Source organism: Gigantopelta aegis, chromosome 10 (assembly GCF_016097555.1).
Source record: "Gigantopelta aegis isolate Gae_Host chromosome 10, Gae_host_genome, whole genome shotgun sequence".
NCBI lineage: Eukaryota > Metazoa > Mollusca > Gastropoda > Neomphalida > Peltospiridae > Gigantopelta > Gigantopelta aegis.
This window is the reverse complement of record NC_054708.1, coordinates 11,358,959-11,503,137: the sequence shown is the minus strand read 5'-3', so window position 1 is coordinate 11,503,137 and position 144,179 is coordinate 11,358,959. Positions and strand designations below refer to the sequence as shown.

The window sequence follows — 144,179 nt, the reverse complement described above, 5'->3', positions numbered from 1 at the left end:
TATGATTTATATTTCATCTCGTGAAGTATGCAATCATATATCACGAGTCGTGCTTGTTGGTTTTTTTTGTTTGTTTGTTTGTTGTTGTTATTTTGTCACTGCCTATCAATATTTCAAACGTCGCTAACTGGGAACTGGGAACTATTTTCTCGTGCCCCTATCCAGAAAGGTTCAGGCACGTCCACCATGGATCCGCGTTCTGGCATCGTCAGCCCACGGTTCCATGGCGCTAACAATTCTATGCTTCTCATACAGTTTATAAAGAGGTATTTTACCATGCCGTTTAGACGGAAGTTTAATTATATGGAAGCACCAGTACTTGTTAGTTTAGTGCAGTGATTTAAAGTGAAATGCTACATTATCAGATTGGTAATTTTTCTGAATTAGCGTAACGGGGTTTACTTCAAAGCTGGAATGCTATCAGTTAAATGTAGAGTTTTAATCTCGTGGTGCTTTCATCGTCAAGTCTAACAACCGACATCAGCCGTATAGTGCCCCTCGCTCACAAAGCAGGTGGAGGCAGAGGTAATTATCGTATCGTCCATGCGCGCGCACCCCAGGGCTGTTTTGGGAGGAAGTCTGGAAAACAGCCAATCAAAACTCGAGCAAGCGTGGGCCCCGGCGGGCAAGCAGCGCTTTCATTCGTCGAGAGCTGGGGTGGCAATTAAATACGTGTGGAACCATTATTAGTCCTAATTAGCAATATCGGCCCTTACAACAGTATAATCGCATTTGCAGTGTTCTTGTGAGCGATCTCGGCTTTCATCGTGGCGTAACACTTGGGGGTCTGCGGTAGAGAACAGGAGGGAATAACTCTTCCGTGACGCGAACAGTTTTATGGCTCGAGAAGAGTCCGACGAAAATCTACGGGAAGGGTAATAAAAGGAACATTAAGCGATTATTTGTGTAGTGGATACCTCTGGGTAACATCGCCTGGAGGCAATTGGCTTGTCAGAGCCTTTCACGAAAGAAAAAAAAAACGCCTTCCCGTTACAGTATTTGTCAAACATCTTTGTTGAAAAAAGAAACAAACCGCTAACACAACAACACGCCATTAAAGAAGCATGCATAATCCATCTTATCATTAAATAGGCAATTCCGCAATGTTCCACAAAAAGCCATGGAACATTATTTTATAATATCTCACGGCATCGTTGAATCCATTAAACATCTGGTAATGGTGAACTTCAATTATTCATAGTATAATGTGATTTCTTCTTCTTTTTTTTAAAAAGGAAAGACATGTGTAAAGGTAATTTTTCTCTCAAATAGGCCTATAACAAAGATATTCAGTCATTTCATTTTAACTTGATTTTCGTGCTTATATCAAAGTAAAGTCCAAGCACGCTGTGTTTGGCACACGCCTCAATAATTGTCTAGACTGCTTGTCTAGAATTAGTGGGCTGATGGTTCATAGATCTTAGTGGTCATTAACAGGCAAACGTTAAAAAAGTTTGTTTATTTAATAACACCACTAGAACACATTGGTGTATTAATCATCGGCAATTGGATGTCAAACATAATATGGTAATTTTGACGTATAGTCTTAGAGAGGAAACCCGCTACATTTTTCCATTAGTCATGTCATGTCATAGGGTTTTACGTGCACATTCAGAGCAAGCTGTTGTAGCGCACGCCTGTCGTGGGCGCAAGAGCCGGCCTTGGCCGGCTCTTCCGTCCATGACAGGAAAGGTGGGGAGAGGGAAAGGAGGGACCGCCTGCACTGGCAGGTGCAAGGGAGCACCAGCAGCCCGATCAAATCGGTAGCAGGCGGGTGGGGGTGGTGGTGGTGCTATGAAATTTGAATGGAGCCGTTAATGCTAAAGAGAAAGTGGTGCGCAATTTTGTTGAGGAAATTTTGGCGCAATTTTGAACAGTTTTGATATTAGTGAATCGAGAGTAGCTCGTTAATTTTAGACCTTTACGATGCTGTGGTGTCTCCCTAGGTTGCCCATCGGGCCCTTATAAAGTAGCAAGGGATCTTTTATATACACCTTCCCAGACAGGATAGCACATACCACGGCCTTTATTAACAGGGACGTCGGTGTAGTGGCCTTACACCTTCATACTGAAAAGTTATAACTGAACTCTAAAATCGAGTACCTAACAAAATATTGCGTTACTTAATTAACCCTAATATCAAAACATTTTGAATATTGATACATAAATATTATTATAAAAGTAAAGTTTATTTGATTAACGATACCACTAGAGCACATTGATTAATTTATCATCGACTATTGGATGTCAACCATTTTGTAATTCTGACACGTCTTCAGAGGAAATCCGCTACAGTTTCCCATTAATAGCAAGCGATCTTTTATATGTACTTTCTCACTGACAGGACAGCATATACCACGGTTGGGACGGGAAAGAACCCAATTCGATTTTTCCAACCAAACACCTCAGGCGAGCACTCTACCGATTAAATGTTGTAGTAAACCACATTTTTAAATTTTTTATACCGTCAGTCATTATAATTGTTTGAGGGGCGGAACGTAGCCCAGTGGTAAAGCGCTCACCTGATGCGCGATCGGTCGCGGATCGATTCCTGTTGGTGGGCACATTGAACTATTTTTCGTTCCACCCAGTACCACGACTGGTGTATCAAAGGCCGTGGTCTGTGGGGTTTTTTATATAATAAAAAAAATCCTTGCTACTAATGGAACATTGTAGCGGGTTTCCTATCTTAGACTGTGTAAAAAAATTACCTAAAGTTTGACATCCAATAGCCGATGATTAATAAATCAATGAGCTCTAGTGGTGTCGTGAAGAAAACAAACTTTAACTTTCGTAATTGGACATGTTGCAGATCATCGTATAATACGGAAATTAAGTACATTATTCTACTAATAAGTTTTTGCCAAAAAGAAAACGTTGTTATCCAGATTCGGGCATTTTCGTTTAATTCGGAATAAAATTAACCTGCCCTTACAAAAGAATGGAGCTCACACGCCTATGTCCCAAGTTTAGTGTAGCAATACCTTCATGACATTCAAAATGTGAAACTGCTACAAAAAAGTAGTTCAGTTATTTATTACTCCTAAATAATAAAATAACTGTTTTTATGTTGCACGGGTCAAAAGTGTCTAGGTATGTAAACAAATACTTTGGAATAAATAGTTTGTGTGCACAGAACGACCCATTCCCCTAACATCTGAGAAGAAATATGCTTAATATGCACATGTTAACTGGTTACCCTGAACATAATGGAACATCAGAGCAATACATCCAAAAAGAAGAAATAATGAATGAAAAAACAGTTTAAAAAACCCACACGTGTACTCAACAACACCCCCATCAAGACACTCCCCCCACACACACATAAAAAAACAAACCCCACAACAACAAAAAACAAACAAACGAACAAAACAAAAAAACAAACGAACAAAACAACAAATAAACGAACAAAACAACAAATAAACAAAAACAAACAAACAAACAAATATACAAACAAACCAGCTCGTGTTGTACTACCAATAAACGCCACTACTCAAGATGCACGGTTACTAAGTAAATAATGTCGCGAGTAACCGTTTATGACGTCATGCAATTTAATCTTGCGTAAGTATATTAGCAGCATACATAATGTATTTTAAAAGTTTTGACTATTTAGAGTAATACTGTTCCTACTACGAAACTATTAAATTATTATTACTACTGACACTACTACTACTACTACTACTGCTACTGCTACTGCTACTGCTACTGCTACTACTGCTACTGCTACTGCTACTGCTACTACTACTACTACTACTGCTACTGCTACTGCTACTGCTACTACTTCTACCCTACCACTACCACTACCACTACCACTACCACTACTACTACTACTACTACTACTACTACTACTACTACTACTACTACTACTATAACACTACTACTACTACTACTACTACTACTACCACCACCACCACTATAACACTACTCTACTATTACTACTACTACCACTAGTAATGTATGCCGAGCGAGCGAGCGAGAGAGAGAGAGACAGAGCGAGAGAGAGAGAGAAGAGAGAGAGAGAGAGAGAGAGAGAGAGAGAGGGAGAGAGAGAGAGAGAGAGAGAGAGAGAGAGAGAGAGAGAGAGAGAGAGAGAGAGAGAGAGAGAGAGACAGAGAGAGATGGAGAGAGAGGAGGAGGAGAGATACGAGGAGAGAGAGAGAACAGAGAGAGAGAGAGAGAGAGAGAGAGAGAGAGAGAGAGAGAGAGAGAGAGAGAGAGAGAGAGAGAGAGAGAGAGACAGACAGACAGACAGACAGACAGACAGACAGACAGACAGAGACAGAGAGCGATGGAGAGAGAGGGGAGCAGAGATAGAGGGGGAGAGAGAGAGAGAGAGAGAGAGAGAGAGAGAGAGAGAGAGAGAGAGAGAGAGAGAGAGGGGGGAGAGGGAGAGAGAGACAGAGAGGGAGTGAGATGGAGGGAGGGAGGGAGAGAGAGAGAGAAAAAGAGAGAGAGAAAGAGAGAGAGAGAGAGAGGGGGGAGGGAGAGAGAGACAGAGAGAGAGAGACAGAGTCAGACAGACAGACAGACAGACAGAAGACAGACAGATAGACAGAAACAGAGATAGACAGAAACAGAGAGACAGAGATATACAATGAAATGATGCTCTTGAAGAATGGTCTAATCCAGACCACCATCCAGGCATATAAATATCTGGCAGTCGTTGCCGTAGCAACATGTTAGTTCTGCAATAGCGAAACATAATTTTCTAAAGATGTTCATTCGTGAAAATAAGTTACTATTAAATTTAAATTTTAGTTCACTTGCTCCATTAATTATTTTACAAAAGCTAAATTATTTTAGAGTAATTGGACTATTTAATTATAAATGAAAAGGCATCAAATTAACATTTGTACTGTGAATATTTAGCGCCTTTGTTTTGTTTTCCAAATATGGTCACACACACACACACACACACACACACACACACACACACACACACACACACACACACATATATATATATATATATCAACATTGTAATGAGGTTTTATATTACTTCGGTAAAAGAAGTAAAATATGAATTCAGGTTAAAATCAAATTCTTGATTTTTATATCACTATAAACTGAAAAGGGTTCTTTTGATTTTAAGCAACATGCATATTAGATCTTCTAAATTTATATTGCCGCAAATGTGTATCCTATTTATTATTATTTCAACACCCTTTTGTTTACATGTATAACAGAACATATTATTAAAGAAAGAAAGAAAGAAAAACAAATAAACAACAACTAACAAAATAAAACAAAAACAAAGAAAACAAAAAAACATCAACAAAAACAAAACAAAACAAACAAAACAAAAAACAGCAAAAAATCTAAAAATGCCCAAGTAGATAACAGTTGCGATTAGAACTGCCAACTATAGCAAAATCATAAATTGAATATTGTTTTTGAATCACAGTGTTGGTGCATGCATATGTTTTTCTATTTTACATTTCTTTAATTATAATGCATATAATATACAGCGTGCAACAATATAATAAATATGGAACTTTGTTTTAGGCATAAAGTATAATTATATTAGTATTTGCACTCACTGTATACATTTTAGTTTTCTCTTCTGGCAGGTTTAAAATTATAAAAATACGACTTTCTTCATATAATACTGTTGATCAAGTTTGAGCTAACTCATGGAAGGTTTTAAAAGAGAATTTTTAAAGTTTACAATTATCATATTTAATGTTAGAAACCCATCTCGACAATTTGTCCTCATAATAAGTTATCACCGTTTCTCCCTTTGCTACTGACGTAATAACAAATGTTTAGTTGATTACGATTTTGAAATGTGTCTTATTATATTACAAGTATGTCATAGGAGACGGATATTTGTCCTTTTTCTGTCATAGTTCAGCGAGAAAGGTAAAAACTATTTTATATAACAAGTCTAAATACATTTGTGGAATATAATAGTCCCTTTTCTGTCATTTATTATTGACTGACCCATTCATTTGCGAGTTCTGTGTTTTGTTTTAAATATAATGCACCATTTAAAAATGAAATATTTTGTGATAAATACACCCTATAGTGCTCGACATCACGACTGGAACACCAAAAGCAAAGCGATTTTGTTTTGTCAATTGTATAAACGACACTGAACTCTGGCTACCTCTGTTTCTCAACTAGCCTGCGCAAGAGTTAAAACATTTGTTTAATGAAACCACTAGAGCACAATGTTTAATTAATCATCGGCTATGGATACCAAGCGTTCTGTAATTATGTTCTGAGGAAACATACAACATTTTTTCCATTAGAAGTAAGGGATCGTGTATATGTACTTCCCTATAGACAGGACATGTACCATGGCCTTGTTGGGACGGGAGTGGGGGTGGGGATGAGGTCTTTGGATGGGTCCATCAAAGGGCTTCGATCCTCCGACCCAAGCACTAATGGCGTACACTTTACCGACTGAGCTAGATCCCACACCTCTCCCTCCCACCCCTCTCTCCCACCTCCCACTACAAGAGTCTACTTTGCTATTGGTCTCAATCACCCACACTTGCCACAGCGCCAAATGTCTGATAGTACGCAGCGTTAAAGGGACATACCTTAGATTTTAAACACTAAGACATATTTTTAACTATTAGTGCGGTTTTTTGATAACTGAAATCATACTTTACTTAGATTTTATTGTTTAGATTTTCCATTTCTGTACATTTGAAGTGTTCTTGATCATCCTGGTCTTTTTAATATCACAAAATGCATTTCTCATATTTTAAAAAATGCACATGCGTCCGAGAAGTAACAGTTATGGAGTCGAGTTTTAGAGGGTATTTCATCATTTCAAAGTCACAGACTCATGTTTCACTCAATTGTAACTTTATCCAAATGTGTTACAGGTTTGTAGATTAACTAAACTTAGTGTTAATTTTCACGGGTTGAAACTAGGGTATGTCCCTTTAAGCACACGGCCACATCTCACACATATTGGAGATCGGTCAAAAGACTTCTGATTGGGGCTCCATGGTGATGGTTTAAATGTTAAAGCCAAACGTTCCACTGAAATTAACACTATCGAATCTGACATCTGCCTATGAGGTACAATTTAACTGTATAAGCGCAAGACCTGTGAACACGTTGTAATTGCGGAAAACATTTACATATTTTTTAAAACCTTGTTACGAACTGAACTTATAAGAACAGAAAAGAGCTCCGTTCTTAGCTAGGGCTAAGATCAAATGCATATCTACTTTATGCGCTCACGGTGATCTTGGCGCTTAGATAATTTCACGGAACGGGGCTCAGAACAGAAGAACAGAATAGAACAGAACTTTATTGCACTCAAGTTGTACATGTATATGAAATATAATATAATATAATATAATATAATATAATATAATATAATATAACACTACAATTATTATTCGAGAACCTTTCTAATTCGCTTTTGAAACAATCCGTTCGGTAAATGGTAGCTAACGGCCACTCGTGTAGTATTCTCTGTCATCAACATATACTTTAATGTTACGAATCCCACCCAGACTGTATGAAAACATAACGGAATGCTAAGGAAGATTGTAGTGGGAACAAGAGGTTAGACTAAACCTGGTGCTGGGGATCGATTAGTACAAACAATGATCTCCAGGAATGTATTACGGAATGGAAATACGCGCTCGAAAAGTCACCCATTGCATATCTATACACGCCTCGACTTGCCATCTGTGTGCGAATATAAAAGATTGTTTTTACAATGCTCCTCAAAGAGTACAAGCAGTCAAAAGGCTAATAAATCAGAAATCAAGAATTTGTTATTATTTTGTTAGCAAACATATTTCTACTCATACAGAATATAGATGGTTCAATTAGTCTTTCATTTTTGGGACAAAAAAATAACTACCGAGACCCCTGCGCGACTTAAAGTCAAAACAAATAGACCAATACAATGTCATTTGTTGGGAGGAAACAAAGGGCCGTGCACTAAACGCGAGCTAAAAACAATGATTTAGATCTTACACAATGACATTTCATTTCAAGCCTGAATGCCATAGCTACTTAAAGAGAATTTATCTCTGGTTGCGGTGATGGCCGCCCAGGAAGAATGTTTACACAACCGACATAGTTGTCAAGTTTTAACATGGTCGTTTGGGTACGTGGCGTACTAGAATATTACAACAACGTCTATCAAATAAAACCACAAACGAAGAAACGAACTCTCCAATGGTATCTATATTCGTACTTGTCATTTACATACCTCCCTTCCGCACATTGTATATTTTGGCTTGAATTACTATTAAAATACATGCAATTTACTAATGTATTCAAAATTTAATATATCCGTTAAATAATACCGCCATAATACCCCCCTCTTTCCACACCCTCTTTCTGTCCAGGGTCCCGTTCCATAAAGCGATCTTAGCGCTAAGTTCACCTTAAGTGCATACCTAGGCCTACTCAATGTACTTAAGGCGATCTTAGCGCTAAAATCACATTAAGTGCATCACTAGGCCTACCCAATGGACTTACGGTGATCTTAGCGCTAAAATCACCTTAAGTGCATCACATGGCCTGCCCAAGGCACTTAACGTGATCTTAGTGCTAAGATCGCTTCGTGGAACGAGGCCCTCGACAGAATTTGTGGCGCAAGTCAGAACTTATTCCCTGGACAGACTTTCCTGAAACTTCAGTGGGTGTGAACACATTAAACGGACAGTCCTGTGTTTCCATTGTAAGATGTTTCCGACTGATAGAGCCTTTTAGGGTGACTGAAATTATACATTTTCTTATTTAGAATATCAGTATCTGTGTAAACAAGGTGTTGGGTTCTGTCCTAATGTTTATGGTAGTCCAAACCAGGTTTTACCTTCCAATAAGTTCACACAAAAGAAAAACAAATTATAAGTAAAATGAACAATAACTTCTGCAGACGTCTGCACACACGACAACAAACACATTAGATATACGGACACTGGGATTCGAAACAAGAAACTGTAATTTAATGCGTGATTTTATTACGTATTTTATTTTTTGGATAAAACATTTAAGTCTCCCTGCTGTTAAAAGCTTCACCCTCTCTAAAGTTTGAGAGAGAAGTGACTTCGCTGTATGATTTTGACCTCGCGTGAAGCCTGTTTTAATCTTTAAAACTATTCTGTTAGGCGAAGATATCTTAAATGGTTGCACTCACGACAGTCCCTTTAACAGAGTGTCTCTTCCCCTTCCAATGATTCCCCCCACCATCTTCTGTCCACGACACAATCACTGACGACTGTCAAAGGCAGTGGCCACGATGATTGTGCATGAACCTCGAGTGAAAAGAGAGACACAAATAAACTTCATTTTACTTTGATTGATTGACTGATTGATTCATTGAAAATTGCAGTCGCCCTTGTTTTACAATTTATTTATTGTAATTAGGAGAGGGCCTCGTAAGTTGGATAACTTGTGCCCAATCCTTTTGTATATATATATATATATATATATATATATATATATATATATATATATATATATATATATATATATAACACATTACATGCAATAAAATATGTTTTCAGTCAATAAACTTCCTGGTCGTAAAGTGGTTAAGCCACTGGATTTGAGGTGGGTAGGTACAGATAATCACGCATGTGAGGGGTCAAGGTCATAACCGCTTGGCTCCTAATTAACGTAACAATATTCATCAGCAGTTATTCAGGTGTCTGCAAGTTATTCTAAATCCAAACCATCTGAATAGGAAGAGGTTGTCGAGAACTGGCGACCCTTACCTTCGTTAGCCGTTTTCGTGGGTTTCAACAAAAACTGGCAAACAACTCGAGAACTTGAAATGGGAGTTTCGCAGCGTCGCCAATAGAGGGCGCTGTAATCTGTTTATGTACTAATTGATGTGCTGTGTGTTTAGCCGACGCTTCCTTTATTTGAAGACTGTTCGGGGTGAAAAAAAAGAGAATCGTCTAACTAATCAGTTAGTGGAATATCGGACCAGGTGGACGGTTAAACTATATAAAACGGTTTCTACGTTTGTCTGTTGATACGTACCTGAAACCCACGTTCTGCGGGGTTACTCCGTACACAGTGAGAACATAGAACAGGTTTGAGTTAGAATGGTGGGTGAGGGGTAGGCGAGGGAACCGTTCTCCATACGGGATCGTGTTTATTAGGGGGTGGGGGTAACTAGTAATTTTGAGTTAGGTACGACCCTGCGATGGCTAAGCCATGAAAAAGAGATGGAAAATAAGAAAAACAGAGAGAGAAAGAGAGAGAGAGAGAGAGAGAGAGAGAGAGAGAGAGAGAGAGAGAGAGAGAGAGAGAGAGAGAGGGGGGGAGGGAGGGAGGGAGAGACAGACAGACAGAGACAGAGGAAGAGAGAGAGAGAAAAAAACCTAAGAACAACAAACAACAACAAACAAACAAAAAGATAATGAATCAGAGAGAGAGAGAGAGAGAGAGAGAGAGAGAGAGAGAGAGAGAGAGAGAGAGAGAGAGAGAGAGAGAGAGAGAGAGAGAGAGAGGACCCATATCGACTTCTTCCGAGTTCCAATAATGTTTTCCTTTTTAAAAAATATAATATCCTTTAATATACAAGTGACAAACCCTGGTTGTATCCAGAAACAACCCATTGGATTATGCTTGAAGCTCTAGTGGCATGTAAGCATGTAAACATTTACAACCAACTATTGGATTAACCAGTGGATGTGACGAGAAGCTAGTGTTGTCTGTCTGTCAAAATTGGCGGTTTATGTCCAAGACACAGAACTCGACAGCTGCGCCTGAGAATACATTCGGTCTATGTTGGAGCGGGTATTGGGATACGAACCTACTACCTACGTAGTCGTGCAAGACATGGCCGCACGGCAACTAAACTACCATCACTGCGTCATCGAAAGCTGGACAAATATATCAGTTTAACACGATCAACTTCAACGCAATCAGCCGCAACGACGGCCCCTTTCTGCCACAGCGCCCGCCGACAGCCCTTCGTCGTAAAACAGGAACCCTAGAAGGGACACAATTTAACTTAATACCCGCTCCGCCATTATGACTCGCATGCACCCGTTTCCGCTGCGAGGACTACATCGGCAGAGATCGGTGTTGCGTTTCGCGGCCGTAAATTGGCGACTGTTACGGAAACCGTTCTGATGGTTCATCACCTTTGAGAGGGAGCACGCGTCCAACAATTAAGACGGCCGGCAAGATAATGTGCCACTAATGACAACCGGACTAAGTTGTTGCCTTCTTTCTGCCCTCACGGAGGACTCAACCAGGACGTGCCTCTGTGCCTGGCGAGGGGACAAACACCAGGCAAGCGGATAGGCTGTCGACCCGGGTACTGTTCCCCTCCTCATAATGAGCGACCCCTTTCCCGGGGGCATGATATATCTCGTCGCAACGAGGTTTGTTTTATGGTCTTGACAACGTCCGCTCGCCAGTGTTGTTGCCAGCGATGATCCGAGAATATCGGTATCCTAACCAGGAGCAATACCAAAAAACCCGGGTCGGTGTCGTAGTTACGTCATCGGACACGAGATCCTACATTTACAATTATGTAAACGTATTTTAGGCGTGAAAAGGAGCACTACTAATATGATGGTCTATTTTGAATTAGGTAGATCACCTTTGTACATAAGTAGGAACATCCGTATTGTTAAATATTGAATAAATTTGTTGAATACAGATTTGTGAGATTTGAAAGAGTGTTATAACACCCTATATGACGAGTGCATAAGAAATCCACGTTCTGTTAACTGCGTTAGTCAAATACGAGACCTGCTTCTCACTAATGGTTTTGGTCACATATGGTATAATCAAAATGTACCGGCCTCGGTGGCGTCGTGGTTAGGCCATCGGTCTACAGGCTGGTAGGTACTGGGTTCGGATCCCAGTCAAGGCATGGGATTTTTAATCCAAATACCGACTCCAAACCCTGAGTGAGTGCTCCGCAAGGCTCAATGGGTAGGTGTAAACCACTTGCACCGACCAGTGATCCATAACTGGTTCAACAAAGGCCATGGTTTGTGCTATCCTGTCTGTGGGAAGCGCAAATAAAAGATCCCTTGCTGCTAATCGGAAAGAGTAGCCCATGTAATGGCGACAGCGGGTTTCCTCTCAAAATCTGACGCCATATAACCGTAAATAAAATGTGTTGAGTGTGTCTTTAAATAAAACATTTCTTTCTTTTTTCTTTTTAATCAAAATGTAGAAAATTGCAATACATTTATATCACTATTCAAACAGAAAATGACTGATCAGTTTATCCAATCTATGTTTGCTGTATTCAACAATTCTTCAAACCCGCCTCGGTGGCGTCGTGGTAGGCCATCGGTCTACAGGCTGGTAGGTACTGGGTTCGGATCCCAGTCGAGGCAGGGGATTTTTAATCCAGATACCGACTCCAAACCCTGAGTGAGTGCTCCGCAAGGCTCAATGGGTAGGTGTAAACCACTTGCACCGACCAGTGATCCATAACTGGTTCAACAAAGGCCATGGTTTGTGCTATCCTGCTTGTGGGAAGCGCAAATAAAAATACCTTGCTGCTAATCGGAAGAGTAGCCCATGTAGTGGCGACAGCGGGTTTCCTCTCAAAATCTGTGTGGTCCTTAACCATATGTCTGACGCCATATAACCATAAATAAAATGTGCTGAGTGCGTCGTTAAATAAAACATTTCTTTCTTTCTTTCTTTCTTTCAATTCTCCAAAATGTCTGTTATACAAATTCGTTGTTAATAATTATTGCTTACAACCTTATCTTCAGAAACCTATTGCCCTGAAATACAAACATATTTTGAGTAAGTATAGATTATCTTCCCATAATCTCTTTATAGAAATCGGCAGATACCACAATATTGACAGGAATAATAGAATTTGTAGTCTGTGCAATATGAATGTAGTAGAAGACGAATATCACTTTGTTCTAGTGTGTCCTTTCTACAGTAACATAAGAGATAAATATTATTAAACCTTTTTATTATAATAAACCATCAACATTTAAATTAACGCAACTGCTGTCCAGCGACAATTCAAAACAGCTAATTAAAGTGTGTAAGTATTTGAACACTGCTACTACGCATAGAACAGACAACATTGATACATGACATATGTTATTATATTGTATATTATTGCTATGCATGCATTACCCATTTACTATAGAATTTTATCGATTGTAACCCGATGCTACATACCATTCCCCGCAATGTGCACATTATATTAAATTATTTTATATATAAATATGTATATATGCCTACAAAATGTATATTTTTTTGCTAAAAAATAAAATGTGTGTTTACATAATAAGGCTGGTAGGTACTGGGTTCGCAGCCTGGTACCGGCTTCCACCTAGACTTGGGGGGGGGGGGGGGGGGGCATGCATTAGAACTGATAAAAAAGGCCATATAACTTGGAGAAAGGCTGTCTATTTGGGATATTTCTGAATTTATTAAACGTTGAAAGACTGCCCACCCACCCAACCACCCCCCCCCCCCCCACCCCCCGTTATGAATCAAATTTTCACATCCTGGCAAAAGCAGCTGGTGACTTTTCACCATGTATTTCCATCATTCTACTCTCAATATTAATTTTAATCGATGTAAAAATCCGTGGTGATTTGTTGTGGAACCCTATATAGATGTTTAGTTGTTATCCAGATTTGAGCATTTTCCTTTAATTCGGAGGAAACATTTAGCACCCCCCGACCCGCCCCTACGAAAAATGGTAGCCCGTGCACCCATGGTGAATCCCTGTAGTCAGCCATCCAAGTCGATCACCGTGTCATAACTGTGCCAACACATAAGACTCATATTTTACTTGTCATCCCCTTTAACAAGAACCCACGTTCCAGTACATGTTTTTGTTTAGCAGTAGCTGATAAAGGAAGACGTACGCCGCTAGCGTAAATAAACTGCTGTCTGCGGATATTCCATCTACTTCAGAGGAAAGGTAGCGGACCATCCGCTTGATCCACCGTGTCACTCGCAGTGCCCGGACTCTCATCACACGTTGCTTTAGTGTCTTAGGGGTTAAAAACCAGCACCTTTGGTGATCCCATAGGGGAATTAGCTACCTGAAAGGCCGACGTAATTTTTTCAGCGCCTATTAACGACTTAATCTGCAAATAGGAGGGGGATTTCCTGCCGTCGACGTTCCTTAACCTATGATTACGGGATTCACTCATCCGTCCGGACTAAATTAGCGGGGGTTGTTCCGGACAATTCACCTGTCAGAATCATGTGACCGAGCTGGCTAACAAGACTATACGTGGAAACGGGAGGTGCTTCTCCAGCTCACGCTAGATGGCCTGTCAGCTATCAATGCTTGATCGAGTCGGGTAACCCGACTCGCGCGTCTTGCTTTCCGTGTTAGTGGGTTTTTTATTTTTTTTATTCTTCGTGTCCTAAGGGAGTCCATCGCACTAGAAATTGTACAAAGCAAGAAGAAGAAAAAACAGAAAAAATAAAATAAAACAGTTGTTTTTTTATATATATAAAGCTGTTCATTCGACCGTATATGATTTCACATATGACTGATTCTGTATGGTAAACGCGTATGAAAACAGCAATAAACAATAATTTTCTTATTTTGAAAATAACAATGGGGTAATGAACGGTGATGGAAGCAATACTAATGATGACGCTGATGACGAGGATAATGATGATGATGCTGACAATAATAATCAAAAGGTTGGTGATAATCCTAGCAATGCTATTAAATTAATAATAGTAACATTAGTCACAACAATATAAACACTAATCTAAACAGGTTGTTGTAATGTTGAAGAGCTGTATAGCTGTACAGTTTTCACGACCTCTGTACACCTGACGTTACCTATAAAATGTGTCAAACAGAAAAAAAAGGAATACCGTCTTTTTTCTCTCCTCTGTCTTTGAAATTATTTTTATTTTGCCAAATGTCTAACATGTCATCACCTTGCTGTCCAGTTGCACGGTTTAATCTTTGTATCTTCAAACTGAGAATCGTAGCTCTTAATCCGCCAGTCATAATGATGATGTCGATATATACCTTGGAATAATCCCAACCGGCCAATTCCTTTCTCTTTGCCTTGTCTGTTTCGCAGTCTCGTTAAAAGTGCTCTTTTATTCCCGTTATTTTGTCAAAGTACTTTAAAGTAACACAGTTGTAAAGTACAACATTGTGTCACGACAATAAAAAAGGGTGGATTGGGTTTGTTCATTGTTCCAACTATGTCATACGGGGAAAAAAGGTCATACTCATTAAATATTAAACCAATGTGTTTTATTCTTCACGGTAATTGTCCCCTTTTGTATTTGCCCTCATTTTTTTTTTCTTTTAGCATTGACAAATGTTTTTCTAATTTACCCTATTAATTATGCTTATTTCAGGAGAAATAGACCGCACCACGGAGATTGCGTAGCACACATGACGTTACCGGTCTCGCCCCACGTCACATGTACAAAGATGGTGGCAGCATTCGGCGGATTATAATGTGTATGGCAAGCGGCGTGTAATTTAGCGATATTAATCATGGGTAATTGATGATACTTCAATAATGTATGCAAATTAATAGTGTTGTTGCTGATCTGACGGGGACAAGTGTCAGGCGTAGCAATCTCGACATTTCCAGTTCTGCAAGGTTAAATCCTTTATGCCCGGTGCTTGCCGATCGAATGCTCCCGGGGAGAGCCGAAGCTGGTCGTCGTTGGCACTCGGGTGTAATCAGTGGTTATAAAAGTCGTTAGCTCTTTAATCGGAAGGAGAGACACCAGATAATTCGATCAGCCTAATATTGTGTCGTTGTCCCTCTCTTCTGTCAGCAAACTGTCCCCGTAATTACACAAGTGGCATCTGTCTGCATGCTTGCCACGACCAGAAGCCATCAATAACGCCAAGTTGTTTCCCCTGGTTTGGAAGTCTTTAGGATTGATGAGTTAGCTGTGTGCCCTATCGTTGCGTTGGCGTTTTGGACGCCGAGTTTTTAATTTATTTCCGATTTGTGTGTTTAACGGACGAATCATTTCTCCTACCAGTCAGATGTTAACACGGATATTGCTGTTGATTGTACATTTGTAATCGCGACTTTCTGGCCAAGATTAAGTAATCCATGTGATGGAGGTAACGACCCTTATCTAAAGCAAGTTAATGTCAAAAGTGTCCTGCAAAGCACGAGCTAACTTAAAATTTATATTTGAAGATGGAATTCTAATGAGAGATATTTTAATAGTATTGTGTATCAATGGCGATAAGTTCACAAGAAAGATGATGATGATGATGCCATGATGATGATGATGCCATGATGATGATGATGATGATGATGCCATGATGATGATGATGATGATGATGATGATGACCCTAATTTGTTTTTCGATCTTTTTTCTCAAGTTTAAAAAAAAAATGTTGATCCATCTGGTAGAAAGAGCACACAAAAAACTTTTTATCTGAACCTGTAGGAGTGAATGTAGTAAACAAAAAGAAAGAAGACCGTTCTATACTTTCCAGGAAAGGCGTAACAGGTATTTACTACATGAACATGATAAAAGCAACAACAGCAACAACAACAACAACCAAATAAGACAAATACTAATAGTGGCAACAGCAGCAGTAGCAGCAGCAGCAGTAGTAGTAGTAGTAATAGTAGTTGGTAAACATCAAACCTTGAGCTTTTTTTTATATACCAGATATAGCAACACAAAATCAATGGGAACACCTTGTCATTTAACTGATTGAGTTGGCAACGCCTCACAAGTCATCTAAAAGCGTAATAAGTCTGCGGTATCAATATCACTGGTCGACATATTCAATTGGTTTTTATTTCAATCGGTACTGGACAACTGCTAAATCAAGGGTTATGGTATGTGCTGTCCCGTCTTCTGGAAAGTGCATACAAAAGACACTACTGCTAATAAAAACAAGAGAAGACACGTTTTATCGGTGACTTTCTGCCCTCAACTCTAGACCAGATTGTTTCAACTTTAACATATTTATTTTAGACACCAAGTCCTAGTAATAGTCGCTCTGAAAATAGTGTGCTGGGCTTGATTGATTGATTGAAAACATATTTTACTGAACAAAGAACAAAATAATCAGGCACAAGTTTGACAACTTACGAGGCCCTCTTCTATATACACATGTATATACAATATACATGGCGACCTATGTTACATAGCTGTAAATTTAAACTACGTTTAAACAGTCAAGGATAACCAGTGGAAGGAAATATATTATGTACAAAAGAATATGAAAGAAAAAAGAAGAAAAGAAATAGTGATGCAGAAGATTACATAAATAGTACTTCATGTGCAGTCAAACTCGTTATCACACTTATTAATAATCCATATGGTAATTTAAATTATAATAGTTTGTTTGATATATATTTGAACACAAGTAAATATTTATTTATTATTAGCATCGTTTACTGTGCTTCGACCATATAACCATTCATTCATTCATTCATTCATTCATTCGACCATATAACAGTAATTATAAATCTATTGGTTGAAAATGTTGTAAGGAATCTGTCTCTGCTGTTCATATATTTTACATTGGAAAAAAAAAAAGGACATTGTTTTCTAACCTGTATCTATAGTTACACGAATGGTCTGTGGCAAGTCCACATCTGTACAAATGGGCATTTAAAGGGCATACTCTTGTATGTAATATATTTTCTATTCTTTTTCCACGGAAAAAATAATATGGAACTTTATTTACCACTGGCGTTACTGCTTTTTTGAATAACGGTATTGTTTCACACTTTCTAATTGTTGGACTTAAATTATTCCATAGACCAATTGCTGAATGAATAAATAAATTATGATTTTAATAAGCTGGTTCTAGCAAAAGGTGTAGATATGATCTCCTGATTTCTTAACTTATAAGGATCCCTTTCTTGTAATCTTTGTGGAATACAGGTAGTTAAGAAATCGGGAGTTATTCCTTGCATTATTTTAAACATTGTGCACAGCTGTTTTTGTTTTTCTTCTTTCGCCAAGTGTTGTTAGACAACTTTCAATATATAGCGAATTACGCGGAGCAAATATAGGCATGCCATTGATTATCCTTGCGGCTTCTAATTGTACCTTTTCTAAATTATCTGGGAACAGCCATCCCAGACCTCTAAAGCATATTCAAGGACGGGACGAAGGAAAGTACTATATATTCACATTAGAGTTTGACAATTTAATAACAGTCTCTATTTCCTTAATACTGAGATCATTACCGATGCTGATGTACATACATTTTGAATATGACCAGACCATTTTGCATCATTTGCTAAAGTTAAACTAAATGTTTATGCGTTTTTGATTTATGTAAAGTTGTGTTACAAGGCATGGTTCATTAATCAGTTTGGTTAGAGAAAACAATAATACATTAGTCTTATAAGAGTTAAAGGTAACTAACCATTTGTTTGACCATTCATAAAGTTTCAACAAATTAATGTTTAGATCGCGTTCTATAATTGAAATGTTATTTGACGATATTCCAATACTTGTATCATCGGCAAATAACCTTGTTACACAGTAATTCATCAGCAATATCGTTAACATAGATACAAAATAATAAAGGATCTAAAACGGATCATTGAGGTATTCCAGTCTTTAGAGTTCTATAATTTGATCACGTTCCATTTATATACACTCTTTGTTTCCTATTAGAAGTATAATTGCTAATCCATTTTAAGAGATTGCATCTGATGCCATAATTTTAGTTTATAGACTAATTATATGTGCCATACTCAATCAAAGGCCTTGGACATGTCACAGAAAACTGCACAGAAATATTCTTTATTGACCAACGATTTCCAAATTTTATTATTATTATACAGTTCAGTTAATTGGTACACGGTGCTGTGGTTAGGTCGGTAAGCAAATTGATACCATGGTTTTAGCGAACAGACATTCTTTTCCTTTCTTATTAATACAAGTATTAAATATCTGGCTATAAACAGTATCTCCTTCCCGTTTGTCTGTACGATATGTGCAGCGTGGGTTAATGGAATGACCTCTCGGCTCACTTTGTTACGTTTCTTTTCGGTCGGTATCTTCCATGTTAGATTTTAAGTACTTGAGGGTGAAATTAGAATATCGTGTTTAAAATCACCTTACCTCGAGATTGGCTCTGATCTGAATATTACCCGTATGTAGCTGTTTGCACACCCTGACCCACAGAACACCAAGGTCATACCTCAGTGCTATCATTTCCCAGGAAGGCTGAGTTTTGCACTTTGCACTGGAAACTAATAATCTATTAAATCAAATAGGGGATTGCTCACATTACAAGTTTTGAGGTTTATTGTAAGCATCTTGACAGGAAACCTTCTGTTGGGGAAGGGGCAAGAGTGGGTTTTCGTTGACTGGACTTGGGGGGGGGGGGGGGGGGGGGAGAACTACTAATACCAGATATGGGATGGTATGGGGGAGGAGCAGGGCACATTTATTCAATATTCAAAGAAATAAATTAAATACTAACAAGTATCCTGGGGGCAATTTCACAAAACATCGTAAGTTTACGTCTGCGACTATCATTATATATAGCGGGCATATATTTACAAGAGTTTGGCATCTATTTCACGAAGACAATTACAATATTACGGAAAATGGAGCATTTTAAGGAAAAAAGAAAATTAAAATTGTGTATTTCTAACTATATTAGTTGTACTATAATAGTAATACGAACAGTAGTTTAGTCGTAGGTTTACGTTTACTTGCAAAACTAGGCTTACGATGTTTTGTGAAATTGGGCCCAGCTAAGGGCAAACATTTTAGAACTACTACTAGTACTACTACTACTGGAACTACTACTACTAGTACTACTACTACTGAAATCAAATTTGATCTTATATTAAAATGTTTAAGAACTAATGTTAATTTGTTATTTATCTGTGTGTGGGTTGTTCCTTTGTGACAAGCCTATTGCTACGGATTTTGTTTTACTATGGTATACACACAAAAACAGCAGTGGTGATGTTCAACATTTTCACCAAAGGAATTTAAATTTATTGCTTTAGAAAATATGAATGCATACTTGAATATGAACAAGCATAATAAAGATCCATAATATTTTCTGAATTGCGGGAGCACAATATTCGAGTCCCTTTCTTTATAATAGTGGGATGTTTTTTTCATTAGAGTTATCGCGTCGCGAGCTTCTGTTCTCGGGTGAAACCCGATAACGTGCCTCCAGGGCCGGGCTGTCAGGTGTGCTACCTGGCGGTGCCACTTCAAAGGCGGGAGGTACACCACTGTGGCTTCAGTCACTTAATAACTATCCAAATAGTGAAAAAAGAAAACCGCATCTTAACTGGCAATACCTGGCTTTGAACTGTCACTCAGACGGGTAATAATTCATCACCTTTTTTCCAATTGCCCGAAACCCGAGACTAAGACCATTCTGTTAAGTTATGTTGTTTTTTCTTTACACAAAATATGTTTACACGCATTAACCAAAGCCGGACCTGTTTCCCTTGCTATGTTATTGCCATAATCGGCGGCAAGTGTTAGTGGGGGTTTTCTTAAACGGCTTTTACCTGCGTTGTGTTGATTCTGTGTACCTTGTTTTTCGGCTCCTTTGATCTTCGCCGTACGTTGCGACTAGCTGCACCTGGACACGTGGTGTAGGAACATAATTATGTAGAAATATGTCTGTGATGTTGTACATAGTCACGCTAATTTATTGTAATTATGTTTGTGTTTAATAAGTTAGTGAACAGTCACTAAATGCGGAATGTGACAATAAAAATTCACCCACCAAACATTACTAATACTAGTAATGGTAATAAATTAAGTGTTTTCAGGTAAACATCTTAACAAAACAGAAACAAAAAGAAAACTTTCACTCGAAAGAAACAAAATACAATTACAATGAAAAAATTACTTAATGAATTAGAAGGAAGGAAATGTTTTATTTAACGACGCACTCAACACATTTTATTTACGGTTATATGGCGTCAGACATATGGTTAAGAACCATACAGATATTGATGGAGGAAACCCGCTGTCGCCACTTCGTGGGCTACTCAGCAAGGTATCTTATATGCACCATCCCACAGACAGGATAGCACATACCACGGCCTTTGATATACCAATTGTGGTGCATTGGCTGGAGCGAGAAATAGCCCAATGGGCCCACTGACGGGGATCGATCCCACACCGACCGCACATCAAGGGAGCGCTTTACCACTGGGCTACGTCCCGCCCTGAATTAATGAATTAATGATATGAATGATTGAATGGATGAATTAATTAAAGAATGAATGAATGAATTAATGAATGAATGATATGAATGATTGAATGGATGAATTAATTAAAGAATGAATGAATGAATTAATGAATGATATGAATGATTGAATGGATGAATTAATTAAAGAATAATTGGATGGATGTTTAAGGGCATGTAAAACACATCGGCTATTGGATGTAAACAAATTGATAATGACTGATATCAATATAAAATTCTATATTTATAATAAAAAACAGTGTAAACATTTGTTCAAAATACAAACATCACAAATAAGTATATTTAAAATTTAAAATAAAAACAAGTGTTTGTCTTTTTCCAATTCCAAAATCAGCTCACGGTGGACTCCAAACGATTCCACCACATTACTGGAAGGAATATTTTATTTAACGACACCCTCGACACATTTTAATTACGGTTATAGGGCGTCGGACATATGGTTAAGGACCACACGGATAATGAGAGAGAAAACTCGCCAATCAATGGACTACTCTTTCTGATTAGCAAAAAGGGATCGTTTATATATAGCATCCCACAGACAGGATAGTACCCACCACGACCTTTGTTACATCAGTTGTGGATAGCTGCCTGGAACGAAACATTATCTAATGGGCCCATCGAGGGAATCGATCCTAGACCGACTGCGCATCAGGCAAGCGCTTTACCAGTGGGCTAGTCCCTCACCCTACATTGCTGGTACCAAATATTTTTTTGTTTGTTTTAGATAAAAGACAACACCACTAGAGCACATTGATTAATTAATAATCGGCTACTGGATGTCAAACATTTAGTAATTATGACTCGAAGTCATCACAGAAAACCGGCTATATTTTTCCATTAGCATCAAGGAATCTTTTATATGCTCTTTCACACAGACAGGAAACACATACCAATGCCTTTGACCAGTTGTGGTGTACTGGTTGGAACGAGAAAAAGCCAATCAGTTGAATGGATCCATCGAGGTGGTTTGATCTCGTTTCAGAAGATTGCGCGATCACCAAAGTGTGGCGTGTCGTCAGAGTGCACTGATGGTGTTCACATAGCATGAGGTGGAGGATTCGGCACAATAAATGGATGAGTTAAATAAGTATGGCGGACGGGAGCATGACACAAGACAATTAAGTATACAAGGATTTATCAAGCGTTTCTGAGCGTTTCCAATATCGAGCGTTTATGAGCGTCACCGAGCGCGACTGAAAAACAAACTCGAATGTAAAACTTCCGGCTTGCTTAATCTTAATCGGAATAGAGAAGTAAAAACATTTATTACAAAATAAAAATGTTCAGATTTGTTTTATTAGCATTCTATTCCTGGCTCTGGGGGATAGTGCGCGTACATTTCTCTTTTAGAGAGTTAACTTACATTTGCTTGTTCTATATGCCAAGGTCTTCAGAAAATGTTTGGGTAACACTTCCAGGTTAAATACGTTTTCTCAGCAGAGCACATTTATGATTTTTGGTGGCCAAAAGGCTAAAATGACGATATTGCAGTTTTATGCAATAAATAATTATTTGACACCCACAGATGATTCATTTTGATTTATTTCAATTGTTTTTGTGTTACTAACTATATTTTAGCAATATTCATTGCCATAAACCTAGGTTGAGGGTACAAAATGACCTTATTTTACATATTTTTACTCGGAAATCGCTTTCGATTTGAAAGTAGCTCAATCAGTGAACCAATTATTCAACCAGAGTTCCACACATTGACCAAACGTTTTTCCATTAAGTGCTCAGAGCAATACAGTTTTCAGTATGATACCTCGGGTTGCTGGATGATACCCATGGGGCCCATTGTATCCCTGCCATCTAAAATAAACACTTTTAGGGCATTTCGTCAAACGACCATATCTCCTAAAGTAAGTGTCATAAGAATTTAATCTTTGTGTATAAATATGTTTTTGACTCCAAATTTTTTATTGATACCATTACTGTAATTATTTGGAGCTGACCTAATTAGCATAATTCCAAGCTGGCGTCCAAAATGGCCGCGGAATACTGAATTAGACATACAGAAGAATATTTCAAGTGACATTTAAGAAAAGAGAGTCAAATACACAAACTCTCCAGCCCTCCTCCTCACTACCATATCCCAGATAATAATTAAAAAACCATCCAATCAAAAGTTCACGTTAATAAAGAATAATGTTCAATCAATAAAAACATCAGTCCTATATATGGTGTTTAATATAGTACAAATGAACCTTTCACGAATTATAATTATTTAGTAATAAAAATAAATCTTCATTTTTAATTTCATATACAAAAGTTAATGTACACCAAATAAAAATATTTTGATTAATTTTATAAATAAAATATAAGAATTAATGTACACCAAATAAAGTATTTTGATTTATTTTATGAATAGATAATAATAATATGAATCACAAATTACTACCAATTAGAGTCGCGGTTGCTTTAGTCTCGTAAACATTTCATTTAAAGCGTGACAAGACAACCTCTAAAGCAATAGATATATGGCACGATGTGTCGTCTTTATCTAAACACATCTTGAGATAACCTGATAAGTCGCCTTTAAACCTATGAAGACATCATTCGAGTTTTCTCCTAAATGAGCCGTGACAGGAAATGTTAGCGCCTAATTTGTTCAATCTGAAGTCGCAATTAAGACTTCTTTGAGTCGAATAGTTACTGGATTCGCTCGTGTTTCTTTATCTCCTGGATCTACGGATGCTGATAAGTTGGAAAACTACGCAATAAAGAACTTGAACTTGAACGGATGACGTTTAAGAATTGCAGGAAGCTACTATAAACCAGAATAAGAAAACGGGGAGGTGCCTGAAGATGTCGGTTCCGGTCGGTGATGCATTAATTTGGCCTCTTAATTTGTTTTAAAATAACAAAACAAATGCAATTCGCAAACAAACTAAAAAACAAACAGACAAAGAAAGAAAAGAAAGAAATGTTTTATTTAACGACGCTCTCAGCACATTTTATTTACGGTTATATGGCGTCAGACATATGGTTATGGACCACACAGATATTGAAAGAAGATACCCGCTGTCGCCACATCGTGGGCTACTCTTTTCGATTAGAAGCAAGGGATCTTTTATATGCACCATCCCACGGACAGGGTAGTACATACCACGGCCTTTGACATACCAGACGTGGTGCACTGGCTGAGAAATAGCCCAATGGGCCCACCGATGGGGATCGATCCCAGACCGACCGCGCATCGATCGAGTGCTTTACCACAGGCTACGTCCCGCCCCAAAAGAAAGAAAGAAACAGACAGACAGGCAGGCAGGCAGGCAGGCAGGCAGACAGGCAGACAGGCAGGCAGGCAGGCAGGCAGGCAGGCAGGCAGGCAGGCAGGCAGGCAGGCAGGCAGACAGACAGACAGACAGGCAGACAGACAGAAGAAACAATTCAGAACAGTTCCTTTAATTGTGTGGAACTACACGGACTTCACGAAGCTATCTAAACAAAACTCATAAAAAGCCAACCAATCACTATAATGAGTATAAATGTGCACATTAAACCACAGCCAAGTGGCTTGATGTTATCGCTTCTAATACATTTGACAGCTACTGAATCGGGTATCATCTTCTTTTCTCTTTCTCAGCGGTTGTTTTTAACCGATTTTATCAGTACAATTAGGTTTTCTCCCGTCTCTATTCATTCTTTCTCTAAATAAAGTTCCGTAGTCGCTGTTAAAAAATAATAATATGCTTATTCCCAAATTTCGCAGTATCATATTTATATCTTCTATGACAATAAAACAAAAAAACATATAATAAAAATCCAGTCTCGAATCAAATTTCCATGTGACCATTCAAGTTTTGTTTTGTTGTTTTTTTCTCAGCAGATGCACGAAATTATGTTAGAGCTACATTAGCATACATTAAATTTAATCCAATAATATTTAGGCTCGGAAAATAGCTAAGCATACGCAGAAAGGCCCTCGACAGCCATAAATTACTCACTAAGCTGAAAGACACTTTCTGGGCGACCATTCTTCTTTATACGAAAATTACTACTGACTTTATTAAGCGGTTCACTTTAGTGAAATAAACACTGACAATTATGCACTGAAGGCCTTGGGTAAATTTCACAACTAAAATGGCTGAATAATAGGCAGACAAATTTCATGGCCACATCAACTTAATCTTGCAAATAAAGAGCTCCCAGGCCATAAGTACAGTCCGAAACCTATGATTACCGAGCACCAACTACCTGTGACTAATGTTAAATGGTCTTCTGGAAAGTCGCATCTGTCCGATCCGGTAGGCGGCGCTGTTAACAAGAACCACCACTCTGGAAATGATGCGTCAGGGATACTGGTATTAGTTTTTTTTAAAGCGAATTACAACCACACGAATGGGATTAGAGGTCATTTATGGTCAAGGACCGGAAATTATGGACGTTGTCACACAAAACAGACGCATGTACTTTGAAGTAAAACATTTTAGTTCCAAAAATAAAGGACTGATTTTACACATGGTGATCTGAGAACGACACACATAATTTACATTGGCATAACTTGTAAGTTGCCAATTAACAGAATGGGTCTACTCAGGTGGTTCGAGACTACGACGCTAGCATCCAAGGCCCCAGTTAAAAAACAACAACAAACAAAGACTTATTTTCCTTATAACACAGTGATCTGACTTACATAACTTACATTGGTGTAAATTGTAAAATGCAAGGTACCAAATAATATTTCTTATATAGGTTATTCATAATTGGCTGAAAAAACAACCCCCAGATCTACAATCTAAAAAGTTAAAATACACGATTATTATAAAATCCTTTTTTCTTTTTTTTTTACTATAACAGTGACTGACCTCGCCAGGAACAAAAATATGAGGGAAGTGATTAATTTCGCCCAAAATTTAGACTAGTGGTAGGTCAGCAGTGATTCATAGGAGCATTCACAACCTTGTTAAAACAACCTTTAGAATTCGTTGTGTAGAGATACGATTTTGTATAGTTTTTAATAAGTTACATTAACTTCTTCAAGCAATGGTCGACGTACAAGCCTGGTGAAACAAATTCTGTTCCTTTTACTTTTAACGTTTATTACGTATTACTGACTAAACTAATGCAGTGTATAATAATGAACTTGAAATATAACATTTTATTTAAAACGGAAAACAAAAATAATTGTTCAGCATCACCATTTAATTAATGAATAATGTTTTGTACACACATTATGGTTATTGTGAAAGGTAATTATTGACTTTCAGATGTAATCCCGTAAATGGGGAAAACTCCCTGCGGCAATAAAAGAAATCCTCTGCCTTTATTAACGGTTTTAACAACCGATTCGTGAATAGACTACAGCTGCTTCGCAAATATTTGTTGCGTGTTGTCTTTGAACAGTTTAACGATTTAGTTCTTCCTTCGTGTCGTTGTTGTCAATCTTTTATATTTATCCGAATCACAACCGATTGTATATTATCTTCTTGCTGTCCATATTCACATCCCAGACCCTGTCCTCACCCAGTCTCTTTACACTGTTTATTTTTTGTTGACAGAGCTATCCACTTTTCAATTCAACCCTATGTATTTTTTCCCACTTATCTTTTTAAAGTTGTTTCACGATTTTAGCACCACCTTCTATTATTGCTGTCATCACCATGTATTACATGTTTCCGCTAAAGCCTAAAATAAACATATGCACCGAATGGCTTGAGGAATACCTGGCCGTGTTGGCCACAATGCCGGCAGGAGAGAGAGGCTGACCCCGGCAGATAACACCTAGAATTAATCACACGAGGCCAGTCGGTATTGTCTTACCACGGTCCGTGCACTTCCTCGCATTATCCTCTCACGTTAGGCCAATGTTGTTAGTCTTGTGTTTAACGTCCATGTGTTCCGTTTTAACGAAGGAAGACATTTTTTTATTTAGAAGCACTCAATACATTTTGACTTATGAAATAAGAAAAAAAAAAACCACACGAAAAAATACCAGTAGTGTATATCAGTGAATACCATTAACAATAATTAACACGTTTAAAAAGTTACGATAGATTAGACGCCATATAATCTAATGCTAGGTTCATACAACCAACTGTCACGATGGAGTTGTCCAACTTGACAGTTGCGTTGTAAATTGCCCCCCCCCCCCCCCCCCCCCACTCCCGACTTACAACTGGTGCACTCAGATAAACAAGTAACACTACCAGGTCGTATGAGTTGCATACGGCGAGAATCGAGTTGTAAGAGTGCTCAGACTAGCAACAACCTCTATGTTAGTTTTACAGAATTATGAACAACAACAACAACAACAATCAGTGTTTGTAGAGGTATCCTCAATGAAATTGCGTTATAAATAGTATTATGGATTCCTGGAAAGTAGTTCTGTGTCGATAATGATGTACAGTTGTAGTTTATGTTTGTATTTATGATTGTATTGTATTGAATGCATTTATGTGGAGACAAATGATGTATTCCTTAAAGGACAGGCGACTTATAATCCACAGATATTCGTGCAGAATAACGGGTTTGTAACCTTTTTTATTCTGAGTTTCTTTTTTCTTTTTCTTTCAGTTTTCACATAGTTATTCCCCTTAATAATTTGCAAGTTCAAGGTTCAGGTACGTCTTCTATGGACACCAAACGTTTACCAGGCCGAAGATCACTGCCAAGCTTAAGAACAAAATTACCTCAATACCACTTGACCAAAACTAATTAATTATTGTCGTAGACCATGAAACGATTTCACAGAGTTATCCCCCTTAGTAATTTACAAGTCCATACCTACCAAAGTTTCAGGTACGTCTGCCATGGACACCAAACCCTCACCTGACCAAGCTTAAGAGAACACATTACCTGAATACCACATGACGAAAACCAATTAATTATTGTCGTAGACCGTGAAAAGATTAAAACCAAAACGCTAAAATACAATTAACACGAAGTCGTGCTCTCGTGTGATCGGCCCTGCACTACAGCGATAGGCGAGCACTCTGAAAGACGTTAAATCATGTTTACGCACCTAAATGAGGTGGCTAATTGCTGAATTAGGATTTGAGAAGTCTCTGGGTTTAGTGTTTTATCTCCGGCGGGCGATAATGAGGACACATACGGACAGACACGAGCATGGGGAGTCCGCGCGCTCATTCCCAGGCACGAGATTTATTTCACGGAAGTGACCTGTGACCCGCGGTAGACGGTAACTGTGTTTGGTGGTGAGGTATGGACTCGACAAACCTACCGGAATTCTTAAAGATTACAGCAACTACCACAGCGGCCATGTCTAACTTGTGTCCCGTATCACGTGAGATGGTGAGATGGTAAATTAAAGGTAGGCCTATCACGTGAGATGGTGAAGAAAAAGTATCACGTGAGACGGTAAAGGAAATGTATCACGCGAGATGGTAAAGAAAAAGTATCACGTGATATGGTAATGGTAAAGTATCACGTGAGATGGTAAAGGAAAGGTATTACGCGAGACGGTAAAGGAAAGGTATCACGTGATATGATAATGGGAAAGTATCACGTGAGATGGTAAAGGGAAAATATCACGTGAGCTGGTAAAGGGAAAGTATCACGTTAGATGGTAAAGGAAAGGTATCACGTGAGCTGGTAAAGGGAAAGTATCACGTTAGATGGTAAAGGAAAGGTATCGTTTGAGATGATAAAAAGGTAACACGTGAGATAGGATAGGAAAGGTATCACGTGAGATGGTAAAGGGAAGGTATCACGTGAAATGGTAAAGGGGATGTATCACGTGAGAAGGTAAAGGGAAGGTATCACGTGAGATTGTAAAGGGAAAGTATCACGTGAGATGGTACAGGGAAAATATCAAGCGAGACGGTAAAGGAAAGGTATCGTGTGAGATGATAAAAAAGGTAACACGTGAGATGGGAAAGAAAAGGTATCACGTGAGACGGTAAAGCAAAGGATTATTTGTTCAGACTTCGTCGTGAAACAAAGTGAGCGGAGTGATTAATTACTCCTCTATCTTAAATTATGAAAAGTCACGTAAGATATTAACAAATTGAGCAGGGGATACAAAATGATTCTCTTTGAACTATTCTCAGGGGAGTGTTGGGGAGCCAGTGTGGTAGCTTCCCTTAAACGGCGAGGTATATTTGTCTAGCAATACCTCGACTATGGCTGTTTGGTGTCTCATAATAGTATATGGTCCTTTTGACACTTGATCGAGAGACAGGGCTTGAACCTACAGACGCAACATAGGCTATTCCTTCTAAAAGCACAGACTCGTTTTATATGCAGTTGCCCATAGACATGATAGTCTACTGAAGGTAATCGATCCTGGAACCCATCGCCTCACGAAGGAGCCGTCTACCACTGAGCTTCATATTTGGTTAGTGACATCCCATGGTAGGACCTGGTCGGAAAGGAAGAACACAGTTGTTGAACTAAAATATAAGAAAAATGCAATTTATAGTTCAAAAGTGCACTTTGTGTACTGGTGAGGAATCCCTATAGTAATGTGTCCTGATTCTTTTTAATGCCCCACTATACCTCGTTACAGGATTTAAAAATATATATATTTATTTTTTTAAATTAATTAATTAATTTATTTTCTTTTTTTAGGTTTATTGTTTGTTTTTTGTTTTGTTTTATTTGTCATTAATTCCAGTTTGTCGTCACGTAAAATGAATAGAACCAATGTTTTGGGAAACACCGTCAATGTTGTTCACCATAGGCGAGTATTGTATATGCTCTTTAGTCTTGACCAGTATTTTCACAATTTAAAAAAATAGAAAAAGATGTTTGTTTTTTTCTTTTTGATGTCAAGCCAAACTGGAATTCTTAACCACCCCACCACTCCCACCCTCCAAAAAACCCAACAAAAAACAACAACAAAAAACCAACCTAAAAAAAAAAAAAAAAAAAACCAAACAAAACAAAACAGCAAAATAAATGTTTTACTGAGACGGTGTTTAGTCATATTGGACAAGGTATGACCCAATACCCTACATTGTTTAATCTTCGGCTGTTTTGGCAACAAACAGATTTTACAAACACGAACTCTGTAATAAAAACGGATAGTACCTATTAACGAGGGACTCGCCAGAAAAGATGCCTGATATACGATACGCTTCAACATATCGTTTACAAAATGCACCAGGCACAAAATAAATCAGTTTATTCTGTTTTAAGACATATTTCTTTGTGTTAATGCATACGCGTGAACCTATAAAGATATACCATTACAAAGGCGTAAGCCGTGATGTCCAGATTTTTAAAACCAGGTAATAATGCGAGGAATCACATCTGGATCAAGTTTAAAGAAGAAATCCGAGAAAGTGTTTTATGAAAGTTGTATTGCCTTTGATAAGCTCTTAATGGCTTTATAATGGAACTATTAACAGCACGATGATAACACCGCACCCGTGGTGGCAATGAGATCAAGGACACGGATACATTTGGTAATTTCCGTAAAGATATTAAAGGGACATACCCTAGTTTTTAAACACTGAGGCATATTTTCACTATTAGAGTCGTTTATGATCACGGGAATCAAACATTACTTATATTTTATTGTTTAGTGTATCCATTTTCGTACAACCGAAGAGTTTCTGGTTATCCTAGTGTTTCTAATACCACAAAATGCATTTTTCGTATTTTTAGAAACGCACGTGCGTCTTTTTTTTTTTTTTTTCTCTTTCACAATTTAGACCAATAGTCCAGTCTGTAAGATAAAATGAGCTGTTTTTTCCAGTTCGCCTCTCTTTCCATAGAGTTTGGTGTGTATGGCAGTTTCGATTGGCCACTCAGCTTGTCTCAGGTCTTGATGAATTGGACACGCCTGTAAGATGTGTTCTGCTGTTTGGTCTTCCAGGCCACAACTGCAGGTTGGTGTTGCTGCAAGTTTAAACTTTCTGAACATGTGAGCATTCAGTCGGTTGTGGCCTGTCCGGAGTCTCAACAGAGTTACTTGTTCCAAGCGACTGAGAAGGTGGTAATCATCTTGTTCTGTCCTGGGTCTGTTGGCTGCCTTTATCAAGGTTTTCTTCTCTGAGAAGCTAATGTTGTTGCTGGGCTGTACATGATTAGCTCCTAGCTTGGCTAGCCTGTCTGCTTCCTCATTTCCTGGAATCCCACAATGTGCTGGGATCCACTGTAGAGCTACTCGTCTTTCCTTTGCTACCTCTTGCATGGCTTCATTCAGGTGAGGAAGTTTTTCCCCTTGCAAGGCTTGTAGGACTGAGAGAGCATCTGTGAGGAAGACAACTTGTTGACAGTCTTCTTTTGCATCCTTGATCATTGTAGCAGCCTGAATAAGTGCATGGGTTTCTGCATTGTAGTTGGAACTGTGGGTGCCGGTTGGTACTTTTGCAGTTAGGGTATTTCTTGAAGGGAGCTTGATAAATATGCCTGCCCCTCCATTGGCCACAGCATTTGTTGACGAACCATCAGTGTATGCATGGATCCAAGATTCTTCTGGGTACCGGTCACTGATCATAGCCATTGCCAGTGACCGTTTGACCAGGTCGTTTTGGGAGTCTGCTGAAGCCAACTGTGGGACAGACATGCTGATCTGTAGATTGGCTTGTTCATCATTCCATGGTTGTGGAAGATCTGTTGGGCAAAATGGAAGCGTCTGAAAAGTAACTGTTACGGAGTCGCGTTTTAGTCTATGTTTTAAGGGTATTTCAACATCACAGACTCCTGTTTTACTCTGTTGTATCCAAATTTGTTACAGGTTTGTTAATTAATCAAACTTAGTATCCATTATAACGGGTTGAAACTAGAGTCAAGGTGAAAATTAATTCTTAGTCCTTAAAAACTAGGGTCTGTCCCTTTAAATCAACATTTTAAATTTTGAGGCCGATGGGTGACGGCGTGCACGAAATCCAGGAAAAAATTAGTGATCGATACATTTGATTGAACACATACAGTGACGGATTTAAGTCGGCCTGAGCCCCCCCCCCCCCCCCCCCGCCACAAATTTTGCGTGTAGTTATATTTTAATTTAATGTTTTCATTTTTACGTTGGAGAATCCGAGGAATCCCTTCGGAAACATAGACCACATGTCATTAGGACCCCTGAATAGGTTTTCTGGATCCGCCACTAACATAATTTATTATCTAAACAACAAAAGGATTAATGACAAGTTTACCAATTTACTAAACTTAAAGATGAACAACAGATGGTGCAACAGAAAAATTAATGCATAAAATAAAATCAATCAAAATAATTGACTACCTGCCAGATCTAAGTTTCAAGCTGAAATGAAAGAGAGCTAGCGTTCAGCGAAAGTTGAAGTTTGTTTTGTTTAACGACACCACTAGAACACATTGATTAATCAATCATCGGCTATTGGATGTCAAACATTTTGATAATTCTGACTCGTAGTCATCTAACCGTAAATAAAATGTGTTGCGTGTGTCGTCAAATAAACCGTAGTCATCAAAAGAAACCCGCTATATGTTTTCATTAGCAGCAAGGGATCTTTATAATTATGCACTTTCCCACAGACAGGAAAGCATATACCATTACATTTGACCAGTTGTGGTGCACTGGTTTCAACGAAAGTCGTCGAAACATAAGAAGAGTGCGTTGTCAAGATCGCGGGCGTTCAGGTCCTGGAGTTTATCATGGGTGTTTTGTTAGAACCACTCCATGGAACGAGTTGTGTTGTTCTATATATATATTGATTATTTTTACTGGTACTAATTAAACACCCATAAACTGCAACCAGAACCCGAACGTCCATGGTCAAGACATTTGGCTGAGAAGCCCTTATCAGGAATGTGTCGAGACAATACAAATATAATTAGCAAAGTACATCAAGAAATAGAGCAAAATAGATAATGAAATAGGGGAGATAACCAGACACAGTCACAATAAAATATGTAGGTCGTATTTTTGAGCTGCTCTAATGCATCGTATCAAGACATGGTCTATGACAAGAAATTTATTTCTTAAATTTTGCTTTAATATAAAAATGGTCCAAGTATTGGAATACCGGTATTCAATAATTATAACTACAGCGAACGATTCGGTCGTGTTACAAAAATGGATGATGTCCCATATCGTCAGTGAAGTATTCCATTGAATATCCTTAATTCCAAAAATCTCCATTGTCCCTTTCGACTTCTCAGTGACTAATGCATTAACCATGCTGCATTGTTATTCCGTGAAACGAGAACGACAAGGTATACACCATCACGCTGCTATTGCAGGAAATTAAAATAAAATCGTCAAGATTTACTTCATAACTTTCCACATTAATGCTTTAATTACTGGCTGCGGAATAACAATCACAGAAGTAAGGCATGACAACACTGTTTTCTCTGCACGTCGTTACGCCTCGGTCGTGGTGATTTGAGGTCCCGACAAGGCCAGCGGGGGCCATTTGCACGCCTGTCGAAGTTATGATGGTCCCGTTGCACGTAGCTGGATCTCGCAGGCAGATATCAAACGCTGTGCGCTCATTCAAAGAGCGATATAATATTAAGTTGGAAATTAATACCAGAGAATCGGAAAGAGCGCAACAAAGGGCTTGTCCAAGTGAAAAGCGTTGATGATGTTCGCGAATCTCCCTTAATGCTTCTACCGTGTTTCTGTCATGTCAACTGCGAATAGTAATGGTTTGTAATTTACATCATTTAACCAATTATTGTAAAACCATCGCCCAGACACATTGTCGAGTATGAGTTTTGATATGTGTGTGTGTGTGACAGAATTTTTTATCAACTGACAGGACCGCCATTTTTTAATAATGATTTTTAAAAATGGCTAAAATGAGTATCTGTATATCTCATTTCTGTACAAGCTTTACACAAAATGTAAGCTCAATATATGCAGGTATTGTGAAAAAAGGATGGGAAAACATATTTTTGCATTGCCTAAGAAAAAAAGAGCCTGGGAAACAAATGTTCGTATTTCTTATGCTCAGGGGCAATAACTCTTTCAAAAATAGGTAAATCGTAATGAAAATCAAACTTGATCTGTAACAGTACATGATAAAGCTATACACACAATTTCAACTCAGTATATGGAGGTTTTGCGAAAAAACAAATAGTCCGCAAAATCATACGTGGGACATACAGACGGACAGACATATTGACGAACGGACAGAAGGACAGAGATGAATCAGGTAAAGGATTAACAAGGTAAGAAGAAGAATGCATCATCGTCTAGAGGACTCACTGAGGACTTGGATTCTCAGCAAAACCACGTGTTAGACGGGCGTTCTAACAGTTATGTCCACACTGTAGGGCGTTAATTCATTCATTTATACTTATTTTCAGTGATCTGGGTTGTCTGTCCAGGACAGTGAGTTAATTGTTAGAGAAAGGTCAGTGTAGTGGTCATATACCTGCCCACTGAGTCGTTAAAACTTGCTCTGGGTGGCAGCCGGTACAGGGCTGCGAACCTAGTACCTACCAGCCTTATGTCCGATGGCTTAACCACTGCATCACCAAGGCCGGTACAGAGGGCAAGACTACAGTGTCGAAACGGATGTTTGGATGAATGGTAATACTAATTACCTAAACGCCGAGAGTTATTTATCTTTAGGGTCCAAGGGTGACCAAGATGGCGATTATCTTGTTCCCACGATTTGCTCTCTGTGTTTAAACAACACTGCATTAGAAGCCATCTGAGTAAAATCGTCAATTTGTGCCTGTATCATTGCTGTGTATTCGGTTCCCGCACATTGAACACGGTGACAATGGGAAATAACGCTTGTCAATCGAGGAATGTTTTCTTCTTATTATCTGCCCTTGATTCTGGCTACAGAAGATGACGTTCAAATGTGACAGAGAATAATCCGCATGGTAGTCAGGTGTCGACTTGCCGAGATGAAAGGTGCTATAACAATGTATATCTTGACAGGGCCCGGGCCATAACAATATCGGCTTCCTCGGGGCAAATACTTTTAGCACTGATGGCAAAGCAACGACAAAATTCATTAAAGCCGGGTAAACACAGTCAAGGCAAAGGAAACTGCAACTTTAGAGTTTGTAATTTGTCTAGAATGTCAGTCATGGAAAAAAGAACATCAAACAAGCAAAGGAAAGTAAATTCAATAGCACGAGAACCCACCATGTCAACATGGCGTCCGTTTAAGTACTACAAGGTTACAAGCTACTTCCAATTCTGTTTATTATTTGTTAATAAATGTGTGCATTATGTATATTACAAATGTTGTTAATCTTGATTAAAAGAGGCAGACAGTTAGACACAATAAGAAGTAGGACCGTTAGCGCTCTACAGGTGGATTCAAAAACAGATAAATACTATAGTATTTGGTCGTGTTAATATACTAGTAGTTTGTTTGTCCTGTGACGAGTTTCGAACCATTTTATTCACTTATTTTCGTTCTTATATCCAATTAAGGATCAAGAACGCTGTCCTGGGCACACACACACACACACACACACACACACACACACACACACACACACTTACACACACGCTATATGGGCTGTCTGCCCAGGACAGAGGGTTAGTAGTTAGTTTGTTCGTGGTTAGTGAGAGAGAAGTCGGTGTAGCGGCCTTACACCCATTGAGTTGTTAAAACTCGCTATGAGTGGGAGCCGGTACTAGGGTGCGAACCCAGACTCGAAAACGGGTTTCCTCCATCAATATCTGTGTGGTCCTTAACCATATGTCTGACGCCAGATAACCGTAAATAAAATGTGTTGAGTGCGCCGGTAAATAAACCATTTCCTCCCTTTCTTCCCATTAGCTACTGTTAGTGGACGCCCTTTATAACACCACTACAACAAATGTAATCCATAACTTAATGTATATATTTATAAAATAATAACAAACATTTAGAGACATTTTAAATCATGGCATGCACTCAAATATTTCATGTTTGAACTGATTAAATACTAATAATTCAAACAGATCTCCAGTCTATTCCAAACGAGTATTACTGAAACAGCTCTGTTTTAATGCGATACTTTTTATTCAGAACAGAAAAGACGTTGATTTTGTTTTGGATGCCTGTATGACTTAAACACGATATTGTGGTCTTTCTAATCAACATGGACTGAATTTACGAAGACTATTTTTGTTTCACACGTGTGTAGCTACATACATTTACAATGTTTAAACACCTGCGTTTAAGAAAAAACAGCCTTCGTAAATTCGGCCCCATATCTTTGAAAGTATTAATTGATAAAAGCAGTAGGTGTATCTCGTATGTATTAGTGTAGGTTCAGGTTTGGCTAGATGGTGTTGTAGGACTATATCAAAATGACAATTAAAACACCGAGTTCTCGTTAAAGTGGCGGACCCTAGTTTTAAACACTTAAAATAGACACTGAGTTTGGTTAATCTGCGAACCTATAACACATCTGGATAAAGTTAAAATGTAATAGAGTGAAATAAGCAGAGTAAAGTTTGCTTTGTTTAACGACAGCACTAGAACACATTGATTTATTAATCATCTGCTGCTGGATGTCAAACGTTTGGTAATTCTAACATATAGTCACTGTCTTCGAGACATTTTACCATTAGTAGCACATACCACGTCCTTTGATATACCAGTCGTGATGCACTGGCTAGAACGAGAAATAGCCCAATGGGTCAACCGACGAGGATCGACCCCAGACTGACCGCGCATCAAGCAAGTACTTCACCACTGGGCTACGACCCGCCCATAGTGAAATAAGAGTCTGCAACGCTGAAAGTAGCGAAATACCCTCAAAAATAGACTAAAGCTTGCCTTTTACTTATCAGAGGAGTGTGTGATTTCAGAAGTATGGAAAATTCATTTCGTGGAATTACAAACATCAGGGTGACAATAAGCACTTCGGATGTACGGAAATGGATACTCTAAACAATAAAATATACGTACTGTTGATTTCATTTATTAAAAACGGCTCTTATAATGTAGTGTATAAAAACTAGAGTCTGTCATTTTAAAGATGTATGAGTTTATTCCACTAGATGTCTGTATATGCTTAAATACCCATTACTAATTTATTTATTTCACACATCCATGAACATCGCAGGTTACTGTTTTAGAGTAAACGTAAATTTATTTTATTACTTTTGAATAGGAATCCAAACATTACCAAAACACAAACACAAAATGTTTAGAACGTAAACTATAAGCCGTTGTATGTGCTACAAAAGGGTGAGGAAAATAATTGTTTTGTTCTCGAAATCAATATGATTCTGAGTCTCGTTTTCACTCGATGAAATAGATTGTTAAAGTCACGGACGCTTCAACAGGACAATCGAGGTTTAGCGATCACTGGTTTTTTAAATGTTTACGCAGTAATTCAGTGACTCAGTTTATGAACGCTTACGTCGAGTGGGGAATTAATTGTGTGCATATAAGACAAACATTAACGTCAATACACACCCACAATTGGCTTTATAATAACGCACTTGGACACGCATCGAACGCGGGAATCGGGCGATTTTCTCTCATTTTGGTCTCATTGCGGCATTACAGAAATTGAAAGGGATATCGAGGATAATGACCAGACAATAGAGTTTGTGTTGAACCGATTTCATGTTGTAATTAACATGTTAAAACGCAAACACTTGACATATCTAATTTTGTGCCATTCTTCTTCCGTTTTGGTCCTCCCGCCCATGTCACTGGAGCACCCCACTGCGGTCTGATCAAACAGTTCGGCGGTGAATATATTGACAGAGGGTTTATGTTCTCGTTTGTTTCCAATTGAGAAAATCATTTAATTTCATTTCTAAATCTTTGTTATTCCATTAGAGTGCGTTTTGGGGAAGAACTAGTACTACCAGGCTTAGGTCTGAAGTGTTCGCATGAAAGGCAGCACTTGAATAGAAAGTTGTTTTGTGTTTGGTGGCACGTGTTCCTAATGACGTGTTATTGATTGACGTGTTGGGCCTGGAGTTTAAATTTACAACGTACATTTCCTATTAATTTAACAACGCACATTTACTATGGCCAATAACATGAACAACATATATAGAGTAGTGAAAGTAGGCCTAAATATATCTATCCATATATGCGTCCGTCCGTAAACCTGTCCGTCCGTCGACATGTACATCCATCCATACATCCATAGTTGCATGGATACAGTAAAGATGCTGGCAGACAGGTAGGCGCAGAGGTATACGTCCTCCCATTTTTTATGATTTATTTATTTTTATTTATTTATTTATTTATTTTTATTTATTTTATTTTTATTTGTTATTTTATTTTTATTTTTATTTTATTTTTATTTTTTTTGGGGGGGGAGGCGTGGGTGTGTGTGAGTAGTGCTGGAGTCTGATTTTTGCCAGAATTGAACGAATGTACACAAATCTAGATAACAACGCTTATTCATATTTTATCAATCATTGGGCGGTATCCCAGCGGTAAAGCGCTCGCCTGATGCACGGTCGGTTTGGGATCGATCCCCGTCGGTGGGTCCATTGGGCTATTTTTCGGTCCAGCCAGTGCACAACGACTGGTATATCAAAGGCCGTGGTATGTGCTACCCAATAGCCGATGATTAATAAATTAGTGTACTCTAGTGGTGTCGTTAAAAAAAACCCAGATGATCTGAGACACATTTCACAAAACATCGTAAACCTAGTTTTACACGTAAACATACATCAACGACTAACCCACAGTTCCATTTCTAACAGCGACCCACAGAATAGGCGGCGAGACTGTAGCTTTAAATCGACCGAACAAACAGCAGACGCCAAAAAACCACAAAAACTACCCAACTATTACTGTTAAAAAACCCATGACAAACCGAAAACGCACAAAAAATCATAACGGTTCATTAAACTGAAGATTAAATGTCTTCTTAAGTGCATCTTGCAAAATGTTATCTTCCATTAATTGAGTAATGTCATACAGATCGTAATAAACGCACGTGGCGTGAGCGGGACTATTGGCGCGTTGTGATCGTTTCGTGTGGTTGCATGCACTCAATTTTCTTGCGTAAAATTAATATGACAAACTTCGGCGGAGGTTTAAGTTACAAACTCCGTTTAGTTCGACTAATAAGAGGGCGGACGATGTCAAGCAATCAAACAAAACTCAAAATCTAATCAGCTCAAAATATAAAATCATATTTTTTTTTATGTCATGATGTCAGTTTTATCTGGTTACATTTGAGGTATTTTATGAGCGACATGTCAGTTATTGGGCTTACCGTTTTCCTCATATAGGTTTTGCACAAAACTTCAAACGCCTGAAGAAGATTAACTAAATTTTACACACTTAAAAGGCTTTGGTTAATAAATAAAATAATTCGGGTCCACCCAAATTTCGTTCCTCTTGGATAGAACTCTCTAGCAAAGTTAAAGGTTGTGTCCACGACAGGCGTACTTCAATAGTTCTAACAAAAAACATGTAAAAAAAACCCTACCCACATCCAAATACACCAGATTTCAATATTAATGTGTGTGTGGTACAAACACGAAGTTAAAAATTTGTTTCGTTTAACGACACCACTAGAGCACATTGATTTATTAATCATCGGCTATTGGATGTCATACATTTGGTTATTCTGACATATAGTCTCAGAGACGAAACCCGCTACAGTTTCCCATTAGTATCATCTCACAAACAGAATAGGGCATACTACGGCCTTTGATACACCAGTCGTGGTGCACTGGCTGGAACGAGAAATAGCCAAATTGGCCACTGATGGGAATCGATCCTGGACCGACCGCGCATCAGGTGATCGCTTTACCACTGGGCTACGTCCCGCACACAATAAAAAAATAATATTTTCTGCACATTGATTATTAGATTTCATACATATACATATACATCAATTAATTAAAGAAATTGATGGTATTTTTGTCAAAATGATTTCAATCCCAGGAGTGAAGACGGCAATCATATTAAATAATTTGCGTTGATCTGACCAGTGTGCATGGAACTGTAGACTTAACGAGATTCATATATCAATCATATTTGATTAAAACAGGAAATATTCTACATATAATATAATTTGTTTTTCAGTTTATATTTATACTTAAAAGATACTGGGGCGGATCTAGGATTTTAACAAGGGGTATAGTATTTATGTGTGCTTGCAGATTCACATATCTCATTGAGCTTTTGGTACGTGTGTATGTATGTATGTGTGTGTGCGTGTGCGTGTGCATATGTATGCATGTGTATGTTTGTTTGTTTATGTATGTGTGTGTTTTCAGTGGGGGGGGGGGGGGGCAAACAATTAAAGGTGCATTTTTCTGAAGTAAAATGTACTTTTTATTGATCAGGTATTTTCTTATTATATAAGTAAAACCTACAAAGTTTTATACATAAAACATAATATAACTACACTGTCTCTTACGCAATATCTATAGCCCCATATAAGGAAAGAAAATCGAAAGTAAATACAATAAATTGTAGATAACAATAGATAATAAATCAATAGGCATTTTTTTTATCGAGACTTTGCAGTGCATTTTTAACAGATATTGAAATAAATAAAATATGTAACCAGGTTGCGTATACATCATATTAATGACTGCCATTTTGCATTGTGTCAGAAATTTGACAATTTTTCGAAATAGAAAAAATTGGCCCATGACAGACGTACTTAAACCTTTGATTAAATATAGACGCGTGTCAGATGGTTGACTGACTGACTGATTAAAATAGAACATTGTTGCCGTGAAAGAACAAAAACCTTATAGACATATTTAAGTATTAGGGGCCCAGTGGTAAAGCGCTCCCTTGATGCGCGGTCGGTGTGGGATCGATCCCCGTCGGTGGGTCCATTTCTCGTTCCAGCCAGTGCACCACGACTGGTATGCCAAAGGCCGTGGTATATGCTATTCTGTCTGTGGGATGATGCATGTAAAAGACCCCTTGCTGCCAATGGGAAAATGTAGCGGGTTTCGTCTCTGACTATATGTCAAAATTACCAAATGCTTGACATCCAATAGCCGACGATTAACAAATCAATTTATTCTGGTAGTGTCGTTAAACAAAACACACTTTTAGTTTTTATCTAAGTATCATTTCGTCACTTTCACGCCATTATGGATGTGTTCAGCTGTGATATCTGTAATTTGTTTTACACACCTCTCTACACTGTGTTTTAATTTAACTTTTAAAGTTTTATATTCACGTTAACGTTGATCATCAATTTATTCAATTAGTTATCCAGATCATCAATTTATTCAATTAGTTATCCAGATCATCAATTTATTCAATTAGTTATCAATATCATCAATTTATTCATTTAGTTATCATTGTTTGACACCAAATAGCCGATGTAGTTTTCGTGCTGACATTCATTCATTGTTCATCACTGGAGCACATTGATTAATAATCGGCTATTGAATGTCAAACATTTGGTAATTCTGACAAGTAGTCATCAAAGGAAACCCGCTATATTTTTTGCTAAAGCATCTATGGATCTTTTATATGTACTTTCCCACAGACAGGATGCACTGGTTGGAACGAGAAAAAAACCTAATCAGTTGAATTGATCCACTGAAGTGGTTCGATCCTGCGACGCATGCATCTCAAATGAGCACTCAGCCGACTGAGCTAAATCCCGCCCCCTAGTGAAAAAAGTGTTAACTAAGCAAGTGAAAAGGAGCGCGTATTATATTTGTTTTGTTTTGTTTTGTTTGTTTTGTTTATAGAATGTGTATCTGGTGGGGTGGGTGAGCGTGTAAACCGAAAGAAATGTTTTTTTCTTCTTGTTTCCATCTTTGGCAAACATCACTTCAAAAACATTTCGAAAACTGATACGTTTACACGTATCTGTTTTGTTTCCCTTTCCCCACCCACCCCCCCCCCCCCCCTCTCTCTCTCTCTCTCTCTCTCTCTCTCTCTCTCCCTCTCTCTCTCTCTCTCTCTCTCTCTCTCTCTCTCTCTCTCTGTTTCGTTCTCTCTTCCGTCTCCTTGCTTTCTTCTCAAGTCTTCTTAACAATCCTGTCTCATAATTTTCACGCACAGCTTTAAAAGCATTAAGAAAGTTTCGTTTCCTATTTAGGCAGTCTCTTTCTGTCCCGCCTCCATCAACACAATGACTGCATCCTAAATTAGGGGAGTTAATTGGAACCTCGGCCTCCTTGTCACATACGAGTCTCGGTAAATCATACCCTTTCCCGGCCACTGTACCTCGCGCACATGGCGTGCAAAATTAACGTCTAAACTTCGTGTTTCCGCGGTATTTTGTCCCTTTAATGGCCTAGTATAAATTATTTGTAATGAATATAAATTGAAATTTTATCCCGAACTTAAGTGTACCATTTGTTTTCTTCGTCTTCTCCAAACCCTTCGTTAACTAGACCGCTAAGTTACACTAACGTTTCGGAACTACAAAGATATTTTTAAAAGAAGTTTCTGTTGTAATATTCCTTAGTAAAAAATAAACCAATTAAGTCATGTGCCTTAAGGCTGATAGGTGCTCGGTTCGCATCCCAGTGCCGATTTCTAACCAGAGTGACGTTTAACGTCTTACTGGAAAGGCGTGAATTAAAGTCATTGCACAGTTTCTTTTTTTTATATCTCTTCGTGTTTAAAACATAACTGGATGAATAATCACTGTACATAACAGAAGTAACATTTTGACAGCAATCAGTGTGAAATCGGTGGAGGTAAACATGTCAAGCCTGTTACAGCCCCCGTGTAGTCTTCGGTCAGTGGCAAAGTAAGGGAGCGGGGGTACAGCAGGACACGTATGATCCCAAGCATCCAGAGGTGGCACAGGGTGGGTAACAACCATTCATATAGACGTCGTATGGTGTAAATCGCTGTTGGAGCAGTCTTTTTAAGGGGAGGTGTGTGGTTTGGTTTGTTTTTGTTTTTGTTTTTGTTTTTATATGGATTTGTTTGGGGTATTTTGTTTGTATTGTTGTTTGTTTGTTTTATGGTGGGGGTTTTTTTTTTTTTTTTTTTTTTTTGGGGGGGGGGTGGATTTTGGTGGTGTTTTTGTTTTTTGTTTTTTTATTTTGTCTCCCTTAGTTCTGCTTCAGGTTCATGTGTTACAAAATGAATGTTTGGATCCGCCTTAGTCAGTGTACATCAATCAAAGCACCTGACATTTGCAGTGTACATAATAACACTGTGGATCCGTCCTAGGCAAAGTACAACCGTGAATATTCCTTTGTACACACCTGTTTGCCTGTCGGTGGCACATTTATCGGGGAATATACCCAATGCAGATGTGCTTGAACCTTCATTGGGTGTAAACACATGTCGAATGGGTGATTTATTAATATTTATTTTTATTATAAGTAACACAATTCAGGAGATATTACATATTATAAGTACCAACAAAATATCGGTTGAGTTAAATTTCGTTACACTGGTATCTTTATAGTACTAGTGTTTATTACTTTTCTCCTTTATTTATTTTTCTTTCTTTCTTTTTTTTCTAATTCTTTCTTCTTCTTTTTTCTTTCTTTTTATTTATTTACTTACTTTCTTGTTTATTTACGTACTGTATTTCTTTCGTTCTTTCTTTGTACATAAGCATCGATGAAAAGAAAAATTTGTGTATAGATTCTTCGCGCACTCATCGTGTACTGTTTTGTCATGCTAATAGTATTATCTATCTACAACCAAACAATGCGTGTAGAAAACCCCATGAGAAATCAATTAACTTTCAAACAACTATACTTTGAACATTTTAGATGATGAACTATATACATGTATCAAATCGTCTGGGGTTTAGGTATGTTAACAAAAATCAGGCGCGGATCCAGGATTTCTGAAAGTGGGGGGGTCCAAATGTGATGACTGATCTCTCCTTTTACACAGAACAGTTAATATAATCACGTTTTCCCTTAAAGGTTATGGTCGGTTTTCAAAAAAAGGGGGTGTCCAGACCCCTAGAACCCCCTGGATCCGCTACTAAAAATAGGTATCGAATAAGTACTGAAGATAAAATTAACAAAACAAATAAAAAATAAAAAATAAAAACTTTGGGTGTAAATTTCTGGACACAATAAAACTGGTCGAAGCGTTCCCTATTCAAGGTGTGTTAATGGTCTAAACCGATGTAATCATTGTTTATTAATGTTGGAAACTCATTACTCTTTATTCTTGTCATTAATTAAAAATATATATATTTGACAACGGGGAGATGAGAGAAATAGATACCAATTCCCAGGATACGACAAGATGCGAAGTAAATATGTAACTTTATAATCATCATAAATAATACAGGCAGACGTCACGAAATCAACCACTTTGTTAATGTGGAGATTTATTCCCGAAATCATCGCCAATTTGCCAAATGAACATGGTTAAAGTAAGGCCAAATATTTAATGCTGAACTTTTATTTTAAAATCATTAATTATTAAACAATTTTTATATAATCACAGAAATATGCTGTTAACAATTCACTCTGTTTTGATTGAATAAGGTCCTGTTACATATACACAAAACTGCGAGCACACATACGCACGTACACATAAACGCATACACAAATGCACAGACAGTCGTATATGATCCTGAACTAATTGTCAAAATGTGTAGTAATTTCTATAATCATTTTTCTACTGACTTGAATGTAAATAATAATTTAAAAAATTAATGTTAGCAAATAAATTATAACAGTTGGGGGGGGGAGGGGGTTGGGGGGGGGGGGGGGTTACAGGCATGGAGCCAATTTCACAAACCATCGTAATTTTACGTCTGCGACTAGCATTTTTACCGGTCATACGTTTACGTGTGTTTGGCATCTATTTCTCACAGAAAATTACATCATTATGGAAGATGGAGCATTGTAAGGACAAAGAAAATGAAATATGTGTACTTCTTAACTATTTATTATACTATGATAGTAATAAGAATTGTGGTTTAGTCGTAAATTTACGTTTAAGTGCAATTGGGCCCTGTTAAAGAGATTGTTGTACGCGTGGTAGTTGTGATGGTGGTGGGATGGGGTATGCGTGCTAATAACCGTTAATACATGCAATAACAAATAAATATATATGTATTTCACTCTAGTCGAATTGCATTCTAACAATTCAAACAGGTGTTTTTATATGTATAAGCGGATGTTCACATTTTTTGGTAGAAAAACCACATGGGTGTAATTTTGAAAATAGTTTTTTTTTTAAACCTAGATGAGAATTTGTAAAAAAAAATCACTCACAAAATATAACAAAAACAAACCGTTTTTAAATAGAACATGATTTTAAAAAATAAACCTGAAACCCCGTCCTTCCCACCCACACACCAAATATACTCCATGTTTAACATTAAATAGTGTTTGTTTGTTTGTTGTTGTTCTAAAAAGTGAGAACACATTTGTAAAATTAACATAAAAAATATTTTCAGTAAAGTGTTAATACAGAAAGTAAAACAGTGTAACATGAAAATATTTTTACATAGATGACAAGCTATGGAATTCCTTTTCGTTTCAGTTTTCAAATTAAAATATTTATTTATTTATTTATTTATTTATTTATTTATTGACTACTAGTAATTTACTTACCTACCTATTTATTACTTTCATTATTATATAATATTATTTATTTATTTGTGCTTTCTAGTATAGTAGTATATTTTAAATAATATACGTATTAAAATTGTTTATAATGAATGACTCAAATAAACTCTCAAACATTTCTTTTAACACTTTTAAAACAAAAAGTGTACACAAAGCAAATCCTGTAAAATATATAAAAATTTCTAGGATATTTTACAAAATCAAACTAAAACATTTAACCAGTAAAATCTATAATAATTTACACAGTTTTAATAATCCGTAATTAAATTAAATACATTTGATCTGCATCTGTCGTATCAAATGTGTTTGATGTCATAAAGCAGAAAAATGGACATCATGGTGTTACATTTCTCCAGCTGTTATACTATGTACCGCGGACATTAATCAACTGTCCAATCGGTTCACGTCAGCTGCGTGGCTCCGCCCACATCGACACAAATGGTCTGCGCTTGGTTCATAGTGATGGGCGTGCAATACCGATTTATTGACCCACGGCGAACAGTTAAGTACAAATTACCGTCACAGCATGGCTGTGTTCAGTGTGTAATTGAGAAGCGAAGCGGCCATTATTCGATTATTGTCATTGTCAGAAGACGAAACTTTTCGATTAGAATATTTGAAATTGTAGTATATTTTTATAGTGTTGTCCCAGCAGTGGTTATAACTTATAATTTTTGCGTCAGCTCTTAACATCCTTTAGAACGACAAACCGCTGCAATGGTAATCAACTTATAAAATAACTAACTAAAATGTTTATTGTTTAAAAAACAGAACATAAAGTCCCTGGACATTCATTATTAGAACAATTTTTATCGGGAATTTCTCTTATGGAAACATGTCTGGAGTCTTAGGAAGCACAAAATCCCAAAAGGTACACCAGTTTTCGATAGAAGCGTTAATTGGAAGGGGAGATAATAAGACTGACAACGATAGTTGTCTCCCTGTAAAATTCGCAGACGATCGGCTAACGCCAAAAGTTACCAGACTACACGATGACGTGAAAGGTGCTAGTTTCAAACACTTGTTACGCAATGCAGGGAATAAAGCTGGTAGTACCATATCAGAGTCTGACTATCAAAAAATCTTGAGAACATGGACCGGACATTCGGACTCGAGTTTGTTTCAACCTTTCAAAATGCCAGCGAGTCCAAACATGGCGGCGAACTCGGTGTTTTCGGCACATTTCCCGGCACTGACTTTGAACCAGTCTATGATGTACGGTCTACCCAGGGAACTAGCGCATCAGTCTGAAATGTGGTGTCAGGCGAGATACTCACACTTACTTCACAGCCAAAGATACCCAGGTAAGTTAGATAACTTCAATATTTTATATTTTGGTTACCTACATTGGTGTGTGTGTGTGTGTGTGTGTGTGTGTGTGTGTGTGTGTGTGTGTGTGTGTGTGTGTGTGTGTGTGTGTGTGTGTGTGATTGGGGAGGGGACAACACCGTCTATAAGTAAATTTATGAGGTGACAGGAAAATGTGAAAGGCTGTTTTGGGGAAAAAAGAAGAAAAAAAAATATATCAAAACCGGTGATTGGGGAAAAAAGAAACGAACGAACGAACGAACAAACAAACAAACAAACAAACAAAAACGAACGAACGAACAAACAAACAAACAAACAAATAAACAAATAAATAGATATACTGTTGTTTTGTTATTGTAGTTGGTCCACACCCGAGCCTGTTTTTCCACCCATACCGGAAACCCAAGAGGAATCGCACGGCGTTCTCTCCGTCGCAGCTGATGGCCCTGGAAAAGTCTTTTGTAAAGAACCACTATGTGGTAGGACAGGAGAGAAAACAACTGGCCTTCAAACTACAGCTGACAGAAACACAGGTAGATAATCACCGTAATTACTATATAGCATTCTGTGAAATATAAGTTCATTAATATCGATATTGGTTACTAATGATGAAGATACAACCGAAAGTGATAGCAGCGCTTTTTTAATTTGAGACCAATATTTTGAATTTGCGCTCTCTACAGTTTGTCTTCTTTCCTAATCGCTCTATCTCTTTTTGTCACGTTCGTTCTCTTTCTCGTTAAAACTACAAAACATAACTACAAAACATAAAATTATAATAACTGATAAATTCAAAATTTAACTAAAATTTCTACATGGTTGCCACCGCAAACATTTTTAAATTCATATAAATAAACCATAATAATTTATTGTTTTTCCAGGAAACCGGCCCTACCTCGAAACAAGGGTCGACCCTAATTTTCTTCAATGTTTTTCTTTTAGATTTGTATTAATATGTATGTGAAACATGTACATACATAACTGTTTTTCTCGACCTGTAGAAGTGAATGTAGTTAAAAAGTGTTTGTTTTTGTTTGTTTGTTTGTTTGTTGTTGTTTGTTTTCTTTGTTTTTTTTAAATACCTCATTTTGTTCAGTACGGTACACATTTATTTTTCAAATTGTATTAATGTGTATGTGAAAAAAAGGACATACATAACATATTATTTTAACCCGTAAGGGTGAATGTAGTTTTATTATTATTATTATTTTAAATCCGATCTAACCTGCCTAATTGTTTTCCTGGAAACACATATTTGAATTTAATCGCGTTCCTCTTTGTTTTAGTTTGTTCATTCGTTCTTTCTTTCGTTCTTTCATTTAATGGGTCTTTTGTATTCCTTTCATTTATTCTTTCTTTTTGTTATTTCTTTTGTTTTCGTTCTTTTGTTTTTTCTTTCAATCTTTCTTTTATTTCGTTTATCACTTTCTACCACTTCCATTATTTTAGTCGTTAAACATTCATCCATTCATTCATTCATTTATTCATTCCATTACTTTAGCTAAATAAATAATTACATTGTGTATATATCTATATAGTTTCTTATTATTGTTTTCCTCTTCTTTTTTTCTCTTTTTTTTCTTTCCTTCGTCCATTCTGTCTTACTTTTTTCTGTTTGTGTCACACCCTTTCTCTCACTAACACCTTACTTTTCTTCATCCCTTAATTATTCTAACTATACAGTTAATTATATGCGTCCATATATATAAATCTTTCTTCTTTAAAATATATATATTTTTTATAGACACTATTACTATATTGTTGTCTTGTCTGGATTGTTAAATCTGTCCCAGAGATGTTCGTGTTCTCTCCGGTGGACAAAACGTGAACGTTACAAGTTCACACCATTCTCGCCGAGTGAAACTCGACCCTTTCCGAGAACTGGCGGCCAGCCCCGAGCGTGAAAGTCTAATAAAGCCATTATGGACGCGTTAGGCTTGTTTTCATACAACATGATGCGTCGATGAAAACTTGCACGGATTACACGAGGCTGCTTAATGAAGCAATTCAACTTGATAATGCGGCCGTATCTCTTGTTATTCTAATCTTCGGTTAAACCCTAGAGCGAAATCAGAACTCGGTTCGTCCTTTTTGCCAAGACACCAGAAGGGATATCATCTTGGTGTGTAATTGGACAATTAAACTGTCTTCGCGATCGTATTCTCGTCTGCTGGGACGTCCCGACTCGACTAAAAGGACAGATATTCTTTAAACATCGCTGATGGTCCATCGATAGAGAGGTCTGAATTGCGTCGCACGCAGTACAGATCGTCTTATTCTCCAGACAACGTCATTCTTATTTAGGGATCTCCCGCTCAGACGTTTACAAATAAAACAAAAGAGACGATTCAATATTTCTCTTATTACTATTATTGTTTTTCTAATATCGCAATATAAACCTGTGATTATGTCTGATTATTTTTGTGAATGGTATTGACCGTTCTTTAAATATAATCGACTTGCCCTTTTGAGCTTCTTTGTTAACAATGTCCTTTTCGTTAAACTTCAAGATTCAGTGTCGACCGAACTTAGAGAAGGTAATTCTTCTTTGGTTGTAGCCAAGTATTAATATTCAGTATTTAACTCGAGAGGTGTTATATAATAGACCAACCAAATGTAGCGCGTACTATTTAAAAACAACAACCCAAAAGCAAACAAACAACAAACAACAACAACACAAAAACCACCCAAAAACCAACAGCAGGTAAAGTGCATATTTTTTTTATCATGGGGGGGGGGGGGGGGGGGGGGGGGGGTAATTTATATTTGGTATCAAATTTATGACGCCGAATATTAATATTTAGTATTTAACTTGAGAAGTCTCACAGACCAACCATATGTAGCGTGTACTTAAAAATCCCACCCCAAAACACCAGGTACAGTGCTCTTTTTTTAATGAAAGGGTATCGGTAATTTATTTCTGATATCAAATTTACGACACCGATACCCAGCTGCCATTCCATTGTGGTAGAAGCATAAATAATACATCGATAAAATATAATAATTTGTGTAATAACAGTTGCGTATTATGCCTCATACAATAGTATTACGTCGAAATCATCTCCGCTTTGTTCGCCCAATGCTTAATTGGGATATCTAATACGTACCATTCATTTGGTGAAGAAAAAAAAATCGAATACGGGCTGACTTAAAATTAATGTTGAAAATAATATTTTATTCTAGGTCAAAGTGTGGTTTCAGAACAGACGAACAAAAGACAAGCGGATGACAGGGGAGACAGACAGTGGTGTGACGTCACCGCCCAGTGACGACGACGACTGCGTAGACAATGGAATGATGAAAAGTGAACCAGTCGATGATCAAAATTGTGAGTGCTCTTCAGAAGACGAGGAAATCGCCATTCACAGAATACATCCGGAGTCAGAACTTCAACATTAATACAAGAGTATAAATGCTCAAATCACCTTAAACATTTTTGACTGAGCACTCAAAGTTTATTTATGGACTAAAGTTTTTTGTTCCAGACTTGAGTAGAATGTTATCAGGTCTCCAGTTTGACTTTAGGTCTCTAACTTCAAAATGTTTATTTCAAATTCCACCCACCTCAAATTTACCCTCCCCACTTCTGTCCCGGGCTTAATCACTGAGCGTGTTCGAAATCTTCGCGGTATATGAGCACGTTAAAATAGTACCCAGACCCAGTGCAAGAGTACTGCGATATTTGTATATATAATGCTTTAAGACTGCCTTCTGAAAACAGTTAGGCCTACAAGATATAAAAATTAAAAAAATTATCATTTGCGTAACTAGTTCTAAAAACATTATTGTTAAATTATTATAAAACAATGCAACCATACCATAGTTCGGATATCATATAGTGTTTAGTATTGAAAAAGATCAAAAACCCAAACAAGACAAACAAGTACCTAGTGAGTGGTATTTCAGTGTGCGATTTTATTAGCTTTCTTGTGAACATTGGAGAGAAGTTATTAACCATGAAACAAATCATAATAATAACCGTGTTAAAAAACCCACATATTTGGTGGGGTGGAGCTGAATACAAACACACACAAATAGAAAACAGCTAAATACACAATATCTCATATAATAAACAGTAACAGGGGTAATCAATTTTAAAAACACATTTTTATAGTTCAGAGGTAAGAGTTTGGGAAGTGAAGAAAAGCTCAAAATTTGGTTTTGTGCAAGGACATCACTAGACCACGTTGATCAATTAATCATCGGCTATTGGAAGGAAATGTTCTATTTATTTAACGACGCACTCAACACATTTTATTTACGGTTATATATTGAGGGAGGAAACCCGCTGTTGCCACTTCATGGGCTACTCTTTTCGATTAGCAGCAAGGGATCTTTTATATGCACCATCCCGTAGACAGGATAGCACATACTACGGCCTTTGATGTACCAGTCGTGGTGCACTGGCTGGAGCGAGAAATGGTCCAATGGGCCTATCGACGGGGATCGATCCCAAACAGACCGCGCATCAAGCGAGCGCTTTACCACTGCGCTACGTCCCGCCCCTTTTTGGCTATTGGATGTCAAACATTTGGTAATTCTCGTAGTCATCCGTGGAAACCCGCTACATTTTTCCTAATGCAGCAAGGGATCTTTTATACGCACTTTATCACAGACAGGAAATCACATACCACGGCCTTTATCCAGTTGTGGTGCACTGGTTGGAACGAGAACCTCCCCCCACCCCCCCCACCCCAAAAAAAAAAGAAAAGAAAAAAAAAAGATGATGGAAATGTTTTATTTAACGACGCACTCAACACATTTTATTTACGGTTATATGGCGTCGGATCCTTAAAGACGAACTGAATAAAGTTGGTCTTTCACAACGTGTTGGGGCGAGACGTAGCCCAGTGGTAAAGCGCTTGCTTGATGCACGGTCGGTTTGGGATCGATCCCCGTTAGTGGGCCCATTGGGCTATTTCCCGCTTCAGCCAGTGCACCACGACTGGTACATCAAAGACCGTGGTATGTGTTATCCTGTTTATGGGATGGTGCATATAAAAGATCCCTTGCTGCTAATCGAAAAGAGTAGCCCATGAAGTGGCGACAGCTGGTTTCGTCCCTCAATATCCGTGTGGTCCTTAACCACATGTGTTGAGTGCGTCATTAAATAAAACATTTCTTCTATTTCTTCTTCACAACGTGTGTAACTTTCCAACTAAGTGCTAACAGGAACTGTATTATTCTGGTTGTATCAGAAGAATAAGACATGGATTTAGAACGCGATGTGGTTTTATTCGAATCATGTCAATACATAGTAATTAATGATATTATATAGCTTATTGTTGTTGTTAATTTTGTTTTCATCAAAATATTCATGTTTAATTTTATAATAATAAAATCATTCTGACCTCATTCTTTGGATAAGATGATTGGAAAAAAACATTTGTGAAGTTCTCGATACTTGTTAGCTGTGAATAAATCAAGGCTATTCACTTGGTACGGTTAAATATTGAAATATCGAAGCAGGAGAACCGACTTTTAAAAAAGAAGTTTTTTTTTTTTAACGACACCACTAGAGTACATTGATTTATTAATTATCAGCTATTGGATGTCAAACATTTGGTAAGTCTGACAGTATAGTCTTAGAGAGGAAACCCGCTACTTTTGTTCCATTCGTAGCAAGGGACCTTTTATATCCATCCCACCACCCCACGGACAGGATAGCACATACCAAGGCTTTTGATATACCAGTCGTGGTGCACTGGCTAGAACGAGAAATAGCCCAATAGGCCAACCAACCGGGATCGACCCTAGACCGACCGCGCATCAGGCGAGCGCTTTACCAACCGCCCCCGACCAAATAAGGTCCGAGTATTAGTAGATCGAGATACCAGGCCCGTAGGAACAGCGGTTTAGGGATAGGGTGGGTAGGAAGGTATCTGAACCACCCCACCCCCAATCCTCCCCGAGGACGAAAATGGACATTTTTTTGTCCTACTCTATATAAACAATGATAAAAATATTGCTTATAACCCCCCCCCCACACACACACACACACACACACCACCACCAAAAGCTGTAACCCCTCCGCTAAAGAGTGTGCCATCCCACTCCACATATCGTTCCTACGGGCCTGGATACACATCAGTTTGTTAACAAAATGGCGAATTGAAAAAAGTCAAGATATCAATACTGAGGTACACATTGTTATGGGAGAGATAAGGAGAGAGGGAGAGAGGAGAGGAAAGGGGAGGAGGGAGACATACACAGAGGGTGTGTACTACCAAATCAAATCTTATAAGATGACAATGGTAACATATATGGCTGAAACTCCTACCGGCAGCGTATCAATCGACATAAACACAACGGATATAAATACGACCACCCCTCACTCTTAAAGTGAATCGGACAAAAACGGGGGGTGAAACTACTCATTTCAGATAACGGGTAGCGTCTATGACTACCCTAGTTCCGCACAAAATTTGAGTACTTTTTTTCACAGGTACCCCATACATGTTTCAAATACCGGAACAAGCTACTTGACACAGTGGTACTAGATTAAATAAAAGTGCATACATATTTTGCCCAGATGAAACTATTTATTTTTTCAACCATTCAACCAACACATTGTGGTGTTAACGTCTCTATCAAAAGTTGGGTACTTTGACCCAGCCGGAAGTTATTTGGTTTAGTACTACCTAGGGGGGAGATGGGGGGGGGGGGGAACTCGCTGCCGCCATATATATATATATATATATATATATATATATATATATATATAGAGAGAGAGAGAGAGAGAGAGAGAGACAGAGAGACAGAGAGACAGACACACGGATATACCAACATAGAGGGAAGCTACAGGTAGAGATGAGCAGAATGACACGGAGACGGGGAGACAGACAGAAGAAGACACAATTACTCTTGTATTCAGGTTTTAAAACCCCACAATGCATACAAGTAATACAGATCAACCGTGAAGAGAAAGAAGAAGTTTGTTTTGTTTATCGACACCACTAGAGCACATTGACTTATTCTTCATCGGCTATTGGATGTCAAACATTTGGTAAATTTGACATATATTCTTAAAAAGGAAACGCCATACATTTTTCCATTAGCAGCAAGATACACATGTATTTTATATGCACCATCCCATAGACAGGATAGCACATACCACGGCCTTTGATATGCCAGTCGTGGTGCACTGGCTAAAGGGAGAAATAGCCGAATGGGCCCACCGACGGGGATCGATAGAAAAGAGAGATACAGACACAGTAAATTGCGGTTATTTCGTGCCATATGGTTATATAGACCACATAATCTACTACTTTCAATAAACAGCAAGTCACAGTGTATGTGTACTTTCCCACATAACAGTATACCACGACCGATTTTTTATCAGTTGTGGGGTACTGGTTGGAACTGGAAATATTCCAGTTCCTGCGACCCATAGCATCTCAGGTAAAATTACACCCACACCAGGCATCAAGGATGAAACTGTTCATTAAATGTTCTTCCCTGAAACCAAAACATGTCATTCAAAGAAAACATAACCGTATCACATATTCACAATATTTTTGTTATTTTGTTTTATTTGTATAACCACCTTTAGTCTATAACAACTATTGTTCGTGGTATAATATTTTATAACAAAAAGAAAGAAATGTTTTATTTAGGCGTAGTAAAAAAAAGGGTTTGGTTCCGGTTACCCGACCGTCCCTAGAATTTTGGTGCCGACCCTAAACTTTTTTTAACCTCCCCCCCCCCCCTTTTTTTTTCCCCACCTGTTTTATTTAATAATCCATTAATATCAATCCTAATTTTCGTCGACTCTAAAAACAACAACTGCAGAGAGAGGCCATGAGATCTGTCAGTCCAAGATCTCGTTACCAGAAGACCCGGAACACTTCGCGCAATTTTACTTCCGAAGAGTTCCAAATGAAAAGCTTCCGAGAGCCATTCGGAACTCCTCGTACATTTCCACGAAATATAAGCGTAGCGGAATGTGACGAGGTGTTCCGATTCCTTGAATGTCGTTTCATTTGAAATTGATTTAAATACATGTGTAATATTATTTGATTTGAATGAACACATTTTTTACATTCTACTCTGTAAATGGAAGACGCCATTGACACCACATGCTCTCGGTCATGTTCTCGTGCTCATTCGGAACTACTCGGAACTTATGAATCCAATCTTCAAAATGTTACGTTAGTTTACTGTTAAAAAGCAGAATGATATAAATTTCCAGTCTATTTTGGTAGGGGAATTCCCTAAAACGTAATCGAACTTCTAGAAATACCGAGTTACGATTCAATGTTAAACGTAAAGAGTAAACATGAAAATAGCCGATTATGCTGAAAAGATTACTTAAATTAAATATTTAGACATCAACTCTATCAATATTTTGCATTTGTTTGACAAATAACCCCTGTATTTATTATTAAATATGATGATATCCATGGCATTTGAAATGAACTGGTAGTACCCAAAACCTTAAAGCCGCACACCCTAGTTCCATCCAGCGAAAATAAATTATGATTTGGTTAATCTACAAACCTGTAACACACTTAGATCACATTTTTATCAAATGGAGTGAAAAAGCAGGTTTTATATCAATAAATACCATGGGAATCCCCATGTCCCAATTGCTTGAAATAATTTTGAAAGTTAGTATTCTGATGTCACCGGTAGATGTCGCTCGAAGCACAACAATGCCTACGTCACGACAAATTTCACAGACTTGGGGTGCGTTTGTTTCACCTCTCCTGGACATGTTCCAACTGTTCTGTCCTGGTTGTATCCCCTCTCGAGATATCGTAAGACTTAGCAAAATTATTGGTTTTAAGGGTTTGTAACGTTTGTATTGAGACACTTACTTGTCTGAACTTTATTGTTACTGAAAATGTTCACGAACTGTGAAGAAAAATCTCACAAATGAACAACAACAAATCGGATGTTGATTGCGAGAACCGTGCACGAGAAAACAAACCGAACCAAAATGATAACGGTCACGTGATATACCAACGTCTGTGACATTGAAATGGAAATATCCCCTCTAAAAATAGATTGGACCTCGCTTGCTTAACGGTTTTTTCTCGACAACACGTCTTGTGAAAAAATGCATAAAATGCATTTCGTGGTTTTACAAACATCAGGATTACCAAAAAGCACTTCAGGTGAATGGAAATGTGTATTCTAAATAATAAAATGTAAGTAAAGTGCAATTTTATTTGTGAAAAATGGGGTTTAATAGCGAAAAACAACGCCGTAATGGTTAACAAATAAACGTAACTAGGGTGTGTCCCTTTAAGGCTTAAGAAATGACAACTCTTTTCACGTTTAATAGCGTCTGCAGTGCTGTAGTTGTGAGGGGTTGTAACCATGTTGTGGATCAGACCTTTAAAAGCAAAAATACAAACCTGTTTTACCTCTTTGTCAACAGTGCAAAGATACTGTGCAGTGTCCTTATGGACGGCCAAAAGGGAAACTGTTTTCCAGAAAATAGTTGTTTTCTTTTGATATCTCTGCTATGAGGATAGTTAGTATGGAGATCTTTTTGTTAACTTATTTTGTTAATTTTTATTGACATCTTCGTTGTGTTCATGATGTACATTTTGTTACTGCAATACTGGCAATGAAATAGGCCGGGAAGATCAGTGTTGTTACTGTAGTTGTGAGGGTGTGTAACCATGTTGTGGATCAGACCTTTGATATTAAAACTTTTTTCCAATGAACAAATTATAGTGTTATTTTAGTGTTATCGTAGTTTATAACCTTACCGTGTAGTATTAGACTTGGGTGGTGTTTACATTAATACCGATTGTGGTTGGACTAGGTTTTGACATTGTTTTTTTTTATAGAAAATAATTAATGATTCTCATTAGAGTATGTATTGTCAGTTGCATTGTAACACAAAGAAAGAGCTTTTAATATATTAATCTGCTATACTATTCAGGAAATATTAGCTCAAAAATGGGTGGAAACAAAAAAAAAGTTTTCCCTGCCTACCTACCCTATTTGTTTTTGGCATGTAACAGGAACCAAACAATTTTTTTTACTTGGCCTTAACGACGCACTTATTTTATAATAATGTGACACCAACACAAACTAAGATGACACCAACACAAACTAAGGTGACAGCAACACAACTTAAAGTGACAGCAACACAAACTAAAGTGACATCAACACAAACAATAATTTAGTGCTGTATATCGTGGATGATGAATTTTAAAGACCCCAACCCCAAAACCCAAATGTTATTAAAAAGGAAGCGCTTCAAATGGACGTGTCACCCTCCGCCTGTTACCGGCCTCGGTCGGGCTGCTGGTGCTCTCTTGCACCTGCCAGCGCAGGCGGTCCTCTCTCCCACCCAAACCCTTTCCTGTCCTGGACAAAGAAGTCGCCCGAGGCTGGTACCTGTGCCCATGACAGGCGTACGCTAAAACAGCTTGCTCTGAATGTACATGTTATACCACATGACCTGACCTGATGGACGTGTGTGTGTAATGGGGGGGGGGGAGACACCCCCCTCTGGATCCGACAATACATTAAAATAAAAACTGGGCAAGTAGTAATTACCATAAGGCCATCGGGTGCTCTTTTTTGTAAAACATTTGGCAGTTAAATCTTGTAGTACAATTCAAGTCAAAGACCCTGTACTCTTATAAAACAAAAGAGAACTGCTAAATATTGTTTAATGAATTGTGGACACGTGCATTATGATAACAGTAATTCGTGGGAAGAAACTAGATGTTTGTAAAGACACGTAAGTACATAGTTTGTTTACAGGTTATGGAGAGTCAAATAGTGACATATGATATATGGTTTTGGTGCATATTAGCTGACATGTTTTAATAATTCATTATTAGCGCATCAAATAAACAGTATCATTACCTTTAAGTGTGCTTTAAAGTCGTTTTAAAGAATACCCTGGTATTTCTAAAGCCTTAGATCCAATATTTTGGAGTAGTTGTAAGGATGTGACGTAGGCTAGGTCACACACGCACAACAGCTTAAATCGAGGTGTTTCAAAATAACGAGGTATAACAAGGTTTTAACACTCGCAAAAACCTAATCGAACCGTGTTTTTGGTGCATTTATTATTTTGTTGGTTTATTTGTTTTGTTTAACGACACCACTAGAGCACATTGATTTAGCCTCTTAATCATCGGCTATTGGATGTCAAACATTTGGTAATTTTGATATTATAGTCTTAACCCGCTACAGTTTTCCATTAGTAGCAAGGAATCTTTTATATGCACCATACCACAGACATGATAGCACATACCACGGTCTTTGGTATACCAGTCGTGGTGCACTGGCTGGGACGAGAAATAGCCCAATGGGCCCACCGGCGGGCATCAGGCGAATGCTTTACCACTGGGCTACGTCCCACCCCTTATTATTTTGTTGGAGGCGAGGCGTAGCTAGCTAGTCCAGTAGTAAAGCGGTCTGTCTAGAATCTACCTCCCACCCACCCCCACCCCCTTTTCCAGTCGGCCCATTAAGCTATTTCTCGTTTCAGCCAATGCACCTCGACAGATATATCAAAGGCCGTGGTATGTGCTATCCTGTCTGTGGGATGGTGCATAATAAAATACCCCTATCTACTAATGGAAAAATGTAGCGGATTTTCTTGTTTAGCCCGATGAACCAAAAATAAATAACAGACAATATTTAAGTGTTTATGGAGAAATAATGTTTAGTATGTATCAGTATCGTATTTTGTGTGTGTGTGTGTGTGTGTGTGTGTGTGTGTGTGTGTGTGTGTGTGTTTAATGGTTTATTCATGACCAGACAGTAGATGATTAAAATATCGCATAGATGGAAACAGATTCAGGCTTTGAATGCAAGGTAATAAACATTAATATGATATAGCTGTAACTATATAGCTATAGTTAGTCAATGTGAATTGTTCGTCTTGTTACAAAAATCAATTTATTAGGGGGTAAAATGACATTACATCTAATAAATTATTATGTATGTTATAAATCAATATTACACGACATGTTCATGGGTATGATTATTCCTATCTGCCCAGGGGCGTAGTCTAGAGGGGGGGGGGGGGTTCGGGTGAGGCTCAACCAATTTGTTTTTCTGGGGTTTTTTAAAATTATTATTATTGGGTTTTTTTAATATATATTTTTTTACAGTGCAATATTGGGGTTTTCATATAGGTGTTCAGGGACAATGTTAACAAAACAATCCGCTAGCTTCATATTGGAAATTCCTCCCCCACACACAAATGAAAGGTTTAAGTTTGTTATGTTAAATATTTTCAAAAAAAAAAAAAAGTAGAAAGAAAGGGATGATGATTATTATTAGTAGTAGTAGTAGCAGTAGTAGTGATTTAAGTTTTACTAGTAGTGGTGGTGGTGGTGGCGGTAGTGGCGGCGGTGGCGGTGGTGGCGGTGGTGGTGGTGGCGGCGGTGGTAGTGGTAGTAGTAGTGGTAGTGGTAGTGGTAGTGGTAGTAGTAGTGGTAGTAGTAGTAGTAGTAGTAGTAGTAGTAGTAATAGTAGTAGTATGTTTTTTTATTATTGTATTTGTGTAAAGCACACTACTGGTATATCAAAGACTACTGGTATGTGCTATCCTGTCTTTGGGATGATGCATATAAAATATCCCTCGTTACTAATGGAACAATGTAGTGGGTTTCCTCTCCAAGACCGTGTCAGAATTACCAAATGTTTGACATCCAATAGACGATGATTAATAAATTAATGTGCTCTAGTGGTGTTGTTAAACCAAAAACAATTGTAAAGCATCTAAAGTGAGCGAAGTTTTGACGAACTCGCCACATTTGGAAATGATGACATAACTAAAATGTCCTCAATGACAACTTTTCGACAGCGAAACCACTGGACCAAGTTTCGAGGCAGTCATCATCAAACACGTCTAGATCAGCTGGTGCGATATTCTCCATTGTTAAATCCGTGGTTAATTACAAGCTATGTGCGATCAAAGTGCTGCGCCCCTCGGGGTACGAACCCACCTCCAAAGGACCGAACCTTGCGGTAACGTGTACTGTGAAAACAGCAGTGATATTCATCAAATTGTGTTTTGCTTTCAACGAACGATGTTTAGCGGTAATCAAAGACGCATTGTGTTTAAGTGTCCTTTCTATCCCATGGCTCTTTGCTTTACAGCCCTTCGCTGCACGCTTTGATTAAAAAGTGTGTCATTTCACGACAAACAAATCCCGCCATTGGGGGCAATTTGTCAAAGTGCATTACAGACCTCGCCAAAATTAGGTCCCAAATTGAAAGGAAAACATATATCACCATAAACGCGACTCTCCAGAAATAATGGTGACGCATTCTCCGTGCTATTAGCACCGGGATTACAGGAAAGATTTGGCGACAATTCTGCTCTATTAGTCGATTAGTGTTAATAGCAGTTTTACGCCCAACGCAATGTCGGGGAAGCCAGATTGAAGAGAAGCTACTCGTGTAACGCGATATAAAGTGATAAAGTGCACACTCCCATCTCACCCCACACCGATTGTATTTGCTTTCTTGCCTTTTTATTTTCTTCTTTCCTTTTCTTTCTTTCTTAAACGCCAAAATTAACAGTTCTGACCGGCCTCGGTGGTCTCGTGGTTAAGCCATCGGAGATAGGGCTGGTAGGTAATATCTGACAAAACTGACTGGTGCGTTTTCAATGGAGTTTAGTATATTACGCCAATCAAAGAACGATAATCAAAGTTTTAATTATGTACTGCCCGAGAGTAACTACCATAGCAGGAAACTTGCAACTGAGTTTACCTAAAAGATTTTTACCAATAATTATAAACTGTCTTATATGATTTGTTTTTCGAAAAATTCTAATAAAATTGCATAATATTATATCCAGTTAGTTTCGTTTATCGATCCCCGTCGGTGGGCTCACTGGGCTATTTATCATTCCAGCCAGTGCTCCACGACTGATATATCAAAGGCAGTGGTATATGCTATGCTATCTGTGGGATAATGCATATAAAAGATCCCTTGCTACTAATGGAAAAATGTAGCGGGTTTCCTCTCTACATCCATTAGCCGATGATTAATAAACCAATGTGCTCTAGTGGTGTCGTTAAACAAAACAAACATTTACCTGTATATCGATCGTGATGCGATTCAGTATTGTTATGTCGATATATGATGTACATTGTGCACATATATTTATGAAGAAAATACCCAAAAGTCCCACACTACAACACGTGTGTTTCAATGAAAGGATTACTGAACACAATACCAATATTACATTCAATTTTCATGAATACGAACATGTCCATAAAGTGCGGAAGGTATCACATATACACTTTTTGTGCCAATTTTCAGGTACTACTTAAAAAGTTATTAAGATGCATTAAAGTTCTGGAACAACACAAAACAGCATTCATTCCCACAAACCGCCAACGGGATATATTTTCAGTTGAGTGTATAAACTATAATTTCGTGTAAAATGTAGTTCCAACATTTCCAACAAGGAAACAATTTAATTACTGGATAGCTTAAGGCGAGCTCGTGAGGTTTTACAATTTGTATCGTTAAAGAGTCGTGATTATACTGAGAGGAACTCGAAGTAACTTAATTTTAAACAACTTGCCCGTCCTCCTCTTAAGATTCATTCAAGCTGAATCGTTCGAGGAGAAGGTTTTAGCGCATAAGTTTCTTTGAAGCATTGTTGATTGCCTTAAGTAAGCACCTGCGTATAATTAAATATTTTGATATATCACACCTTGTCCGGGATTGAATCGAGTTATAGGTATTTGTAAAATGGTAATAAGTGAGGGAGTAGGTCTATAAGCGCGAGCACGATCCTTTGTACCAACTGTGAGAGAAGATCATATTTCCGTGTAGCACTTTGTATTAAACGCCACGGCTCAATGGGCCATCCTTGCGGAATGCCCACAGAATCAACAAAAACTTTTAACTTGACAGTTTTGTCGCATTCAGTCGCGTATTATAGCGTTGAAGAAATATTTATTAACAGAACATCTGCAACATAATTTCAATTTAGAATTGATGGTTACGGACGGCAATAATCTGTTTAAAGTCATGTTTTTATTTCATCAATACGTTGTTTACATGCGGCATTCACCTTCTGGAAATTGCTTCGGGACCGGTTGTCGAATAGCCACCGACCCTCATCTAGGGGCTAATTTCTTTTTAAAGGGCAGTGTTTGATGCTAATAAGTAATCCGAGAAAGCTTGAATTGCCTGGTTTGACAATCAGCTCTCCGCCACGGGTGACACATCAAGGCTTTTGACTGTGAAATGCGGTGTTCAATGTATTAATAGTCTTCAAAATTAGAAACACCCCGCATTGGGACACACACAACGTAACACGCATGCGATGTCGTGTTCTAAACATTTCACAAATGTTCATTTGAAAATAAAGAAATTAAAAGATAGATCGACAGACACCAGAAAGGATATCGTTAGAGATAGACAGACACCCCCCCCCCCAAAAAAAAAAAAAAAAAAAAAAAAAAAAAAAAAAAAAAAAAAAAAAAAAAAACTTTTCCCCACTTTATCTAGTAATGTTAATTCATACCGTTTATCATGAAAACATTTGTTACTTTGTGAATTAGAATGGCATACAATGATTTAAAATGTTCGGTCTGTTTATTGACAAAAATGTGTCTTTTCATTTTGAATTATGAGTACCAACACGATTATATATTATGTAGGCTAGAGTACCGATATCATTAGCAACCTTTGGGGTTTTTCGACTCCGCCCCCCCCCCCCCCCCCCCCACATTATCACACACGCATGCACACACATATTAACACACATATTAACACACACACACACACACACACACACACAAAACAAACACGCACGCACGCACACACGCTTATAGTACCATACATCTGCCAGCCCCTCTCAGTTCTTACAACTTTCATTCAACTATTTTTGCTGTCCACCTCCACATCTCAGTCCTTGTTTCTCCAACCGCGTTGCCTGCTTGTATCGTGTGGTTTTCCGTGTAACACAGCATCCATTTCCCAGCTGTTTACTGAACTCCATTCCATCTCACTTTGTAATGAGATGTTTCATCGTTAGAATGGTTGTTTCCGGCATTGTTAAAAGGCATAAAATAGCTTCTTAAAGTCCCGCTCTGCTAGTTGCTGAGAACAAGAATAACAAAGTTCCATTTTAAATTTGTTTCCTCATACTTATATTCATTTAATATTCAAGCACGCTGCCCTGGGCTCACAGCTCAACTATCTGCATTGTTTTTCCAGGACAGATGTTAATAGTTAGTGAGAGTGATGCACTAATACAGGCTGTAGTTGGATGCGAACAGGAAGGAAATGTTTTATTTAACGACGCACTCAACACATTTTATTTACGGTTATATGGCGTCAGAAATATGGTTAAGGACCACACAGATATTGAGAGAGGAAACCCGCTGTCGCCACTTCATGGGCTACTCTTTTCGATTAGCACTATCCCACAGACAGGATAGTACATACCACGGCCTTTGTTACACCAGTTGTGGAGCACTGGCTGGAACGAGAAATAGCCCAATGGGTCCACCGACGGGGATCGATCCTAGATCGACCGCGCATCAAGCGAACGCTTTACCACTGGGCTACGTCCCGTCCCTGAATACCAGCTTAACCATAACGCTACTGAAGTTGGTCTACAAGTGAACAGGGTGAAATATTATTTTCAAAATAAGTAAGACATTTTCTTCAGCGATTTTTATTTTAATAAAACAATAAGAAATATAACAAATCAAACATACAAAGAAAAAAGTACTTCGCTAATTTTTATACAAAAAAAAAATAAAAATAATAATAATAATAATATATATATATATATATATATATATATATATATATATATATATATATGGCTAATACAATTTCCCTTAAATTAAATACTTTTGAGTAATTTTCAAGGAAATATTCTACATATGTGAAATTCACTAAACCAAAATTCTTTCCAGCGTGAACTCTAGAAAAGCTATAATTATGTTTTCGCATTCATGAAATGTTTCCTTTAGAAACTTGACAACATTATAAACCTTTTTATTCATAAAATTATTCATTTCTTTGTTACAGGTTTTATTGCCGTGCCCTGTAGTTAAACCTTCCTTCGTTGTATTTCCCCAATTCTGTCACTGGCTGTTCATGCAGCTATTATGCGTAGTAGTCGTAGCAATTAAAGAATTGTCCTAAAATCTCTGCCACACCTCTTCGGTCTTTAAAATAATCATTTTCTTTAACAATACTTAGCTCTTCTTTAGTCATGCGTGGCAAAACGAAATCAACATTAAAACACGCTGTTTTTCCATAGAACTACAATCATTGGTCCATTCTAAAATTAACATCATCATCCACGCACGTGCTTAGAATTTTTAACTTGAGATTACTGTCGTGAAAACCCAGAAGAACATCTTGAATACTTCTGTCACAATCTTTAGTGCTTTGTTACATCTTAATTTGAAAGTAACAACTTAGTGACACCGGTGCGATGGTAGTAGGTTAACGTCAACACCGCCTTCAATGTGCGCACGCATCCATAACTGGTTCTAATGAAACGAAAACAGAACCAGTTTATCGCATTGTGTCATTACCGCTTGGCTTTGGGACTGTAGCGAAACAATTCAAATAAGAGAATATTTGATACATGAGGACAAACACAATTACATGGCAATATCCCCGCTAGATTGCTTACCGATACTCGCATGGACACTCGACGATGCTTTTGATTGGAAATGGATGTTTCTCAAATCGGTTTTATCAGTGTGCGTATTGACAGAGTTGTGTCTAAAAATAAAAACGAGAATCACTTGACTGGCAGTCATTTTGTGACGTGTCACAATGTGTAAAATATTAGTCCTAATTTACAAAGCCTGTTTATGTCTTGCATACATTTACAATGCTTAAACACCTGCATTTAAGAAAAACAGGCTTCATAAATTAGGCCCATTTTTGTTTTCCTGATTTCACTTAGGGTTGATCGAGAAATAGTTTTTGTTGTTGTTGCCGTGCATTCTTTAAATTATTCATATAGTGTGTGTATGTGTTTTGTTAGAGATGGGCCGGGTGTGTGAATGTGGGTGTGTTTAGTGTATGTAAAGTAATTTCGTATGGGAAACACTGTCCTACTGATCCTATAGAAAATATTGTCTACTCTCATTCCAATATTAATTTTTGAAAATAATCTCTCTCTCTCTCTCTCTCTCTCTCTCTCTCTCTCTCTCTCTCTCTCTCTCTCTCTCACACACACACACACACATAGAGAGACTCTCGCTCTCGTTCTCTCTCTCTCTCTCTCTCTCTCTCTCTCTCTCTCTCTCTCTCACACACACACACACACACACAGAGAGAGACTCTCGCTCTCGTTCTCTCTCTCTCTCTCTCTCTCTCTCTCTCACACACACACACACACACACACACAGAGAGAGAGAGAGAGAGAGAGAGAGAGAGAGAGAGAGAGAGAGAGAGAGAGAAGAGAAAGAGAGAGATACACGGATATACCAACATAGAGAGAAGCTACATATAGAGATGAGCAGAATGACACGGAGTTTACATCCTATTAACATTAATTTAGAAGCACATTTCGGCTGTCTGGCCTGTCTCATGTTAGTATGCACTGGTTCTTGTTAAAATTGAAGTTTGTTTTGTTTAAAGACACCACATTGATTTATTAATCATCTGCTACTGGCTATTAACTAATTCGTACTTCTCACATATAGTCACTGACTGATCCGGGGGTGGGGTGGGGTAACACGTGGTCTCCCGCCTGTTTAATGTACCCATTTAAAAATATACAGTAATATCAATTCGTATGTATTATATTTTCATTGTGTTCTTAAATTCGTTGTCTGTACTAGTCCACTAATGACACGGAAAGTCGCCCACCACGAACAAAAGTGATTTCATAGTATTGTACACTAATAGAGTCGAAACGTTTGTTACGAAAACAATGAACGGTTTTTTAAATCAACACAAAATAATTTCTGCAGATAGATTTGTGCAATTTGTAAACTTTCATTTCTGTTACTGTGACAATCGTAAAATGTCGAACAGTTTTGATTAATATTTCGTGTACTGGGTTCAAGTCAGTTTAGGTTGTATTTGTTTTTCATTTGTCTCTGTCTGTCTGTCTGTCTGTCTGTCTGTCTGTCTCTGTCTCTCTCTCTCTCTCTCTCTCTCTCTCTCTCTCTCTCTCTCTCTCTCTCTCTCTCTCTCTCTCTCTCTCTCTCTCTCTCTCTCTCTCTCTCTCTCTCTTGTTATTCTACAAATCCGTATTTCATGTACAATAATGATACCATAATACCTTGCATATTCATTAAAGCTTAACGCATGGCAAGAACTGCAAGAGCTTTGAAACAATATTGTCAATACGGGTCCTTGTAACTTAAATAACGGCGTATCAAAATTACCAACTAATTAACTCGCCGGAGGACAAACATGGCCATCCAAGAAACGAAAACCTTTTACCGACGATTTCATTTATTTTATTGACAACCTGCTATTTTTTGGAACAAAAAAAAATAGCAAAGGAATCGAAACCACTAGTGTAATCGCTACGCGCTTAAAAGGCGATAAAGAAAAACCTTTAACGGAGATCCATATAAAAATTAGATAATCATTTAGACATAGAACAGATCAGCGCTAATAACCGCAATCTGAGAGGTGAATTATTGTAAAATAAAAGGAAATTGAGAGATTACAGAAAAATTAGCCAAGCGATTCAGCAATTATTTATAATATAGTGTTACACGCCTCGTGTTCTGCCGAGACCGTGTCTGAAAGAGGCGGAAGTTAATTAGATTTGTTGAATGATTAATTTTTGCTCATTGATGAATCGAATCGTGAAGACCTTAAATGCGCACGGTTATCTCGAAGAGCTCGCTGGCACCGACAATGGACATTTTATGCTTTTCCATGTTTTCGTTCCTGACTGATTGAGGCTTGACATTAGCCTGCAAGGCTCGCGTCACGGTCGGGGTCTTCATTGATCCGCCATTGATCCTTTCAAGTCTTCGCCTAGACACATCTTTCAAGCACCTTTTGTAATTGTCGCTATCATTGTTACTGCACATTCAACGAGAGAAATTAAACCTTCTGTAACTTGTCCTACTAGTTCAATAACTGAAAAAGAAAATTATGTTCATTGTAATGTTTACAAAAAAAGGTAATAATAATAATCAGTAATGATAAAGAAAGAAGATATATTAAAAACCTTGTTTTAGATACTGCATTGGTTATTCAAGCCCGTGTAAGACCGGGTTAATCATAAGGCTTATTTGGAGTGGAAATTAAAGATATATTAAAAACCTTGTTTTAGATACTGCATTGGTTATTTAAGCCCGTGTAAGACCGGGTTAATCATAAGGCTTATTTGGAGAGGAAATTAAAGATATATTAAAAACCTTGTTTTAGATACTGCATTGGTTATTTAAGCCCGTGTAAGACCGGGTTAATCATAAGGCTTATTTGGAAGTGGAAATTAAAGATATATTAAAAACCTTGTTTTAGATACTGCATTGGTTATTTAAGCCCGTGTAAGACCGGGTTAATCATAAGGCTTATTTGGAGTGGAAATTAAAGATATATTAAAAACCTTGTTTTAGATACTGCATTGGTTATTTAAGCCCGTGTAAGACCGGTTAATCATAAGGCTTATTTGGAGAGGAAATTAAAGATATATTAAAAACCTTGTTTTAGATACTGCATTGGTTATTTAAGCCCGTGTAAGACCGGGTTAATCATAAGGCTTATTTGGAAGTGGAAATTAAAGATATATTAAAAACCTTGTTTTAGATACTGCATTGGTTATTTAAGCCCGTGTAAGACCGGGTTAATCATAAGGCTTATTTGGAGAGGAAATTAAAGATATATTAAAAACCTTGTTTTAGATACTGCATTGGTTATTTAAGCCCGTGTAAGACCGGGTTAATCATAAGGCTTATTTGGAAGTGGAAATTAAAGATATATTAAAAACCTTGTTTTAGATACTGCATTGGTTATTTAAGCCCGTGTAAGACCGGGTTAATCATAAGGCTTATTTGGAGTGGAAATTAAAGATATATTAAAAACCTTGTTTTAGATACTGCATTGGTTATTTAAGCCCGTGTAAGACCGGGTTAATCATAAGGCTTATTTGGAGAGGAAATTAAAGATATATTAAAAACCTTGTTTTAGATACTGCATTGGTTATTTAAGCCCGTGTAAGACCGGGTTAATCATAAGGCTTATTTGGAAGTGGAAATTAAAGATATATTAAAAACCTTGTTTTAGATACTGCATTGGTTATTTAAGCCCGTGTAAGACCGGGTTACTCATAAGGCTTATTTGGAAGTGGAAATTAAAGATATATTAAAAACCTTGTTTTAGATACTGCATTGGTTATTTAAGCCCGTGTAAGACCGGGTTACTCATAAGGCTTATTTGGAGTGGAAATTAAAGATATATTAAAAACCTTGTTTTAGATACTGCATTGGTTATTTAAGCCCGTGTAAGACCGGGTTACTCATAAGGCTTATTTGGAAGTGGAAATTAAAGATATATTAAAAACCTTGTTTTAGATACTGCATTGGTTATTTAAGCCCGTGTAAGACCGGGTTAATCATAAGGCTTATTTGGAGTGGAAATTAAAGATATATTAAAAACCTTGTTTTAGATACTGCATTGGTTATTTAAGCCCGTGTAAGACCGGGTTACTCATAAGGCTTATTTGGAAGTGGAAATTAAAGATATATTAAAAACCTTGTTTTAGATACTGCATTGGTTATTTAAGCCCGTGTAAGACCGGGTTAATCATAAGGCTTATTTGGAGTGGAAATTAAAGATATATTAAAAACCTTGTTTTAGATACTGCATTGGTTATTTAAGCCCGTGTAAGACCGGGTTACTCATAAGGCTTATTTGGAAGTGGAAATTAAAGATATATTAAAAACCTTGTTTTAGATACTGCATTGGTTATTTAAGCCCGTGTAAGACCGGGTTACTCATAAGGCTTATTTGGAAGTGGAAATTAAAGATATATTAAAAACCTTGTTTTAGATACTGCATTGGTTATTCAAGCCCGTGTAAGACCGGGTTAATCATAAGGCTTATTTGGAAGTGGAAATTAAAGATATATTAAAAACCTTGTTTTAGATACTGCATTGGTTATTTAAGCCCGTGTAAGACCGGGTTAATCATAAGGCTTATTTGGAAGTGGAAATTAAAGATATATTAAAAACCTTGTTTTAGATACTGCATTGGTTATTTAAGCTCGTGTAAGACCGGGTTACTCATAAGGCTTATTTGGAGTGGAAATTAAAGATATATTAAAAACCTTGTTTTAGATACTGCATTGGTTATTTAAGCCCGTGTAAGACCGGGTTAATCATAAGGCTTATTTGGAAGTGGAAATTAAAGATATATTAAAAACCTTGTTTTAGATACTGCATTGGTTATTTAAGCTCGTGTAAGACCGGGTTACTCATAAGGCTTATTTGGAGTGGAAATTAAAGATATATTAAAAACCTTGTTTTAGATACTGCATTGGTTATTTAAGCCCGTGTAAGACCGGGTTACTCATAAGGCTTATTTGGAAGTGGAAATTAAAGATATATTAAAAACCTTGTTTTAGATACTGCATTGGTTATTTAAGCCCGTGTAAGACCGGGTTACTCATAAGGCTTATTTGGAAGTGGAAATTAAAGATATATTAAAAACCTTGTTTTAGATACTGCATTGGTTATTCAAGCCCGTGTAAGACCGGGTTAATCATAAGGCTTATTTGGAAGTGGAAATTAAAGATATATTAAAAACCTTGTTTTAGATACTGCATTGGTTATTCAAGCCCGTGTAAGACCGGGTTAATCATAAGGCTTATTTGGAAGTGGAAATTAAAGATATATTAAAAACTTTGTTTTAGATACTGCATTGGTTATTTAAGCCCGTGTAAGACCGGGTTAATCATAAGGCTTATTTGGAGAGGAAATTAAAGCTATATTAAAAACCTTGTTTTAGATACTGCATTGGTTATTTAAGCCCGTGTAAGACCGGGTTAATCATAAGGCTTATTTGGAAGTGGAAATTAAAGGCCCTGTTTGTACCTTGGGAAAATGAAGTTAAAATATTTAATTTTACAAAAAATACCCCCAAAAACAAACATTAGTAATGATAAAAATATATGTATATATGAAAAACCTCTGCATAGTGCATTGGTTATTCAAGCTCATTTAAGAGCGAGTAAACCGCAAGGCTTATTTGGAAGTGGAAATTAAAGGCACCTGCTAGTACCTTGGGAAACTAAATGTAAAATATTTATGTTTACAAAAAAGCCACACCCCAATAATCATTAATGATAAAAACTATATATATAAACCCTCGTTTAGATACTGCACTGGTTTTTCAAGCTCATTTAAGACGTAGCCCAGTGGTAAAGCGCTCGCTTGATCCGCGGTCGGTTTGAGATCGATCCCCGTCGGTGGGCCCATTTGGGCTATTTCTCGTTCCAGGCAGTGCACCACGACCGGTATATTAAAGGCGGTGGTATGTGCTATCCTGTCTGTGGGAAAGTGCATAAAAAGATGTAGCGGGTTTCCTCTGATGACTATATGTAAAAATTACCAAATGTTTGACATCAAATAGCCGATGATTAGTGAATCAGTGTGTTCTAGTGGTGTCATTAAACAAACCAAACTTTTTATCTTTTTTTTTTAAATGTAAAAAATCTCTTGCTGCTAATATAATTTGTAGAAATAGTTTTTTAAAGTCACTTTAATAGAACAGGGGCGAGGTCTAACTCAGTCCGTAGAGCGCTCGCCTGAGGTGCTTGCGCTGTAAGATCGTACCTCCTCAGTGGAACCATTCTCCCACTGTTTTTTCCCCCGTCCCCAACAAAAAAACTCAACGACTGGTATATCAAGGCCGTGGTCTGTGTTGTTCTTTCGGAGGGAAATACGTATAAATACATACCATGATTTGCTGTGTGGAAATACTCGTTGTTACATAGAACAATTCACACAAGACTAATTTTCTCTAGCTAGTACATTACATGTATTTTAATACTAGGCTCAGACTACCAACTGTCAGCAGACTTACGACTTACGACGTGTGTGCTCCGATTATCAAATAATAGGTTATACAACGATAATCGAGTTGTAAGAGCGCTCAGACTACCAACTGGACAGTCATAGAAGTCGTGACAGCAGAAAGTTGGCCAACTGCTGGCAATTGGTAGATTAATAGCCGATGATTGAATAATCAATGTGCTCTAGTGGAATCGTGAAACAAAACTAACTTCTTGTAATCACAATATGTTATGTCGAACTAATAATTTTATATAAAACACAGAAACACAAGAATTATTTTCTATCGCTAGTACATTTACATGTATTCGTGTTGTTATCACGATAAGTTGTGTCTAAATACTCATTTTACATAGAACAAAAATTCATCAGAATAATTTTCTCCCTCTAGTACATATAACATACGTGTATTCTCGTATTTAGAAAACGACAATATTTGTTAAAAACACCAAAGAACACTATTTTCATCAGTGTCTATTATAGTATTATGTTTAGAACATAATTGTTTTTAATCGAGACAGTATGCTAGATGCTGACTTTAATATTTTGAAACATTTCTAGCCTTGCGAATAAAAGGAAAACAAAATCATCTGACACTGGACAACTATAATATTAGATGCGTGGATTCGAATTCACGCAAAACCACGAACAGCAAACCTCGTCAAACAACATGATCTTCAAAGCACGGAACCTCTTTGAAGAGTTGGGAACAAACTTCCGTCTTTAAAAAGGGAATCTTTTCACTTATCATAACGATTGTCGCTGACCAGGAGCGGTCTTCGGGTCTGCATAATGGGAAACCACGGATGCGGTGTTTACCGAAGAACATTTTGAATAAGATTATCCCTTAATTGTGTGTATTAGACTCGTATTCCTTCAATATTATAGCTTATTAGAAGTTTTTATAACATAATGATATTTGCCCTGTCGTACTCCAGCTACGGAAGCTGTTGGGTCGGCGTATGAAAGAGGAAAGATGGAATCGCTCACGTCACGTACGGTAAATACGAACGGATTCGCGCCAGAAAGGGACTTTGTTTTCTTACAAAACAATGCAAAAGAGCTGTAAAGTGCTCCAGTGTAATTAATATAATTTTCCAGGCCTACGTGAGTCTAATATTGTGGACATAGGATAAACGCCCAACCAAAGATGTTCTTTGATTTCATTAAATAGCACAGTGTTTATTTACCCCAGTCGATTTTCATCGCGGCCTTTGATGTGTTGCCATCCGTGTCAGGACTTTGAATGCTAAATTGGTTTGAATGACATTAAATAGTTTGAAATGTAGTGTTAATGTTGGCAAATTTACAGGGCTTTGAAGTGTGAAGATCGAGAATTGTAACATTACTGCCAGCTATTGCAGTATTTTAGTTTCCTCAGCAAAGCAATAGTGTTCTCTAAATGTGAATTCGCTAGGTTTCGTATAGTATCAACTTTTGTATTTTCGCGTATTACTGTATTTCAACTCGTATTACCTCGAGATTCAGGTACATCCATTCCTGATAGAGCTTCTGACTTCCCCACTGAATAAGTCTCTATACTTGAAAGTGGATGAGTATCAGGATGGTATAATTTAAATACATCTCTTGAAAGAAACAAACGTTTAAGTTATTTTTGTTGTTGTTGAAAAGCACTACTAGAGCACATTGATTTATCCATTATTGGATGTTAAATATTTTGGTAGTTCTGACAAATAGTTTTAGAGGAAACCCACTACCTTGTGTCCATTATTAGTACCAGGCAAAGACACACACCTACGGGTCAATCGTTTTAAATATATATTAGTACCAGGCAAAGACACACACCTACGGGTCAATCGTTTTAAATATATATTAGTAGCAGGCAAAGACACACACCTACGGGTCAATCGTTTTAAATATATATTAGTACCAGGCAAAGACACACACCTACGGGTCAATCGTTTTAAATATATATTAGTAGCAGGCAAAGACACACACCTACGGGTCAATCGTTTTAAATATATATTAGTACCAGGCAAAGACACACACCTACGGGTCAATCGTTTTAAATATATATTAGTACCAGGCAAAGACACACACCTACGGGTCAATCGTTTTAAATATATATTAGTAGCAGGCAAAGACACACACCTACGGGTCATTCGTTTTAAATATATATTAGTACCAGGCAAAGACACACACCTACGGGTCAATCGTTTTAAATATATATTCGCGTCTCGTCTGAAAAGGTTTCAAAATATTTCATCAGCTTTGACGGGCTGCTAATATAAAAACATTTACAAAATAATAATAATAATGAGATAATAATAATAATAATGATGATGATGGTGATGGTGATGATGATGATGATGATGATGATGATGATGATGATGATAATAATAATTAGCATACGTTTTGGAAAGGTGGACAAACTTTTTAAAGTCCTCTGAAAGCTAAAAAAACTCACCACCCCTATACACACACAACAGAAAAAGAACAGAAAATACAAACAAATAAATAAGCAAGCAAAACAACAACAACAACAAGCACCCTAACAAACACCATCAACCCTATCCCCCACCAAAAAAAAAAAAAGAACAAACCCAAGCAAACAAACCTCCTCCTTTGGGTTATTACTATACATTTGTATTTGCTTTTCCAAAATCCACCCACTTCAAATTTACCCATCCTGCATCTTCTGTCGCGGACACACGTCCTGGTCAAATCAGAGGTGTCCGGCTGGAGGTGGATGCACCGTGATTAGAAAGGACCTGTTGATACAGTACCCCGACTCTGTCTTGACGTATCCTAGGATCAGACTACCAACTGCCATCAGGAAGTTGACCACGACTTCTACAACTGTTCAGTTGCTGGTCTGAGCGCTCTTACAGCTCGATTCTCGTCGTATAACCCATTAGTTGTTAATCTGAGCGCTCTTACAGCTCGATTCTCGTCGTATAACCCATTAGTTGTTAATCTGAACGCAACCATCACAACAGATTTAGCAAACTTTCTGCTGGCAGTTGGTAGTCTGACCCTAGCATTAGATTCACAAAGTGAGCTGAGACACTAAACTTGTCCTTGTTGATGATTCGATTTTCAGTATGAATTTCGTGATCCCTTCGATGGTGAATAAAGCACTATCGTTAAAAGGGGCTGTGTTGAGTTTGTTGTCATTGTTAAAATACGTTTTAATTATTCAAATTCTATATTAAATACATTTTTCTGTGTAAAATAGCAGTGGGTGTGTTTTAAATGTGTTTCTGATTGTCTTAGTGTTTATACGATATTAAAACATCATTTATTTCCTAATTTATATATTTTTCTGTATAAATGGGAAATTTAAATCCACTTTGGACTACTTACAAACATTAGGACGACCAGAGACACATTGATGCAGGATTTTCAAATTATTTTATTTATAAAATTGAAACAGCCTTTATTACAAATGAAAATATACGTCATATAATGCCATCTCCTCATATTTGACTACAAGTTTGCAAACCACGTTTGGTCTGGTTTTAACTTTACGTTATTATTAAAGCTAAAAACGATGGACGCCTACTCCGATGTTTAGTATAACAATTTGTTATTAAGATTGCCACAAACTTGTTGACCTTTAAGTCAGTTTGTTTTGTTGAAAACCAGTTAAACTACCCGCGAGCGTTCGCCCCCACAATGGGCATGACGCCGTACAACAGCACATTGGTATGGAAGACCTATTTTAGGTGCGGGGTGCTGGTAAACACACTGGAAGATGGGGCTTAAAGAAACTGTCCTGAGTTCGCTGTCATTTTAAGTTGTCTCGCTCCGTGAATCCATGTCAAGTCAGTGTCAGGGTATTCTTGATCTGCTAAACACGCTATTGTTTTTCTAGATGGAAAATTTGGTGTATGTCTGTCCTTGTTGGGCTGCGCCCGGAGCTTATCAGTATTGCTCATCTACACGCAGATGCATCTTCTATACTTTGGAGCCAACTCGTCCAGGCAGACCAGTGATGGTTCTTCCGGATGTGGTTATGGCTCTTCCAGATGTGGTGATGGCTCTTCCGGATGTGGTGATGGTTCTTCCGAATGTGGTTATGGCTCTTCCAGATATGGTGATGGTTCTTCCGGGTGTGGGGATGGTCTTCCGGATGTGGTTATGGCTCTTCCAGATATGGTGATGGTTCTTCTGGATGGGCTGATGGTTCTTCCAGATGTGGTGTTGGCTCTTCTGGGTGAGGTGATGGTTCTTCCGGATGTGGTGATGGTTCTTCCGGATGGGCTGATGGTTCTTCCGGATGTGGTGTTGGTTCACCCGGATGTGGTGATGGTTCTTCCGGATGGGCTGATGGTTCTTCCAGATGTGGTGTTGGCTCTTCTGCGTGAGGTGGTGGTTCTTCCAGATGTGGTGTTGGCTCTTCTGGGTGAAGTGGTGGTTCTTCCAGATGTGGTGTTGGCTCTTCTGCGTGAGGTGGTGGTTCTTTCAGATGTGGTGTTGGCTCTTCTGGGTGAGGTGGTGGTTCTTCCAGATGTGGTGTTGGCTCTTCTGGGTGAGGTGGTGGTTCTTCCAGATGTGGTGTTGGCTCTTCTGGGTGAGGTGGTGGTTCTTCCAGATGTGGTGTTGGCTCTTCTGCGTGAGGTGGTGGTTCTTCCAGATGTGGTGTTGGCTCTTCTGGGTGAGGTGGTGGTTCTTCCAGATGTGGTGTTGGCTCTTCTGGGTGAGGTGGTGGTTCTTCCAGATGTGGTGTTGGCTCTTCTGCGTGAGGTGGTGGTTCTTCCAGATGTGGTGTTGGCTCTTCTGGGTGAGGTGGTGGTTCTTCCAGATGTGGTGTTGGCTCTTCTGCGTGAGGTGGTGGTTCTTTCAGATGTGGTGTTGGCTCTTCTGGGTGAGGTGGTGGTTCTTCCAGATGTGGTGTTGGCTCTTCTGGGTGAGGTGGTGGTTCTTCCAGATGTGGTGTTGGCTCTTCTGCGTGAGGTGGTGGTTCTTCCAGATGTGGTGTTGGCTCTTCTGGGTGAGGTGGTGGTTCTTCCAGATGTGGTGTTGGCTCTTCTGGGTGAGGTGGTGGTTCTTCCAGATGTGGTGTTGGCTCTTCTGCGTGAGGTGGTGGTTCTTCCAGATGTGGTGTTGGCTCTTCTGGGTGAGGTGGTGGTTCTTCCAGATGTGGTGTTGGCTCTTCTGGGTGAGGTGGTGGTTCTTCCAGATGTGGTGTTGGCTCTTCTGGGTGAGGTGGTGGTTCTTCCAGATGTGGTGTTGGCTCTTCTGCGTGAGGTGGTGGTTCTTCTAGATGTGGTGTTGGCTCTTCTGGGTGAGGTGGTGGTTCTTCCGGATGTGGTGATGGTTCTTCCGGAAGTGATAACGACTATTCCAGATGTGGTGATGGTTCTTCCGGAAGTGATAATGGCTATTCCGGAAGTGGTGATGGCTCTTCTGTAAATGGTGATGGTTATTCCGGAAGTGGTGATGGTTCTTTCGTAAATGGTGATGGTTCAGCGCTGCTTGATTGGCTTCTCGGTGAAAGCGATTTCATTTTAACTTACTTTGGTGCTTATATCCAATTAAGGTTCAAGCATGCTGTCCTGGGCATACACCTCAGCTATCTATGCTGTCTGTCAGGGCAGTGGGTTAGTTGTTAGTGGTTAGTGATTAGTGAGAGAGAAGATGGTGTACTGGTCTTACCCACTGAGCCGTTAAAACTCGCTCTGGGTGGGAGCTTGTATCGGGCTACGAACCCAGTACCTACTAGCCTTACGTCCGATGGCTTAAACACGACACCACCGAGGCCGGTGAAGTGAAAGCGATCACTTTGATTTTCTTTTATAGGTTACTTTCCAGGGCCGCCTTTCACGAAGCGATCTAGCCCTAACATCACTGTATGTGCATAGCTACCGTATAGACTTAATGTGATTTTAACGTTAAGATCGTTTCGTGGAACGGAGCCCAGGTCACTGGTTCAACTTGGAAATCACAGTTGGTGCGGACGGGGACCTGAGGAGCTAAAGACGATGAAGATTCCGGGCAATCTGGAGGAAAGTTGTTATCCACATGTAATGACTCAATACTGAAATGACGTAGAAATGACCACCCCTGTGCCGCCGGTATTGGTATCCCGCCCCAAATGCCGCCCTTCCTCTGGGTTTCCTCAGTGTAAATGAAGCCAACACTCATGGTAAACCACACGAAACTCAACGATATTGCACCCACAGTTACACATCATGCCCACCTCCTCCCACCCGTCTCCCCTCCAGAACATCTGAATAAAATAACGCTATAAAGTATACGCTGAATAAAAAGAAAATAATAATAAAATATTTTAAATTATTTTAATGTTAGAGGGCGGGACGTAGCTCAGTGATAAGGCACTTGCCTGATGTGCGGACAGCCTTGGATCGATCCCCGTCGGTGGGCTATTTTTCGTTCCAGCCAATTCACAACGGTTGGTATATCAAAGGCCATGGTGTGTGCTTTCCTGTCTGTGCGATTTGGCGTATAAAAGATCCCTTGCTACTAATGGGAAAATGTAACGGGTTTTCTCTCTAAAGCTTTATTGGTGTTGTTATACAAAACAAACATTCACTTTTTTCTTTCAGTGTTACGTCAGATAACCACTTTTTTGTTAACGTACCCATATGGTGTAATTAAAATGTAATATAATACACAATAAGCTCTAGAATGATTCGATTGTCAGGAAAATAATATTGAATTCACTGTATTAATCATTAGGTATAATGTGACAAAAGTGTTTGATGTGTGAGAAACACGACCCAGAGAATAATAGAGGAAAATAAAACTACCTTAGGGAAAAATGTTTTAAATATTTTAGCCATTGAGTATGGACTAGAATTAATTAACCTTGTATGAAGCAAATGAATATCATTTAATGAAACAGGTGTAGGATACTGGATGGAACAGTTAAAGTTTGTTTGTTTGTTTTGTTTAACGGCATCACTAGAGCACATTGATTTAATAATTATCGGCTATTGGATGTCAAACATTTGGTTACTCTGACATATAGTCTTAGAGAGGAAACCCGCTACATTTTTCCATTAGTAGGTAGAGATCTTTTACATGCACCATCCCACAGACAGTATAGCACATACCATGGCCTTTGACATACCAGTCGTGGTGCACTGGCTGGAACGAGAAATAGCCCAGTGGGCCCACTGACGGGGATCGATCCTAGACCGACCGTGCTGGTTGAATCAAAGACATAATCCAAATTAAACACCAGTGGGGATCGGTGGTGGTAGTGGTGGAAAAATGCATATAAAAGATCCCTTGCTGCATTGGGAAAAATATAGCGGGTTTCTTCTGATGAGTACCTGTCAGAATTACTAAATGTTTGACATCCAGTAGTCGATGATTAATTAATCAATGTCCTCATCGGTGTTGTTAAAGAAACAAACTTTAACTTTTATACATATGAAATGAGACAGAATTTCTGCCATATTTGGATATACTAGTATATGAAAAAGTAATAGGAATTAAACAGTTTTATTTTGCACGAAGAACGTGGACAAATACAAATAATGACTGATCGAATCTCCGTATTAAAACGTTAAACAACCCACTGAACCATTCGTGATGTAGAAGGTCTCAATAATTTTGTGCCATAGACATATTATCAAGATAAAAGAGTTTCTACTATTTTAGTGTAATAACAAGGAAATACGAGCTCACCCTGGGGAACCACTCTGAATACACGATATTGATTGCTCGTTGATTTCCGGCGGTGTTCGTTTACATTGAAATGTTCGGCGTGTCACGAGCAATTTGTTTAAATCGATGATAATTCTTCCGGCGTGTTGTGACATGGCGGAAACTAACGAGTGCAGCGGAGACATCGTGAATCTGGACAAGTTCTTGTATAACAAAAGGTCGATGGACATAATTAAGTGGATGATAAAACCTCTCATTCTACATTTTGTTTTAAACAGACACGATCATAAGTGTGGGTACTATAACTTACTTAAGTACCCGACAGATAGCCATGGGTACACTCGATGGACATAATTAAGTGGATGATAAAACCTCTTATTCTACTTTTTTTTTAAACCGACACGATCATAACTACGGGTACTATAACGTCTTACTTGAGTACCCTTGAGTAAGTGGAAACAAAAGAAAGAAATGTTTTATTTAACGACGCACTCAACACATTGTATTTACGGTTATATGGTGTCAAACATATGGTTAAGGACCACACATATTGAGAGAGGAAACCCGCTGTCGCCACTTCAAGGGCTACTCTCTTTTCGATTAGCAGCAAGGGATCATTTATATGCACCATCCCACAGACAGGGAAGTACATACCATGGCCTTTGATATACCAGTCATTGTGCACTGTCTGGAACGAGAAATAGCCCAATGGGCCCACCGACGGGGATCGATCCCACTAGTATAAGTGGATGATAAAACCTTTCATTATAAATTTAGTTTTTCAACAGATACTATCATAACTGTGGATAGTATAACATTATTTAGCTCAAGTATCCGAGAGATAACCATGGGAACAGTCGATAAACATAATTAAGTGGATGATAAAACCTTTCATTCTAAATTTTGATATAAGCAGATCCGATCATAATTGTGAGTTACGAGTTTGTTTTATTTAACGACACCACCAGAGCACATCGATTTATTAATCATCGGCTATTCAAATATTTTCGTAATTTTGATAGATTCTACGTTTTTCCATTAGTGTCAAGCCTGGAGGGATCCTTCATATGCACCAAAGAGAATAGCACAATAACTGTGGGTGCTGTTAAATTACTTAGTTCCAGTACCCGACAGTTATCCATGGGAACAGCTTGTTAAAACACCCTTTGGACTCTACTTTGTAAAGAGATGAAACTTAGACATGTCTGATGGTTTTGTCGTTCAGGGTACATCTGGCAGGTTACATTCTACATTGTATTTTGGGAATCTTTGTTTTCATTTCGAACAAAAAACCCTCACAATGCAAAACACACAACAGGTCAGTTTAGCGAAAACGTATACAACAATCACACACGCATACATTATTATTGTAAAATAAAATAAACGGATGCGTGTATAGTCGGGTTTCGGCTATACAAGTGTAAACATGAGAAAAGTTTGTGAAAAAATACACTGTCGCCAATATGGGTATATTACTGCAGTTCACTATAGTCACTGACAAAAACAAAAGTCAGTGTTGTTGTTGTTATTGTTGTTGTGTAAAATGAAACTATTTTTATATAAAAAAAAATACGGATTGAATATGTAATAGCTTGTCTTTAGGTCTTGTAAAATGTTCTGAAAATGCAGAACAAACGATTTTAAACAGATTACTTTTCATTGCCATTTGCCAGCATGTTCTTCTAAAAAAACCCAATTATACCCCTACCATGTTCCATGTGACGAATCTATATCCGTGAAGCATTTGATGGACAGATCGATGGATGGATGGATGAACAGATGGATGGACAGATAGATGGGCAGATGAATGGATGGATGGATGGATGGACAGATGGATGGATGAACAATTGGATGGACAGATGGATGGATGGATGGATGGATGGATGGATGGATGGATGGATGGATGGATGGATGGATGGATGGATGGATGGATGGATGGGTGGGTGGGCGGATGGGTGGACGGATGGACGGATGGACGGATTGACGGACGGACGGACGGACGGACGGACGGACGGACGGACGGATGGATGGATGGATGGATGGACAGATGGGCGGATGGATGGATGGATGAATAATATCGGCCACCGTGTGTTAAAAGTGATGCGAATGTACGCTTATGACTGTACGTGCGAATGAGTTGGCGTGTGTGTGTATTTGGCTATAAAGCTGATCGAACAAAGTAAGCGAAGTGACTAAAACGCAGTACCCGTGATTAATACATAGCACTGACAGGTATACATCAATGACACTTGTCTTTAAAAGAATCCAAGAAATTAGTTCCTACCTCGTATATAAACTGTAGCACATCAAAACTGTAAACCCGAAACGAAATCTGTCAATAAAAATAAACTAGTAAACAATTATACGTTGCTTAGGAAATGTCATGTGTAAGCATTTAATGACGTCATAATGTTCATGTGATCTTTAACCGAGGTCCTTACGAAATTTGAGAGACCTACTTTCCCTCTATCCCCCCTCTATCCCCCTATCTCTCTCTCTCTCTCTCTCTCTCTCTCTCTCTCTCTCTCTCTCTCTCTCTCTCTCTCTCTCTCTCTCTCTCTCTCTCTATATATATATATATATATATATATATTCTATGTATCTATCTCTCTGTCTGTCTGTCTGTCTGTCTCGATCCTAGTCGGTGGACTATTTATCATTCTAGCCAGTGCTCCACGACTGATATATCAAAGGTTGTGGTATGTGCGATCCTATCTGTGGGATGGTTTTAGATAAAAGATTCCTTGCTATACTAATGAAAATAAAATGTTGCGGGTTTCCTCTCTAAGACTATATGTTAAAATTACCAAATGGTTGACATCCAAAAGCCGATGATTAATAAATCAATGTGCTTTAGTGGTGTCGTTAAACAAAAAACCCTTTAACTGAACTTCTTTAATTCAAAACGTTCTGCAACGCATGCCAACGGACGCCTCTCCACCACCCACCACCCCCACTTCACAACATACACAGATCTGCCCCCCCCCCTTTATAGTCCATGAGCCAGAGGGGTCGGTCGGTACCACCGGGGGGGGGGGGGGGGGGACGAATGTTCATAGTGATTTTTGTCAAGGCCTACATTCCTAGGGAGGGAAAATATATGATAGCATTGCAGGACTCACAGCTTTATGTGTGTATCTAACCGTTTTGTGACCCTACCCCATTTCCACGACAGTTATATTTTTACAGAATTGCTAAATGGTGACTATATCAAAAGCATTGTAAAATATTTGTCAGGGCATTTAGGAAAACAAAATTTGGACGTTTGGGAGATAATGGATTGGAAAATTCAGAAAGATTACCAATATTGAAATCCTTTGAGAATTAAGGTCTCATATAACATTTTTTCTGTAACGTTACAAAATACAATTCACACAGTTTTATTTTTCACTAGAAATTTAACATAAAGTTTAGGCTCAGCACCTCGAATATTCTCTTTAAATGTTCTAATTACAACAGAAGTTCATTTGGACATCCAGTTATTATTTACATCCTATAAATAACGTTTTGTTGCATTTGCTGTGTAATTACACATTTTACAACCCTACCCCTATTTCCTCAACAGCAATATTTCAATGGAATTGATAACAGTGACTAAATAAAACATAGTATAAAATATTTATTAGGATGGGCGAGGCGAAAATAAGAGAAAAGCACATTAGTGGAATATGAATTTCAGAAACAGAAGCAATCGTGTCATTCCTAGAGGGTTAGGTACTCAAGTAACACATTTTTTACATTACGTAATACAATTTGCACCATTTCTCAACAGTAATTTCACTTGAAGTTTAGGGTGACATATTCCAATGTTCCATTTCAGGGATTTTATTGCACACAAATCTATATTAGGCTGCTAAATACTACTACATTTAAAGTGAATTTGACGTTATATGTTGGTGAGATGCCATTAAAATGATCTCTCATTAGACTAAAACCGATTAAAAGTCTACGTTATTGATTTAAACCCATATTGATCATGTATTTATTATTATCTTTGTAATATAACCATAACAAAGGTATTATTGTTTAAAATTGTATCTTTATACAGAGTCCGTGGAAGATATTACATATCATAACTTGACCACACCCAAATAGACATACTGTTGACTCCACAACTTAAAAGATCAAAACAACACATTTTTATTATATTCAAGTTTACCTATTTATTAATTGCATTAATACATTGGTGAGTGATTCAGCTGTATACTTTTCCTATAATTTAATATTAATGCATTACTACCTTCATAATTATGTTGAACTATTCCAGACATTGAAAATAACATGACAGGGTGTGTCATACTCCCTGCTGAAGACAAACGATAGAGCTTTATGTCTCCTGAAACTAGAGGCTACCACGAGTTAGCACTTCAATATGTTTCAACCACCATTTAGCTTGCTATCGGCAAACTCAAACTTGTCCATTTAAAATTTTGGGACCTCTTTACAAAATCCTGGATTCGACCCTTTTTCCATATATACATGTATGTGTATCAGAGCGAAAGTTTCCTTGACATCAAATTCATTGTCTCAATTAAACATAAATATGTTAAAGACCCTAATACATGATATTGTTATCATGATGTGCACCCATTGTGTGTCACTTACAACTATTTCTGTTTACAAAAGACAGTTTACGTACGTCGACCTTTAAACGTCTCTTCACACTCCACTTAGGTCTGCTAATTGTGAAACACAACAGACTTTCTGCTTCGTCTTTGTGTCTAATAGCCGCCTAATTTGAGTTTCTGCATGGAGTTTTCTCTTTGAAATTGGACGACACGACAAATGGTGGTATGCTTTTCGCGATTATCAGACTAGCTTGTTCAATGAGTTAAGATACACAATTCCTAATGTCTAGTTCTTTGTTGTAGATAACGGAGAGTCTTGTGGTATCGGCCACCAAACCTAATGTTGATTATGTACGTTACTGTTGGTAAATTACTTGTACTTTTCTTTATGTACGTTACTGTTGGTACGTTACTGTGTGTACGTTACTTTATGTACGTTACTGTTGGTGCCTTAATTTTCGTATACGAGGGCTGTCCTAAACAACCACGTCTTTTAGTGGGAAAATACACCACATTCGTTATTATATTGAAAATATTTCAAGAGCTCCAGCGTTTTCTAGTTTATCCAATATGGTGTACGACAGCCATCTTGGATTTAAAGGTCAACATGATCTGAAATTTAAAAAAAAACTCCACCGGAAGATCAACCACAACATCGGGTATCCTCTGTTTACTGAAAATACACCTTCTACATGATTCTAGATCGATATTCAATATGGCCCCCGGTGACCCTCTGGAATTTGGCCCTCGTGTGCAGTTAGCAGGGACTACATGTATGGCCATGTACAATGGGAGCTAAATTCCATTTAGACGTCCCATAGAGTTGAAATCACTCTCAAGGTCAGGTCAGGTCATAGGGTTTTACGTGCACAGTTAGAACAAGCTATTGTATCGCACGCCTGTCCTGGGCGCAGTTGCCAGCCTCAGCCAGCTCCTCCGTCCAGGGAGTTCGTGGTATAAACAGTCAACAACTAAACAAAATACAAAAACAAACAAATAATGTCGTGTGATATTTCCTCTTGTGTTTTAATCCCATGCACGTTTAAATTCCCTTACTAAGTAAGGGAACTGATCTTACTACACAAACAAATCCCAAAATGGGAAACGTTTAACGATTTATCGCTTTCGTCACAATTAGATAAATCTATTAAAGTTTTGGCAACATCCCTGCCCCTTCATCGGGGGATTGTAAATCTCTTAGTTCTTTACATTATATTAATTTTTATCTAATATCCGTGTAATTTAAATATAACGATTTCAACGAAATTGCCTTTTGTACTTAAGTTCGTTTTGTTTAACGATACCGCCAGAGCACAGTAATGAATCATCGGTTGTTGAATGTAAAACATTTGGTACGGTAATTTCGATCGTAATTTAGAGGAAACCCTCTACATTTATCATTTAGTAGCCAGGGATCTTTTATATGCATTTTACCACGGACAGGACAGCGCGTACCATGGTTTTTGATATACCAGTCATGGAGCACTAGTTGGGAAGGCAAAATAATCTCAATCAGATAATGGGTCCACTGAGGAGGTTCGATCCTGCGACCAAAGGATCTCATGGTCAGACAAGCGGTCTGCGGTCTACCGACAGAACTGGACAGGTTTTGTGGCGCAAGTAAAATTTCGTGCACATGATGGATGTCCTTCAATTTTCAGTGAATAAAAAAGGTGGGTTTTTTTGTTTGACGACACCACTAGAGCACGTTCATTAATTAATCATCGGCTACTGGATGTCAAACATTTGGTAATTCTCACACGTAGTCATCAGAGGAAACCCGCTACTTTTTTTCCTAATGCAGTAAGGGATCTTTTATATGCACTTTCCCACAGACAGAAATACACATACCACGGCCTTTGACCAGTTGTGGTGCACTGGTTGGAACGAAAAAAAAAAACAATCAGCTGAATGGATCCACTGAGGTGGTTCGATCCTGCGACGCAAGCACCTAAAGCGATCTCTCCACCTTTAGTGAACAAGTCACGTTAATAGCGTTACACTTTTCCAACATTGAGTTTAAGCCATTCGTCCATTATTCCACTTTAGCCAAGTAAATAAAACTGTGAACTAGTACATGTGACAATTAGAGACAAGGACTGGGATGTGGAGGTGGAACGCGAAAGACAATGAAACTTATGAGGAGCTGCCAGAGCGAGGAAAGTTGGCGGGGTGTATGGATGAGGCAGGTCGAGGTGCACCCAACTTTTGATAGAAAAGTGAACACCACAAGTCCTGTGATTGGTGATAAATGTGAATGTTTTGGTTGTAAAAAAAAATGTTTCATCTGGGTAAAAACAAATATGCAATTTTATTTCATCTAGTACCACTGTGTCAAGTAGCCTTTTACTTAGAATATGTATGGGGTACCTGTTAAAAAAAAGTACTCGAAGTTTGTGCGGAACTAGGGTAGTCATAGATGCTACCCGTTATCTCAGAAATGAGCAGCTTGACCACCAATTTTTTCTGATTAATTTTAAGGGTGAGGGTGGAAATATTTATATCCGTGGCGTTTATGTCGATTAATACGCTGCAGGTAGGAGTTTTAGCTACATATGTTACTTTTGTCGTCTATGGGATTTGATTTGGTAGTATACACCCTCTGGTTTGAAATATTACAAAAAAACAGCATTCAAAGCACTCATTTGCAAACCGCTCATACTGTCGCACGGCTGTCACGGTGAATAGCGTTATGTGTGAACCAGTAGAATGTCACAGTTAGTTTGACGAAAATCTACAATACTGGATTGTTCCATCATCACAGACGGTGTCATTCATTATTGATCCCATTGTGTTTTCGTTCCGCCTCACGAGTTATGTAGACACCTTTCGGAAACTGATAGTTTACTCTGGCGAGATATAATCGCCGTACAAGATTTTCCTCTTACATTTAGTTCAGGGCGGATCAAGAGGGGAGATTTCATCCGGCTTAAGCTCCCCTTCCACTAATACTTTTATTGGGTTTTTTTCTTCTTCTACCACTGGTTCCGGTGAAAAATATGATAGCAATAAAATTAAGTCAATTCCCTTCTCCCCACCTATGAAACTGTGGTCCATCCCTGTGAACAGTAATTTAATAACCCTTTGTGGTGTGCTCATTGAAGCCATAAATTAATATAGTAATGACATTTCAAGGCGAATATCTGTTTACCGAGCGCCTGGTAATGATTTATTAAACGAGGTATTGGTGATAATAAGCGATCAAAATACAATACAGTGATTTCAAATAAAATATTCTCATTGTGTGTTTACGTTTAGGCGGGTGCCCATGGGTGAGTGGAATTCCCCAATTGAAACAGATTATAGCTGTGATAACAATAACGTAATCAAACCAAATGGCTTTTCGTGTACTCATATATTATGCACTAAAATGTTAGCATACCAATATCTGTGATGAAAACACAACATACTTAAACAAAATATTCGACACCGGTAATGGCCAGTCAAAGCACTAGGGTTTTAAAATGAATAATGGGCGTCAAGTGAAAAATAATAGGTTTTTCAAACGTGTAATATACACGAGAAACACTATTATTTTAATTAATAACTTTTTACCTTACTTTGATGGTTACTGTAGTGGTACAAATAGTCACACATGACATGCAATAAAATTATAAATATTATAAACCTTCTTTTTTTTTGCAAAATGTTTATGTTGCCTTTTATCAGTATAACTTTGTATTCATTCGAAAGTTAAAGTTTATATTGTTTAACGACACCACTCGAGCACATTGATTTCAGATTCAGTTAGCAGCAAGGCATCTATTATATCCCACGGGGTTAATATCACATATCACGGTTTTTGTCATAACCGTTGTGGGGTACGGGTTGGTACGGAATATGAAAAGCAATCAGACAATGGGTCCACTGACGTGTTTCGACCCAACGACGCACGCAACTCAGGCGAGCGCTTTACCGACTATGCTAGATCGCGCTCTATTTGTTTCATTTAAATGTGTAAAACGGGCCGAGGCATAGCCCAGTGGTAAACGCACGCCTGATGCGCGGTCGATCTCGATTCGATCCCCGTCGATGAGTTATATGTCTGAGTTATGACTCGTCCCAGCCTGTGCATCACGATAGGTACATTAAAGGCTGTGGTATGTGCTAAACTGTCTATGGGATGTTTCATATAAAAGATCCCTTGGTACTAATGGAAAACAAAAATATAGCGGGTTTTCTCTCTAAGACTAGACGTCAAAATTGTTTAAAGGCGCTAAGGACACTAAGTTTGGTTAAGTTACAAACCTGTAACACATTTGGATAATGTTATAAGAGAGTGAAACAAGAGTCTGTGATGTTGAAACGGTGAAATACCGCCAACAATAGACTGAAACTCGACTCCATAACTGTTACTTCTCAAACGCACCAGCGTTTTTAAAAATAAAAGAATGCATTCTGTGGTATTAGAAACACTAGGATGACCAGAAAAACTTCGGTTGTACAGAAATGGATAATCTAACCAATAAAATATAAGTAAAGTTTGATTTCAGTGATCATAAACGGCTCTAATAGTGAAACATATGCCTATAGTGTTTAAAAACCAGGGTCTCTCCCTTTAAAATCCAATAGCTGATGATTAATGAATCAATGTGCTCTAGTTGAGTCGTTGAACAAAACAAACTAACTTTTTTTGCTCTGTCCTGTATTTTAATATCTTTCTATCTGATTATTTTGTAGATTGCAAATATATTACACATAATCTATTATTGATTTCGAAGCAAATTAATATTACAAACCTTACAACGCATTTACATTTGTTAACATATAACATTTTGAATAGTCCTGATAATGTAATCTTTTCGTTAGGATATAAACATAAACGGAATAATATCCAATTCCCAGATGTCATGCATAATATGGTTATTGATGTAAAATGGTTAACCTTGCCAAAAGAATATGGAAAATAAATCTCGATTTAAAAAATTAATGTCTATCTAAATTCGATTTTTCATAGCATTCAGAAATTGAACAAAAAAACGGACTCATCAAATGGGTTCATTCTGGAAGTGGTTCGTTGGCGGAAATATATGTGTTTTTAATAGTGAAATGCATTCGTCAAATTGAAATTCGACACGACCTGGAGGATTATTTATTTATAAAACTAATAAACCAAATAATAAAGTTCTGCTTTAATCAAGATGACAAAGGACTCAGCGATTTTTAATTCCATTGCCCTAATGGCAGGTGTTTGACAGACCCAAAGTCGTCCATAGAAATATGTTCAAAGGATAGTGATGGGGAGGGTGTTAGGGACCAATTTTAACAATGTCAAAATTTTGTCTAATGATAGCGTCAGACTGTCAACTGGCACGGCGAAGTTGGCTAAATCGACGGTTGCGTGGTAATTTCTCCAACTGCCAACTAAAGATGGGTGCGCTCAGATTAACAACTAATGGTTCGTAGAAGTAGTGTACGACGAGAATCGAGTTGTAAGAGCGCTCAGCCAAGCAACTGGACAGTCGTAGAAGTCGTGAGAGCAGAACGTTGGCCACCTTTGTCGTGGCAGTTGGTAGTCTGAGGCTAGCATTAGTGGACTATTTTCAAAGGATAGTGAAGGGTGGTAGGGACCACCTTTAACAGATCAGTATTTAGTGTTAATGATTTAAAAAAATAGTGATGGGAAGGGTATTAGGTACCAACTTTAATAGTGTCTCTATATTAGTGTTGATATTTTCAAAGGGTAGTGTAGTGGAGGGTGTTAGGGACCAACTTCAACAGTGTCAGTATCTTGTCTTAGTGTTAATATTTTCAAAGGATAGTGTAGGGAAGGGTGTTAGCTATCAATTTTTAAAATGTCTTCGTGGGCTGAACTATTTTCATAGGATACTGATCGGGGGTGGGGGTGGGGTGGTGATTAAGGACTAACTTTAAAAGTATCGGTACCTTGTTACTGTTAATATTTTCAAAGGACAGTGATGGGGAGTGTGTTAGGGATCAATCGACACCAGGAGAGGAGTTGAACATTGCCATGAGCGAGACTCCATAGGCGGCGTCTCCCGTCCTCCACCCCGTCCTCCACCTTTGCATTCGTCTCCGTCGAGACCTCCACCCCCGGGGGACTCCGTTGAGATGAATAAGGAAGTTGATGTTGTGAAACGGAAGGCCGCCACTCCACTCCTCCGAGTGACCAACCAGCCAAGGCACGGCCTTCCGCTTCTGGCCGAGGCATGGACTTCGCCGCAAGGTGTCTCGCAGTCAGCAAAATCAAGAGCCAGTACTCTGAGTATTCTACTTTGTTGGTGACACACCACACTGCCGGGAGGTATCCAGGAGGGAATTTCCAAGCGCTTCTCCGACGACAGTGAGGTGGTCATCCACGATACAGACGGGATGGAACGCTTTGCCTAGTGGTGGCGACTCGCCAGGATGGTCTGTACAGACAGGGAATCCTCTTCAGGGATATGGACAACAACACCGTGCACAGAGTTCTCAAGATCATCGCCGGCGACCATTACGTGGAACTTACAAAAACCCTGCTAGGTCACAGGTGGAGGAAACTTGTGCCACACTTCAACGGCAACATTTCATCTTGTCTCCGTAGGCGCCAACCTCTCCGAGAACCTTCGCCTCTAGGTAAGGGCTTAGTCGGACTTTAAACTTTTTGGCCGTAGTTCAAAATTTTATGTTTATTTTTATATATATAAATAGTCCGACGCACTTTATTTTGGCAGCCCGTTTAACTTGCTCAAATCACCTTAAAACCTTTTCGACCGAGCTTTTTAAATTTTATGTTTGGACTTTTTATGCCAAACATGAGTAGAGTGAGTGAATCAGTCGCTTTTGGTCTTATATCTTTGACCTAAGTTCTAAATTTTTATTTCCAAATTCCGCCCACCTAAAACGTACCTCCACCTCCTGTCCCGGACTTAGTCACTGGCGATGTCATCGGTTGCAACGCAAACGGCTATTCTCGTAGGAGACACTCGTATCGTGTGACATCGCCTTTAATATATTAATTGAGATTCATCAAATCGCCATATAGGCTCCTCCTATTATTATAGCACATACATCCCTATTTTAATCAATCGAAATATACTAGTACATGTATATTCTACTATACCTAATATTATTGACTTATTGTATATATGTATTTTTTCTCTGTCCATTCATTGTATTTCTATATACATGTATTTATATAATTTAACTATTCATATACTATATTATTTACTATTTAATGTTCTCCTGTAAACCCTGTCCTGTCTTGTCACATATTATATTATGTAATTGTTCATGTTTCCCCATATGCCGTTGCCTAACGGCCTGGGTGTAATAAAGTTCTGTTCTGTTCTTTCTCGTTAGCAACGAGGACTATTTTGTGAACATTTAGGTACATCTAAGAGTATATCATAGACTGTATGCTAAAGAGTCGTTAAGACCATTAATACTTTCCAAATAGTATCTCAAAAAGGAGGTTGTGACAAGGTTTCGGTTTGTCTCTTGAATCACTATCGCATGTAGAACTATCACTCTCCAAGACCATATATCTTCCATATGCCGTTATTTCCTCTTTGCTACAATGAAACAAAAGAATAACGAAACAAACAAAACCGAAATATATGATGCTGGTTTAATTTCTTTGCTGTTATGGTTTGTTTGCAGATAGCAGAAAACAAGAAAACAAAACATACGCATTACACCTGGCGTGCGTGGATTCATGTGTTATACATTTATTATGTGTACAACAGTGATTCAGGGCTCCTATCCATGGCTATTTTTGTGATCTGGGATCACAAAAAAAGGGGTGGGGAAGAATGGGGAAAATATCAACAAGAAAATAACATAAAAACAACAACACAGTAATAATTAATAGTAACTAAAGCAAGCCAAACGTTTTAATTACAAAGTTCGTGAACTGCAACACTTTAAAAAAAAAAAAAAAAGAACAGAACTTTGTTCATTGCATTTAATTTTTAAAAATATAATACGCAGACCTTTAGACAGAATAGAACAATAATGTAAGGTGGTGAAGAAAAACATCATGTCTAGATTAATCAAACAACTAATTACACGTGCAACACCACGCAAAGATGTCTCTGTTATCGTGGGAAAACATGGCGACTCCCGTAAAGGACAATACACACGGGGCATTTTCTCACGGTAGGTCACGTGACGGCACCCGCGCGTGTTTCCGCATTAACGGCGGTTTTCATGAGCTGTAAGCCCTGGTTTCCGCACGCGCCTGTTACAGGCTTTGGAGAAGAAACCCCACCTAGTGCTAATATGATTACCATTCGGAAAGCAATCGATGTCACAAGGGTTAGCTTAGTAAACCAGATTGCGCAAACAACTTACAGCTTGGTTGATTAATATGGTCATTGAATAGCAAACAAACGGTTCTGTTAAAATAATGTAGTCAAAGGCAGTGATGTTATTTAAACAGACATTAATAGAAATATTAACAGAGGTCTACCTTTCATAAAATAAAATCCATACAAATATAAAGAGTACTTTTTGAAAAAGGACTTAATGGCGAACCTCTTATGCTCACTTTCGGGAACACCGCAACTACAGGTAAATATTACTATGGTGTGAACACACGTCGTGTGGTATTCGCGAAATAACCATATAAATTATAAGTTTGACAAAAGCGTACCTCTGTCTTCTTTCATTTGTCCTCGTCTCAGTAGATTACTGCTACATGTTCGAAATCTAGATCAGACCTGTCTACACTTAGCGGTTCCCCTTTATTTACAAAAATTCCTCTTTTAGTTTAAAGGGTTTTTTTTTATCCCTATAAAATATTATTGCGGTGTTTTGATTCCTCTCTCTCTCTCTCTCTCTCTCTCTCTCTCTCTCTCTCTCTCTCTCTCTCTCTCTCTCTCTCTCTCTCTCTCTGTGTGTGTCGGTCTCTCTGTCTGCCTGTCTGTCTGTCTCTGTCTCTCTCTCTCGCTCGCTCGCTCTGTTTTTGTCTCTCTCTGTCTCTCACTCTCATTCTCTCTACCCCCTTTCTTTCTCACTCTCTCTCTCTCTCTCTCTCTCTCTCTCTCTCTCTCTCTCTCTCTCTCTAACCCCTCCTCTCTCTCTCTCTCTCTCTCTCTCTCTCTCTCGTTCGCTCTCTGTTTTGTCTCTCTCTGTCTCTCACTCTCATTCTCTCTACCCCCTCTCTTTCTCACTCTCTCTAACCCCCTCCTCTCTCTCTCTCTCTCTCTCTCTCTCTCTCTCTCTCTCTCTCTCTCTCTCTCTCTCTCTCTCTCTCTCTCTCTCTCTCTATTATTATATTGCTAATCCCTCATCTCCGATCCCCCATTGCAGGGTCTTGTGTTTCAAATTACATTAGTAAAACAATTAAACGTAACATTAAAAAAAAAAATTCAAACAAAACAAAAACGGACGTAACTCCACAAACGTGCCTTCTAACAGATTTGTCCATGGTATACTGAATTCCCTCGCCCCCTTGTTTTATCCAGACGAGATATAAATTTAGCGAAGTATTTGTGGCTTGAAGTCTGGAGCTCAGACTCCGGTTTCCGTTTTAAAGGTACACACTTGGTTTTTCTATTCAGCCTTTTACATATTTCTGAATATCGACTTTCATGGACGTTAAACAAAATGTGCATCTACAGTTTTTTGTTTATTAAATTTCGTTTGTTTATTTTTTTTATTATTATTATTTCTGTTCTTTTTTTTTCTTCTTTTTTTTTGGGGGGGGGTTGGTTGATTGGGTTTGGGGGGTTTTGTGTGGGTTTTTTCGGGTGGGTGGGTGGGTGTTTGGGGGTGTTTGTATTGTATTGTTGATTTTGGGGGGGGGGGGGTTTGTTGGGGTTTTTTTAGGTTTTTTTTATATTTTAGTAATATCACCCTATTTTCTTTAACCTGTTGAACATTTCGCATATCATCGTACTACATATTTCGATTTTAGTTTCTAAGGTGTTTGATATGTGAACAGAAAAAGCATACTTTTATTAAATTCTCGTTTTATTTATCGTTTTTGAGACACCAATATAATTTCATTCATTCATTCATCCATCCATCCATCCATCCATCCATCCATCCATCCATCCATCCATCCATCATTCATTCATTCATTCATTCAATTCAATTCAATTCAATTTATTTATTCATTCTAAAAGTTTTATAAACAAGGATTCTATTCATGTATTAGCTATTAACTCATCAAGAAATCGTTTTAGTTTTGTATTCTATACCGAATCACTAGAGAGATGATAATTTTTAATTATTATTATTTCAAACACACACAAAAAAGTAATAATAATTCGGTAAACAACGCGAATATGTAATTTACTTATCTTATGTCATTTTAAAAGGCTTTTTACTAATAACATTTGTAAAATATTTGTAAGTAGCTGGATTTAGGTCTCCAAATAATTTTGAAGGTGCGAAAAAAATAAAAACATTAGAAAGTAAGATGAGAGTTTGACCCATTACAAACACTTGATAGGTCGATTGACTCATTTAATATACAGAGTCAATCGACCTATCAAGTGTGTGTAATGGGGCAAACTGCCATCTTATTTTCTAATGCACCTACAAAATTATTTGGAGACCAAAATGCAGTTTGAGCTACTTACAAATATTTTACAAATTTTATTAGTAAAAAAATCTTTTAAAATGACATAACAAGAAAAGTAAATTACATATTCGGGTTTTTTTTTTTTTTTTTTTTTGTGTGTGTGTGTGTGGGGTTTTTTTTTTCGGGGGGTAGGGGTATGGGGTTTTGTTGTTGTTGTTGTTGTTGAGTATATGTTTCTTTTCCACCCTTCTCAAGCAGACATGATAAAATGGTAAATTTTCCCTGGCCATTCCTAGCACGAATAGTTACTAACCACAAAACATACATATTACACAGCGCTTAGACTTAGATCTGACCGAGCTTGAACGTGGGCCGAGAGTGCAACCGCTCGGCAAAGCGACGGCGACGCTTTAAAAGCTTTCCGATCGATAACGTTTATCTTCATTGGCCACTTATATGCTGATGATGAAAGCCCTGTGTAATCTTGAAACATTTAGCCCCATTATGGAAGCCTGCATTGTGTTACCGTCTTTTTTTCAGCGCTGGTTAATAAGGGCTTATCAAACTGGTCCGTGATTGCTGGAAATGTCTTGGATCACAACTGCTCATTAGTTAAGGGACTGTGGAAGCGGCGGCGATCACGTGGTAATTGCTGCCCATTTGCCGCGATTATTGTGTTGATCTGTTATATTTCAATAGCGCGGAATCACGTCAAATCGGTGCTAGATCATGTTAATGACGAATTCTCCAAATTGCTATTTTTTCTCCACACACACATACACAATTATTGCAATGGAAGACATCGCGCTATTTCATATAGAGTCCGCGACACAGGAACTAGCTTCAGTGATTCATTCAAATTGCAGGTTCGTGAAAAGGCCATGTAAATCTTGAGAATTTTCCCCCTCATGACAAAGGGTGGTTAGATTAAAATATAAAATACGCGACCTAGTTACTTCTTCTTCGTCATCATAGGTTGGTTTTTTCTTCTTCATTTTACGTTTTGTTTTTTTTTTTTTTTTTTTTTTTTTTTCACGACCTATCGTTCGAGGTTGCAGAGTGTGATGTTTTCCAGGGCAGACACAACCATAGTTCCTCTGCCTGCTTGGGTCGAGTGCGCGATTAGCTGGTCTGTCGAAGAACAATATAAATGATCGTGTTACCTGAAGCTCCGTGCTCCAAAACGCCATCTTCTTGCCTGAACGGAAATTAATTTGACTTATTAAATGAACATGGAGAGACCCGCGCAGAGGGTAAGTGCGTAACAGGGCAGGTGAAATCGCTCACAATCTGCAGTTAATGACGTCTAATGGATGTCGCTGGGTATCAGGATATAATAGATACGAATATCTTTCAACACAAAACAGAAGTGTATTACGCCCACAACGGTATTATAAAAACATATTTAATGATTTTAATAAAGTTAAAGTTTGCTTTCTTTATCGACACTACTAGAACCGATTGATTTATTAATCATCGGCTATTGGTTTGTCACACATTTGGTAATTTTGACATGTAGTCTTAGAGAGGAAAACCCCTATATTTTTCCATTAGTAATAGGGGATCTTTTATATGCATCATCCCACAGACTGGATAGCACATACCACAGCATTTGATATACTAGTCGTGGTATACTGGCTGGGACGATAAATAGCCCAATGGGCCCACCGATGGGGATCGATCCTATCTACAGACAGCGCACCAGGCGAGTGCTTTACCACTGGGCTACGTCCCGCCCCTCATACCTAATGACTGTAATAAAAGAAATAAACGTAATAAAATAGTTTACACGATAATACACTGAATTGTAGTCGGTCTGTTGTCGTCCCGGTGCTTCTGTTAGCCCCAAAGACATTTTATGGCAAACAATAGTCGTATGACTATAAAACTGAAAACGTTCACCTAGTACATAGTAGTAGAGTTGATTCCATAACCTTTATGTCGTAAAAAATCTAAGCGATAGGCCAAAATCCCATTTTGAGGGACATTCATGAGTTTGCTGCAATTTTAAAGATGTTATTGACTAACAGAGACATTTTAACGATTGTAATTACGTATCAAATATATTTTTCGTCATAAAATATTAGTGACTGTATATTAAACGTGTTTCTGATCGTTCTAATACATGTACTAGGTTAAATTTCATTTTATTTCCTAAAACGATTTTTTTTCGTATGTACGAAATTATTTAAAGACAAAATCCAGTTTGGGCTTCTTACAAATATTAAGACGACCAAAAACACATTGAATATACAGATACTGATATTCTAAACAAGAACATATATTTAACATGTAAGTTTAATCGTAGAAATATTTTATTAGTCGGAAACATCCTACAATGCAACAAACTCAGGAATGTCCCTTTAACTGGATGACAATATAGAAAAGCTAGAACTGTCTATTATTTTTCTTTTTGTCCAGTGTTTATTTTAATATTATTATTTTTAGAATTGTTAATGCTGCAATATCGATTTACCATATTATAACATCATTAACGCTTTTACTAATGCAAAATACAAACACAACTACAGTTTTAATAAATCAGAGTGGTGTCGTTATCAGTGATTGTGTCAGCTGCATTCACAAGACATAAAGTCTATACAGGGGTGGGTCCAGACAATATTTTGCGGTGGGAGGGCACATGGACCTATTCATTAAAAGGGCATCCCAATGGACAAAAAAGAAAGAAAGAAAAAAAAAGGGTATTGAAATATTTTTAGGGGGACGGGTACCCTGGTCCCAAAACAGTAAAACATATACTACACAGCAACAGATACTCGAATATTTAAAAGGGATTGTCCAGGCGCGTATGCAGGGGGGAGGGGAGCAAATATTATTTTTTGTCAATACATTTTCTTTGGCAGCATAAACCGACCCCGCCTCCCACTATAAACCTCGCTCGCCACAGTAGACACAGCTGAAATCCCGGCGCAAGTGTCTACTGTTCTGAGTTTGCAGATATTGTAAGATGTTTCCGACTAACTAAGCCAGTGCACCACGACTGGTATATCAAAGGCCGCGGTATGTGTTATCCTGTCTGTTGGATGGTGCATATAAAAGATCTCTTGCTGCTAATCGAAAAGAGTAGCCCATGAAGTGGCAACAGCGGCTTTCCTCTCTCAATATCTGTGTGGTTCTTAACCCTATAGCAGACGCCATATAACCGAAAATAAAATGTGTTGAGTGCCTTCTTAAATAAAACATTCCCTTCCTTCCGACTAACTAACCGAGCTTTTCTGGCGAGTAAAATGACATATTAGATACATTGTCTTGTATTGGTTAGAATATTCAATGTGATTACGGTCTCGTGTGCTAATGTGTAGCAATCATTTTTCATTATAATTCGTAATATACATTTTTTTTCGTACGTATGAAATTACTGGAAGGTAAAATCCGGTTAGGGCTACTAAAAACATTAGGACGACAACAAACACCTTGTTTATACAGACACCGATATTCTAAACAAGAAAACATCTTTAATATGTAATTGTAATCTTCAAAGAGAACCTGCTACGTGTTATATATAGAGAATAATACATGAGTGGCCGTTAGATACCATTTATCTTACAACGAGTTCTTTTACAATGTATCTAACGAGTTGTTTTACAACGTATCTAACGAGTTCTTTTACAATGTATCTAACGAGTTCTTTTACAATGTATCTAACGAGCGAAAGCGAGTTGAATACGTGTTTAAACAAGTTGTAATATAAATGGTATCTAACGGACACAAATGTATTATTCTAGTTCTTACATATCCTCAAAAATTTGGTTTTAAGCAAATTTTAATATCTTTTTCCACTAAAAGTTATTTACAGCCTTTGCGTTTGTAGTTAACTTACGCGTGACAGACAAATGATTGTCTGGCATAACTATTTGATTGCTTCCCGACGTGGCCGTTTGGTTTACCGTGATGCGCATAAACCAGTCTAGCGGATGTTTTTCTGCTCGGTCTGGCTGAAGGCAGCCCAGGTTAACTATACGTCACCGTGTAATAGATTTCGACCGTGCTGGGTTTTGTTTCATTGGATGTATGGCATTGGTGACCTGGTGATCACCTATGAGCAGCCAGTCGTATGTCCTGAAATTGTTAACACATCAATAATAACGAATGATGTTCTCCCTAACGGATGTGTAAGTATTACCTGTTACAATGACAGTAAAGTCAGGATAGTCCCTTATAATACTCATGATAAAATTACTTCCATACATAGACTGTCATAATGGGCCTAAGATGTTTACAAAACACTGATCATTTCATATCAGATAATAATAGACACGATAACTAATGGAATTCAAACTCAATAACTTTAAATAAATATGTTTTTTATATCCACACATATTTTTTAGATATGTATAAACAAGTAGCAAAAACTGGCTTACCTATAACAATGTGTTAAAATTACTATTCTGGGCATGAAACCGTAAGTAACTCGATATACAAGCGTTAATCAAATTCTATAGTAGACTGAACCACTTGACAATGGTAAAAACTAAAAACTGTGTTTTTAACAACTGCCGCTTTCAAAGCGCAACGCGACACGACGAACCAGTGTGTTACGCACGTCAAATACGCCCGCAATAATATGTCGTTGCGTCTACAAAAGCGAGTTTAGCTTCTAATGACATACCTTAATACCAGTCGCGGTGCGGCTGTCTGGCAATGAAAAGTATATGTTTACTTGCCAATATATCAGGGGCAAAGAAGATTATATTCAACGGGTGGGCCGCTGCTTGGATGTTAACCAACGCCCACCAAACACGATTGAATGTCCGAAAACATTTGCCCGCCAATTGTTTACCTTTCAGCGACCCTCTCATTTATCAGGTGTAAATTACGACAATTAGTCAAGTTTATTGAAGTAATTATTGGCTTTGGGATTATTCTTTTACGACACTGTCACTTCATCACTGCTAGGAAACCAAAGCCGCCGTTTTCGCGACGGTAGGAGATATGAAATATGTCTGACGTTATTAAACGCTGGATAATTTGGCACAACGGGTGTTCCATACATCGGCTGACACTGGCAGTGTAGATCAGTTTCCCATTACGCTCTATATACCCGTAATTATCCTCCCTTTGTCCAGGACGGTGGCGCTTGCTACCAATTTAAGGTGTTTAACCCGGTTAAGTTGTCAAACTGAAAAAAGCCGCCGCTGACAATGACAAATCGTAGTGGAGAAGGAGTTACAATAAACCTACAAACACAGCAAACTGATTTATACTGCCGCGATAGAAACATTCGCTGCAGTGAGATTGGAAAGGAAGTGGGATGGATGGGGACAGTGGCAAAGGGCGGGAATTTGTGAACATATTTTCTTCTGGGCTGTTGGTTTGTTTCTTTTTCTTTTGTTTTCTTTTTCTTTTGTTGGTATTAAATCGTCCCTTATTTAATGGGGTGACTTTTATTTACGGAACATTAACAATGATGATACCAAGGTTCGGTTTCTCGCCGTCACTTTACACACGATTCATGGTGCAAATTCGGTTTGAGAGAGAATAGAAGGTCCCCTCTCTCTTTCTGTGGAGCAAGGTTTGAAATGACACTATGTTACACACCAAACAACCGTAGCTGTAGGTGTAGTTATGATGGCGGTGTTGTTCAGGGATTTCGAGCACCTGTACCTTTGATAGCTTTAATACAAGATAGTCTATTCGTTGGGCTGATTGGTTCCGTCTTATTATAACGTATACTCCTAAAGGAAGTATACTGAGTGTGATCCACGAATTTAAGTTCCCAATGAAACGTGTGGATTTAAATTTTTAAAAACCCAACATGAACATTTGATCCCAATGAAAATAAAAGATTTCACAGTATTGAAGAAAAAGTGTATTGATAACCTAACAGCAACTCGTGTCTTGTAAGAGTAGCGTTCATGTATATTGCTTTTCCCATTGTTTTGGCCAAGACCGACCTCGGTGGTCTCGTGGTCAAGCCATCGGACATATGGTTGGTAGGTACTGGGTTCGCAGTGGGTAGGTGTAAGACCACTACACCGCATTAACAACTATCCACTAATCCCAGACAGCTGAGGTGTATGCCAAGGACAGCGTGCATGAACCTTAATGGGATATAAGCACGAAAATAAGTATAAATTAAATTAAATTAGACCAAGCGTCACAATTGCCATGTTATATATCTTGCATATGTGATGGACCGTCACCATGACAACGGATCTATAAAGGGTGGGTTTTTCAAAAATAATATTTTGTTTCCATCTTGTGAGACGAATGTGGTGCATGCATCAACACAGTCGAAGATAATAATACTGAAAACTCTAACTGAGCTTATGTATTAAATACGCTGGTACAATTAATGTGTTGGATGATGAGAAGGTAAGGTTGGGGATAAAAACAAACATTTCGTCCTGTAAACCTGATAGTTTAACGAATGTGCCATCAATTTCATTAAAGGAAGCACCAGCACATATTAAACTAAACTGTTATCAACTACGATAAATTATAGACCTGCCTTTAAATACCTTTAGATTTCCCCATCGTTTTGTCCTGACAGAAAACCCCCACTGCAATGACACAGAACCCACATTCTAGATGGTAACCATGTCACCTATATCGACTTCACTGCAATCTCCTAGGACAAAAAAGCATGTAGGCTGCCATTTGTTTCACGGAACACTATTTAAGAAGGGTGGACGGACGTGGCATGTGTTATGGTATAGATAATCCACGAAATGAACATACATACTGCAAAATCTATTACATTATGTTGAAAATGTAATTTCTTCCTGCATGAATTTTGGGTACATTTTACAAAAATCTTTGATTGATGTTTGGTTGCTAACTGGTTAGAAATGATATGATACGATTAGGTATGATGGGATTATGGTATGGTATGGTATGGTATGGTATGGTATGGTATGGTATGGTATGGTATGGAAATTATGATATGGTAATTATGGAAAGCAAAAGTGAGAAATGAACTCGGTCTACGTCAACGGAACCCGCCATGACAGTGAATTGTGAAACGTTAATCATGACACGTGGAAAGTGACTTTCTTTGGAAATCCAGCCATATACCACCCACTTTGCCTTTTTTCAGTAGCAAAACTGACATGAGCCACAAACAGGTTTTGACAGGTTACCCCAAATTTATGCCATCTGTGTTTTGATTGGCAGAGTGAAGGTCATCTAGACCTATTATCAGTAAGGTCTGATTTCATTGGTAGAATGAACGGTCATCTGGACCTATTAACAATAAGGTTTACTTGTATTGGTCGAAAAATCATGTGGACCTACTAACAATAAGATCTCATTTTATTGGCAGAATGAAAAGTCATCTGGACCTATTAAAGGAATGCTTAGGCAAGGCTTTTGGATTGGTGTGCATATTCAACGATGTATAATGCACATTATTGCTTAATATCGACAAGTATATTATTATATTTAATTAATAAAACGGTTAAATGTAACGGCTATTATATATAACGGGCGCAGCCATTTTGTTCCATTCCAGTGAATAGGCCGTCTGGCGAGCAGGTGGTTACGTCATACTTAACGCGTAACGTCATGAACGAGGCTTAGAACTTGAGAATGAAATCTTCCTGATTTTTGCGGATGATAAAATAGGCATGCATTGCAATGTTCGGTAATAATATACATCTCAGTAAGCCAGCAATGAGTATATATTATTTTTCAATACAAAATAAACCACCATTGTCAAAGTGGCTACACAACAAGTCGAAATAATTATATCATGTTTTGTCCATGCATTAACCTACGTACTGAAATGATACACGGAGAGTTTTCTTAGTTCATTATATTCTGTTAGTTGCCTCTACCTGTGATTCCTGATTAACAGGTGTGTATTTGATAGGTAACCAGACGATCCCATTAATTACCGCTGTCTAGACACAAATATACTATTAGTTACGCGGGTTTTTGACAGGAGTACGGGATTATACGCCCCTCCAAAATCTGTATTTCCTGAGGCGCAGTCCCGTACTACTGTCAAAAAAACGCGTAACGAATTTATTACTTTTTAGATCTTTGATTTATAATTAAACTAAAATTACACTAACAGTCAAACTTTTAAATAAAGTACACACATATTTTGAGTTTGAGTTTAATAACATAGCAAAACATAACATAACATAACATAACATAACATGACATAACATATCAAATTCCTCAAAATATATTGGATTTTTTTGTTAACAAATACTTATGCAAGGCATTACTGCTTTTTTGTTAGCTGTTTGGGTATTAAGACTGTCAACAAGGATTCCGGGTGATTTTACCCTGAAATCATCTCGAACCCTGTTTTTGTCAAAGGGAGACAACTCTTAGCGCCTTATTATCTTGCGTGTTTTAAACGGTTAAAAATATTTGTCGTGCTGTACTAACTTGTAGAACCTGTGAAAAGCATGTCAAGTTACTACTTAAAATATGTTCGTGATAATTAGCACAAGTTCTAACACGGTAACTGATTACGCAATACTATATTCTAGCATTGCCTTTCTATATGCGAAAAAACTACAATCTAGCAAAATATTTGCCAAACGTGCTCAAGAAATCTTCAAATAAACAGTAAAAATAAAATTTACCGAATTCTGGTATTCCCATTCATAATGAATTCAAGTCTTTTAAGAAATTTAATCAGTGAGGCGTGTTGGAGAAAATTTCGTCGGTCTCGTCTGCAGTTTGTATTTTCGTACAACCAGTCGAGACAGTCACGTGACATTTCGTACACCCCGGCAAATTCTGTATTTTCCAATGACACGGTGTTTGTCTATAGAATACCGAATCCAATTGTTCGACTCAGTTGTTGTACCTATTTTGTTGTATGGGTGCGAGATATGGGTTTTTGCCAATCTCGATAATATAGAAAAACTTCATATTCAATTTTTTAAATATCTAACTCCAGTTCGAAAGAATACTCCTATAAATATGTTATATGGTGAATTTGGAAGAAAACCCCTTTACCTGGTTGTATTTTGCAGAATGGTTTGTTTTTGGGCTAGACTTTTAACAGGCTGAAGTACAAAATTATCCTTGTGTGTTTACAAACTAATATTTTATGACTTTATTCAATATGGCACAGAATATAAATGGATTGTACATATGCAAGATATATTTTACAGACTCGGTTATAATAATGTATGGGACGCACAGCATTTTATATCTGCTCCATGTCTAAAACGAACCATTAAACTATGACTAGAAGACCAATATACTCAGAACTGGCACAACAGTATTACTGAATCAGGGAAATGTTCTACATACCTGCTTTTTAAAAAGAAAATAGAAGTTGAAAGTTACTTTAACATACCTAACCAGAAAACTTATACCACTTTTCTCCGATTTCGTATATCTAATCATGTCTTACCAATTGAAAAGGGCAGGTGGTCCAGTGTTCCAAAAGAAGATAGAACATGTACATTATGTAATATAGATGATATCGGAGATGAGTTTCATTATAGTTTTATTTGTGATAAATTTAACAAGGAACGAAAAAGATTACTAAAGCCATACTATGTTATTAGACCAAATGTAATTAAATTTAGAGAACTGTTTAACTGTAAACGTGTCAGCATCCTTAAAAAACTTTGTGAATTTATTAATATTATAAATAACCACTTGACCTCCTAAAACCCATTTTATATAGTTTACTCTTACTTATTTGTTTGTTATAAACACTTGTCACTTAAATATAATTTATATAATGTACTCCTCTGATGCCACCGGATGGTGGCTTTGAATGAAATAAAGTTCTGTTCTGTTCTGTTCTGTTCTGTACATGTGGTATGCATTGGCTATTGACCACTCAAAATGCATGAAATTTATCTAAAAGGTAATAAATACCGGTATTGTGTAATATTACCTGTCGCCCCTAAACTGGTAATGGACATGGTTTATTACTGTAAGTAGTTCTGTAAAACTATTGATTAAGTAGAGTTTCCTATCTAAAATCAAAGAACTGACCAATTACGTAGTCCCAAAGAAAAGAAAATTATCATTTGGGTATCATGGGTTATCGTTTTTGCTCCAACATAGCATACCAATAGGCCTAATAGTGCACATTTTTCCTTTGGATTATTTAACAGAGAAAACAATAAGGTCTGACTTCATTAGTAAAATGAAAGGTCATCTTGACTTATTAACAACATTTTATATAAGATTTTTATTGTTTATGTTGAAATGGATTCAACATCAATAAGCTACTCTTTTAACGAGTAGCACCAATGGTATGGAATATGCTCAATTTTTCCCCTTTTGGAGATTATCTTCTTTTTTTTTACTATGATACATGAGTTCACGCAATCACAGCTGATGAAATGTCCATTGAATTCTATCGTGTACAGGCTGAGCTTCGTCAAACAGGTGTTAAGGGACGAAATAGTCAAAGTGTATGGTCTCGGGGAGTGACAGTCCTACAAAACACGGACGTTGTTTCTTTGTTTAACGGCATCAGTAGAGCACATTGACTCATTAATCATGGGAGGGGCGAGACGTAGCCCAGTGGTACAGCGCTCGCACGATGCGCAGTCGGTGTGGGATCGATCCCCGTCGGTGGGCCCATTGAGCTATTTCTCGTTCCAGCCAGTGCACCACGACTGGTACATCAAAGGCAGTGGTATGTACTACCCTGTCTGTGGGATGGTGCATATAAAAGATCCCTTGCTGCTAATCGGAAAGAGTAGCCCATGAAATTGCGACAGCGGGTTTCCTCTCTCAATATCTGTGTGGTTCTTAACCATATGTCTGACGTCATATAACCGTAAATACAATGTGTCGTTAAATAAAACATTTCTTTCTTTCTTTCTTTCAATTAATCATCGGCTATCTGATTTCAAACATTTGATGTTTCTTCAGAGGAAACTCGTTACGTTTTGTTTTATTAGTTGCAAGGGGTCATTAGAATGCACTTTCTCATACGTAGGGCAGCACGTACCATAATCTTTGATATACCAGTTGTAGATCAAGTGGTGTCCAAAATACGAAGTAGGAAGGAGATATCAATATGAAAAATGGTTGCTATTACGGTTTTATGTAAATAATTGTACAAGATTGCGCTTGTTTTTCTTTTTATTTGTCTTAAAATGCTTTTTTACGATAAAAAGGCTTGAACCTGAATTAAATTGAATATGTCTGCTGTTGTTATCATATTATTGTTACAAAATACACAACAGAAAATCTCAGTTTAAAAATGAAATAAACAACATAAAAACTGATTTGTCTTGTTTGTTTTCATACTGTTTTATTTTGTATTTTTGTATTGCGTATTATATGGGGTGTTTCTAGTGGGGACTTTAAGGGTATTTGGTGAGGAGTACCTAGAAATACCTCATTTCTAATTAGCTTTTATATATTATTATTATTTGTTTAATATTCATTGATTTATTTATTTGGACGTCGAATTGAATGTTTACGTTCAGACTATGAAATCAGTTTGGTTACTAATTTCATAGTCTGAACGTAAACATATAAGACCCCTGCGCGTGCTGTAACCTCACCGTGGTGCAGGGGTGTAACATTCTCTTTGAGAATGGCCAATACAGCACAAATTGAAGTTTATAGTAAGATTCGGTGTCCGTAAAATTCTGTGATATTTGTATTTGTATTTTTGTACAGTTCTTTACACTGTTTTTGTTTAAACCTTGAATTTTTATATTGATGTTGATCATCACTTTATTTATTTGCATTACCATAGTTTGACACCCAATAGCCGATGTATTTTTCGTGCTGGGGTGTCGTTAAACATTCATTCATTCATTCATTAAACATATAAGATGACAGTGTGAAAACCTGATTATTTAGAGTGATATAAGAGACATAACTCTTGTATACAGAAATAAATTCAGAATTGCTCTCAGGTTGTCTTCTCTTGGTAATGCACATTGAATTATCGGTGATAAACCGGCCTCGGTGGTGCAGCGGTTAAGCCATTGGACTACAGGCTGGTAGGTACATGGTTCGCAGCCCGGTACCGGCTCCAACCTAGAACGAGTTCTTAAAGGCTCAATCGGTAGGTGTAAGGCCACTACACCCTCTTCTCTCTCACTAACCACTAACCAACTAACCCACTGTCCTGGACAGACAGCCCAGATAGCGGAGATGCGTGCCCAAGACAGCGTGCTTGAACCTTAATTGGATATCAGCACGAAAATAAGTTTAAATGAAATTAATCGATGATAAAATTCTTGATCCTGGCGGTCCGGGGATCGATCCCCCTACATAATGTCATTTTATTAGGCTATTTTTCTTCATATGTGGAAATAACCACGGTTCCGGTGGTCCACCTTTGTGATGATGATGATGATGATGATGATGGTGGTGATGATGATGATGGTGATGATGATGGTGATGATGGTGATGATGATGATGATGATGATGATCGTGGTGGTGGTGGTGGTGATGATGATGATGGTGTTGTTGATGATGATGATGATGTTGTTCTTGATGTTGATGATGATGATGATGATGATGATGAAGATGATGATCGTGGTGGTGGTGGTGATAATAATGATAATGATGATGATGGTGATGGTGACGATGATGATGGTCATGATGATGATGGTCGTGGTGGAGGTGATGATGATGATCGTGGTGGAGGTGATGATGATGGTGATGATGATGATGATGATGATCGTGGAGGTGATGATTATGATCGTGATGATGGTGATGATGATCGTGGTGGTGGTGATGATGATGATGATGTGGATGATGATTATCGTGGTGGTGATGATGATGATGATGGTGATGACGACGACGACAAAGACGACGACGACGACATTTTTAAGAAATACATTGTGTATTTTTGTTTTTCTTAGACATTGGACAAAAAAGATGTAATTTATCAACACATTAAATATATTGAACGAAGTTACAAAGTCTGTTTTTGTTTTACACGTGTTTAACTTCACATGTATTTACAATATTTAAATACCTGGGCCACGTTTTATGAAGTGACGTTAGTTACTATCGAACTTAGTATAGTGACTTAAGGTCGATTTTACGCTACCGACCTTACAATTTACAACCTTAGTGCGATTGTAAACCCAAACTTCCTACAATCGCAATCTTAACTAAGGTTAAAATCTTTTGTGAAATGAAATCATATTTGTTCTTGGTAACCTTCTTCTTGTCTCGGGCGGGACGTAGCCCAGTGGTAAAGCGTTCGCTTGATGCGCGGTCGGCCTAGGATCGATCCCCTACGGTGGACCCATTGGGCTATTTCTCGTTCCAGCCAGTGTTCCACAACTGGTGTAACAAAGGCCGTGGTATGTACTATCCTGTCTGTGGGATGGTGCATATAAAATATCACTTATTGCTAATCGAAAAGAGTAGCCCATGAAGTGGTAACAGCGGGTTTCCTCTCTCAATATCTGTGTAATCCTCAACCATATGTTTGACGCCATATAACCTTAAATAAAATGTGTTGAGTGCCTCGTTAAATAAAATGTTTTTTGAGAAAATGAGGGGCGGGACGTAGCACAGTGGTAACGCGCTCGCTTGATGCGTGGTCGGTTTGGAATCGATCCCTGTCCGTGAGCCCATTGGGCTATTTCTCGTTCCAGCCAGTGCACCACGACTGGTATATCAAAGGCCGTGGTATGTGCTATCCTGTCTGTGGGATGGTGCATATAAAAGATCCCTTGCTACGATTGGAAAAAAATGTAGCGGGTTTCCTCTCTATGTCTGTGTCAAAATGACCATATGTTTGATATCCAATAGCCGATGATTAATAAATCAATGTGCTCTAGAGGTGTCGTTAAACAAAACCAACTTTTTTTTTCTTCTTGTCTCCGTATTAAACCACCTATCCACAGATGCACCAAGAGCTGCATTGTCGTAAATACGGTAAACAGTTTCTTCACAGCACACGATGCTGTTCGGAAGATCTCGGTATAATTCATTAATATTAATGAGTTATTTCCCTTTGTTGTTCCGGTTGACAGACGACAATTTTCATGTCATCGTGGCTAGTCGGGCAACACGCAGCAGGAAAAACAGTTTTAGTGAGCAAGAACTGTACATAATTGCAACTGAATTACGTGTGCATTTATATTAATGACAGTTATTTCCCTTTGTTGTTCTGTGTAACAGACGACAATTTTCATATCATCGTGGCTCGTCAGGCAAAACGCAGCAGGAAAAACAATTTTAGTGAGCAAAAGTTGCTTTTGTTAAACGACACCACTAGAGCACATTAATTTATTAATCATCGGCTATTGTCAAACATTTGGTAATTCTGACTCGCAGTCATCAGAGGAAACCCGCTAGATTTTTTTAATGCCGCAAGGGATCTTTTATATGCACCATCTCACAAACAGGATAGCACATACCACGGCCTTTGATAAACCAGTCGTGGTGCACTGGCTTGAACGAGAAACAGCCCAATGGGCCCACCGACGGGGATCGATAGCAAACCGACCGAGCATCAAGCGAGCGCTTTACCACTGAGCTACACCCGCCCCCTTTTAGTGAGCAAGAACTTGACATAATTACAACTGAGGTGGAACAAAACTAATACGTTTTATTTGCATCTTTAGCAGCACAATAAAAAACAAAGCCAAAAATAATATATGGACTGATATCGCACAAAAGTGAGTGTCACGCGGATCCTATAATACCCGTAACTGAATGAAACACGATTGTCCAAATATCTCTCCTAACTGTATATATATTAGATCTCTCTGTAACAGGCAGTTAAAAAAAACCCGCGTGGCTCGTCTAGGTATGATCAGAGATACGATCTTATATAAAGTATATGTAATATAGCACGTTTAGTTCACTAGAAAACACAACAAAAACACAATACACTTTGGAATCTGTATTAACCTACGCTGACAAATGTACTGCCGCAGTAGTTAATTAACAACAACAAATAATAACAACACAGAACTGATCACTTATTTAGTTAATCTCTAGGTGTCTAGTTTACACAATGTTCTAATCACTTCACCGTGACACAACACCCACACGTGTGATAATTGAGAAACGCTTCCAGGGGAACTGAATTAATAAAGGAATTACAACTCTATTCCTAACTGGTTATTTTTAATTAACCTTTACTACTCATTCAGTAGCGTGTGATAATTGAGAAACGCTGCCAGGGGAACTTAATTAATAAAGGAATTACAACTCTATTCCTAACTGATTAATTTTTAATTAACCCTTAACTACTCATTCAGTAACCTTGTAACACAGAATTAATACTGGTACCTATCACAATAAAGACAATAACCTACAGTTTACCTAGGTCCTCTAGGATGACTGGATAAGCTTTATATATATATATGTATATATATATATATATATATATATATATATATATATATATATATATATATATATATATATATATATATATATATATATATAGAACAGTGAGCCTACAGTTTACTTCATCAGATTACTGGCAGCACCGTCTAAATAATATTGGTATAATACAGTATTAAAACATTTAAAGTCACATCAATCACATCAAGGTTATACACAGAGCAGAAAAATATATTTACCACGCCCGGACTGAACTTATATATTTCGTTCAGTGGACGACGTCCGTTTCCCCTGCAGCCTTCCTATGTTTCTCCCCGATATCTCTAAAACCCTAGCTATTTATAATAAAATCCGAATATCGCCTGGGGGCACAACGCGGTACCTCACGTTTCATGAGATATTTCCCCAACTCACAAAAACGCATTTTTCTCTTAGAAGACCAGACTGGATGTCGCCATTCCGCGAGCAATCCCCTGGTCATAAACAGCACTACCGGAGTTATTACGTAACTACTGGCCACATGGCCTCCACACCTAGGCTGGGTGTGTATTGGAACAGCTCGACCACCGTCGCGCAGCGGAGGTATTACGTAACAAAGTGCCCATCTGGGCTTAAGTGCATATTGGAACTGCACACGGCCCTCTAAAACAATTAATATCGCCACAGGCGAAAACAAATTAAGAGCATGTTCCGTCACAGTGAGAAAAAGAATAACAATTTTAGTGAGCAAGAGCTGGACATAATTCAAACTGAGAAAACATTGTGTGTACATGTACAATTACTGAAATAGTGCTGAATCAGATTCCTTCTTGTCTGTTGGCCATCCTGCCTATCACCAAAAGTGTGCCGATCAGGCTCATTGGGATCATCATCCAAAAGGGGAGGATCGGTGAGCAATCTACACAAAACAATTGTGTAGCTTGCAGGCTGCCATGATAACATGTGAACATCTACTGGGTTTGAAGGAAGGAAATGTTTTATTTAACGACGCACTCCACACATTGTATTTACGATTATATTGCGTCGAACATATGGTTAAGGACCACATATATATTGAGAGAGGAAACCTGCTGTCGCCACTTCATGGGCTACTCTTTTCGATTAGCAGCAAGGGATCTTTTATATGCACCATCCCACAGACAGGATAGTACATACCACGGCCTTTGTTATACCAGTTGTGGAGCACTGGCTGGAACGAGAAATAGCCCAATTGGCCCACCGACAGGAATCGATCCTAGACCGATCGCGCATCGAGCGAGCGCTTTACCACTGGGCTACGCCACGCACCTCTACTAGGTTTGAATGGTAGACATCCTGTGCCTTTGTGAAAACATCTATGAAATTGTAAAACAATATATAGAGTATTACTCTGGTATATTATAGGTATTAGTTGAAATAAAATTGGTTTGTTATTTCGGAAATTATGGCAACATTTCAAATTCAATGCAGGGATTAAGTTTGGATTTTTATTTTAAAATCTGTAATTCCTTTTCTGTGAAACCGGCCTCGGTGGCGTCGTGGCAGGCCATCGGTCTACAGGCTGGTAGGTACTGGGTTCGGATCCCAGTCGAGGCATGGGATTTTTAATCCAGATACCGACTCCAAACCCTGAGTGAGTGCTCCGCAAGGCTCAATGGGTAGGTGTAAACCACTTGCACCGACCAGTGATCCATAACTGGTTCAACAAAGGCCATGGTTTGTGCTATCATGCCTGTGGGAAGCGCAAATAAAAGATCCCTTGCTGCCTGTCGTAAAAAGAGTAGCCTATGTGGCGACAGCGGGTTTTCCTCTAAAAACAGTGTCAGAATGACCATATGTTTGACGTCCAATAGCCGATGATAAGATAAAAAATCAATGTGCTCTAGCGGCGTCGTTAAATAAAACAAACTTTACTTTCTTCTTTTTTCTGTGAAATTGTTTTCACAAGATGTTAACTAATGATATTGCGCTATTAAAGTCTTCCACTTCCTTTCCAATCACTTGACCGTGGTAATAATACTGAACAAAAAAAGAAACTTCCAATTTGTACATATAGTATTTGTTGTGTGAAAGAATTCATTGTGTAATGAAATTATATAGGTAGTATTAGCCTTGAGCTGTATTATCAGGATTCATGAATTTTATCGATTATTTTTGCACTGTTAATCGTCAACAACGTGAAATTCAATTTGCACGTGCATGCATGGTTCGACATGTCCCGTGTAGTATTTGGTCAATTTGTTTTACTTGTCTTACTGACATTGTTGTCAAGTGAACGAAAACGCTTCAAAATTTGTAAAAAAAATTAACGTTTTTTACATTGTAGCATTTTTAGTATGCCAATAATATACGCGAACGGGCGATATGCTTGATGCTGGCATGTCGACCGAAGACGTTGCAACGCATGTTGGGAGTTCTAGTCAAGCGATACGATTTCGAACGACAGGAAGCACCAACGATTTGCCACGTCGTGGACGTCCGCGTGTTACAAAGCGTGGTCAAGACCGCTATATCATGAACACGCATTTGCGCAATCGATTCCAAACTGCCACTGCTACTGCTGCTAACATACCTGGGCTTCATAATAACCGAATCAGTGGGCAAACTGTTCGTAATCGTCTGCGGGAAAACGGTTTACATGCACGACGTCCTTACGTCGGATGCGTTTTAACGCAACGTCATCGTCTAAATCGTCTTAATTGGGCACGTGTACACACTCGTTGGATACGGCGACGCTGGAATACCGTTCTTTTTTCGGATGAATCCAGATTTTCTTTACAACGTGGTGATTGCAGGGTGCACGTCTACCGTAGGAGAAATGAACGCTATGCTGACTGTTGTGTTCTTGAACGAGATCGTTTCGGGTGTGGGGGTTGTGGCATGGTCTGGGCAGCCATTGCCCATGGTTATCGTTCACCACTAGTCGTCATTGATGGCAATTTAAATGCTCAACGTTACCGCGATGACATTCTCGCTCATCACGTCATTCCTCTGTTCCATAACAACGCCGACATCTCGATTTTTCAGCATGATAATGCCACCTCTCATACAGCTAGAGACACTGTAAATTTTCTTAGGACAAATAACATTGATTTCATTGATGACTGGCCCGCTAAAAGTCCTGATCTCAACCCCATCAAACATGTCTGGGATAGTCTGGACAGACGATTGAGGCGTCGTCCCAACCCACCCGCTAACGTCAACGAACTTCGTCAAGCGCTCATTCAGGAATGGAACAATATTTCACAGGCAGAAATCAACACTTTAGTCAATTCTATGCGCCTGCGATGCACTGCAGTGGTCAATTCAAGAGGTGGTCATACCCGTTATTACGTGGGTGAGGGTTTTTTTTAACCCCTACCACACTTGGTCAAAATGTCTCCCAGTTTCTGTTAACCTATGGCCATGATTTTTGCACCAAACGATGCATCATGGAACAGTAATATATCAGTATTTTGGACAACACAACGCAAATGTAATAACTAGTAGGAGGATTGCTTTGCATACAACTTTTGCGTGACCATTCTGTTGACTTGTTTTGATATGCATAAATTATATATAGTTATTTTTTTAATTTAAGAACATTATTTTGTCTAAGAACATGTACTGTCTAGACATTCTATATTTGACTTTTATCTTGTGTACATGACTGAACAAATATACCTAAAATCCTCGAATAGCAGCCTAAGCTTCTTCTTCCCCACCCCACACCCCAACTCCCACCCCATGACATTCTCATACCCGGCCTCTATTTAGATTTCTATTTTTTGCATACCGGTACACAGTTTTCTAACATAGCCTTGTCTCTATTGGGGGGTTTTCGGGGGGCGGGATGTAGCCCAGTGGTAAAGTGCTCGCTTGATGCGCGGTCGGTGTATCGATCCCCGTCGGTGGGCCCATTGGGCTATTCCTCATGCCAGCCAGTGCACCACGACTGGTATTTCAAATGCCGTGGTATGTGCTATCCTGTCTGTGGGATGGTGCATATAAAAGATCCCACGCTGTTAATCGAAAAGAATAAAATAATTTGCATCCTCAGAATATATTTAAATGGCAAACAGGAAAACTATTGTTAGACTACACCCTTTCACACACACCCACCCGCTCCCCCACCCCTACCCCATTAAAACAGACCGGCCTACATAAGGACTAGTACGCACCCCTCTCGCCCCTTCGAGACATTATTATTCTATCAAACTCATAACGCAAACTCAACAGGTAGAAAAACAAACACCTGATCAGATCGGAGAGAGTCTTAAAGTACTTTGTTTTGTTATTTCTCCCCAGGCTAAAAGGATTTATATCAATACACCAAATATCAGTTAAGTTATTTGCAAACAGCAACGGATAAGTACCCGGATAAAATATAAGTGGGCGAAACTGCACGAATATGAGTTCCCGAATGAAACGCAGTGTGTTATATTTACGTTGATTGTGTATGTATACCACAGTAACTTTATTGGCGGTCACACGGGCAGAAAATATTCAGCAAATTCTTGTACTTGAAAGTACATTCTACAAATCCTTCCTTTGGTCTGTTTTTTGTTCTGGCCTATTATGTTCTGTCAAGGATGTTATTTATTTGTTGACATACGTCGATAAACACGGCTCTTAGTGGACAAAAAGCGCTCGCCGCATAGAAAAGTTTTGTTGTCAGTCCTATAACAAAGGAGGTATTGAGTTTATTGGTTTATGTTAATATGTCGTGAAATACTGTTGTTAATGTTGCGGGGAACTCGTAACTGTGGAACTGTTTGCTATTGTCAACGACTCTTGGGGGATACTTAGGGCAGTTCCAACTAGAGAAGGGCATAGGTGTGTCTGCAGGATTAGAAGGGCGGTTTAAACTGTGGTCAACAAAATTTATACGGGAAGAGGAATCACGCTCCCCCAGAAAATATATTGAAAAATATTTTACTTTAGTAGGGGGTCGACGCACGAACTCCCCCCACCACTGCAGACGCGTCTGCATAAGCAAGTATCTCCAGAAAAAAAAAAAAATTGGCTAGTGTAGCCTTTGGCATTAGACCGCACTAAATTGCGCTTCATTTAAGCTTTGTCCATCACAATTTGTACAAACTCACCCCACCAGTCATATTAGACATAAACCGTCTAAATAGTAGCAGTAGTAGTAGTAGTAGTAGTAGTAGTAGTAGTAGTAGTAGTAGTAGTAGTAGTAGTAGTAGTAGTAGTAGTAGTAGTAGCAGTAGTAGTAGTAGTAGTGGCAATAGTAGTAGTAGTAGTAGTAGTAGTAGTAGTGGCAATAGTAGTAGTGGTAGTAGTAGTAGCAGTAGTAGTAGTAGTGGCAATAGTAGTGGCAATAGTAGTAGTAATAGTAGTAGTAGTAGTAGTAGTAGTAGTAGTAGTCGTAGTAGTAGTAGTAGAAGAAGAAGAAGACGAGGAAGTAGAAGTAATACTAGTAGTAGTAGTGGGTATTGCAAAATACACGCACCAGGCATTTAAAGCTACCCATCCCCAGGCATGACCATTTCTGAAACATTCTTTTCAGACGTCAATAATCTATCCTAGTTAATTTTTTTATTTCCTGGTACTAAAATGTAATACACAATCAGCAGTGTTAGTCGATTTAATAATAGGCTTTTGTGCCGTTAACTTTTCGTATTATTCAAAATCCAGGTTAATGTTAGCACATGATAGTTTTGCTTATTACCATAGGTTGTAAGCAAGCCTTTCTTAAAGGTGTTAAATCACTGTCATTAAACGTAATTCTTTAGCCTGCTATTCGAGATCTCTAGAGGCGCTCTTCCTAGAAATGTAAAAATTACCACACGAGCAGCTCTTTGAAGTAGGAGTGATTTCTGTCGACCGAAATCAGCGTCCTAAATAAAACTTTATACCTTTATTTCACTGAAAGCCAACAGACCAACATGGCTATTTGGTCGAGAAAGAGAGGAAACCCGCTGTCGTCACATTAGCTACTCAATAAAGCAACAAGAGATCTTCATAGAATCAACCACTATTTGGTCGAGAAAGAGAGGAAACCCGCTGTCGTCACATTAGCTACTCAATAAAGCAACAAGAGATCTTCATAGAATCAACCACTATTTTGCCCAATGCCCATTTGACTCTGCATTCTGCAGAGATACGGCCCTGATCATGTATTACGCTTTTGTCGTTCAGATTCCAAATACACTCTTCCATAGACAAGACAGTACATACCACATCCTTGATACACTGGTCGTGGAGCAGAACCGGTTTATTCTAGTACCACGTGTAGCACGTGGTACGGTCCCGTGCTTCAGGGGGCCCCGCGGTGATGTGTACATTTATTTTCACCAGGTCATTTTTCCACTGTCTGAGAGGGTTGCAAAATATATATCCTGCTGGGAAGGGGTCCCCGTTGTTATTTGTGCTACAGGCCCCGCAGATCCTTAAAGCGGCTCTGTCGTGGAGCACTAGATGGGATGAGGAAACCCGAGATACACTGAAGGTGATCGATTCTGTGAGCGCGTTATTACTGAGCTGCACCCCGCCCCATGTATGGTCATGGGTGTTAAATCAGGAATAACCCTTTAGTTTTGCAGCCACTTTAAATAGCTCCAATCACGTTCATTCCTTGGCTGAGCAATCAAGTTATTTTTTGGCTTCTAATTTTTGCTTCAAACAACGTAAGTTCCTTTTGGCTACTCACTAATGCCACATTCTGCCGACCTCAATCATTACGATTCACACGCGAGTGTAATACTTTCTCTATTATCCACATTAACAATCATATTATTTTTATAAATAACAAGGACCATATCGAAACGTTTCAAAAGTAATTAGAACGAAACGTAGTGACGCCCCTATCCCTGCTCAAACTAATTTTATCTTTTAAAGAGACATTCCTGAGTTTGCTGCAATCTTTAAGATGTTATCGACTAACAGAGACTTTTTAACGATTGTAATTACATATCAAATATATTTTTTTCTGCATAAAATATTAGAGGCTGTATATTAAACGTGTTTCTGATCGTTCTAATATTTGCACTAGGTTAAATTTCATTTTATTTTCTAAAATAATGGGGGTTTTTTGTACGTACGAAATTATTTGAAGACAAAATCCAGTTTGGGCTTCTTACAAATATTAAACGACCAGAAACACATTGAATATTATACAGAAACTTATATTCTAAACAATAAAATATATTTAATACGTAAGTTTAATCGTAGAAATACTGTATTAGTCGGAAACATCTTACAATGCAGCAAATTCAGGAATGTGCCTTTGATATATTTTCTCGGGGAGTACAACTCGATCCCCCTCATCCGCCCAGAAACGTCGCTTTCTACTGTCTAGACCCCCCCCCCCCCCCCTAGATTTTTTCCTGTACCCCCACATGCTGGAATGTATCAAGTGGTTAAAAAGTATATACTGGCAAAATATTGACCATATACATACTTAGCAAAAATAAGCCTTGAGGTGTTCTTATATATACGTTGATCACGTCATGGGATTTTCGAGATGTTAGAAAGTATGTTTGTTTAAAATATCGATTAGTCAAGTGTTGTTGATAAGCTCTAAGAGACATTTTAAACGCATAAACACTGGAAATGACTCCACTGCTGTCGGGAAAGTCAACACTGGTGTACATTATAAACTGGGCTGTCGGGCGATATCGCACTGCCTGTGTGTATGAAAACGTGAAGTCGTGTTTGTTTATCGGCTGTCCAGGGCATTTTAATTAACATCTATTATAGTACGCGATAACGGGGTCGGCATATTAAAACGTTTTAGTACTGGTTTAAATTATAGTCTGTCAAAAACACAGTGAATTGTCCGTTATGCATTAGACAAGATAATGGATTTTGTTTTATTAACCTTATATATAACCTTTACGATAGCAAAACCAGCACCTGAAAATGCAACAATTGGTTTCAAATCAGGCCCGTAGGAACAATATCTGGAATGGGGGGGGGGGGGGGGGAGGGGGGGGGGGGGGATGTGGCACAATATTTAGTGCGGGAGACATAGTCTCTAGTGGGGGAAAGGGGGCACAAACCAGATTTCTATCTTTATGTGTACAGAGTGGGACAAAACAGACGTACATTTTCGTTCTCGAAGTGGGAGGCGGCATGCAAAATACATTGTAAACGTAGTAATTTATATTCTTACCAAAATATTATACATGTATATTTGAAATATTTTATCCAAAATATCCATAAACAGTTTACCATTTTCCTCTTTTTAAAAACGTTTCGCCCCGTCACTGAAAATAAAAGGTTCAGGTGCCCTTTTCAAACGTTACATCCTACCCTAGAAAAATCCTGTATTCACTACTAAAACATTATTTTCACTAGTTACTGGTATATATTATATGTAATAAATACACTGACCTGTCTTGGTGATGTGCATTCCGTAGAACATTATTAAAATAGACGTTAACCGTTGTAAAAGGTTCGCCAGTTGAAATATACGGTATTATAAATAGACACCAAATAATTTAATATGTTTGTTGGCTTTTTTGGTACACGTTAAATATGTTCATAGACGTCAAATAGCGATATCGTTCACATGTTTCTAAATTTAAGCTAAATTTAGAAGAATATACGTCCAGCATCTTTGGCGTTCATAATCATATTGAACGTAATCCTATTGTTGACGTAATATAACTGTTTCCGGAAACGTCCGTAATATACGGAAACTATCGAAGTGCCATTCAGAGTTTTGTTTTGTTTTATAAAGTATCGATGATAAACGAAACTTAAAGATAATACCGTAGTGCAGACTCTTACACATGGGCCTACATCTTTAGCTTTACATATTATATTATACTCGACACCAATATGAGCTATAGATTTCGCAACATTTGGTCGATAATAACTAACACTGCAATCTAATAATATAAAGTATCAAGAACCTATGAGGGTAATTATGGTGATTATTTGTTAACACATAAATTACTTTACAACACGTTTTCATTTACTGGATCAAAACGCACATTGATAAGTTTGTTTGTTTGTTTGTTTGTTTTGTTTGTTTTGTTTGTTTGTTTGTTTTTTTTGCATCATATTAAATTTAAAATAAATTGTTTTAAATGACCATTATAAATACGAATTCTAAACTAAAGATAGTTGAATATATCCACACTCATGTCGAAGAGATACACTGGGTTTCAGTTGATCTGTACTTATCATGTTCGGAAAGAGAAAAACATACACACACAGAGAGAGAGAGAGAGAGAGAGAGAGAGAGAGAGAGAGAGAGAGAGAGAGAGAGAGAGAGAGAGAGAGAGAGAGAGAGAGAGAGAGAGGGGGGGAGGGAGGAAGGAAGAGAGAGGGGGAGTGTGACGGTACATGCTCTTAATTTCTTTTCGCCTGTGGCGATATTAATTGTTTTAGAAGGCCGTGTGCAGTTCCAATGCACTTAGCCCAGATGGGCAACTTGTTACGTAATACTTCTGCGCGATGGTCGTCTAATACACACCCAGCCCAGGTGCGGAGCCATGTGGCCAGTAGTTACGTAATACCTCTGCGAGTGCGGTTTTTACAACCGTGATTTGGCGACGATGGCGTCAGTAAGTCTGGCGATCAAAGAGAAAAATGCGTCTCTGGGAGAGGTGGAATATCAGATGATAGGGGGAGGACCGCCTTGTACCCCCAGGCGATATTCTGATTTTTATAATAAATAGCTAGAATTTGAGAGTTATGGGGAGAAGCAAAAAGGACAGAACAAGGAAGGCTTCCCGGGAACTGTTGTCCGTTTGGATTTTGGTAAATATTTTATTTCTGCTCTGTTGTATAACCTTGATGTGATTGATGTGACTTTAAATATTTTAATACTGTATTATACCAATATTCTTTAGACAGTGTCTTCGGTCATCTGACGAAGTAAATCGTAGACTTTTTGTTCTAACATTATACGAGTATTTGGTAATATAAAGCTTAGCCAGTCATCCTAGACGACCTAGGTAAACTGTAGGTTATTGTCTTTATTGTGATAGGTACCAGTATTAATTCTGTGTTACAAGGTTACTGAATGAGTAGTTAAGGGTTAATTAAAAATTAACCAGTTAGAAATAGTGTTGTAATTCCTTTATTAATTAAGTTCTCCTGGCAGCGTTTCTCAATTATCACACGTTACTGAACGAGTAGTAAGGGTTAATTAAAAATTAACCAGTTAGGAATAGAGCTGTAATTCCTTTATTAATTAAGTTCCCCTGGAAGCGTTTCTCAATTATTACACGTGTGGGTGTTGTGTCACGATGAAGTGATTCGCATATTGTGTAAACTAGACATCTAGAGATTAACTAATTAAGTGATCAGTTCTGGGTTGTTATTATTGTTGTTATTAATTAACTACTACGGCTGTACGTTTGTCAGCGTAGGTTAATACAGATTCCAAAGTGTATTGTGTTTTTGTTGTGTTTTCTAGTGAACTAAACGTGCTATAATAATATATACTTTATATAAGATCGTATCTCTGATCATACCTAGAGACGAGCCATACTCGGGTAAATACCGCCTGTTACAGAGAGATCTAATAGATATACAGTTAGGAGAGATATTTTGATAATCGTGTTTTATTCAGTTACGGGTATTATAGAATCCCTGTGACAGGGAGAGAGAGACAGACAGACAGACAGACAGACAAAGACAGTCCTACATGGTGTCTTGGACAATATTTCGTTGTGGTTTAGATGGGATGGGGTGAGACAAAGACGACTGATGACATACATCCAAATGTTCTACCGCATGTGGAGTGTTTATTAAATTCCAGACTTGGGGTTACCTCCTGGTATAATCTACACGAGTGTGTTATTGTTGTATATTAAGCTGCCAACAGTGTGTAATTATACTCTCATACACTCCATTAGCGCGTCGCATGTTTGCGAGTCTCCAAACTGACGGATTGCTTACCAGTGTTGTCACCTGGGTTTTGTTTACAGAAAACTAACCCCTCGCCCCCCACCACCACCCCACCCGCCCCTCCACCCGCTGGGCTGTAATCGCGCTTCTTCTCACGAACACCTCTTAAGTAAATCTAGGTTTATCGCGTGGAATTCTGGGTCACGTCTATAAAGGCTAATCTCTCGGGTATAATATAATATCTGATTCTCTATTGTTTGACAGTCAGCTTTTTTTGTTTTTTAAACTAGTGGTCCAGTTATTTTTAAAGAGATTTTCCGACCTGATAAAATCTTTTAATAGATAAGTGTTTTAAAAGTCTTATGATGCTGGCATTTTTTAAAAAGGATATTAAATACACAGTACCACATTATATATACACTAGTACATATATGTTCCATATTATTGAAACATGATGAAATGATTACTAGAGACCTGATTCAGGGGCGGATCCAGGAAATATTTTGAGGGAGGATTAACGGTAAAAGGACAAACAAACAAACTGATCAAAAGAGATGCCAAATGGAAAAAAAACCTAATACAAGAGGGGGAAAAAGGTGCACTTGAATATGTTTAGGGAGTGGGTGCTCTAGACCCCCCATTTGGTTCCGCCTCTGCTGATTGCTGTAATTCAAGCAGATTGAAGCCCATACCTACCCGTGTCATCTATCTGGGTGTTTTACACGTCTTTAATCCTGGGTAATCCCGTCTCCCAGTGTCCAGGTGAGAATGACAAAGGTGTGCTGGTGTCGTTATCGGTCTCTCGTGACCCTCGTCTGTTATTCAGAGAAGCTGGGCTCGCACCCAAGGATTATCTGTAACAATTAAAACGAACCGCACACCAACATTAGCTCAAATTATGGCCTTCGTCACGAATTCGAACTGGCCAAAACAGAAAGTTTAGAACATTTTTGTGTCCACGTATTCGTAAGATTAAAACAGGCGCGGACCCAGGGGGTTAGAGGATGCATACCACCAAATCAAATCCCATAGACGACAATAATAACTTATGTGGCTAAAACTCCTACCTGCAGCGTATCAATCGACATAAACGCCACGGATATAAATATTACCACCCCTCACACTTAAAGTGAATCAGAAAAAAATTGGGGGTCAAGCTGCTCGTTTCTGAGGTAACGGGTAGCGTCTATGACTACCCTAGTTCCGCACAAAATTCGAGTACTTTTTTTGTACAGGTGCCCCATACATGTTTCAAGCACAAGGCTACTTGACACACTGGTACTAGATGAAATAAAATTGCATACTATTTTTACTGAGATGAAATTATTATTTTTTACAACCAACACACTCACATTTATAACCAATCACAGGACTTGTGGTGTTCACTTCTCTATTAAAAGTTGGGTGCACCTCGAACTTTGACCCAGCCGGAGGTTATTTGGTTTAGTACTACCTAGACCTCTCCTGTTAAGGACAAAAACAAAATTCCGTCTTATGTTAAAGTGCATTTATGGTTAATATAACATTTCAATTTAAATAGTTGCTTGAGATTCCCCTGTCCATTAAATCCTGGATCCACGCCTGAAAAAAATACATAATGTAAAACAAATTCGTAAATTGACGACATGATTTCAATCAATATACACCTCAGGGGCCTAATTCACTAAACTCTCGCAACTTTGCGATATCGCAGTGCAATGCTAAAAGACTTTCAATGATGATGCTTTGTTGTCTAACAGAGCCTAAGAGAGCTTTGTGAATTAGGCCCCAGCTGTCCACGACAATGGATTAGTTGTTAGTAGTTAGTTGTTAGTTGTTAGTTGTTAGTGGTTAGTGATAGAGACATCGATGTAGTGATCTTAAACCTAACCATTGACTTGTTAAACTCGCTTTGGGTGGGAGCCGGTACCGGGCTGCGAACCCAGTAGCTACCAGTTTCACGTCCGATGGTTTAGCCAGCACACCACCGAGACCGGTTGATTCCCATCTGGAGTAGTCGATAATTCCCTGTCATAAGCGTCGCGCCAGTACTACCCGTGTGGTATAAAAACAAGAAAGCTAATCTCTGTATATGTAACGTATCTTCGTACTAATATGCAGGTGTAGTCTGTCCTTGATAGGTGGGCGGGACGTAGCCCTGTGGTAAAGCGCTCGCTTGATGCGCGGTCGGTTTAGGATCGATTTCTGTCGGTGGCCCCATTGGGCTATTTCTCGTTCCAGCCAGTGCTCCACATCTGGTGTAACAAAGGCCGTGGTGTGTACTATCCTGTTTATGGGATGGTGCATATAAAAGATCCCTTGCTGCTAATCGAAAAAAGTAGTCCATGAAGTGGCGATAGCGGGTTTCCTCCCTCAATATCTGTGTGGTCCTTAACCATATGTCCGACGCCATATAACCGTAATTAAAATGTGTTGAGTGCGTCATTAAATAAACCATTTCCTTCCTTATTTTCATACTAATATGCCCGTGTAGTCTGTCCTTGGTACATGTTAGTTTAACACAGAAATTCGCTTCGTAGACATTTTGGAATATTTGGTAATCTGATATACAGTCTTATAGGACACTAGCTACATTTTTGTTTCATTAGCAGCAATGAATCTTTTAAATGTACGATCTCATATAGACAGACCAACACTTTGAATGACTTTGATATGTCAGTCGTGAGGCAGTGGTTGGGAAGAATGTAACAAATCCAGGTCAAAACCCCCTCCGGTCAAAAGGGGGTTTAGACTGGAGGTTTTTTTGACTGAGGGGGTTTTGACCGGAGGGGTTTTTTGACCGGTTACCGGTTGGGAACGGGAAATAAACCCATCTATTTAAAGGGGAAATCTCAAAATTGCATAAATTCCAAAACTATCTATTCCTGTTTTTCTCGTTTTTCTCCTCTTTTTTTTTTTGGGGGGGGGGGGGGGGGGGGGGGGGGGAGGATGTAAAGATTATACTTTGAATGACTTGTTTACAAAAAATTACATCCAACTTATTTCATTTACTACTATTATATAAATACATGTATATATTATTGCAAAATCTAATAAGGGGGATCAAAAAGTCAACACGTGACATCACAGTTTGAATATGAATTGCATCCCCATATTGACAAAGCATACTGACAAAGAACTATTTAAATTTTCTATGTACTTTTTATTTTTTGCTAAGGATTATCCAGGAAACCAATTTTAAAGACAATTTACAGGTTTTAATTTTGATATTCTCGAGTTTTTAGTATTATATGTAGGGTCAATTAATTTTCAGTTGCATGCAAAATGGCGAAACGAAGTTTGAGAATACACCTTTAAAATATAAAACATACAAATTGACATATATGTCACATGTGTGTCTGTCTATCTGTCGGTATCCCTCTGTCTCTCTGCCTGTCTGTTTGCCTGTGATGTACGTGTATGTCTCTGTCTCTTTATCTAAAGGATTTATTTGGATGATTTCTGTACTTCTCTTCAGCACGATTATTTTTCTCTACAATATGGCCTCAGATTACAGATATCTTCCCATTTGGTTGACAAAAATCCGAAATTATCCGCGCAAGTAGTCTGCTGTTTGACTGATTATTTCATGGGAGACAGCTTTGAAGCGCCAACTATTAGACTGAATTGATAGGGAAGAGCATGTACTTTGCAAACATGTGTAACTTGTTGACATTGACGATTTTTGTGGTAATTCAGGCCCATGCAAAAGTAATGGGGGTTTTTATGTGTAAAATGGGTGTACGACAGGTTTAGTGGGTGTGTTTGTTTAAACCAATATCCTGGGAGAAAGAGCTGGACAACAGGTTGTCCTTTTCAGGGTAGGTTGCCTTCATGCAGGCAAAGGAGCATAACAAAAACCCATAGGCCTACTGACATTTAAAACATGATACAGCCACTAACGCTATATAAAAACATAGAGTGTAAATAAGTGTGGTCTGTGGCCATATCAAGCCCTTCAATCTTTGTCATCAAATACGCGGACCAAAAGTTTACACCATGATTAATATTTGCCGAATATTTACATATTTTGTTGTTATTCAATAAAATAATGAGTGTATTAATGACATCACATGATTAGATGTATGCGAGTGTTAAAACGTTGTATTTCAGTAGTTGTGCGAGTGTGCCCTACACCCTCAACACTATTTTAAAGTGTCTACAAACACTGGTGCATTCCTTGAAACGATTTTAACATACGCTTAAAAGTAATGGTACTGTGTATTTGATACGCCAATATTTTCTTCGTTAATAAATCCAAATACATCAAATACATCACGAATCTACATCGATGCGTACATTCAATGCGCGCATTAGGCCATCCGCAGTCAATACTGACTCCACCTAAGGAGATATTCAATGTAGGCGCATAAAATTATATATGATGTTTACGTTGAAAATATAACATCAGTTTTATTTGTAATTATGTATTAAACAACACTCACCAATGTGGTGTACATGTACGTTATATTGTGTATTTCTGTGTTATATTATGTCAATGTTATGTTATGAATTTAGCTGGTGAGTACTTTGTAAAACTCAAAAGTAAATAAAGAACTTGAACTTGATCTTGATCTCATTATGTGATTCTTTTGTCAAACGTAGGGTTATCAGCCAAAACCATCGCATCGTAACACTTCAAAATATCAAAACACAGATCTTCGGTTACAGCTTAAACAAGTCAATTAAATTGACTGAATAAAGAGATTAAATGACAATGAAATAAATGTAAAGAATTCGCCAACTGATAGGAATCTACGATGGCTCATAACAAGAAATATTGACCTTAAACGAATTTTGTTCGAATAACACTAACGTTCTGCCAAGTTCTGTGCACTGCATGAATGGGTGGCCATTTTTACAACAGGCTGTATTATGTGGGTCAGTAGAAGAGATATTTGACTGAGGCGCAGCGGGTCATAAGATCTGTCTCTCTCGGTGGACCCTCGATGTACCCAGGGCGGGACGTAGCCCAGTGGTAAAGCATTCGCTTGATGCGCGGTCGGTCTGGGATTGATCCCCGTCGGTGGGCCCATTGGGCTATTTCTCGTTCCATCCAGTGCACAACGGCTGGTATATCAAAGGCAGTGGTATGTGATATCTTGTCTGTGGGATGGTGCATATAAAAGATCCCTTGCTGCTGATCGAAAAGAGTAGCCCATAAAGTGGCGACAGCGGGTTTCCTTCCGCAATATCTGTGTGGTCCTTAACCATATGTCTGACGCCATATAACCGTAAATAAAATGTGTTGAGTGCGTTGTTAAATAAAACACTTCTTTCTTTCTAAAGGCGGTTAATTAGTGATGCTGAAATTGGACATTACTAAGTTTTAATAGAATATGAAGGAAGGAAGGAAACGAACGAACGAATAAATAAATAATTAAAAGGCGATTAATTAGTACCGAGACATAGACGGATCGTAACTAATACATATTCACTAATACCGCAATGTAGATACCAATTTGCAATCACTGCTCTACGTCCCGGAGCTATAAAACCTGGTGCATCCGGGGTTTTTCTTGCAAATACCGAAAATGTTCCGGACGGCCGAATCGTGTCGTTTACGACATGCCCGGGCAGCACACACCCCGGTGACTGGATTAAATTACTATCCGCGTCTGTCACAGGGACAAAAGCCAGTGGACATCCGTCCGTGCGTGTTGGAGTAAACACGCACACAGGTAGATTGACGAGTACAATGTCTAACCGCTTCATTTTTTTTCGGACAATTCACCACTGTTCTTGGAGGTGTCTTGTGACATATTAATACTATACTGCATGCTGACATCCATTAAAAGTTTGTTTGTTTTGTTTAACGACACTACTTGGGCACATTGATTGATTGATTAATCATCTGCTATTGGATGTCGAACATTTGGTAATTCTGTCGAACTTTTGGTAATTCTGACATATAGTCTTAGAAAGGAAACCCGCTACTTGTTTCTGTTAGTAGCAAAGGATCTTTTGTATGCACCATCTCACAGACAGGATAGCACATACTACGGTCTTTGATACACCAGTCGTTTTGTGACAAAACTTCAGTGCATGCTGACTTTCATTAAACATTTGTTCGTTTTGTTAAACAACACCACTATCCATTGTTTAATTATCTTAGAAAGGAAACTCGCTACAGTGTTAAAATTGTCTTTGATATGCCAGTTGTAGTGTGTGACGTAAAACTTCAGTGCATGCTGACTTTCATTAAGAGTGTGTTTGTTTTGTGACAGTCTTCAGAGGAAAATAAATGAAGTTTTTTTTCTGTTTAATGACACCACTGGAGCACATTGATTAATCAATCATCGGCTGTTGGATGTCAAACATTTGGTAATTCTGATTCATAGTCATCAGAGGAAACCCGCTACATTTTTCCTACTGCAGCAAGGGATCTTTTATATGCAGTCTCCCACAGACAGGAAAGCACATACCACGGCCTTTGTCCAGTTGTGGTGCACTGGTTGGAACGAGAAAAACCTGCGACACAATCACCTCAAGCAAGCACTCAACCGACTGAACTAAATCCCGCCCTCTTCAGAGGAAACCCGCTACACACTACATATAAACGATCCCCTGCTGCTAATGGAATCCTAGCGCTAAGATCGTTTTAAAATGTAATCTTAGCGCTAGGATCGCTTTAAAAGGTAATCTTAGCACTAAGATCGCTTTAAAAGGTAATATTAGCACTAAGATCACTTTAAAAGGTGATATTAGCGCTAAGATCGCTTTAAAAGGTAATATTAGCGCTAAGGTCGCTTTAAAAGGTGAACTTAGTGCTAAGATCGCTTCGAGGAACCTCTGGTAAATTTAGTTCAAAATGTGCTGAGGTGCCGTTTTTATTTTATTTGTATTTCTTCATTACTTTTCTATATTAAAAAAACTTATCTCATCCCATTTTGCAGGATAGACTAGCATATTATGTTATTACTAGATGTAAGTAACCCTGCTATACCCACGGTGATGTTTAGATGGGGTGTGGTGGCCTTACATTGGGTTTTTCCCAAAACAATATGACCGCCGTGTAGATAGTCAGCCCTCATTAGCCGAGGTTATGCTATGTATGTACACGACCACCGTGTAATTAGCCACTTCTGCTAAGTAACAAAGATGGCGACGTCCATTATGATTGTATTTATTGAATTCATCTGGGTACGCAATACTTAGCACAATATGTGTACGGTAGTCAAATCGTTCTGAGCGCAAAAACCGGCCTCGGTGGCGCAGTGGTTAAGCCATCAGACTACAGGCTGGTAGGTACAGGGTTCGCAGCCCGGTACCGGCTCCCACCAGAGCGAATTCTTAAGGGCTCAATGGCTAGGTGTAAGGCCACTACACCCTCTTCTCTCTCACTAATCACTAACCAACTAACAACTAATCCACTGTCCTGGACAGACAGCCCAGATAGCTGAGGTGTGTTCCCAGGACAGCGTGCTTGAACCGTAATTGGATATAAGCACGAAAATAAGTTAAAATGAATGAATGAGCGCAAAAAGATCTTCGTGGAATGCGACATCGGGTAAGTACCAAGAAGGCTGTCGGCAGTGCATATGAAAATAGGAGAAGCTATCAGAACAATCGGAAATTGTTATATTACAGATAAACACCTGCAAGACTAATAAAACTGAAGTTATCTATCTGTAAGGGGCTGCTTCAAAACAGTAGGATGATTTCCTCTCGTTCACTGGCGAGAAATAGGCTTGTCTCTTCAGGAAGTGGTTAAACTCTCAAGTGTCGATAACAAGTTAAACAAACACTGGTTTATGGGTCAAAAGTGCCTATAGGCACCACACCACCATACGTGACGTCGTTACTTGCTGTAGCAGCTTAATATAGTCCAGTTTAGGATATAGCTTCTCATAATAAAATAATACAAAATTCTTATATGTCTTTTGAAAATCTGTCTTTGATGATTGCAAGTAAGTTGGCCTCTGTAGTATTTAAATAACCCATTGGTTTGACGTTATTTGTTATAGTTTGTACTGATAACAACTGCCACTTGTTTAACAGCAACATGAAGCGGTGCTCTGGCATGAGGTTGCTAGCTGCAAATTTTCGTGGTCGACCTATGTTGACTTTTTGCAAAGCGAAATACACCGTAAAGAGACAGACCCTAGTTTTTAAACACTAAGGCATATTTTCACTATTAGAGCCGTTTATGATCACTGAAATCAAACATTACTTATATTGTATTGTTTAGATTATCCATTTCCGCACAACCGAAGTGTTTCTGATCATCCTGGTGTTTCTAATACCACAAAATGCATTTTTCATATTTTTAAAAACGCGCGTGCGTCTGAGAAGTAACAGTTATGTAGTCGCGTTTTAGTCTATTTTTAAGGGTATTTCAAAGTCACAGACTCTTGTTTCACTCTGTTGTATCCAAATTTGTTACAGGTTTGTAAATTAACCAAACTTAGAGTCCATTTTTACGGATTGAAACTAGGGTCTAGGTGAAAAATATGCCTTAGTGTTTTAAAAAACCTGTCTGTCCCTTTAAAACTAGTAGTCAAATGATACTCTCGATATTGATGTATTTTTCACAGAATATATTCTGACATAGAAATTGTATTGAACTGTATCGAGTAATTAATGGTGGTGTGTAACCTATATGGGTTATACACGCTAAATGACTGAATGTCTTTCCCTCGAGAATTCTCGCAACCTTATACAATTTATAGTTTGTCTAAGTTGTCCGACATACATTTATGTCCGTGTTTTGGAGGACCCTTAAACGCTCATATCCCTAATCTCATTTGTGTTGCCTACATTGGTAAAAAATAATTCCGATAAAGCGCATAAGCTATAAAAATAATTCCGATAAAACATATAAGCTATAAAAATAAGTTTCGAACTGTCGTACCTACTGAATACGTTGTCAATAATAAAAAAAATCCTGCATTAATAAAAGCTTTAGAGAAACTACATTAGAGATGGTATACATTACCAATTGTAAGGAAGTTGGCTACTTTCAAAGGACGGCTCTACTTAATGGGAGCAATAAGGAACGTGAAAGGTGGCCTTTCGATTTATAGGTTTCACAATATACCGAAGAAAAACAGTGTATACTGCCATTATTACAGTGTTTACACTGTAATCGTGAGATAGACATACAAACTTTATACAACACTTAAAAAAAACTAAATTTGTTAAGAAGGTGGACAGACAAAGAACGTTTCTCGAAGTACAAGACATAGGTGTCCGGTAATTCAATTATTTGCCCTTTATATTTGTCGCAATAAACCTCGTGGCGAACAATTAAGAATGGAGAAAGCGGAATGAAACCTTAGTGATACAATAAAATCAAACGTGAGCTCCAGAGGTATAGGCGCCATACACACCATGCGGTTTCGTCCGCCATACACACCATGCGGTTTCGTCCGCCATACACACCATGCGGTTTCGTCCCATAATATAAATTTACCCTTTCGTGAAAATTGGTGAACAACTGGTTTATGCCGTAGCTGTCGGTACATGTCGACAAAGTTAATTATAAAGTGGAAATATAAGAGCACATTAAAATGTAGTTAGCGGGCATTCTTTTCTTTTAGAAAATGTTGGCGTGTGGAAGATTTTAATTTAATTTTTTCGTTTAAGTGAAATATACTCTATAAGGCAAGCTAATTTCACAAAAATTTATTCAAATATTCCATGTTGTTAAATGGTTTTGAGATAAGATATTTGAGGGAAAATGCTATTTTCAATATTCTTAGTTTTTGAAGAGGGACGTTGGTCACAGCAGTGGGTCACAATTTCAAAATGCATGGTTAAAAAACGATCAACAAATTGGGTTGGTTTTTTTCCCTTTGTTGTTGCTTGTTTGTTTTGTTTTTGTTGTTGTCGGGGGGGGGGGGGGGGGGGTTGGGGGGAAGGGCGGTATATGCCATAAGCTTCCTCACCAAAACCATACGTGTATTTGGAATTCTGCGTTTTCAAGCACATAAAAAGAATGTTGAACACGATCTCATAACATTGTATATCAGAAAACTATTAGGTATCAAATAAATCTTAATTCAGATATTTGGGCTGGAATCCAAGCGAACAAAATTAGAAATCAGGTACTGCAGGAAATCCGTTACCGTAAGCACCAAGTTCCTAGTAGAAGCAAGGGGCTAGTTATATGAACATTCTCCGGAACAGGACTGTACATACCAAGCCCTTAGTTATGCCAGTCGTGGAGCCCTGGTTTGAATGGGAAATAACACAGGGTTCCGTGGACTTTAGACGGATCGTGCGACCCACCGACCCTCACACGAGTGTTGTTGTACTGAGCTACACCCTGCTTCCAGTTCTTAATGTAAGCACTACCACATTCCCGCCATGGATTACTTTAAAGGCGACATCACACGATACGACTGTTCCGTACGAGAATAGCCGATTGCAATGCAGTTCAGCAACGAGTTTTGTTTTGTTTAACGACACAAGTAGAGCACATTGATATATTAATCATCGGCTATTGGATGTCAAACATTTGGTAATTCTGACACATAGTCATCAGAGGAAACCCACTACATTTTTCACAAATGCAGCAAGGGATATTTTACATACACTTTCACACAGACAGGAAAACACATACCACGGCCTTTGACCAGTTGTGGTGCACTGGTTGGAACGAGAAAAAACCCAATCAGTTAAACGGATCCACTGATGTGGTTCGATCCTGCGACGCAAGCACCTCAAGCGAACGCTCAACCGACTGAGCTAAATCCCGCCCCTTCAGGAAATAACACCGTGCATAACAATGTGCGCTATATATTATAGCAAACATTGAAATCGTAATGTTTTCTAGCCCAACGGTAAAAAGCGCTCGTTTGATGTTCGGTCGGTCTGGGATCGATCCCCGTCCTGTGGGCCCATTGGACTATTTCTCGTTCCCACCAGTGTACCACGACTGGTATATCAAATACCGTGGCATGTGCTATCCTGTCTGTGGGATGAGGCATATAAAATATCCCCTGCTACTAATGCAAAATATCCCCTGCTACTAATGCAAAATATCGCGTGTTTTCTCTAAGACTATACGTCAAAATTAGCAAATGTTTGACATCCAATAGCCAATGATTAATAAATCAATGTGATCTAGTGGTGTTGTTAAACAAAACAAACTTTAACTTTAACTTTCTTGTCACTATCGGCTATTTATATGGCTTTTATCGTGCGAGGCACTCCTTAACTAATGGTTAATATCTAAGGTGATTTCGCACGAAAGCATAAACATGTATTCAAACATAATTATGTGCATATCATATGCATATACACGTATATGCCTCAAGACATACTTTACATTGGATACGCACACACATACAGCATAAAGCGCTCACAGACGGTGTTATATACAACAACACACCTGTACACATACACAGTTAATGCCCGGAATATTAGTAAGAATAATAAATATGTTAAAGTAGTACATGTATTTATATATACATAAATTCTACTTAGCAAAATACAAGCAAATGATGCTTAGTGAGTTTATTGAGGGTTTTGTGAGGTGGGTTGTTTGGGTTTGTTGTTGGGTTTTTTGTTTTGTTTTGTTTTTTGAGGTGGTGTAATTTGATGGTTTAATTTGGTGGAGTTGTTTGATGGTTTCTGTTTTGCTTTTAATTTTTAATTTTTTTGTTTTTTGTTAGCGTTATTTGGTATCAAAGTCAAATAATCCGATAATATCTATATCGATTACGGTTCAGGCATTTCCATCTCTCTTTTTTCTTCTTCTTTTTTCGTGTTTATATTCAATTAAGGTTGAAGCACACTGTCCTGGGCACACACCTCAACTATCTGGGATGGCTGTCCAAGACAGTGGGTTAGTTGTTAGTTGTTGGTGAGAGAGAAGATGGTGTAGTGGTTAAAACTCGCTCTGGGTGGGAGCCGGTACCGGGATGCGAACCCAGTACCTACCAGCCTTACACCCGATGACATAACCATGACATAACCACGACACCACCGAGGTCTGTGTGGTGATTACTGTATTGACGACGTGACCATTTCACAGCTTCTGGGAACGAAAGACAAAAGAGACCGAGTTAAGCCAATGACGTGAATTGTTCGGTCCTGACCTAGCGACCGGCTCTGATACAAAGCAGAGTGTATAATCGGCCCCAATCCAAGTAATTCCGTGACCACGTTACGACACGTATAAGCCAACGTACAGCGGGATAGACCTGTCAGTCCGCGTTAGTAACACGCACAATAGGGCAGTGAGCATTACCGTGTTTGTTATACCAAAACAAAAAACACAAACAGTAGACAATTAGGGCCAAATTTGCGAAGCCTGTTTTGCGTAAACACAGGTGTTATTGTTAAAATATTGTAAATATACGTCATTATACGCGAATTAGATATACAGGTTTTGTAAATTTGACCCTTACAGATGAATACAATTCGTCTAAGTAGTACATGCCGAATTTTAAATACTGTCGTAAGCACCAGTAAACAATGGGCAATTAATGATGAAACGCCAAACTTCTGTAACGTTAATACAGATACATTTTATACGTGATTAAAAATAGTATATGTTAAATATCTAAGACACTGTATGTCGTAAATCTAAGGACGTTTTCCGGTAAATAATGTTTATTGCCGATCTCCATTTTTGTACATATGTACTTTGGAAAAAAAAAAGTTTACATGTTCACTACTGCCCTCTCCCCCCCCCCCCCCCCCCCCCCCCCCCCCCCCAAAAAAAAAATAAAAAATAAAAAAAAAATAAATAAATAAATATGTCTTTAATAATATTAATACAAGGACATTTTTTATATATGTAAATTTGTCTTTAGTTAATCTATGGTAATTTAATTAGTAAAGAATCTGCAGTCAAGTTACGAGTTTCGGATACTAACTTTTCACAGACACGACTTAAAGGGACATTCCTGAATTTGCTGCATTGTAAGACGTTTCTGACTAATAAAATATTTCTACGATTAAACTTACATATTAAACATATTTTCTTGTTTAGAATATCAATCTCTGTATATTCAATGTATTTCTGGTCGTCTTAATATTTGTAAGAAGCGCAATCTGGATTTTGTCTTCAAATAATTTCGTATGTATGAAAAACCAAAAACGGAAATAAAATGAAATTTAACGTAGTACAAATATTAGAACGATCAGAAACACGTTTAATATACAGCCACTAATATTTTATGCAGAAAAATATATTTGATATGTAATTACAATCGTTAACATCTTGAAAATTGTAGCAAACTCAGGAATGTCCCTTTAAAACAAGCTGTATTTATATCAATGCAGTTTTGTTCTTGGTTATTGAATTGACTAAAAACAGATATGTAAACTGGGTTTAAAGAAATTGGTTGTGATTCGTTCCTGAACTGACCATATGTTGAAAGGAGTTTTTAAAAACCCTCACCATTCTCAGAATATATCACAAAAATAACAAGGCTTATTTGCATTAAATAGCTGTCTAGTAAATCATTTATTTTGATTGGATTCTTCTGCGACCCCAATCCAACTCACCCACACACAGTAATGTATGAGTTAATTTTAGAACAACCTATATATTTGTGTATTAACCAGGGGTGCAGAAATGGAAAATATCTCACTAGCCCTCCGGACCAGAACCAACAAAAATGTACTAGCCAGTCCGTATTTCTACTCGTCCGCCAGCCCATAGATCAAAATATTATTGTTTAACAATATTATAATATACACTTCAAATGATAGTCTTAACTAGATGTTTGACGTCATATAACGTAAATAACAGACATAAAAATGTGTTGAGTGGTGTCGTTGAATAAAACAATTCCTTCCTTCAAAGGATAGATATAAATTTGACAAAATACATTATTAATAACTTGGTTGGCCAAGTGATCAACATCACATAGCAAATGAAAGAAAAAAAAAGACACACGCACTCCCCCACCCCCGAAACCTTGATTAACAAAACCAGATTACCAGTCGGACTAGTAGTTGTATTGTTCAACTCGTCCGTCAGAATTTTTACTCGCATTTGGCGAGTGGGCGAGTACTTTCTGCAGCCCTGATTTACAAAACATTGAAGTACTACAAAAAATGAATAATATCGAACTTAAAACATTAAAAAATATGAACATGGAATACAAATTTATATCTAAAATTCGTTTATGCAATGATACCTTTAATTCCGTTTGTCTTCATTTAAAAAATAACTCTTAATAACTATATAGCATTGTATGAACATAACAAAAGAACTTCTCTTAACAATCTTTAAACGACTAATACTCGCCTATAAACATTTCACAGAATAACAATATTCATCAAAACAGTCGATCCGTGGAATTTGGTCTTTTTTGTTCCACATCAACACGATCCAAAATGTGAAAGACGTTTTGAGAAACAATTTCCATGAAGAAGGTTGCCTACACAATGGGCACAGTTTGACAAAAAAGGCTAATATAAAATCGTATTGAACCTGGACGGATATACCACCGATCGTGAGAACAATAAACAAATAGACTGGAGGACAACAAAATGCGTGTTGCTGGACGGAATTCAGATCTTGTGAAACCAAGGTAATAAGAAGCCTGTCTGCTCTGTCCCGCCATGCCTAATGGGGTCCAAATAGAAGCAGACGCATTGATTTCCTATCAGAGATCACTGAAATTGGCTTTCACTGGTAAAAAGGGTAATTTATAACGTGAATGATCTGTGAGAGCACCGTTTCGGATATTAGTTTCAGAATAAAAATAAAACCAGAAATTCATATATGAACCTTGTCAATGCGATCCAGAATATCTTTTGTTTGTCTGGGTGGTTTTTGTTATTGTTGTTGTTGTTGTTTTGTTTAAATATATATACATGTACACACATGCACGTCGCTACATCACAAGTTTAAGATGCATCTGCTGTTGTTAATGGTTAGCATCTTTTGTCTTACTTCCTTTGTCGAAAACTTCTTTAACTGACAATTCACGTTCTCGTTCCAAAATGTCAGAGTTCCTGCCGTGTCTGATATACCTAGCCCTCTGTGCTTCCTTCCAAGAGTCCTCAAATTTTGGCAACAGGTACATTTTTTTCAACGATCCATCCGGGTTATAATCCGAGGGGTCTATTTCCTTCTGTTGGTTCTGTTTGGAGGTGCGTCGTGTTTTTTCACTTCTTTCCTTGGGTCTGGCCGAATCCGGGTTCTTTGCATCAACGTCGTCCATGACGTCGAGTGGGGCTTGTTCTGCAGTGTCGTCGACAGCGCCAGAGCGTTCTTTGGCCTTCGTTTCCCCACCACTCGACGGAGTTGTGGCGCTGGTGGTGTCAGCTGTAAGAGAGCCGCGTTTCGCTGTCGCTGCTGTCGTCGTCTGCTGCTGGTTCCCGGGTTTCTGCTGCGAAATGCGCCGCGCTACGTCCGACTTGACTGATTTCATGTCCAGTGAAGCGAGCGAGACTAAATCCAGCGAAAAGCCTGCTTGTCGTTCCTTCACCTTTGGACTGGCGTGTACTCGCGGTTGAGATCGAGGCGAACTGGCCGCCAAATTTCCCGCCGAGTTTTTCTTCGACGCAGACGATTTGGGCGGAATGTTCTGCTTGGCGTAAGAGGCGAAGTCGACACTGGATTCGGGGACAAACTCGACGTTAGTCTCGCTCTCCGGAACGTCGATATATCTGACTGGAGTCGAGTTGTCAACGAAAGTGGTCTTTTGTTCGTTGTCTACCCGTGGAGAGACAGCGAGGTCTCGATAAGGCACGCTCGGGGAATTAAAGCCAATAGCTAATGTGTCAGCACAGACGGACTGCTCAATGCGATCTCTGGTCGCGTTTTCAAGAGGATCCATATCGCTTTCAACGTACATAATGGCTTGTAGAAAAACGTTATCTTTATTCAATTGAGGCGATTGATTATCGCCCACATTTTTAGAGTCACTTACAAATATCTCTTGTCCCGCACCACACCGATTGCGGCGCTTTGATTGCCGGCGAGCTAAGGAACCGAAATTCTCGCCTTGCAGAGGAACCCTGTGTATGCCCAAACGAATTCGCTCAAGTTCCCTCTCCACCATCCTCTGTTCCTTGTTAACCTCTTCCAATCGCCATTCGTGGATGGCTCTTAGTCCGTGTTTTCGGTTCAGTTCGAGCTGGAGCCGTCTCTCTTCCTGTTTATTCCGTTGTCTGGCCACCTGGAGATTTTTGAACTGAGTTTCGTACCAACTCATTGTAGATATTGAAAGTTGGGTTGCGGTTTTTTAAAAGTAGTAATTTATGTTTATTTTATTTATGTATGTTTGGTCAGACTCGAACAGGTCTGCAGAGTTAATTCAAACTGTATGCACTCTTCTAGTATGTTCATTTGTAGTCACATCAGTCTTATCAGAATTCAACCTTCTATCCTCTATCCTCGATATTTGATAATTTGAATGTTTTCTTTTACCATCAAGCAACTGAAAAATAAAATAAAACAACGTTGATAACTGATTCACTCATATACAAATTTAGATATGTAGAAGAAGAAATTTGTTTTGTTTAACGACACCACTTGAGCACATCGATTTATTAATTGTCGGCTATTGAATGTGAAACATATGGTTATTTTGACACAGTCATAGAGAGGAAACCTGCTACATTTTTTTTCCATTAGTAGCAAGGGATCTTTTTATATGCACCATCTCACAGACAGGATAGTGCATACTACGACCTTTGATATACCAGTCGTGGTGCACTGGCTGGAACGAGAAATAGCCCAATGGCCCACCGACGGGGATCGATTCCAAATCGACCGCGCATCAAGCGAGCACTTTACCACTGGGCTACGTCCCGCTCCTACATGTTATGTAATGTGGACCCAATCTGAATATCTTCACGTCTTAATTGTTTTCCCTTGATGTTTAACATTCATGATGGTGATGATCAACAACATGAACGCTGTAAGAATAAATCCAAAGTACAACACAGGAACTAAATTATTTCCAGCAGCTTGTCCGAGTTTTTCTTGTATTACTAACAAGAATATTATATCGTCAAATTAAAACTATGTGCCCCCAAACTTTAAAACAATTTTGTTATGGTTGTTTTGCTTTTTGTTGCTTTCTTTTTAGATATAATAATTAACAAACGCGTATACGTTTTTATTATAGGCCTACGAGTAAATGTGTGTTTCTCTTCGCGGTTGTCAGTAGTAACGGGAGCGAATAGGCCCCTACTTGGGACTATTTTGCCTTGCTGGCTTCCCGGGTTTTTTGCATTTTAATTTTGTTTTACGCCGAAAGAAAAACAGTCACTATGGTTAAGAAATGAACATGCATTGTACTATCAGGTCGTTATTGTATACATTTATCACACAGACTGTGCAAGTGTTGTCAAGTTTGGTCTTTTTAGGGACTGTTTTAACTGAAGGTTAACAGGTTGGTTGACACTAGCCTTGGTGGTGTAGTGTTAAGCCGCCAACTTGAAGTCCTTGACGCAGTGATAATGGGTGGGACGCGCCATATTGCAGGTTCTAATAGACCAAGTCAATTCCTATTGCCGATAATGTTAACGTTTACTAATACTGATATAAGCAGCGTATCAACACACCCAGGAAGTACAGCAATAAAAGTGTGGCACCTCACATCTAATCTACCTGCAAGAAAATGGGAGGTTACATACCATTTAAGAGATTTAATTAATGTTTTTAATAGCAACCGTCATTTTTGCTGAAAATTACAGTTCCATTTTTGGGGGTACCCCGCATTAGTTTCAACCTCTGGTATATACTGCATAACAATTGTATGACAAATAAAAGTGTATTTATTTATTGTTAATGGATAATAGTATTTGCACAATAATCAATGTTACATATTACTACCAATCACACCCACAGCTGCTTTTACTCCGTAAGTATTTGACGGTGCAAGTCGAACTTTGACACGGAACTCTCTTCTTTGGTACTATGCAACCTGCATCTACATGCGTCCCTGTGGACGCAGCAGATAAATACAATACTACACTTCTACATTGACTAAACTAAATCGGCAATACGATAAATCTTTTCATGCAAGTGATGTACAGACAAATTCTTTATTGACGTACTTGTGGACAGATTAAAATAAAAACAAGAGTTCAACAGTAATAATACAGTAATACAGCAGTAAAAGTATACAAGCCACTCTTATAGAGTTATAAGAGACTTTAAAACTATTAAGACTATGGAAAAACATGTAAAACGTATTGTATTTGCAAAAAGCAAAACTAAAACCCCTAAAATAGATATATTTCTATTTGTATAAAATCTTATATATCCACCAAAAGCACCACAAAAATAATAAATGATACTGGTACGCGATGCTGTTGCTGTTAATTACGTTGTTGTTGTTGTTGTTGTTGTTGTTGTTTTTAAATCACAGTACCGGCTTAACGCCAGGATGTGTGAGCAACGTATTGGGGATGGGTGGGTGTACTACGCCGACATTCCTCTGATTAACCATTAACAACCAACATCTGTCCTGAAACGACAGCTTAAATACCTTAGGTATGTTCCCAAGGACAGTGTGCTTGAACATCAGTTGGATTATAAGCACGAAAATAAATGAAAAGTGAATAAAGTAGAGGTTGATCTGTCCTGGATTCGTTTGGTTTTAACCGTATGAATTGTGTCCAAGAACAAATCTACATTCCAAACAGAATTTTAACCTTGATCTAGATTCATCATGTTATGCAGTATTATTTGATCATAAAAAAAGACCTGACATGCAAACACTGTCAGTGTGGTGAAGTTTATCTGTGCTAAAAGAGGATGTGTGATAAAGAGATAAAAATGTACTACACGGTTAGCTGGCACCTGTCTGTAACTATGGTAACATTGCGTGACAGCACACACTGATGGTTACACCACACATAACAAAATATTTGGTTTCTTGTAACCCGACCAATTACTTTAGTATTTCAACACCTTTTTTAACTGTTATAGTTTAATTATTGTAATTATATTAAGAAAATAATACATATATATTAAGAAGAAAATTATTGCTAAAAAAAGAAGTAGAGGTTAACTGTACCAGTCTGGGTTTACAGAAATTAATCATTTAAAGAGACTATCCTGAGTTTGCTGTTATTATAAGATGTTTCCAATTAAGATCACCGTTTTTAACGCCTAAAATTACACTTTGATTGAATATATATAATTAAATCCTTTCTGGCCTCACAAATTGTCCCATGCCGATGTATGTATGTATGTATGTATGTATGTATGTATGTATGTATGTATGTATCTATCTATCTATCTATCTATCTATGTATCTATGTATGTGTCTATGTATATATACTGACACACAATGAAAACGCAAAAACAACTTTTCATTGCAAATAACGACAAACTATTAATGAATTGATGGATAATGTAATATGACATTAATGACTTGGTATTCATGAGATACATTCACCTGGAAACATGGCCAGTTATCATCAGTAATCGAGTTGCATTCGTAATCGAAAAGTTCAACCCCCCCCCCATATTAAGGTCAGTATCTGGTGTGTCCACCATTGGCCCGTAAGCATGCGTGAAGACGACGGGGAAAGGATTGGCACAAACATCTCAAATAAGCCACAGGAATGTTCCTCCACTCCTCCTGCAACGCCTGTGCAAACTCAGCGACGTTACGCGGTGGTGGCTGGCAGTGACGTACACGACGTCCTGACTCATCCCACATGTGTTCAATTGGGTTCAAATCCGGTGAAACGGCGGGCCAGTTCATAACGGTGATACCGGCTTGTTGCAGGAATGTCTGGGTAATTCTTGCAGTATGTGGACGGGCATTGTCTTGTTGAAACAGAAGGGGACCGCCTGGTCTTCGGTGACGGCGCAAAAGTGGCTGGAGAACTGGTCTTAGAATAACGTCAACATAACGCTGGGCTGTAAGGGCATCGTGGACAATGATGAGATCACTCCTGAAATCATAGTTGATTGCCCCCCATACCATCAGACAACCGCCGCCAAACCGATCACGTTCCCTCACACATCCGTCAGCGTACCGTTCATGGAGTCTCCTGTACACACGTGCTCTTCCATCAGCAAAGGAGACAGAGAAACGGGACTCATCTGAGAAAACAATGCTCCGGTAAAAGGCTGGTGGATGATTACCATTCTGGAGAGCAAACTGAAGTCTCGCAGCACGATGTCGCTGTGTCATGATGTTACCGTTGTACGGGCGTCTGCATCCGAGTCCAGCCGTTCTGATTCGACGGATGACCGTCATCGGGTGGATTGGCCTTCCATGACGTCCTAACGTGTTGCTTGCTGTCATCGTCGCAGTTCTGAACCGGTCACGGAGGTGGTGTCGTCGAATCTGCCGATCTTGGCGTGGGGTCGTAACGGGACGTTGACCAGATCGAGGTCGATCACGGACACTCCCGGTCTGTTGATGACGTTCAACAAGTCGTCCAATAGTTGATGGATGGAATCTGAAGGTCCTAGCAACTTGGCTTTGCGAAGTCCCCCTTTGAACCATGCCCAACGCTCGCTCCCTTTGTTCTTCTCTGAGTCGTGGCATTCTTAATGTGACGAGGAATATGACACCGTTACGTGACTTTTATGTGTCCACATACTGGCATTTCACGTGCATTGCATGCAGCATGATTGAGCATGTAGTGAACGCATTTGACACCATTTTGTGTGTTTCTGCTATTGTATGTGTAACGAGAACAAAGCCAGGATTAAAACCCAGACAAAAGTACCAATCAATGGCTTCCTCTCATAAATTGTTATTTTAAGTCCAATAAATATTTTTCATTAATCACAACAAAATATTGAAAAATATCTGTTTTGCGTTTTCATTGTGTGTCAGTATATAAATACTTTAAATATACAGACACCGATATTCTGAACAAGAAAATACATTAGATATGTAACAGTGGGCATTTAAAAGGCTCGAATCCAATTTAGGCCTAAAACTTTTTAAATAGCCGACAGCCTGTTTTACTTCGCACAACCAACCGGATCTACGTTCTCCTCTAGTGCGCAAGTTGTAAGCGAGAATCTCGTCTGCGCCCCCCCCCCCCCCCCCCCCCCCCCCCCCCCCCCCTCCTGTCTTGGACGCAACGGCTTGCTGGGTGTATACTACCAAATCAAATCCCATAGACGACAATAGTAACATATGTGGTAAAACTTCTACCTGCAGCGTATCAATCGACATAAACGCCACGGATATAAATACTACCATCCCTCACCCTTTAAGTGAAATAACAAAATATTGGGGTCAAGCTGCTCATTTCTGAGATAATGGGTAGCGTCTATGACTACCCTAGTTCCGCACAAAATTCGAGTACTTTTGTTTTCACAGGTACCTTATACATGTTTCAAGCATAGGGATGACTATTGCGGTCAGTTTTACTATTGCAATAGTATTGCGATATTTAAACTACTATTGTGATAGTATTGCAATAGTGATAGTACTTTTGCAATAGTATTGTGAATTGTTAAATCGCTTAATAACAGTAATATAAATATATATTTCGCAAACTATTTAATTCAATCTTCCAGTATATATGTACGTATTGATGTGTGTGTGTGTGTGTGTGTGTGTGTGTGTGTGTGTGTGTGTGTTTGTGTGAGTGTACGTGCGTCTGTACGTATGTTTGTGTTTGTATGTATGTCTGTGTTGGTACTTAGTTATTTGTAATAATGACACAAGGAAGTGAAATCATATTTAATAAATTTATAATATAAAGACCCCACGTTGTTGTTGTTATGCTTTATTTTCTGTGGTGTCCAATATTTTTGCAGAAATATCAACTTATTATTAATCATTTATTTATGGTTTCGAAGGTTTCTGCAGAAAAATATAATTTTTATGGTTTCTAATGTTTGTGTAGAAAAATTAACTTGACCACGTGTTTTGACTTTAATTGCGATCACTGTGCAATGACAATATTGCCGGCTCTTGAAAACACTATCTGAGGGCACCGACGTAGCAGGGACGCAGAGGTACTTCTTTGCAATGATGAATAACGATAAATATCTTTGATTAGTTTTACTCCATAAGATCAAAGGATTTCACAATGCATACTATCGGAACTATCGATAGTGGAGCAAACAATTGCGATAGTTATCGATAGTTGAATTAACTATCGATGCATTGCTATCGAGACACTGACTATCGCAATATATCGATAGTTCGATGTATTGTTACACCACTATTCGAGCACATGGCTACTTGACACAGTGGTACTAGATGAAATAAAACTGCATATATTTTTTGCCGAGATGAATTTTTTTTTTCGAGTACACCATGACTGGCATATCATATGCCGTTGTATGTGCTATCCTGTCTGTGGGAAGGTGCATATAAAAGATCCTTTGCTACTAATGGGGAAATCTAGCGGATTTCTTTTTTTAAGACTATGTCAAAATTAGTCAATTTTAGACATCCAAAAGCCGATGATTAATAAATCAATGTGCTCCAGTAGTGTCGTTTAATAAAAATCTTTAAATTTAAGTATTTTTACATACTGAGTGACAACAGTCTGGCAAATAGACAAATAGTAGTTTCAAGTGTATGATATAAATACATCTAATATTACATCACATAAACAGTTGTTTACTCGAACGAAGCATGCTTTGTCACCTGTAAGGTTGCAGTTAACTGAACGTAAAGTCGTTATAGTTACCCAACACTTGCTCATTTAGTTTGTTTTATTCTCCTTTTGGCAAAGGTTACGTTTGGAATGTTTCTTCAAACAAACGAAGCGAAAAGAATGACGAGGTTAATAACACGTAGGCACATTGTTGATCAACAGATATTAGGTATCAAGAATACGTGCAACAACAGTCTTGAATTTGAAAGAGGAAACCCGCAACCGTTAGCGGGATATAGCTCAGTCGGTAGAGCTCTCGCGCCTGTGGTGTTTGGGTCCACGGATCGAATCCTTTCGGTTGATGTCACGGTACATGCTCTTAATTTGTTTCGCCTGTGGCGATTGTACTTGTGTTAGAGGGCCGTGTGCAGTTTATTGCCCGTAGCCCAGGTGGACAACTTGTTACGTAAGACTTCTGCGCGACCATCCTCGATTCTTGCGTTCCAATATGCACTTAGTCCCGCTGTGGAGGCCATGTGGCGAGTAGTTACGTAATACCTCTGCGAGTGCGGGTTTTACAACCGCGTTTTGGCGACGATGGCGTCAGTAGTCTGACGATCAGAGAGAAATATACCGAGGTAGACTATGAGATGATACGTGAGGTGCCGCTTTGTTCCCTCAGGCCAATTCTGATTTTGGAATAAATAGCTAGAATTTAGAGAGATCTAGGAGAACGATTAGGAAGGCTCCGGAGGAACGTTAGTCCGTTTGGACTTTGGTAAATATCATTTCTGCTCTGTGTATAACCTTGATGTGATTGATGTGACTTAAATATTTTAATACTGTATTATACCAATATTCTTTAGACAGTGTCTTCGGTCATCTGACGAAGTAAATCGTAGACTTATTGTTCTAACATTATATGAGTATTTGGTAATATAAAGCTTAGCCAGTCATCCTAGAAGACCCTAGGTACACTGTAGGTTATTGTCTTTATTGTGATAAGTATTAATTCTGTGTTACAAGATTACTGAAGAGTAGTTAGGGTTAATTAAAAAATTAACCCGTTAGGAATAGAGCTGTAATTCCTTTATTAATTAAGTTCCCCAAGAAGCGTTCCTAAATTATCACACGTTACTGAACGAGTGGTTAGGGTTAATTATAAATTAACCAGTTAGGAATGGTGTTGTAATTCCTTTATTAATTAACTTCTCCTGTAAGCGTTTCTCAATTATCACACGTGCGGGTGTGGTGTAACGGTGAAGTGATTCGCATATTGTGTAACTAGACACCCAGAGATTAACTAATTAAGTGATCAGTTCTGGGTTGTTATTATTGTTTTATTATTAATTTACTACTACGGCTGTACATTTGTCAGCGTAGATTAATACAGATTCCAAAGTGTATTGTGTTTTTGTTGTGTTTTCTAGAGAACTAACGTGCTATATTATATATACTTTATATAAGATCGTATCTCTGATCATACCTAGAGACGAGCCATACTAGATTTAACAGCCTGTTACAGAGAGATCTAATAGATATACAGTTAGGAGAGAGATTTTGATAATCGTGTTTTATTCGGTTACGGGAATTATAGAATCCCCGTGACAGGAGTAGAAAATTGGGGCGCTCGTCCCGGATCTGGAACGGGACATGCATATTTAAAAAAAGTATTGTTTGTAAATGGGGGCTTTATAAATTATTTTTACAAATAACCAGAAGTAGCACGTTGTTCACTAGAAAATTAATTAATATTAAGTGCGTCATATCTAAACATGGATAAGAATTTGCTGGATAGGCCTACGCTCAGTGTAGTGGAGATTAAGCGAGCACGTAAGGCCGAGTTAGTTGAAATCGCGGGTTAGCGAGAAATTGATTTAACATCAGCTAAAACCTTAGGTGATATAAAGACAATTATTATCCAGGAAGTTTTTGGTGATAGGCCTGTTATGGAAGACAGTGAGATTGTTCCAGAGATAGAGATAAATGAGTTAAGTGTAGAACAACAATTAGCTTTTAAAAAGCTTGAGTACGAAAGAGAAGAGAAAGAGAGAGAAAGAGAAGAACGTGCATTAGATAGAGAGAGAGAGAGAGAGAAAGAGAAGATAGGGATAGAGAGAGAGAGAGAGAAAGAGAGAGAGAGATAGAGATAGAGAAGATAGACATAGAGATAGAGAAGATAGAGATAGGGATAGAGAAAGGGAGAGAGAGAGAGAAGAGAGGGATAGAGAGAGAGAGAGAGAAAGAGAAGATAGGAATAGAGAATTCCAGTTAGAAAAATTAAAAGTGGAACATG

General features: G+C 38.3%; 2 protein-coding genes and 1 long non-coding RNA gene across 3 annotated transcripts; 1 reads left to right on the top strand and 2 right to left on the bottom strand.

Annotated features, from left to right (window-relative positions):
* Positions 1 to 30,761: 30,761 nt before the first annotated feature.
* Positions 30,762 to 31,622, bottom strand: LOC121383479. The gene has a single exon (XM_041513552.1). The coding sequence runs from the start codon at positions 31,620 to 31,622 to the stop codon at positions 30,762 to 30,764; it is 861 nt and encodes a 286-aa protein (XP_041369486.1).
* A 14,448-nt stretch (positions 31,623 to 46,070) lies between these two features.
* On the top strand, positions 46,071 to 51,100 carry LOC121384366 (homeobox protein EMX2-like). Its single transcript, XM_041514729.1, has 3 exons — positions 46,071 to 46,786; positions 47,151 to 47,323; positions 49,974 to 51,100. The coding sequence occupies exons 1-3, from the start codon at positions 46,318 to 46,320 to the stop codon at positions 50,187 to 50,189; spliced, it is 858 nt and encodes a 285-aa protein (XP_041370663.1). The 5' UTR covers positions 46,071 to 46,317; the 3' UTR covers positions 50,190 to 51,100.
* Positions 51,101 to 76,402: 25,302 nt separating this feature from the next.
* On the bottom strand, positions 76,403 to 90,095 carry LOC121382631. The gene is made up of 3 exons (XR_005959193.1): positions 89,788 to 90,095; positions 80,655 to 80,702; positions 76,403 to 76,734 (listed from the first exon to the last, which is right to left on the bottom strand). It is a non-coding gene; the product is annotated as an uncharacterized LOC121382631 (long non-coding RNA).
* Positions 90,096 to 144,179: the final 54,084 nt, after the last annotated feature.

Bases quoted from the DNA above. Each gene is read 5' to 3' on its own strand.
- LOC121383479 (XM_041513552.1), bottom strand. From the start codon at position 31,622: ATGTCTGTCCCACAGTTGGCTTCAGCAGACTCCCAAAACGACCTGGTC.
- LOC121384366 (XM_041514729.1), top strand. From the start codon at position 46,318: ATGTCTGGAGTCTTAGGAAGCACAAAATCCCAAAAGGTACACCAGTTT. The intron at 46,787-47,150 runs GTAAGTTAGATA...TTGTTATTGTAG, and splicing joins TCACAGCCAAAGATACCCAG to TTGGTCCACACCCGAGCCTG. The intron at 47,324-49,973 runs GTAGATAATCAC...ATTTTATTCTAG, and splicing joins TACAGCTGACAGAAACACAG to GTCAAAGTGTGGTTTCAGAA.